This window comes from Mirounga angustirostris, unplaced genomic scaffold, assembly GCF_029215605.1.
Source record: "Mirounga angustirostris isolate CCGP_5_RB_7025 unplaced genomic scaffold, mMirAng1.0.hap1 SCAF_3, whole genome shotgun sequence".
NCBI lineage: Eukaryota > Metazoa > Chordata > Mammalia > Carnivora > Phocidae > Mirounga > Mirounga angustirostris.
The window spans coordinates 112,473,826-112,618,004 of record NW_026991711.1 but is presented as its reverse complement, the minus strand read 5'-3'; the positions used below and the strand labels follow the sequence as shown (position 1 = coordinate 112,618,004).

Below are 144,179 nucleotides of genomic sequence, written 5' to 3'. Positions count from 1 at the left end.
GTTTATTATGAGATGAAATCATGTAATAGCACAAACATGGCCTTTTTTCAAGATCATTTCCTAGTGAATTTGAATAGCAAAAATGGTTAATTGTAAATCTTTATGTTGTCTTCGATGTTTAGAAGTAATTACCACAATATTTCATGACTGAGGGTTTATATTATATCACTATTTGCACAATTTTAAAAATTGTAGTTGTGAGATATACTTATCATAAAGAAAGGTATTTCAGAGTCTTTTATTAAATGATAAGGGATTTTTTTTGTTTTGTTTTTTAAAAAATAAATACTGAAATTTGTCAGTGCTTACTCAGCAATGACTCAGAAAGAGGGTGCTTGCTTTTTTTTTCTTAGCTTCTTGGCAGGTATGAATCTGAAATGCAGAAGAATGCAACAGTCTACTGCTAACTGAACACAGTATTCCCCAATATCTTCCAATTCCCTTTGTTTCACCTCTTGACTCACCACAAAAATTATCTGATCTTATTGTGATTTCCCAAGAAGACTTTTTTACTGGGAAGGAGCGTGTACTTTCTAGCTGATGCAAGTATTCTGTTACACTGAGCGGTGCATTGTTCAGAGTAAGTGACTAAATTGGCATTCTGGTTTATAAAACTGTTTCCTGTGAGCTTATTTAGCATTAATGAGTCCTCTAGATCTGACCATCCCTGGGAAAACTGATAAAATAGCACTCCTGACTAGGCCAAGCCAAGGGCCACACCCTGGGTTTGAAGTAACTCCAGCAAATATTATTTACATGCCACGTGTTTCTGCCGGAAACCAATTCCACCAGCCTCTCTTTACTCCTGGTAATTACAAGGGAGAAGAAGTCTTAGGAGGAAGACTTCACTTTTGGAGATCTACAGTGTATTTTATGTAATGATGGATTATAGAAGGTGAGTCTGATGAACATTGTAAAAACCACTGTTTCTCAATACCTTAACTTTTTTCATGTGACCCATATTAAACTTTCTGGGAATATACAATGGAAAAACTCTATTTGGGGGATAATATAGTTCTAGTGACCCTGAAGCATACTTGGCAGTACAGCTTCTCATCAGGAATTTCTACCTCATTTGCATCAATAATAAAGCTAGTTTCAGGTGGAAGCCGCAAAGATATGCATTAGATCTGCACTAGTATGGGCAGTGTCTTTATCTGACATTTTGTTAGCTTCCTTTTTCGAAAGAGGGTTTATTCTTCTTTTTTTTTTTTTTTAAAGATTTTATTTATTTATTTGAGAGAGATAATGAGAGAGAGAGAGAGAGAGAGAGAGCACACGAGAGGGGGGAGGGTCAGAGGGAGAAGCAGACTCCCCGCTGAGCAGGGATCCTGATGTGGGACTCGATCCCAGGACTCCAGGATCATGACCTGAGCCAAAGGCAGTCGCCTAACCAACTGAGCCACCCAGGCACCCGAAAGAGTGTTCATTCTTAACAAAGAACCCAGAAAACAGGGGTGCCTGGGTGGCTCAGTCGGCTAAGCATCTGCCTTTGACTCAGGTCATGACTCCAGATCCTGGAATCGAGCCCCATGTCGGGCTCCCTGCTCAGTGATGAGTCTGCTTCTCCCTCTTTCTCTGCCCCTCCCCCTGTTTGTGCTTTCTCTCGCTCTTGCTCTCTCTCAAATAAATAAAATCTTAAAAAAAAAGAAAAATGGATCTAGAATACAGCATTTAGGGTAGCTGTAGAAGATCAGTCAGGATGGTTCTGTCACAAAATTTTATCAGAATTAAAAATATCCAGAATCAGTCACTGTGCTGGGATCAGAGGGGGTACCCAATAAATATCACACCTCTTCCTTATCAGAGTTCTGAAAAATAACTGAGAAATAAAATAAAAGAGTAACAGATGAAACCAAACGATCATCTTATTTACTGACCAGATGGGAGTCCTTTGATTAGAGTGACAGCCACTTGGACCTGCCAACTGAACCTTTGAATTTAGGTTGAATGACCCACCTGGGCCCAGCAGATTGGACTGGGCAGGTGGGGAAAAGGCAGCCACGGGAGCAGTAAAGGTCCTGAGAATGCCTGCTTTATTCCTCAAGTGAAGGACCTCTGTCTGGGACAAAGTCAGTGAAGAGGTGAGAGAAACTCTTCTTCCTCTGTGTGGAAGGGATAGTCAGGAACAGGGAATAATGATTCCCTTCTAACACACTATTACACAATTTCTAAAAGTAAGATAGCTAAAGTATAAGACCTAAAGCAAACATTAAAAAGAAAAAAAATATACCAGTAAAATTTAAGCACAGTATACTCTTCCTACAAGACAGAGCTGACAGAAATTTGTTAAGTGGACAAATGAATTATGTAAATGTAACTACAGCTTGACAAGAGGAGAAAAGACAAAGATGCAATGAGCTAAGAACTTCCACGCAGACAGAAGAGTAGTGGGACTATCCTTCCTTCCTACCAGAAATGCACTGATACTGCAACGATGGCGTAAGTGGTATGCGTTTCCCAGGATTGATGCGCCATGCTTTTTGTTTTGTTTCGTTCGTTTTCATCACATTTATTCTTTTCTCAAATACTTCAGAGGGGTCACTGGGATGCAAATTACTGGTTGTAAAAGTCTGAATATTAAATGTGTTTCAGCTTAGACTATTGGGTTGTCTAAAATTAATCAAAGTGTCACCTTAAATTGCAGTCAGATGGATGATTTTTAAAAATGCATTAAGACCACAGATTTAAAAATCACTGCATTGATAGTAACTAATTTTCATTTTCCATGTGCAGCGTATGTTCCTTTAAACTTACACATCTCTATATGCTTACTCAGTAACTGTTTATTAGGTCCCTAGTTATAACATGCTCTGTCTTTGCTATAACCTAGGATTCAAAATCAAATACGATGCTGTTTTTGGCCTTGAATAGTTTTGATTTCCAAGGGGGGGAAAGAAAAGGAAATCAGTGATTATCATACCGTGTGAAAGATGCTAGGGTGGTGGTGCGTATGGTGGTATGTCCTGTGGGAGACACAGCATCTACATCAGACTGGACCATCAAGAAAACTGGGCAAGTTGTGCTCACGATAAGGCTTTCACTTGTGCATGTTTTCTTTTTTTTAACTTCCATTTTTATATAATTTCAAGAAAGGTTATTGTGAATCATCTGGCAGTAAATTGAAGATGTCATGCATCTTTACATCATTATCTTTGTGTGTATTTCCTAAGAACAGGAACATCTCTTATATAACAACACTGTGATGATCAAAGTCAGGAAATTTAACACTGAGACAGTGATACAGTACTATTATCTAATCCATGATCCCTATTCAGAATTTTTCAATTGTCCTTATAATGAGCTGTATTTATTTTTTTCCCCCAGTCCAAGATCTATTTGGGAATCACTTGTTGCAATTAGTTGCCAAATCTCTTTAGCTTCTTTTACTCAGTCTTTGTTGACCTTGATATTTTTGAGAAGTATTGGACAGTTAATTTGTAATTCAATTTGCATTCATCTGACATTTCACATGATTAAATTCAGATCATGATTTTTTGCAGGATCACCAGAGGGGTGATACTGTGCCCTTCCCAGAAAGCCTGTGATGTCCACTTGTACTAACATTTGGCCACTTGGTTAAGGGGCTGTTCTCTAGGTCTCTACTCTGTGAAGCTACACTTTTTCCCTTTGTAATTAAAGAGGTTAATGATTTCAGCAGGGGGAACTTGGGTAGTTAAAAACATTTGATTTAAATATATACCTTTTAGTTTTGGGGTGTTATAAATAAAACTGCAATGGAAAGAGCCAGACAAGATTCCTGAGTCATCAGGGAAAGTCTCACTGATAATATGATAATAAATTAGGAGAGAATGAATGTTCCTAATGTGGAGACCAATTTGAGTCAGGAAATTCTACTTGGATAAGTTGGAATATGTTTGGCTACAAGAATCAGAATACTTAACCCCAAATGGCCGAAATAATGGGGTTTTATTATCTCCTATGAGAAGTCTGGAAATAAGTTATCCCAGGGTTTATCTAATGGCTCAAGTTTTTCATCAAAGAACAAAAATCTCAATTCTTTGGAACTATCATTTTCAGTATATTCACTTTGCCTCAGGTTTGTTCATTATGGTCATGAGATGCCCCCCACTGACTCTCAAAACCATTGTTTTATGAGTAAAGAAGGCCGAGTGACTACTAAGGAGGCAAAACAGTAGTGTTCGCCCCACCAAATGAGAGCAAAAATTACGGGAAAAGATCGTGCTTCCACATTCTTCAAGCAACACATTCATTACAAGAAAATTATTTGCTTTGAAGTGTCCACTTCACATTCTTTGTGTAATTAACCATTATACTATAAAATAGTGATGGTGGTTTGCTTCTGCTTAATATGCTACATCTGTTATCTGAATGAAAATGTTCTCATCTCTTCCAAAAATGGAAGATAAAAAGTTCCCTTATTTATCATATTCTTCACAGATTGATACTAATCTCTCTTCTTGTTCCATGACAGCCCTATCTGGTTATATGTTCTAAGAACTAAACTGCAATTATAACTTTCACTAACACTTCTTATAAAAAAAAATAGGGACAATTGTATAGAGAGATAAAGGAAGAGAACACGCATGATTATTTCAGTCAATATGCTAGAGCTAATATTTACAACTTCCTTCCTCTTCTTAGCAATTTCATGTTACCTTTGTCCTCAGCCTGAATTTGGGATAGTAGAGGCTTTTTTGCTTGACAGGATGAATCAAACCTTTCCTTCTCAATGTTCTATGTTTTAATGGCTCTGCTGTTATAAATTTATTACTGGTTTCTCAAATATTTTAAGTTATCCGTGGTGTATAATACTCTTTGCATTATCTTACAGGTGACACAAATGCAGTGAACCACAGTATAATTGTAAAGAAAATGGTTATTTGAACGGTGTCATATAGGGTCATTATATAGAAGGCAAACAAATGACAAAACAGAGAACTTCAAAATTAATAATTCTATTAGGAGTTAAAGTGAAGATGAAAACTGCCCCAAGCTGAGCCGATCAGGTTCTTTTTGCCAGAATTTCTAGACTAGGACTAAAAGATTCCAGTTTCAGTCTGGTTGGGTTTTTTGAACAGAAGTGATATAAAAAGTTGAGATGGTAGTGTAATGCACTTCAATAATAGTGGAAAGCAACAAAAACCAAATCTGTGGGGGGGGCGGGGAACAGAGGGAGAGAAAGAGACAGAAGACGGAATAGACAGAGAGGGTTCCCCTAGGTCTGATGGTGTCCTAGAGCAACCAGCACGTACACAGGTATATATATATACATATATTATATTAGCTAGGTAATATATATATATATATATATATATATATATATATATATATTACCTAGCTCTAGTCACTCTAGAGAAGCTTGAAATGTAAAATCCTTGGAATTTAAAATTATTATCCTTGGAATACAAAATTTGCATTATTCTTACAAATAATCCCTCACCTACATCTTCTTTAAACTGTTCGCTTAATTTAGCTTAGGTTATTATATTTTATTTGCGTTCAGTGAGTTTTGACTCTAGCATGTCTTTCTAAATTACTTTAGCCTGGACATCTGCCTTCTGCCTCTACAGAGTGTGAAACGTTCCTTCAGGAGTCAGGGAAGAATCTCATCTGTTTACTTTATTATATAAAATTATTTTGCCCATATGATCTTGACAAATTCACCTCAAATTTGCAGGATAAAACTTTAGCAAACCATTTCCTCACACTAAAATAAAAAGAATGTCTGTTTCAACAAGAGATGAGAGAAATATTTGCTCGGTAGTCTCTATATTAAGGGCCTACAATGTGTAAAACATTGTCATAAATATCTGTGGAAGGTAAACTTTTATGAAATTTAAAATGAACTCTACCTAATCCATAATGGGATTGTTCCACATGCAGTTGACTGAGGGGTAACTGAATTGTGGATATGTCAAATACTTTTACTTAAAAAATAAAACTTGGAACCTAGAAGCGTCACTTTGGAGACACCAGGTAGAATTTAACTATGTGCACAACACATTCAAAATCAAGTCAGATGAGATAGCTCAGAAGTTCGGTTATTTATTTTTTGTGTTTAAAGGCTCTAGCAAATATGTCTAAATTCAAACTCGAGGAGGATTAATTTATTTTCTTTTCCATTGAAGTTTTGGGTTTCCAAATTGGTCGTTTACTATGCTGTGTTCCAGGTGGCTTTTTTGAAACATCTCTTGCACATTCATATTGCATTAGAAAACACATGGCAGAAATGAGTCTTTTGACTAGGGAGCCAGCAATAATTTTTCAATGGCAGACAAAATTAACAAAATTACTTCTTGGAGGAAGCCTCTCTCTCATAGTACCGAACCATTTATGGTCACAGAATGGACTTTCTTCATTAAATTATTTGTGATACTCTCCAGGCTGTTGACCTACCAAGAGAGTTGTACTAGCTATTTTTTTTTTCAATGGATATTTCATTGATTTAACATATGTTGGACATTTATGCTTGCATTTATTTTACTTAATTATAATCCCTTTGAACTTTTGCCCTGAGGTAGTTTTAATGTGAAGGCCCAAATCTGAAACTTTTAATGAAATAAATAAATTTTCTTAGTAACATAATATTTTCCTGGAAGAATAAATATGTTTCTAAAAATAACTTACTTAATCATAGGTAGTAACTTTTGTTTTGAGATAATCAGCAGAAGTTTTAAATAATTTAATGTATGAAGCAAGCCCATGTATACCTATAAACACAGCTGACATATACATCGGCGTATACATACATAAACTCAACAAATATTGCTGAGTGTCTACTATGAACTTGTAACTGGAAATATAACAGCGAACAGCTAGTTGTGGCTTCACTCTCACCAACCTCATAGTGGGGATACATAGGGAAAAAGTTTCAATAAGCAATATACACGGCAAAAATAATAGGGAAAAAAATGGGGAAGGGGGCTATTTATCAATGCACATTTATTTAGCTACAAGTTCCTTCCTGATGTATTTCTTGCTTTGCCCTCTAGTCACATCTGTGCTCATTCATGATTTTTAGAAATAAAATTTTCCTTTTCTAACCATACTCAAATATTGCATCAAAGATACAATATTTCATTCTTCCATATCTACATACACACTATTTTTTATGCTTGGGATGCCCATCTTTCCAAATCCTGTTCTCCCATGTAAAGCTCAGGGTTTTGTTTTTATTTTTTCAACTTTTGATGGAAATTGGTACGAGACTTGCCCTCCAACCAAAAATATACAAGGCAGCTCTTTTTAAACGTGGGGCAATAGACAGAATGTGATCCTAAAGAGAAGAGAAATATACAGAGAGCCCCAAGATCACCCCAGATCTCTGCTTAAAGCCATTTTATTACCTTAGCAGAGGGAGAAGGTGCTGAGGTAAGGGAGAGAGAGGGGAGTTCAAGGCTGCTGAGCGAAGTGGCTGGCCATCTGGGGCCTGGGTTTCTGAAAAAAGAAGCTAAAGAAATATGGCTTCAGAAGGAAAGTTAGAACCACAAGAAGTAATAAGGAGCATCAGTCAAAAGTAAAAATATAGCATTGATCACCATCTGACCTATTCTATGTTTACTTCTTTTCTTATATTTTCTGCCCTTGAGATAAGCTGTAGAGGCAGGGCCTTTTGCCTCTTGTGTTCATACTATATCCTTAGTATAAGAATGACTCATGGGGCGCCCAGGTGGCTCAGTAGGTTAAGCATCTGCCTTCAGCTCAGGTCATGATCCCAGGGTCCTGGGATTGAGCTCCGCGTCAGGCTCCCTACTCAACAGGAAGTCTGTTTCTCCCTCTCCCTCTGCATCTCCCCCAGCTTGTACTCTCTCTCTCTCTCTCTCTCACTGTCAAATAAATGAGTTAAAAAAATAAAAATAAAAAGAATGACTCACACACAGTACATGCTCAATAAATATTTACTGAATTGGGGTGCCTGGGTGGCTCAGTCATTAAGCGTCTGCCTTAGGCTCAGGTCATGATCCCAGGGTCCTGGAATCGAGCCCTGCATCGAGCTCCCCGCTCTGAGGGAAGTTTGCTTCTCCCTCTCCCACTCCCCCTGCTTGTGTTCCTGCTCTCGCTATCTCTCTCTGTCAAATAAATAAATAAAATCTTTAAAAAAAAAATTTACTGAATGACCAAGTGAATCTCACATAACTGGAAGTCTCGGGATAGGGCAAGATCACACAAAATAAAAGCTGTGACTTCAACTTGGTCTTCTCTGATTCTCTCAGGTCAATTTTTGTATATGTGTCACTCAGTTCTCAAGCTGGCCTTTCTTGTGGCCAAAACATGATTATCAATAACCTCTAGGATAGCACGTCCCCTTGTCTTTGCAGTGGATTAGGGAGAAAGCCACTTTTCCATTTGTGGAATAAAACTCTTCTCTTCCAGTGTTTGGGCTGCATTATGTCAAGAGTCAATACATGGAATAAAAACAACCACTGTTGGAATGCCACGCATTGACTGGATTAAGTCTCAATTCCTGAACCTGTCACTGGTATGGGTGTTGAAATGGGATTAGATGATTAGATTGATCAGGATTAACATCTGGGGCTGGAAATGGAGGGAGGAAGACTGGAAACCTGAAAATGTAAGGAGATGATGGATGCTGTGTAGGTAATCAACATTGTCCATTATATATATTTTTTATTTCACACCAATAGATTCAATGAATTTATTCTCAGTAGTGTAACAAACATCAAAATAAAATCTCCTAAAAAGAGTAATTTCTTTATTGTGTCAGAAAGTAGCTGTTCAGAGGCGCCTGGGTGGCTCATTCATTAAGCATCTGCCTTCGGCTCAGGTCATGATCCCAGGGTCCTGGGATCGAGCCCCGCGTCGGGGTCCCTGATCAGCAGGAAGCCTGCTTCTCCCTCTCCCACTACCCCTGCTTGTGTTCCCTCTCTCCCTGTGTCTCTTTCTGTCAAATAAATAAACACAATCTTTAAAAAAAAAAAAGTAGCTGTTTAAAATGAGAAATGGGTGAAGGCACTTTAGGGAACTTTCAGTTGGCCTTTAGAACATATAAGCTAGTAAGTATTGGGAAAAGAGAACTGGATCTGTGCTTGTTTTCAGCATTGTATCTGTAGTCCTAAACACAGTCCTTGGCACAAAGAACACTTTTAATCAATGAACATTTGAGGAATGGATGGATAAATTCAGGTGTTTGTTTTTGTATAAAGAAAACCATAAGCTACAGGAATGCACCTTGCTTCCAGGTAGGATTGTCTCTAAATTCTAGTTATGCATATGAGTTAAGGTTTATCAGAGTAATTCTAGAAGAAACAAAAAGACAAAAGACTAGGGGCTTAAAACCTACTATCTTGCTATATGGTGTTTTATTCACTGTATATATTATTTGTCAGTTTCCCCCTTTTCCTGCCTTTCTTGGGTTATTAAACATTTTGTATTAATCCATTTTTATCTCCATAGTTAACATACTATTTATATTTTTTCATATTTTGGTGGTTGATCTATGTTTAGTATCTCTTTGGTTAATCAGTAGCTTATTTCCAACAGTATTATACACTGTTTCCCAAGTAGTGTAAGGACCTTATGAGTGTTTATTTCAATTCCTCCACCCAGCCCTTTGTGCTATTGCTGTCGTATACTTTATTTTATACCTACTATAAACACACAATACATTGCTGCTATTTTTCCTTTTGACATTCAGTTATCTTTTAGAGCAATTTAAAAAATGATTTTACTTTCATTTATTCCATTCCCAGTTCTCTTTGTTTCTTGGTAAAGATTCAGATTTCAGTTTGACATCTTATTCCTTCTGCCTGATGAACTTCCTTCACATTTTTTGTAGTATAGGTCTGCTTGCAATGGATTCTGTTTTTGTTTGTCTTAGAAAGCCCTTATTTGTACTTCTTTCTTGAAAACTATCTTCCTGGGTAGAGAATGATGGAAAGTCAGTACATATATATATGTATATTTAATTTGTAGTTTCTCATGAGAAATCAACTATAGTACATTTGTTTCTCTGATTGTCATGCAGCTGTTTTAAACATTTTCTCTGTCTTTTGTTTTTAGCATTTTTAATATAATATGCCTAGGTATTTTCAGCACCCCCCCCCCCCGCCTCAGCACCCCACCAATCCTGAATGGGATTATTTATCCTATTTGGTGTTTTTGAGCTTCCTGGATCTGTCATTTGGTGTCTATGATTAATTGCAGAAAATTCTTGGCCATTGGCCATTCTTATTTTTAAACATTTTATCTGTTTCATTTTGTCCTGATTCTCCTTCTAGGATTCCAGTTAGATAATTGTTGGATTTTTGATATTGTCTCACAGCTATCAGATGCTTTGCTCTGTGGTTTTGTTTGTTTTTTTTTGTTTTTCTCACTTTTTTTCTTGTTGCGGTTCAGAAATTTGGGTAATTTCTGTTCACCGATTCTCAGATTTCTTGATTTCTCCACTGTGTTGAGCTTACTACTTAGCCCGTCAAAGGTGACCTGTATCTGTATTACTATGCTATTCATTTCTACAGTTTCCACTTGATTCTTCTTTATGGTTTCTTTCTCTCTGATGAAACTAGCCACCTAATCTTGCACGTTGTCTACTTTTTTTCTGTTTCAGAGTAGGTAATACATTAATCATAGTTATTTTGAACTCTCTGTCAGATAGTTTCAACATCTGTGACATATCTGAATCTGAAGTTTCTATTAATTGTGTTGTCTCTTGGAGGGTGTGTGTGTGTGTGTGTGTGCGCGCGCTGCCTTTTCATATCCTTTGTAAGTTTTCATAGAAAGCCAAATATCTTGTGTAGGAAAGTAGAGGCTCAAGTAAAAAGTTTTTGTGCTTGTAAATAAGCATACCTCTCTGTCTGCTAGGTTTTTAGCGTGGAGGTTTGTGTTACTCTAGCCAAGAGTTAGGCAGTTTTGAAATTGTGTTGCCATGTTTGCCTTCAGTGGACCACAGTTTTCATATTTCTTTAGCAATAACGTGGGTTTAAAATGGAGGCTGGCTTCCCAAAGTTTTTCCTCAATTTCTACTCTACCTTCACATTCAAGCTTCCCTCTTGTGCTGTATCACAGAGAGGGCCTGTCTCTTGCAACTTATCCAGCAATATTTCATTATCACTTTTACTTGCTTTTTAGCCTGCAGGCAGGAAGTAAAGGAAGGAGTCCTTGGGTCTCCCAGATGTGGCTTTCAAAATGTTCCTGCTCCTCCCCCAGCTATAGTTTTTGTTAAGAAAATCCCCCTGTCCGATCTTTAGGACTAGAGGATTTCTGTTGTTGTTCCCTTTGCTGGGTACAATGGGTGTTCATCAGGGCCCTCAGACCAAGTGTTGTTGCTCCTCCCTCTGTAGATTAAGACTTGTGTTCCATAAAGGAGATGGGAAGAGGAGTGGGAGTAGGAAATTGTTTCTTGCCCATCTTCAGTGTCTACTTTCCTTCCCAGTCCTGTCGGAGGGAAGCTGTCTCCAGACCATTCCTCATTTTTCCCTGTTAGCACCTGGTGTGTTTCGTGGAGAAAAAGGCTGCTAGAGTGTGAATGCCCCCTCTGTATCTGTGCCCCCTCAAAAAAAACTTCACCTTCTTTCATCATTCTGCACTCTGCCTCTGATTTAACAGTTATTCTAGCTAATTCCCAGTGGTATCCACTGACATCTGCTGTACGTAAGCAAATGCTTGCATCTTATCTCCCCCTATAGGTAAATGTCTCTCTCCAGTTTTCTGGTGAGTTGTTTGTCTTGCAATCTCAGCTTTCTACTGGTTTCATAACAACCTGCAAATTGACAGTTTGTCCAGCTTTTTTATTTATATAAGTATAGGAACAGTACTCCTAGCTTTCCACATCCTGCAGCAGAAACAAGATTTCAACATGACTAGAGACAAAAATATTTTTAAAAGAACTGCACATTGTGCCCATTTTCTTTAGAAATCAACAGTTCTGTTTATTTATTGTGAAACTTGTGGCTTAATACAAATGAAAATGGAAACTCCATTATAAATATATTGAATGAATCAATAAGTCCCATGAAGGTGACACTCAAATTTTTAAATTTTCTCTTTAAGATGCCATATATTTAAATCACCTAGACTATAATTTCTGAGAAAACATTTTAGTTTAAATAAAAAATGTCGCTCATGGTTTATGTTATTGACTGATTGGGTAGAATCTCTTTTGAAAAATTTGAAAATCTCTAGAAATTATTATAGAAATCGTAACTGAAAGTGAGAGGAAATGCTGGTTAAGGTCTACCTGGGTCTTTGGCTCCCATGACTAATGTTGGTTTTCTGTGTGACCAAATCAAATGGAATCTAAGAGAAGGACAGACTATGAGTGTGAAGACTATAGTAGGCTGAGATGGCAAGAGATTAAAGTAACCAAATGGTTGGGTAGAAGCAGTAGTACACAGAGAAGGCAGAAACAAGTAAGACATGGCATAAGTTGGTGGTTATAATGACTTTTGGGGACTACTTCTCCTTTTCATGTGTAACTCAATTTTTCGTTTTGGTCCCAGACAGTGTTTGGAATTAGCCAATACTGGACACTTGATGTATCTGAGGAGGAAATGTAATCCTTGAGTACCTAGAAAAATATTTGGTGATACTGAGCCAAAATAAAACAAACAAACAAACAAACAAACAAACAAACAAACAAAAAAAAACGGGTACAACTTTTCTTAGGCTCAGGTCCCTGCAAACAATTATGGTTCAGATGCGTACTCCTTAAATGTGTTGTCCAATCAACCTAATGTTCAGACTACGTGTGTAGAAAATACTATATTATTTATATAAAAAAGTTACTGGAAAATGTTATGTTTTTTTAAAAAAGGAGAAGATTTCAACTGCAACTTGTGGTTTTTGCTTCCTGAGTCTAGTTTAAAAGAGAAACACATAAGAATAATACATCCAATACGGGTTTTAAAATACTATTCTGACACTCTGCTCTCCTTTGGCATGAAGTGCCATAACTGTGTTCATAGGCAGAGCTAAAGTTCCTGGTTTGTTAAAGGAAAGATTGTTTGTCACTCAAACTTGCATAAAAGGCCAAACTTGACTTTCAAAGCTTAGTGAAAGGTAATCAGATGTACTACAATGTGTTTAATTTAGCCAAGAAGTTTTTAGTACATTATGTAAAAACTTAGAAAGTGTGAGAGGAAGGTATATTTAGAGACAGTATTTAAATTCAAGTGATTAGAAAACACTAATTTTACCCTCAAACATTGAATTTTACCCTTAAAATTCAGAGGAACCATAAAGATCAAGTCTAATCATACCCAGATGTGGTCCATGGATCAACCCTGCCAGAAATACCTGAAAAACATTAAATTCAGAAAATTTTGGCCCATATCTGAGAGCGGATTCAGTATATATTTTGTGATTGCCTAGAAAGTAACTCTCAATTTGGTGTCTTAACCAGAATTTAGGATGACTACCTGTATTCTAATTCTCTAATTTCAATTATGGTCTTAAATTATTAAGCTTTAAGGGTGCCTGGGTGGCTCAGTTGGTTAAGCGACTGCCTTCGGCTCAGGTCATGATCCTGGAGTCCCTGGATCGAGTCCCGCATCGGGCTCCCTGCTCGGCAGGGAGTCTGCTTCTCCCTCTGACCCTCCCCCCTCTCATGTGCTTGCTCTCTCTCATTCTCTCAAATAAATAAATAAAATCTTTAAAAAAAAAAAAAAATTATTAAGCTTTAATGATGTAAAATAGTTATATTTTGGTACAAACAATCTTTGAAATGTTAGGGAAAATAGCAAACATTTCTGGCTTCTCACTATACAATTATAATTGTTTTTTTCTCACTATACAATTTAATTGAAGAGAAGTGAGCTTCCGTTTGGTTGCTAATTTGCAAGATCACCATCTAGTGGCAAATTTTTCCCATTGCAAGCACACAGTCCCTACAGCCCAAGAAGAGTGTCTCAAGACTTCATGGCTAGGCAAATCCCTCTGAGACAAAAGATGTGGCAGCGTGATTTTGACCATATCAGGCAACATTGTACAAATGGTAATATTCCTCCCAGATTTATGAATCATGAAGTAATAGCTGGGAAAAGAGTAGAGGACACATGCTACATGATTAAGTCATTAAAGGAGAGGAAACGGAATAGATTGTCTCATTGTCTTTTCATTCTGCCCCCTTCACATCGACAGTGTCATCTTGCTACTAGTATAAAGAGAAATTACGTGAAACGGCCGTAAGGAAAAAAGGAGTGAATGCTAGGAAAAAGGAATGAATGCTATGAATAAGGAGAAAGCACTGAAGAGTGTTTTATTTGATACTTTTTTTTTAATTTTTTTTTTAAAGATTTTTTTTATTTTTATTTATTTGAGAGAGAGAGAGAGAGAAACAGCATGAGAGGGGATAGGGTCAGAGGGAGAAGCAGGCTCCCCGCTGAGCCGGGAGCCCGATGTGGGACTCGATCCCGGGACTCCAGGATCATGACCTGAGCTGAAGGCAGTCGCCTAACCAACTGAGCCACCCAGGCGCCCTTATTTGATACTTTTGATAAATTCTGCTTACCTCTTGCAGAACTGGGTAGACAATCCCCCTGAAGCACACTCTATACCCACTTCTTCTCTTTACTTACATTCTTTTAAACCATCTTGGAATCTTCCTGAATAACAGAACTTTATCCTATGGAAATAATGTCAGCTTTTCCAATCCCTGCAATACAAGTTGCAAGCATCATCTAAATTTTGAGGTGCTCCTTAGGAACTTTGGGCAGGTCGGTTTATAGCTGGAGTTGGCAGTCATATACATTACAGGTGGAGCTTGGAGAAAGTACATATTACTTCCTGGCCAAAATTAACACTCACATTAAGATTCTATTGTGCCTAAAATTCCACTAATAGGGATTGACTCCCACAAATAAATGTGCTTCCTAGGAGTCCCTAATTTTGTCTTCATTTAAGATGTCATCAGTTTTGAGATACAACATTTTTTTACATACAACTAAAAAAAGGGAAAAAAAAAACCTGTCAATTTAACCATGATGGTCTTTAATTTAAGACTTATCCCAATTTCAAAGATGTTAAATTACATTTAAAAAAATATATTTGTATCCTTGAAATATAGTAAATGAACATTCTGGTAATGAGAGAGAATGGAAATGAAGACTATGATAACATTAACACACATTTAAGCATTGGTGCCAACCAGCAAAAGCAGAGCCCTAAGGAAATGGATCATAGGATAGCCATGTTTTGATAGAAGAGGAGGAAGAGAAAGATAGACTCCAACTGCTTCACAAGGTTGAAGCTTTATTTAGACCATACAATTTGCCTTTGAACCACTCCTTTTAGCAATGTTTATTTAAAGAGGTCATTATTTGAAGTTAGCATACTGAATTCCATAGCTGTTCACCCTTTGGAAAAATAACTGACTCTGAGAAAGGTTAGGAAAGTTGGGAAAAGTCTATGAATAAAACCTTTTCAAACTAGGAAGAGGTCAAAGTACAGCCTGATCAAAGACACAGATGAAATTCAGAAGTATGTAGATAAAGGTAAAATAATGATTACTGGAGACACCAATAAAAAGAGAAATGCTTTCTCTTTTTTTTAAGATTTTATTTATTTATTTGAGACAGAGAGAATGAGAGAGAGAGAGAGAGAGCACATGAGAGGGGGGGTGGTCAGAGGGAGAAGCAGGCTCCCTGCCGAGCAGGGAGCCAGATGCGGGACTCGGTCCCAGGACCCCAGGATCATGACCTGAGCTGAAGGCAGTCGCTTAACGGACTGAGCCACCCAGGAGCCCTCTAGTTCTATTTCCATGATTATTTTAAGGGTTAGAAACATTAAATACAATTAATGGTCATGAAGGGTGACAGAGATAGGCATAAAACAAGAACACAAAACTTTCAGGACCGATGAAATATTTTTATTTTCACTTTCTTTTTTTTTTTTAATGTTTTTATTTATTTGTTTGAGAGAGAGAGAGCATGAGAGGGGGGAGGGTCAGAGGGAGAAGCAGACCCCCTGCTGAGCAGGGAGCCCGATCCGGGACTCGATCCCGGGACTCCAGGATCATGACCTGAGCTGAAGGCAGTCGCTTAACCAACTGAGCCACCCAGGCGCCCGAGAAATGCTTTCTTAAGTGGCTACGTATGGCTGCACCACTAGGAAAGAGTTCTCAGAGGTACTGTGGGAAGGACTTGACTCATTCCCATCCATACACAGCAGCAGCAAAGAAAGCAAATAGAAAAATGCAGATTCTGAGTTTCAATTCTAAAACAGGCCAACTCACTGAATGTTAGAGCTCGGAGTAGAGGTATGGGGATAGTCTCATTTTCTCTTGGAGCTGGATGTTAGATTTTATGGTAACACAACTTCCTTTTTAACTCAGTGAGTAAAACAAAAGTAACCTAGAAATTCTCTTCTCTCTCAAGAAAAAAAAGAAAAAAATATATATGTAACTAAACTAATGCTGGGGCAAAACAGGATGTTACTGAAAATGTGTTTCAAGGGAATAACTGTGCCCAATACTAGAATTATTCAATATCTACATAATATCATTTGAAAGATTAAGAAAATATTTTCTTTCCTAGAGTATATTTTCTCAGGGTTCTAAAATTTATCATCAAGGAATAATTTCTTTGTGCTTTTGTGTGTGTGTGTGTGTGTGTGTGTGTGAATTTCAATATTCCAACAAAGTAAAAATGTCCAGGACATAGGGTGTTAACGTATTATGCCAGATTCCTTAGTAGAAATCTGATAAAGTTGCTAAAACTACTAAGGAGTTTTATTTGATAAAGTTGCTAAGGAGTTTTAAAACCATGTAGCATGACCACCCCCTGCATGATTGACCCTAGGAAGTAAGAGTTATGGGGAAAGGGAGGAGGACCTTGCTGAACTAAAGCTTTAGAATTTAAAATACGGTAGATGCTCTGCTAAGTATTTTACACACAATCCCTTAATTCTTGTCAGGACATTGTTAAGTAGATATTATTGTCATCTTCATTTTACATAAGGAGAAATTGAGTCTCAAAGATGTTAAATAACTTGCTCAAGTAAGTGGATAAACTGAGTCAATCCAGGTCAGTTTACCTCAAATTTCTATGAAACCACATTAAGATATGTGGGAAGAAAGAAACACTGTACCACTGGTTGGCAAGACACCAAGTCAAATTTATGTCTACAAGAATATTTTCCCAGAGTTGCCCATAAAGTTGTAACATTTGTTGGATTTTAGTAAAATTAGCTCAGATTTTCCAGATTAAGTTTACATCTCTTGAATATTTATGGTAAGATAGGTTATATCACATTCGTTTCATCTAATGCACAAAATAACCTTGTAATATGGATATTTTGGTAATCCCTTTCTCAGGTTCATACATTTGGTGCATAATAGAGCCAGGACTCTAACCCACCTCTTCTGATTTCACGTTCTGGACTTCTTTCAATAAACTATAACACCTTGGGTGCCTGGGTGGCTCAGTCAGTTAAGCGTCTGCCTTTGGCTCAGGTCATGATCCCAGGTTCCTGGGATCGAGGCCCACATCAGGCTCCCTGCTTGGTGGGAAGTCTGCTTCTTTCTCACCCTCTCCTTGCTGCTCCCCCTGCTTGTGTGTGCTCTCTTTCTCTCTCTCTCTCTGTCAAATAAATAAATAAATAAAATCTTTAAAAATAAATAAATAAATAAACTATAACACCTTGAGTGTATGTTTTACCTAGGAATTTTGAAAGACTTTATGAGCTTTTTCAAAATATTTGCTTCTAATAATGAATAGAGCAAGAACATTTCCTATCTGTTCTCTCCCAACTCTGCTTTTGAGCTTTGCACATAGCACATCTCTCTTTTTTTTTTTAAGATTTTATTTATGCATTTGAGACACAGAGTATACAGAGAGAGAGAGCATCAGCAGGGAGAGAGACAAAGGAAGAGGGAGAAGCAGTCTCCCCACCGAGCCAGGAGCCCGATATGGGGCTCGATCCCAGGACCCTGGGATCATGACCTGAGCCGAAGGCAGACGCTTAACCATCTGAGCCATGCAGGTGCCCACATAGCACATTTCTTACCAAATTAATTCATGACTATAATTTAAAAAATTCAAATTCCTGTAGAGAAAAATTACCTTCATCTAGACTTAATCCAAAGCTGATGGATGACCAATCACTACATCATCATGAGCATTACTGTTATTAACGAGATAAAGTTCTCTTTGGGAGAATAAGGTAAGTCAAGGAGTTAGTTATACAGAACATCGGCATCTCCAAGAAATGTGAGTTGAGAGTATAGAGTCAGACTATGTCATCCAGCACATTTCTTCACACGTTCACAAATAGTTATTGAACACACTATGTGCCAGTACTATTCCAGGTACTAGGAATACAAAATATTGAAAACTGCTGCCCTCATGGTGCTTACATCACATAAAAAGAGACAGACAAAAATGAGATAAACACATAAAATGTATTGCATGCTACATAGTGATAAACACTGAGAAAAAAAGAACAGGGGTGGGCAAAATTTTTCTGTAAAGGGCCAGATAATAAATATTTCAGGCTTTATGGGCCAGATGGTTCCTGTCACAACTACTCAGCTATGCCCCTGTAGCCCAACAGCAGCTCCGGACAGTATGTAAACGAGTGGGAGTGGCTGTGTTCTGACATAACCTTATAAACTAATGGAGCTAGTCATGTGGGTAGTGAGGGAAAAGCTTCCCAGAGAGAGAAAACAGGAAGTACAAAGGCACTGAGACAGGAGCTTGCCTTGTGTGTGTAAAGGTCACCAAATAGGCCAATGTTGTCTGTAGACTGGGCTGGAGCCAGCAGGCATGGAATAGAAGGTGTGGTCAGATATGTAAGGCCTTATAGAGAATGTAAGAATGTTAGATTTTATTATGTGTGAAATGGGAAGTCATGGAAAGGTTTTGAAAAGAGAAGACATATGTATGTCTTATGCTTTAAAATCATCTCTCTGGCACCTGCATGGATAGACTCAAGGGTAACAAGAGGCGACAAGAATGATGAGACCGTGATCACAGTAATTGGTATGGGACAAGATGGCGTCTTGGCTCAGAGAGGGTATGGTCTCTTTGATGGAGAAGCAGTTGAGTTCTGGATGGATTTGGAAAGTACTGATAACAGGATCTACTCATGCAATGGATTTGTAGTGTGAGAGAAAAAGAGAAGCTAAGGATGAGAGTTTTGTTGTCAGCAATGGGTAAGGAAAAGACTATGGGAGGTCCAGGATTTTTTTTTAAAGATTGATTTATTTATTTTGGAGAGAGAGAGAGTGGGAGAACAAGGGAGAGGGGCGGAGGGGGAGGGAGAGAGAGAGAATCCCAAGCAGACTCCCCACTGACCGTGGAGCCCTATGCGGGGCTCCAACCCACGACCTTGAGATCATGACTTGAGCTGAAACCAAGAGTCAAAAGCTCAACTGACTGAGCCACTCAGGCTCCCTGAGGATTTTTTTGAGGAGGCAAACACACATCAGTCATTCAGTTTTATATACATAAAATGTTAGATGTGTAAAGTTTGAGATATCTATTAATATACAAGAAATGCACTGGTTCCCTCTCGGTACCCAGCAGATATCAATAGACAGATGTGGCAACGGGGAGAGTAGAATCCAGAATTTCCTTCTGCTTGTTGAAATTCATGTAGTCATGATTAAGCACCACCTTGGGACTTTTGAAATAAGACATACATACATGAGACATAATCTTGGTTCTGCAATTTAATAGATAAGCAGGCATATATTATCATTTAATGTCTGTTTACCTTAATATTCTCAATTGTAAAATAGAAATAATAGTGCCAATCATGAGAGCTATGAGGATATAATGAACAAAAAGCACTGAACACAAAGCCTCACAAATAGTAAATGTTAAATAAATATTTGATGTGGCTATTATTATCAATTATCAAGAAAAGTGAGTACACTTCAAACATATTGCCTTTAATTTATGAAAAATAATACTCATTTTAAAAGACTTCCAGGAATATGTAGTCTACGATATATTAGCTTTGGCTCTACAAAAATTATGATCTAAGAGTTTATTCAGCCTCCAAGAAGACAAGGAATCCTGGATTATTCAAAGACCTTTGCTTGCTGTATTTTCACTCGTTAAAAACACAATCCCTCCAAATAGGTTTGGTATCACTTATGTTTGATTGTTTTGCATTTTTTATTTTAAGCATTAAAGGTGGACATATTACTGCTGACTGCTAGACCAAGGAATTTAGGAAAGAAAAAGGAAGGAAGGAGCGGAGGGAGGGATCAAGGCAAGAAGGTTGCAGTGAATGGGAAACAGGTTTCTGATTTTCTAAAGAATAGCTTGTATATACATTATCTGTTTGTTTGTTTGTTTGTTTGTTTAGAGAGTGGGGAGGGGCAGGGGTGGACGGAGAGACAGAATCTCAATCAGGCTCCACACTCAGCATAGAACCAGACACCAGACTCCATCTCACAACCTTGAGATTATGACTTGAGCAGAAATCACGAGTCCAGCCCTTAAATGACTGAGCCACTCAGGCACCCTGTATACACCTCTATTTTATAGAACTTCCTTCTCTCTGTCTCTCCTCTCTCACAAACTTGTAATGTATTACTTTGCAATTGTTATCCTGGGTGATAAGTCATGACAAGTAGGCTGCCTTATTTCTTGATGCAAGCAGTCTCCTCGGTGGTTTAATTACTTGATAAAACAGAAAAATACATTGAAACCTCTCATAGGATATCTAAATATTTGTGTCATAATATATTAGAAAGTAGTAGTGGTATTATTTTCATTTGTAAACTTCCTGTTTTGGTATAAAATATTACTTAGGCTCATAATGTGCATTACTTGTGTTGAGGTGCACTTCCTCAAAGGAATTTTAGGGACAAAAACATACAAATGTGAATGTAAATTACACAGGCATTTACTGAAATGTGCAGTCCAGTTTCTCAACTTCATATGGTCCAGGGTGTTCTCTGAAAGATAGAGTGCCCTCAATAAAAAGATTACTAAAGATATGTCAGAATATCGAACTCAACACTTGGTTTTGACCTAGTCATATTAGGATACTAGTTTATCTTTAATATATTAATAAAAACAAACAAACAAAAATTGTATTCAGCAAATAGCAGAGAGGCAGTGTAGAGGACTGAATTACAACAATGCTAGGATTCTGAATGATGTGGGTTTGAATTCCAGCTTCATGACTTGCTATGTGACATTTGAAAGTTATTTAATCTCTCTGAGATTTGGTTTTCATATTTTCCAAATAATTATAACATCTTAAATTTGGATGAAAAAACTAAATGGAAAAAAAAAAGAGAGAGTGAAATACCTTGTAGGAAGTATTATTAGTCTGTTGTATTGGATGTTGGACTATCATTCATTCTTATTTAAGAAAATGACTACCATTATTCCCACTTAAGAATATTGCAAACCAAAGTTGGAAAACTAAACCTAACAATTAAATTAATATTCATGCTAACTAATGTATTAGTTATAGCATTTTAAATAGTCAAGGTTTCATTTCTCGCCAAGAAAATGTTCCAATATTGTTGTTTCTCAAATTAAACTCTCCCTGTCTCTCCTCCCCTCAAATAAAACTGTATAAAATCGCCATTGACTGATGCAGAGCAAAAATCTAGTTTAATATTTCTCATCTCCTATGCATAGAAATTAGGTTCTATGAATGCAAAAGGGTCTCTGTAAAAGTGTTCAGGAAAGTGTGTGGACTAGAGTGGAGAATTAGGCCTCACGATCATGAACCTGTGCATATAGTTCTCAGAGATATATTTTTAATAGATACATTTCATAGCAAATTTTAAGTAAGCTTTTTAAAAAGTCAGTGGTAATTTACCTGCTCCCAAATGCTGGGGGTGGGGGAGGGAAGACACTTGTATTACTTAAAAGATTAACATTGGAATAGAAATGGGAGAACGTCATTGCAAAGTTGACAATTAACCACTCTTTACACGTATTCTTCTACACTGACTTCCATGTGTTATTATGCCAGTCCATTATTTGAATAGTTTCACTGGAGTCTTTTTTTTTTCTCCCTTTCATAGAAAAAAAAATGCTAGTGGAAATTTCATTTGTAACATAACTTAATTCTGGATTTTACTTTTGATTACAGCCTGGGTTTACTTTGATGTTTTCAAAATGAATTTCAAAGACCATTTATTCAGTAAATTTTGAAAGTAGAAACATACTGAAACTTTTATCCCACTTGGTAAGCGGCCATCCTTTAGTTTTATCCAAGTTTTCCCATGAAAATGCCAATCGGGAATAAAACTGACAAATATATTCAATCAAAGATGGAATTTTTTTGCTCTTAAGTTGCAAATGGCCTCATTAAAATAAAAGCACCACCTTAGGGATTGCATAAAGTAGAATATTGGTACCTAAATGGTATTTATGACCAGGCTAAATGTAAAGTGAATTAAAATTTAAAGGATTATAGTCAGGTAGGCCACAGACATCTGTAGAGAAATGTCCATTAAGAAGATGAAAGAACCAGCAGTCCCTGGTGACAGGCACATGTCAGGTTAGCGGTCAGCCATACCTATATACTTAATGCCATGGCAAATGAGAAACACATTGCCCAGGGAGGAAAGCACTTAAAGGATATTTATTTTCAACTAAGACAGAAAATAGTGAAACTAGCATTTTGGAATTCATATCCATCATTGTCATCAAACTAAAGTCAAATAGCGAAAAGAAGACGTGGCTGATAATAAATATTATCACATATGAGTTTACAGATACTATATACACTTCAACTCATGACTTGTATTTATAGAATCAATTGAAAGCATAACCTTTAAGAGTGTCATTATGTCTATGGTGCTGTAACCACAAAGAAGAGCTGCTGCACCCTACAAATAAAGGCCTGTTTAATAAAAAAAAAAAAAAAAAAGTGAAATAGGGTGTTAATACACCAAGGGATTTATTCCATTCACAACGTGAGTGAGTCACAAAACCAGTCACTATTTGTGTCATTTTCATGACACAATGCTGTCCTGTGCATGCAGCATACATAACTTTCTTGCATCTGCCTCATTAAAATCAAGAATTCTTTTAAAATGGTCATCAAATGCTCTTAAGTGATGACTCCTGGACACAAGAAATCTAGTCTCTTAATTAAAAGAGACTATTTCTCTCTTCCTTCCCTTCCTTCCCTCTTCCTCCCCCCTTCCCCTCCTCTCTTCCCTTCTCTCCTTTTCTCCCTCCCCCATCCTTTTCTCCTCTTTTCTTTCCTAGTCTTCTCTGCCCTGCCCTGCCCACCCCTCCCCTCCTCTCTTCTCTCCTCTTTCTGTCTCTCCTATTGGTGGGAAACACCCACCATTAGTGTCCAATAAAATACACTCAGCATACCGTCTTAGGAAATCAGCTTTGACATTTGATGTAGCAAAAGATGGTTGAAGTTGTTTATTGCAGAGAAGTCGTCTCCTTCTCTGACCTGCATTCATAATCCAAACATAACCGTTTCCCACTCTATACTTTTAAAGACAATTCAGACAGAACAGTTTCCCTACTGAGTGTGTAACTCCTATTCCCTAGGAATCGTGGTTTCCCAATCCAGTTTTAAACTAATGATCCCCAGATGCACATATTGCCAAGCAGAAGCCACTCTCACATATACATTTGTGTTCCCAAAAAAAAAAAAAAAAAAAAGGTGTTTTGTGATCTTATTTTGCCTTGGAACAGAGTCTTTCATCATGAATGTTCTATTGCTAGTTCACTGGACATCTCAAATACTGCTTGGGTGATCCTCCTTGTCTTTAAGAATAAACTGATTTAAAGTTGCTCTTCTAGTTGTATCTCTGTTCTCAGTCCACAGTGTTTCATTTCAATAGACTTACTTGGTGGATGAAATCTTTGACACTAGAAATAAGAGATGGAGGAGAATGGCTCCTAAATCACCATTTCCCAACCCCAAGATCTTCTAGTTGGCATCACACTTCCACAACCTCCTTAGCTTTATCTCTAGTCTTTATAAAACGATTGCTAACTACATTCTAGATTGTGTATTGGCCTGACCACACAGCCATACTGGAGGACGTGCCTGAAAGATGTGTGGTAAGTATCGTCTTTAGGACAAGAATTGAAGCAAAACCCTGGTAAACTTACTGAGGTGAGATGTGGTAAGTAAATGGATTGGACATGTGTTAGCAATCTTGGACAGGCAATTAGGGGTCTAATGAGAAACAAAGTGGAGATAATTGGACCAGGTGATAATTGGAAAAACAGAATGTACTCTAAGATAATCAGGGGGAAAAAAATGGGGATAGTTGTATCACAGCCCAAAGAAAAAGACTTGGTTGAATTTTTATATATGGTGTGTAAATTTCTAAAAATCTAGTATTTTTTTTTTTGAGTCTAGAAAAAATATTCTGCTGCTTACTTTCATTTCACATTTAAGTAGCTCTCTTCTTGGGCAGAGGGTCTCCTGAGATGACCTCCTACCTCTGCTCCCTATTAAAAACAATGCTCTGGGACTCTTACACCCTCTCTACTATCAATGTGAACTTGACATCTATGTCTTTATTGCAGTACCTTGCCCTCAACTCTGTCGGCTAATTTGTATTAATTAAAATTATTGAGATACTGGATAAGTAAAATGTGCATGTTTTCTTCATTCAGAGCTCCATATTGAAAACTATTTAAAGAATCTTTGGGGCGCCTGGGTGGCTCAGTCATTAAGCGTCTGCCTTCGGCTCAGGTCATGATCCCAGGGTCCTGGGATGGAGCTCCACATCGGACTCCCTGCTCCGTGGGAAGCCTGCTTCTCCCTCTCCCACTCCCCCTCCTTGTGTTCCCTCTCTCACTGTGTCTCTCTCTGTCAAATAAATAAATAAAATCTTTTAAAAAAATAAAGAAGCTTTAAGTTAAAATATAGCAAGAATTTCAGGTGGAAAAGTGAGGCAGTTATGGGAGTGATATGATTCTCAGAGAACCTCCAATCAGGCACCCACACAGCTGGCTACTCCATCTAGATGCAGGGCTTTTCCTTCCAACTGATACAGACCTACATACACCACATTATTTCCTCTTAAACAAGCTACCTGTCTCATTAATTTATGTTTGGTAGTTTTGTTCCAAAACTCGTTTTTATTAGATACAATGTTCTGTGAAATATCAAAAAAGAATGCTGAATATATTTAGAAGTAAAGGAGATGTCTTAATGTGTTTTGGCTATGTCAAAGCATGTGTGCTTGATAGGGAAAAATTTTCACACCACTTCAATCCCAGACTTGACTCTTCAGGGAGCAATCTCAGATGGCCTCAGTAGAGAGACGTTAAATTTGGGCTAGTCTCAAATGGTCTCGAGTTTGATTTCGGCTTGCCATCTCTAGAGATTGTAATCTGAATTAGATAAATCACTTGGAATATTTTTCTTTATCACTTCTCTGTTTAAGGTGTGTACTAAAATGGATGTGATGTTATAACCAAATAGAAAGAATAAACAAGAAGAGACCTGCACTACTAATAAAAATAGTACAACTCACAAGCAACTAAAAAGCTTCTCTAAAAACATTTCCTTATAATTTACCCAGAGGTTTAAACTTAGATTCTGCCAGGTTTGGAGAAAGGAGGAATTTCAAGAATGAGGGGGGCTCTCCACTGAAAATAAATGTCCCTCACTAGGTCTTTCAAGGGTTCAGACTGAAGCTCAAGCTGGTCTGTAAACCTTGAGGGTCAGAGGTTTGAGGGGAGGGGAGTGATCGTCACGTCCAAGCCATATATAGCTCGTCATTATTGGTTTGTTTAAGAAATGTCAGGCATTTCCTCTTCACAACCAAGAGAGTCCCAGCAACAAAACTTGTGTTCACACAATTTAAGAATTTCAGCAAAATACCGATTTGCCTTTGAGTTTAAAATAATAGCAAAGAAAGGTGTGGAGTAATTTAAGAGAGGAAAAATCTCTTGAGGCAACTATTATCTTGTGCCATGTTAATGTTCTTAAGCCCTGGACACTTCACGTAGTTGAATGTGTAATTATTGAGAAATATTGTTTTCTACATCATATCTCTGTGCATGAAACTATTGTCTGAAAATAGATATTTAAAATAGTGTCATTATTAAGATTGGGGTAGGGGAAGTCAGCATGTTCTTAATGAAAATATTAATGAAACCTACTCCTAAAATATCAAGAAAATGCCATATTATTTTTATCATGCCTTTCAGAAAGAAAATCTGAAAAAGTTAACATGAAAAAGCAATGTGTGGAACTCAGTATCCAAATGCTTCCTCCTGGGGCTGTGGATTTGGATTGACTGGGGCACACCTGGACTTAGCCCCAAGGTTTGGGGTCCATTTCCAGGCCAAAACCCCAGTTTCCAGTTCAGGGCTCCCAGATTCCATTAAGAGTTCCCGTGAATCAGGCAGGGCTAATTCAGTCTTGAGCAATCAATCACTCTCACTCCATTTTGTGAGTGGGAGTGATTGATGGTTCTCCTCTGGTCATGGCTGACCTAGACGTAGGAAGCAGACCTGAGCGCAATACCTCATGTGTGAGTGGCTTATTTGGAATCAGTCAACTGCAAGGCACTCTCTTGTGTCTTCCTTGGTCCTTCCCTAGATAGACACATAGCCTCGCAGCCTTTCTATGCAGCCTCCTGCTTATTGCAAAATACTGCTTCTCTCTACTTCCCCTCACTCTCGGAAAATAGCTGCATGTCCACACCCCACACTCATTTTCGTAGCCCTTTATTAGCTAGACCCCAATTTTTTTCCCCACACGTTCAATTGTTCTTCTATTTGATCTTCAACTGTTAGAATCTGATCTGCTAATTCATCTGCTCCTCTTCTCTCTTCCCAAACCTGAGCAGTAGTTGTCTTTTCTCTTGTTTTCTCATAGAATTGTTATAAAAGAAAAAGAAAAGAAATGTAATCTGAACTCTTTTCTCCTCTTTCTGACATTGTTCTTTTAAGCAATGCGGGGGTGAGTGGGGGCGGTGAGGGTGGTAGGGAGGAGGAGAAAAAAAACATCTCCATGGTTTTGTGAATTAGAATGTTTTGTCTGCTGTGTTTGCAGCTAGTTATCTTCCATTCTTGGGAATATTTGTGTTGCATTTCAGAGAACAGTGTACCATTTTGTAGATGTTATCATTACGGCCTTTTCACCCAGAATTACCACGGCTGTTACAGTCACTACAAGGAAATGCTCTCCCACTCATTTCTCTGATAAGAAGCTGCCTCCCGTCCCTGTACTTCCCATGGTCCACTAGCTGGACTGAGACATTTGCAGCAAAGGCTTCAAAGGGAGGCTAATAACGTGCATAGTTTTCAGGATGGTTATTTTCCCAAAACTCACTGAAGTTGTGAAAACCCTTATGAAAAATGATTAGAGAAGTTGCAAAAATTTACAGACAAACACAAGGCAAAACTCAAAGCAGTGCTTTTCATCATTTTGGCAAAGTCAAAAAGGGAGGGCCTGCTCTTCTTTCCTGTCTCATGGCAAATCGTGATTCCGAAGCACATACACCACGTATTTTTATGAAATTTTTTACAGGTTCCTTTAAAGGGGAAAGCACATTTTCAATCACTCAGATAAAAATAGCTAGTGATTCTCTCATAGGCTACAAACGAAAGGGCGATCATTATTTAGTATGTAGCATATATTCATTTATTTATTCAAAATAAGGATGTAGTGGCGCCTGGGTGGCTCAGTCGTTAAGCGTCTGCCTTCGGCTCAGGTCATGATCCCAGAGTCCTGGGATCAAGCCCCGCATCAGGCTCCCTGGTCTGCGGGAAGCCTGCTTCTCCCTCTCCCACTCTCCCTGCTTGTGTTCTCTCTCTCGCTGTGTATCTCTCTCTGTCAAATAAATAAAATCTTTAAAAAAAAAATAAGGATGTAAATGAATATATAGTCTTATATAATAATTTGAGAAAGAATATCATAAAAATATATAACATGTATACACATAATATATTACATATGTTAAATAATATATACACATATAAAGAATATATGAATACATACATATAAAGTATATATATATACTTCCATAGATATATAAATTGAAAGAATTCAAAAAAGCAAACTATTTTGTGAAGAAAATAACATGAGTACATATTCTTTTTGAAACATAGTTGAATCTCTTAGAGGAGGGAAATGTTTTTCTTGAGGAACTTATAGATTTTTATAATTTTGTTTAACAAGTGCAATAAAAACATTCTATGTTCTTTTGTAACATCTTTCTTTTTTCTTTTCTTATCTCTGCTAGGAAGTGCAAAAGACAGTAAATAACATAATAACATGTTAAACAAACAAACACACGCACAAAAAAACAAACGATTAAAGGGGTACATCTCCATTTGGCTCTGTCAGTATTTTCAGTAAGGGTTAGGCGGTTAGCCTGGTGGGTTCCCTGGACTGGGGGACACAAAGCAGGCAGCATGGCCTAAGGGACAGCAGGCTTTGGCCATGTGACAGCATCATAGGTTTGGCTTCCTTTGTTGGCTCAGAGCTGCAGGGACAAACTCTCCCCTGCTTTGTCCAAGTGCAGCCCATCTGAAGCTCACCCAAGAGGAGACTTTCCCTGAGGGAAGGGCAGCTAAGGGGTTCTAGGGCAGAGCTGGCCCATGCTGAGCAGTCATTCTATTCCCTTGAGGGTCTCAGTGCTGCCACAGAAGCAGCATTGTTTAAGTCATTGCTGAAGCACAAAAATATGCCTTTCCTGTCAGCCATGTCACCACCCTTAGATTGAGAGCCAGACCCACTTTCTGGCCATGAGAACAAGAAGACTTGGAAGTGGGTGGGAGGGAAGCAAGATTTCTTCCATCATATCCTGAAAACTATGTTTCTAGTTCCCCCTCAGATAGGAAAGGGCATTGCTGCTAATTTTTTTTTTTTTTAATTGAGGAAGAAAGCCATTTTTTTGAAAGTAGAGTCATCAAACGTACTTGCGGCTTACAGCGCAGGAAATGTCATGGTTCCTAACCAAATAAGAACTAAGGAACTATCCAGTTATTTTTTTATTAGTAGTATCTGCACATCAGAATGTGTGTATTAATGTTATTTGATGAGATTATTGTCAAGCAAAGGATATGCTGGAGAGATAGGATTGCTTTAATGCTAGGGACAGGCAGATGTGTATCAAATGTACATAAACATCTAAAAGCAGATAAGAAAATATTGGCCTTGCTTCAAATGAGATGGAGGCAAAGATAGGCAAGAATTATTTATCAGAAATGGAATGGAAAAAGATCAGGGGCAGGTATGTAGAAGCTCCAGGGTCTGCAGTTGCAAGCAAATGAACAGTATAATTTTAGATGCAAGTTATTGAAGTTCTGCTGTACTTTGTTAAGTAAAGAACTAATGAAAATATATGAGAGTTGAAAAGGTAAAGATGTTGTCCATCATTACCTACAAATGAAGAGTAATTGAGCATATTTTGAGGTTTATTCCCTTCATAACTGTGAAGCAAGATGAATTTTAAAACAAATTCTCATTTCTGCACTAGTGGCCTTAAATCCAGTTGGTGGTATTCTTTTTCAGCCCCGAGTATGAGAATAGCTTTTCTGCATAGAATTCAGAATATCTAAGGAGCAAGTGGTCCTTAAAGTTTGGCATGACCCTTCTGTATTGGGTAAAAGATACCATGTTTATAAAATGTGATCACAATATCTTCCAATGACATGTTCAGTAATTAGATGACCCTTACGTTTCTTAAACCACATTATATTAGATTTTATATGTATTTGTCTATCTCATATATATATATACATATATATATATAGTATTCATTTATATATATGATAGACAAAAAAATCATTTAAAAATATTGAAAACAAGGACGCCTAGGTGGCTGTGGGTTAAGCAGTCGACTCTTGGTTTCACTTCAGGTCATGATCTCAGGGTCGTGGGATTAAGCTCTGTGTCTTGTCTGGTTCTGTGCTTAGCAGGGAGTCTGTTTCAAGATTCTCTCTCTCTCTCTTTCTCCCTCCCTCTGCCTCTCCCCCTGCTCACGCTCTCTCTCTCTGTCTCTAAAATGAATAAATAAATCTTTAAAAATAAGTAAATAAAAATACTGAAAGCAGTTTCAGCTTCCTAAGAGGTGAAGATTTTAGTTCAGTTTGGGGGCATAATTATTTTGTTCTGAGAAAAGCACCTGAGTGGGTTCTTCAGTTACAGAACTATGAAGAAAGCATGGGCACATTGTTCTTGAGGAAAACCGAACTGAATGCAGTTGTTCAACTGGAGAAGCTAATTGTTTTATATGATAATTAAAATTGGGTATAGGTTTAAAAGACTACTGCAGGCTTTGTAACTTTAAGGAAAATGTATCTGTACTCTATGGATTTAGATTTTCCTGAGTCTATACGGTATTGCTTGATGTTGTTCCATTCTTGCTCAAAATCTGAGGGCTTGAAGTTTATCACAAACTGAAAGAAGGGTTTGGGAGAGAAAGACCTGGGGTCAGATTCGTTCAGCTTGGCACTGGCTGGGCTATGGATACTCTGCCTGTGGAGTTCAATATTGATAAACTTAGATATCTATTCTAAGTTTAAAAATATTTCTGGGGCTGGCTATTTAACCTTACCACTCTGCATCAAATAAGTGAATTGTCACACTTCCAATCATTTTTGAAAAAAGTCTACCTCAGTCAGAATAGGAAATAAGGACATGAGAGGCAGATGTCAAATTGGAGTTTGAGGCACTTTTCCACTTTCTGGAGCCTCATAGGGTTAGGACTTGATCAATGGAAGAGCAAGCCAATTTCCATTGGCCTTGCAATTAGGTGATGGACTAGAAAATAAGACTATCCTAAGATTCCCTGTGTTGCACTTCCTTCCATTAATTTTAGGCATTTAGAGAAGTCCACCTTATTAAAGAGAATGACTTCCAGACTTGGAACTGACTAAGGGGAGAACAGGAGGTCATCCCTTAATCCAGACAGGTAGGATAACTCAGCATCTCCCAGGAGAGAGTTATCTCTGGAAGATTTAGCAGAAGCATCAGGGAGAGGGTGAAGTACAGGAGATGTGTCACATCATTAACTTATTCCTGGTGTTCACTTGGCAGTCCCAAGATTGTTTATTCTGTCTTAACCCCAATTGCAGTATCCTGCAATTCAAGTCTGGAACTAACCATCAAGAGTTAGTGTCAACCCACCAGTTAAGTGCTCAGTCCCTCACGAGACTTACGCCAATGAAAATGTCAGCGCAAGTTTAGGGTGTCCCCATGCCAGCCATATTTCTGATCAACTGGTTATAAGTTTAGGGGTTCCCACTCAAGTTGGATAATTCACTGGAATAACTCATGGAACTCAGCAAGGTGCTATACTTATGATAATATTTTTTATTATAAAGGATGCAATTTAGGAAGAGCCAAATGAAGAGACACATAGGATGAGATCTGGGAGTGTCCTGATCTTAGAACTTCCACGCTTTCTCCCTGATAATCTAGGCATACCATCCTCCTGGCACATCAGTGTGTTCACCAATCAGAAAAACTCCACTGAACGTCAATATCCACAGTTTTTATTGGTGTTGGATTACATAGAGCAAGATTGATTAAATCAATGGTCAAATAATTGAATTCAATCTCCAGCCCCTCTCTTCTCTCCAAAGTTTGGACTGATTCAAATCCCAACACTGTCATTAGTGATTGGTCTTTCTGGTGAGCAAATCTCGATCTGAAGCTACCTCTGGGTCCACTATAACTCATCTTGCTAGCATAAACTCAGATGTGATCCTGAATAACAAAGCTCATGAGTAACAGACATTTCTATCACTCATGAAATTTCAAGATTTCTAGAAGTTCCATGGCAGGAACCCATAACAAAAATCAAATCCTTTATTATATAGCACACCTCTTTTAGATGTGGGTAGAGATATTTGGTGGGACTGTCTCTCAGTATTCAAAGAGAGTGGAAGCCAGAGCCATGGAATTTGGACAGATAGCTGATCACGTTTGTCATCACTTTCTGGGCAAACTGGATAACACTTAGGCAACGGATGTTTGTTTTTCAAGTCATTTCGTTCTTGGTTTGAACACTGACATTGTAAGATGAAGTTTCTTAAATATAGTCCCTGAATATAGGTATGAAGGCAAATGTGTCAGTCATGCAAATCTGGTAAGCAATCTGAGGACTTTACTATGAATTGCAAGCTAGTAAAGTTCTGTGCTGTGAAAAGATAGGTACCTGTGTAGGAAAGTCACAAAAGAGCTGCAGATAATATTTTTAAAAAGAGGATATAAAGTTCAAAGAATGGCAGGACCTCTGCTATTAAATTTACTTGAAAAAGCTACGATTTGACTCAAGTAAGACAGCCATCTTTTACCCCTAAAACGTGCTTCATAAAAATCAACAAATTTCTTGTACTGCAAAACCTTCCTGGGATTGCCCAGATAAGCATCGACTGCATAAGTGGATCATTCTGACTACAGCAGACAATGACTCTGCTCATTAGAAGTACAGGGAACGCAGACTGGTGTTCAAGGAAAACTGCAATGTCACACATCAGGCAACCATTGGATGCACTGTTTGCTTAGTCTTTTTTTGGCTGATGAACGATGTGCCACTTTGAAGAAACAAGGCATACGGTACAGATGCCATCACTATGCACAGGAAACTGGCAAAAGGTAGTTAAGTGATTTTCTAAGTTTACTCAGAAAGCCAGTAGCAGAATTGGGTCAGAAGTCCCAGGTTTTATTATTGTTACTGAAGCAAGAGCACCTAGAAGAAAAAGTTTGAGGCGTTAAGGACAAGGTCTTAAACTGATCATTTATATTGTTTTGTTTAGTTTTATGTCATTCTACCCTTTCTCCACCATCTTTGTAGATACCCATAGATTGATTAATGCCTAGGTGTTTTTACACTCTTTAGAAGTAGTTCATAATCTCCATTCTTTTATTTAACTTTAGTTTACAAAAAAAAAAAAAAAAAAAATCCTTCTGGATACTCCAGGATTGAGGGAGGAGGAGATTTATTGAGTCCCTGCCTCATGCCCATTGATTTTGTGGTGGATGTGGTTAGATAATCTAGCTGTGGTTCAGTTGGACCTTCTGATCACTGGGTCTACTTTATAGGGATCTTTTAATTGTTTTTCTTAATTTTCCTGAATAGTTACAAATAATTATTTCTTTCTAGGAGAAATTCAAAAGAATTTTGGAGAACAGAGGAAAAATATCTCTATCTCTATCTCTAACTAAAAAGGCAGTTTATTTTTCTCATTCCCTTATAACAACTAGAATTAAATTTCATTTTATAAAGGGTTTTGATAGGTTTGAATATTTTTTCATTTAAAACACATTTAGTTCTTTAGATACTTAAGAGTGCATAATTACAAATGTATATCATTAAAACAAAGCTATATTAATTAATACAAAGCTGCCCCAGGGTCTAGTAGCTTGCGGAAGCCCCAGCAAAACTACTTAGAGACTCCTTTCTCCTTTGTCTAAACACGTTGATTTCTTTCTTCAATTTTAATTTTGTAACTTAACACAAAGTACATTTTGGAAATGTGCACAATTAGTTTAGACAACGTAAGTCAGGTTGCTAAATAATAAATAACAATAGTAAAAAATAACCACAATAGCTGTGGTTCTATCATTAAGGCATATTTTCTAGTAGTATATATTATCCAGTATATAGTTAGTTTAAGCCCAATTAGTAGAATAGTCATTTTTGTGACTATTCCATTTATTTGTATTTGTATACAAAATGAATATTTGTAACTATTCAGGAAAGTTAAGAAAAAATTTTAAAAGATCCCTATAGAGTAGACCCAGTGATCAGAAGGTGCAACTGAACCACAGCTAGATTATCTAATCACGTCCACCACAAAATCAATGGTCATGAGGCAGGGGACTCAATAAATCTCCTTGTTCAATAAGTTTACAATGTTTTTAGGCTGCTATCACCCAGCTCTTATTATGATGTTGTTTTCTTAAATGAATCCACTATGTCAAATTCAAGACAAAATATTTGTATAAAGATATAAAAGCTGAATTGAATTTTCTCTTATATTCTCTGCAGTCCAAGGAGGGAAAGACAAGTCTACATTTGTGAGTTGTGTCACAATACAGATTTCTACAAAGGGATTCAGTTCAATCATTTCCAAGTATCTTTGGCTATCATATTAGAGTTGATGTGACAGTAACCACTACTATATACTACCATAATCTAACACCAGAGTCTCCCATTAGAGTCCTAATACACAAAATCTACTAATTAGATCTACTAATTAGTCCTAATACACATAATCTACTATATACTACCATAATCTAACACCAGAGTCTCCCATTAGAGTCCTAATACACAAAAAGAGAAACGGACACATTAAATGATTTTTATGTCATTAACTAACCTGGACTAACACAAGGTTTGCTAGTGGAAGTTTTAGGGGACCTACTTGAATGATTGGATAAGCATAGTTTGTGGTGAGCATACTGACATAAGATAAATGGAGGCTTTTAGAGGTTTCTGAACCTCACCACTATTGACATTTGGGCTGGATAATTCTTTGTTGTGGCAGACTGTCCTGCCCATTGTAAACACTGTAGGCTGTTCAGCAGCATCCCGAGCCTCTACTTACTAGAGACCAGTAGCAACCCCCGGACTCACTGTAAAAATCAAAAGTGCCTCCAGCATTGCCAAATGTTTTCTGGGGTGAAAAATCATCCTGATCAAGAACCACTGGCTTAGAAGATGCTTGGAAATAGGTTTCATTCCATGTTAAATATTTTACTGTTCCGGTACATGGGGTTTATTTTATTAATTGACTCAACAAACATACTTCTTCCTGATACATGTGAAGCCCACTTAGCCCAGACTCTGAGTGACTTATCTCAAATTCCAAATTGATATAGTCTAAGTTAATTAATTTTATTGTGTAAACCTAATGAACATTGCATTAACCAGGAGTTCAATAAGTTTACAATGTTTTTAGGCTGCTATCACCCAGCTCTTATTAGTAACTCTTAGTCTAAACAAAGCCTTGCAAACTATGTTATAATTTGTACAAAAAAGAAATATGAGGCAAAATGTTCATTCTGTTGTGGTTCGGCATGTTACCCACTGGCCGGTCATGTCTATTATCAGATATAGTAATTGGCTAGCTTGTGTAGCTGTAATTTTTCCAACAAAAACTAGAACAGTCCTTGTTGAGGGAATATCTTTAATAAGAGTGTTCTGGGAGTTCAATGAAATATGTGTCATTTCTTCTGAAATCAGCCAAGTGGTTGGAAGAAATCGTGAGAATGTGAATGAAAAGGGGAAAGGCTTGGGAAGAGCATGGGGACTGGTCATGTGAGCCACAGAAATTGTTGCTTTTCTCAGCTGCCCTTCTTTTCTGATGTCCAAAACAAGAGCCTGAGCTCATCTCTCTATTTCCCAGCTGTAATGATTTCATCCTGTTCTCTGAGTATCTTCACTGGACCTCTGTCTTTCAAGTAACTCTATACTTTTGTCTTTACTCTAAATGCCAATATAGGCTATTTGCCAAAAGATCCTTAAATGCCTGTACTATTCTTTATAACCTTTTTACTGAGCCCCCTTTTTAACTTCCCTCTTACTGACCTTAACATTTTCAACATTCAAATTTCAAAAGCAAGGAACTACTTGCTTATTTACCAGATGGTCTTTTTGACTTTATAATAATAACTAAAGAGACTGGAAAGCACTAGTTTCTCAGCTCGTCTTTCAGAAGTCATGGTGCAATAGGACTGGAATAGACCCTAGGGATCATCTGCTGCAACTTTCCACCAGATGGGAGCTTTAAGCAAGAGGCTCAAAGTCAAACAGACCTGAAATCAATTTCTACCTCCATTTTACATTATAGGAGTGACATTGAACAGGTTCTTAAGTTTGCTGGGTCTCAACATAACTATTTTAAATGAGAATAGGAGATCCTACCTTATATGAACATATGAGATAATGTATTAAATTTTCTGACACATAGAACATAATTAATCAAAATTTATTTCCTTCTCATTATTCCCATTGGAGTAAATCCTACAACAAATATCTGTAATTGGTATTCCTTACCCCAGTTTTATTTTTTTAAGTATTTTTGATCAGCTAATATATGCACTGGTTAAAAATTCAAATACTATAAAACGTATTCAGTGAAAAACAAAGTTTTCTGTGAACAACTGTCATTATCATGTTTTTGTGTGTGTAACCAATTAGAGATAGCCTATGTGCATGCAAATGGACTCACATGCACATATTCTTGTTTGACCCAAGTTGTAACATGCTGTGTATATTCTCCTGCATCTGGAATTTAACATGAAATCTATTTAAATATTTCAGGGTTCTTGTATTATTGCCATGCTTACTTTTCTAAGCAACAAATACCCTCAGTTTCGCTAATATGCATCTACCTATGTATGCATGTATATCTATGCTTCTCTCTCTCTATCATCTCTCTGTCCATCTCTTCATATTTCTCCTTAAATGCCTCTACTATTCTTTATAACCTTTTTAATGAGCCCCCTTTTTAACTTCCCTCTTACTGACCTTAACATTTTCAACATTCAAATTTCAAAAGCATTGAAATCACTATGATCACTGTCTTTAGGCATTTGTCTGTAGGCTGTTGAGCAGCATCCCGAGCCTCTACTTACTAGAGACCAGTAGCCTTGATCACTGTCTTTAGGCATTTGTTTCTTTGTCAGTGACTTTCTTAATCTTAGTACCCTAAACTGAGTATTATATTCAAAAATACAAATCAATATGGATCTCTTATTTATTTATTTATTTATTTATTTATTTATTTATGAATTATTTATTTGAGAGAGAGAGCATGAGCTGGGGGAGGGGAAGAGGGAGAGGAGAAGCAGACTCCCCACTTAGTGGGGAACCCATGCAGGCTCAATCTTATGACCCTGGGATCATGACCCTGAGATCTTGACCTGAGCTGAAACCAAGAATCGGATGCTTAACCGACTGAGCCACCCAAGCACCCCATGGATTTCTCACTTAAATTCCTTCTGTTTCTTATATAATACAATATTTTATTTAGATAGTGTCTATATAAATCTAACTTTTTAGATGTTTCATAAAACATCTTCTACTGAATGGTACTAAAATTATTAAAACAATATTTGGCATAAAATCACTCTTGAATCCAGGTGGAAGATTCTCTGAAAAATATAAAATTTAATCTTTAGTTCATTATAAACACAGTTGAATATGTTATCAAACACTCATCTTATCTGTACAGTAGTAATAACATTATTGAAAACAATTAACAATAATCCAGCTGACAGCAGTAGGTCTACAGTCTTAAGCTAGAGCATGGGAGTAAGTTGAAATATCTAGTGATTTCATAGTTCAGGTAGAGTTGAGTTCTAGATTTAAAAAGGGGCCCTTTCAAAAATTACGTGCTCTCTATGATACATTAAATAAGGTTCTCCTTTGTAGAGGTGACAATGATTATGAAAAATTTCCTTTGGCTTTGGGGGCAAAAACAGCTTTTTGGGAAGGTGTTTCTTTTAAATTAATTGACTTCTTGTCTTAAATTATCTGCAGTGATACAGACTAAGCTTTGCTTGTTGCTTCAACCAACTTTGTCTATTTTTTTTTTTAAAGATTTTATTTATTTATTTGACAGAGAAAGACACAGCGAGAGAGGGAACACAAACGGGGAGTGGGAGAGGGAGAAGCAGACTCCCTGCCGAGCAGGGAGCCCGATGCGGGACTCGATCCGGGGACTCCAGGATCATGACCTGAGCCGAAGGCAGACGCTTAACGACTGAGCCACCCAGGCGCCCAACTTTGTCTATTTTTAAATTAATTCTTATTTAACTCATGTGGTAAAAGCAGAAAGCTTCCCAAAATAAAGTGGAGAATGCCCCCTTTCTCATCTTTAATCTATAGCAAAGGTTTACAAACTGCAGCATAAGGTCCATTAAAGGAAACATCTGAGGGTTTTGTGAAATATGACAGCTGTACATGTGGACTTTACTTTTTCCGAAGGGGGGATGCCCAAAGCTTTCAACAATCCTCAAAGGAGGAGCCATGAAAAAAATGAAGTTAAAAAGTCACTGCTCTCTATCAAGAATCTTCTCTAGAGAAGAGAGCTAAACAGAGATATTGGTTCAAAGTTCTATTGATATTTCTGGGAGAGATTAGAAAGGAGATTTCTTAAGAATGAAAACAGATTTCATCAAAATGCTGTGGAGAAGAGCTGTTTTCTCCTTAGATGGGGACTGTGATGGTTAGGTTTATGTGTCAACTTGACTAGGCTATAGTACTATCTCCTTGTTTCTCTGGAAAATCCTGACTGATATTAATATGGGGGCCAACATTAGAATATAAGTAGAAAGAAGGGAGCAACACATTTGGTGAGAAATTTCTTTCTGAATTCTAGCAGTGCTAGGGTCTTAAAAATAAAATAAAATAGAGGAAATGTCCTCATGCAGAATTGAGAAGTATCTCCTGAATAGGTATCCAGAAATAGTTTGGAGTAACTTGCTTGACTAAAAACAAAACAAAACAAAAAACCCACTAGCTATTGAGAAGACATCTGAGGATCCCAACTGAGAAAATGATAGAAACTGGAGAGCACCATGTGGTAGGGATAACAGTGAAAGATGGCTTTAGGCTTCCAGAGTCTGGAGGATTCCTACATCGTCTCTCATAGCTATGCAAGATTCAGAGCTTTGCTCACCATTGTTCTTTGAGCATCATGGGAGATTGCAACGCTCCTTGCAGTGCAATGAACCTGTATGTCTAATAGAATTTAACATATTAATATCTCATTTTTTGCATAATTTAAAAATATTATATCTCAATTTTTTTGCATAATTCTAAAATATATTATATCAGGGAGTTTGACAAGTCTGGAAGGGCATTTTCCCTTTTTATTTGTGCAACAGAAAGTTGCTAATCAAGTTAAATTTGTACAAGATAAGGAGAGGAGTACAAAGGTGTGTTCCCAACTATGAAACAAAATAACTCACCATATCATATATACAGTTACTAAATGTTCTTGGTACCTGGCTCATAAAAGATGCTCCAGACAAGTGATAGAGCTGAGTGGCCACAAAGCCCATCTTAGAAAATTTCAATATATTTGCATTGCAGTTGTAATTCCTTTTCTCCAAATCTCCTTCATTTTGTAACTCGTTTCCTAATCAACAGCATCCTGGCAGTCCTGTCGGGAAGTCCAGTTGGGAAGATGCAAAAAAACCCAGCCATGACCATTTCTTAATATTAAACATAAGCCAAAAGTGAAACTCAACGTGTTATGTGAATCGGTTTTGCTAAATGTGCTAAATGTTTGTCATATGATTTGATTCTATCCTTTAATTTTTATAAACTTCAAGTTTGCTTCTTAAGTCAAAAAGAGGAAGAGTTACAAAGAGGTCACTACAGGGGAAAGTTTCTTTCTTTTTTTTTTTTTGTAAGCTGTCATTGGTGAGTTTTTATTTATTCACCATGGGAGGGTTTTAATAACTGCACTGCTTTGTTGATGGCATGGCCATGTTTGCATTGGTCTTTCTTCTGAATACCTAGGCAAGGCTCTTTCATCTTGCTCACACATCGCTTAACTTTGGATCATTGCCAAATTCCCCACCTTCATGAATGATTAACTGATGTAGCCTGTTGCTAATAATGTGTGCACTTGATGGCAGATGATATTTATTTTGGACAGGGTGAAAGCAGACCTTGGATGTTTGATCAGGGCATAGTGGTACAGAGCATGTGTGGGCACACTGTCTCGGGAGAAGGTTGTGGTCCATCTCCTCAGGTTGCCTCTCATCTTCCTTTTGCACAGTCCCAAGAAGGAAGTCTTCAATTCACTTTATCATGCACAGGTTACCTCCAACTCAGCCTTGTCATTGTGATTCATCACACTTATACTCTGTCTTTTTATGTGCTGTATCTCATTGAAGTCTCCACACACCAGGCTGGTGCCCCAGGGTATATGCCTACCACAAAGAGTGCAAACATAGTTTAAAAGGAAACACCGTAAAAGAGGAAAATAACTGTCGCAGTTGCTACTAGAGGCCAGTTCCCACAAACCTGGCAGGTTTTCCAACTTCAGCCGTAGCTGAGTTACAAGGGCAGCTATCAGCTCAGCAGCTCTGAGTATGATTATGTGTAGTCACACTATGGCGTTATCTTTCTTCTTCTTCTTCTTCTTTTTTTTTTTTTTACTATAGCACTGCCCTCCTACCTAACCCTCTTCAGCTAAGAGGTAGGAAGAACATAGCTTCTTTGTCTTCCCGCAGCTGACTTCTGAAATCTGTGAGGAGCAGATGGAGCACACCACCCTACTGCCAGAAGAAGCAATGATTCTGCCATTGGCCATGTTGTGGGGCCACATTACCCATCTGGCACATTACCCATCTGGCACAGCTCAGCTGTCGGTAACTCCGTTCTAATCATGTCTGACCATACCCAAGCTGCAGGATTCTTGCGTGTGTGCCCTGCAACTGCATGAACCTCACCTTGGGAACATGTCAGAAATTCGTATCCCCAGTAGCCCAGCTCTGGAGACCCATAGTCGGTGAGTCTGCTGTGGGCTGTGGGAGTCTGTAGTTGACGAGCATTGCGGATGATACTGATGCACTGCCAGGCTTGGCAATGCCCGGTTTACATTATGGCATTTTTTCAATGTGTGAAACTCTGGTTACAGGTACTGTAATACTAAATGACAGCCTCATTTGGACAGCAAGAGCAGGAGGAAGGGAGAGGATCATGTATCAAGTACTGAAAATGTGCTAAGGAATGTGCTATGTGCTTTATTTTTGTAACCACATTTACTTCTCACAAAATGTTTAAAAGTAGATTTATCACTCCATTTTAATGATGAGAAATTTTTTTCTGCCATTATTTTCTCTACTTAAATGAGAGGTGAGATGAGTTTGTAAGGGCTTTCCCCTAATCTATCTTCGCTCTAAAATTTAAACAGTAGATTGGCATGACATCCTCAGTCATCATTGTGTGTGTGTGTGTGTAGATGTGTTATTTTCAGGAGAAGATGGTTCATTCCATGTGTATTATCACTCTCCTATCAATGACATAAAAATTTACACAAATTTAGTTGCTTAAAACCACACAGATTTATTTTCTCACGGTTCTGTAGGTCGGAAGTCTGGATAGGCTTAACTGATTCCTCTGCTTTGGATCTCACAAGGCTGAAGATGAGGCATCAGCTGGCCTGGGCTTTTGTCTGGAGGCCCTTGAGATGGGGGCGTGGAGATGTGCTTATTAGCAGAGCTCAGTTCATCATGGGTAGAAGCTGGGGTCCTTGTCTCCTAGCTGGCTGTCAGCCAGGAGCTTCTCTCACTCCTGATGGCTACTTCCTTTCATTGTCATGTTGTCTTCTCCATTGCAAGCCACCAGGGCACATTCAGGCTTTGAGTCTCTGACTTTCTGTTCTGCTGCTTCTCTTCTGCCTCCAGCCAAAGAAAGTTCTCTGCATTTTAGGGCTCACATGATTAGATTGGGCCCACACAGGGTAATCATCCTATCTCAAGGTCAGCAGATCAGTAACCTCAATTACATATGCAAAATTCTTTTTGCCACATAATATAACTTAACCAGCGTTGTGATCCACAGAGTAAAGATCACGAGGATGAAACTTCTGCCTACAATAACATAGAATAAAGACTTTTTATATCAAGACTCCCTTCCACTGATAACTTCAGGAAATCCCATCAGTATTCTAAATTTGTAAAGAGTAAGTACATGGCTTTTTTTCTGGTATCTGGCTCATATTCGGTGTTTTAATAAATGTATTTTTTTCCTCATTGAACAAATAGTATATATTAGGAAGGGAGAGTAGATCCAAGAATAACTAGAGCTCTTACATGTCTAGTTGTCTCATCACTACACTTATGGAATAGTCTTATGCTCTTTAAATGTATTTTTGAGTAAAGCAGTTAGAAAGCTCTTTTCCTAAGACACTTTTTCCCCCTGGCTTCCTTGAACCTTCCTCCTTCTCTTTATTTAACACTTCAAATACAGTTGACTTGCTGCATTTTAGCTAGGGCTGGGCTGAGGTGGCTGGATATAGAATCTTGTTTTCTTCCACTGGAGGAGTGAAGATTCTTTGGAAGGCAATGCAAGGCTGGCCTCAGAGAAGGAATGGTGGACAGATCTAACCCTGTGATTAGCTCTGGGAGTTCATGAGGCTAAAGAAGGTTCAGGCTGAGAAAGAGGTGGTAGCAAAGTACCACTGAGAGCCTGGGGGGCAGTGGGGGGAAAGGAGAGAATAGAAGCATGGGTTACCTGGTCTTGGTGGTATGACAGGTATCCATGGGAAGAGGTGAGAGAGGGCAGCTGCTTACAAAGATCCCCGCTGGCTACCCTGTTCTGTCTAGGTTCAGCCTCACTTACGCTGACACACAGCTCATGATTTTGAGGTTACAAACCTAGGGGAAAACTTCAAAAGCATCCAAAACATCCAAAAAGCACATTTTAAATGATCTTTTCAAATTAATTAGTATCAGAAAATTGAAAAAGGGATGATGGGCAGCAGGAACACATTCCTTAATCTTCTTTTTGTTTTTGCTCCCCTGTCCCCAAATGCACACACTCTGCAGGGATAAACTTGTTTGTCTGCACTTGGTCCCTCAACCCACCCAGAAGTGCTCAAACTCAGTATGATAAAAATCTATATGTCTGTCTTCTGGATGACACAGTTCTCTTCTGTCTATGGCTGGGCATAGGAAAACTTTATGTTCAAATGAATCACAGTCATTTTCATATTTGAGTGGCTAGTGCAATCACATCCTGAATTAGCTATTTAGAACCGTATCTCCACATATTATCAAATGTTCAATGGTCTGGGGACAGAGGTTTGGATTTTATATCCAATTTAGTATTCATTTGTCAGAATAAATTGGGCTTAAAACTCAATGGTGAGATTTTAAGCAACTATTTAGGCAATGGTCTTTCATTTTACTGTTTTAGATAGTAAGCTCTTAAGTTCAAGGTCCATGAGGAGTTACATTGCCTTGTTCAGCAACCAACAAAGATGAGGGCAAAGGTAAGTGCTTATGAAAGTATATAACTATTATGATTATTGGGATACCTATAGGCAGAAGGGTTACATAAAAATTTCTCTCATCCATGATCTTTACAAACACACACAGGCAGATAATGATAATTTTGTGTCATCTAGTCATATGAGCATATATAGAACCATGTATTTTCCCTTATATTTTATTTTTGAAAAGATAAAAAAGTAAAATCCTTCTAAACCAGGGTAGTCATGACAGGGAAATGTTTTTAATATATTGTTTTACTTTGAACATTCCATTTTTTCCCAACCAGCAATACAAATCTACTCCATTTTCATTTCTTTAGTGGGGAAAGTCTTACTAGAAAAAAAAAAAAAAAGGATAATGGCAGAACTAAGGAAAGCAATTAGCTTTGTATAAAACACAATGTACCGTAGTAGTGTATGCAAACTCTAAATAAGGCTTTTTAGTTTAGAGCAACCAAAACACTTACTCCAACCTAAAAATAACTTTCTTCTCATTACTTTGAGCCCACAGTCAGCAACACCTAGAAGGACAAGAAAAAACAACCCATAAATGGTTTCATAGATGTCCTGCAGTGAGGTTGAATTGTATGTTTTTAATTATATGCATTAATGTCTCCTAGAAAAAACTGCCCAATAACAATGCTTTCTCAAAGGTAATAATACTGCAAAATAAGCTCCAAAATAATCATTTAACTGTGTATTATATGGGAGATCTTTGAAGCAGTGGAACATTTTCTAATTATCTGGCAAACACTTTTAGAGTACATACAAACTTTGCTCCTGAATTTTGTTCTTTAGCGGGGTGTACCTATAGCTTCCCTGTGTATAATGCATGCTCCAGTGAATGGGTGATATTCCTGTGTAACATGTGATACTTAAATAAACACATGGGTTAAGGATGATTCTCACACACTGGAGAATGAGCAGGGCTGACTTACAATTCAAGTGCCACCTTTAGAGTCTATGTAACACTATAAATATCTTTCAAACACTGCCCCACCCTCTGCCTTCTAGAACATACACCATCAAGATTTCATTTCTTTGGAATAATTTACTTTCCTTGCCCTAAATCTAGTACCAGTTTAGAACAATCCTTTAAACTTGGTTACTCATGATTCTTTTAATGGATTAATTTTCTACTTTATTTGCAAACTGAAAGTTAATTAATGTGCCCTGCTGTGGGTCATACTGTAGAGGGAAGTGAATGAGTGGGAAAATTAAGAGTATGAGTAACTGGCAGGCCTGGATGGTTAATACCACTGGTTAATTCGGGCAGACTGAAAGATTTATAGGCACTCAATACCTGAAGGACAGGAAAGGTATAGCCAGAGAAGAAAAGAGGATGTCAAAGAAGGAGAAGAAAAATACTTCAAGTGCTTTAAAATTTTACCTAATTGTGGCTCCTTTTAGATTGTTAAGAATCATGACCCCACTTCCTGATGAACAATAGAGAAAATTTAATTATGCTGCATTATGATATGAAGTACCATTACTTTGACTTGGTAAGAAGAGATCTGATTTAAAAAAAATAAAATAGTTTTCATTACTTTTTCAAGCATAGTGCTACTCATTCTACATACATACCCACAAAGGAACAAAGCCAACCTTTCCTGAATGTATATAATAAGATACTCTTGATTGAGGGCTTTATTTTGTAATTTTATTTATCAGGTCTAAAAATGTCTCCATCCAAATGTAGGAAATCTATAAATTTCATTACTTCTCTATAACTGGACGAAATTTTCTAAAGGTCCCCAATTTCAGTGATAGAAATGGAAACTTTACATTTACTCATTCAATGAATGCCATTTTCTTTCAATTTATAAGGGTGCCATCATGGGAAAATTGTTCTGTTCAGACTCAGATTCCTTACTCTCATGTTCATTGTTAAGATGAGGAACACACATAGGTGCTGAAAAAAACCTGACCAAATATGACAGTGGCCTGCTTGTGGGTGATCAGGCAAGACTGTGAAAGCAAAGACTTCGAAATGGGCAAAAATTATTGAGTATCTGTCCCATCTAGCACACCGTCTGGGTTACATGATTCTATAACACTCCTCTACCCACCCATTGCTTTTGAGTTGTTTGACAGCTATGAAAAATGCAGAAAAGTTATAGCAATGTGAATCGTTCTTCCCCATAGATCTGTAAATGAATTTTGTCTGGTGGAATGCAATTGATTATTGCCCTGATATTAAATAGTTTGGAATTTATTATAAATTTTTTCAGCATATCTGATTACATTGGTGTGTGCTCTTTGAATTCTTCTTTTAAACATTTGCAACATGTTCCTCACTCCCTTATTAATTAAAGAAAACATTTGACACGTGTGCATTTTATGTTTGTATAAGGACGATGTTTTTAAGTCATTCACTGATGGCTTCCGCAGACCTCTGCTTTAGATGTGACTGCACTTCCCTGGCCTCTTGTTGCATTCACTGCTTAAATATTCACTGATGCAGTAACTAGAGTTCTGTTTTCTTAGCACGAGTGGAAAGTTGGGATCCCCACCTTGCTGCTTTCACCCCCACTCTCACTGGTAATGAGTTTTTCAGCTAATCCCTGGCATTAGCCTGTTAATTTACCCCTTGCCATGAAGATCTCATAGAATACTGGTGAATCTCAATATTACTTCCCATGCCCCTACTAAAGACACCCAAGAATTGCTCAGTGTCTATATCCAAGAAGGAAGGAGACCCAGGATATAATTTCTCATAACTCATTTTATGGTCATTCTTCCTTTTTGCACCAGTACACATATAAGGATGCCCTCCCAGATTTCATGTCAGAGTTCTGAATGGATTAGGTGAGAGGACACTCTTTCTACCTTTTCCTAGAACTGTCCGTTTTCCTTTTTTGTTTGTTTAGTTGTTTTTTTTATTGGGGCCAATTTCTGAAGGGCCCTAGTAGCGTCATCACCTGACGCTTTACTACTCCAAACCTTTCTCCCCATAGGGCACAGTTCCCCACCCCACCCTGGGCTCTAACTGTATTGTAACTCCCTTCCCAGTAGGAAGAACTTTCCTTCCTGAGTTTCTCAATATCTACGTTCAAGAGCCCATGTTTTTAATAGGTAAAAGGTATTTTTGGAATTTAAATGCTTTCCCCTCTCCTGATAAATACTGGCTTTTACAATCATCATTTAACTATATACTCGAAAACAGCCAGATTTGAAACTCAAGGTTGAAAAAACAGTGCCTTTATCCAAGGCTGTATTGATCTCCAACCATGGATAAAATAAGTGCTTTGAAATAAACCAGGTTATTTTTTCTTTTTACAATTGAATTATAGCTGACATACAATGTTATATTAGTTTTAGGTGTACAACATAGTGATTCAGCAATTCTATAATTACTTAATAGTCACCATGAGAAGTGTAGTTACCATCTATCATCATACATTAATACAACGTTATTGACTATATTCCTTATGTTGTACGTTTCATTTCTATGACTTATTTATTTTACAAACTGGAAGTTTGTACCTCTTAATCCCCTTTATCTGTTTTACCCATCCCTCCCTCCCATCTCCCTTCTGGCAACCATCAATTTGTTCTCTGTATTTAAGAGTCTGTTTTTTTAATTTGTTTGTTCATTTGTGTTTTGTTTGCTTGTTTTTAGATGTCACATATTAGTGAAATCATATGGTATTTGTCTTTCTCCATCTATTTCACTTAGCATAATGCCCTCTAGATTCATCATTGTCACAAATGGCAAGATCTCATTCTTTTTCTTTATGGCTGAGTAATATTCCATTACACACACCATTTTCATTATCCATTCATCTAATGAGGAACACTAGGGTTGCTCCATATTGTAGATAATGCTGCAATAAACATAAGTATGCATATATCTTTTCAAATTAGTGTTTTCTTTTCCTTTGGATAAATACTCAGTACTAGAATTACTGGATCATATGGTATTGGTATTTCTACTTTTAATTTTTTGAGAAACCTCCATACTGCTTTCCATAGTGCCTGCTCCAATTTACATTCCCTCCAATAGTCCCCAAGGTTTCCCTTTTCTCCGCATCCTCACCAATACTTGTTCTTTCTTTTTTTTTTTTTTTTATACTAGCCATTCTGACTGCTATGAGGTAATATCTCATTGTGGTTTTGATTGGCATTTCCCTGATGATTAGTGATGTTGAACATCTTTTCATATGTCTGTTGGCCATCTGTATGTCTTCTTTGGAAAAATGTCTATTCAGGTCCTCTGCCCATCATTTGATCAGTATTTTTTGTTGTTGTTGTTGTTTTGTTTTTTGCTGTTGGGTTATATAAGTTCTTTATATATTCTGGATATTAACCGTTTATCAGATATATCATTTACAAATATCTTCTTCCATTCAGTAGGTTGCCTTTTTGTTTTATTTTATTTTTTTTTTGATGGTTTCCTTTGCTGTGCAAAAGCTTTTTATTTTGGGGTAGTCTCAATCGTTTATTTTTGTTTTTGTTAACCTTGCCTTAGGAGACATATCCATAAATACGTCGCTAAGGTTGATGTCCAAGAGATTTCTGCCTATGTTTTCTTTTCGGAGTGTTATGGTTTCAAATCTCATATTTAGGTCTTTAATCCATTTAGAGTTTATTTTTGTGTATGGTATAAGAAAGTGGTCCAGTTTCATTCATTTGCATGTAGCTGTCCAATTTTCCCAACACCATTTGTTGAAGAAACGTTTTTCAACCAGCTTATTTTTTTTTTAAAGATTTTATTTATTTATTTGAGACAGAGAGAATGAGAGACAGAGAGCATGAGAGGGAGGAGGGTCAGAGGGAGAAGCAGACCCCCTGCTGAGCAGGGAGCCCGATGCGGGACTCGATTCCGGGACTCCAGGATCATGACCTGAGCCGAAGGCAGTCGCTTAACCAACTGAGCCACCCAGGCGCCCTCAACCAGCTTATTTTTAATGAATGGTGTTTCAGAGAGTATCTTAAACATATTGCGTCTCTTTTAAGCTCAACAACAGGTCTATGGTAAATGTATTACTTATTTCCAGTTTTATACTTTAGAAAATAGACATACAGATGTTATGTAGCTAGCCTGAACTAATAAGCTCACACAGTTACTAAGTAGTGACAGTGCTGAAATTTGAATGCAGAGCTACTTAACTCCACTTTTACACAAGGCTGCGTTTCTTAATTTAATAGAAAAGATAATAAAACGGTACTATCCATTCATATTTGTCTATAAAACTATTTCGACTGTAGTAATTAGAATAAAGATTCCCCCCACTGTCCTTATCCCCAGAACCTGTGACCATGTTGTATGTTACATGGCAAGGGGAACTGAAGTTTTAGATAGAATTGAGGTTGCTAATCATTTAATATGAAAATAAGGACATTCTTCTGGATTATTCTATAGGCTCAATGTAATCACACAAGTCATGTAATGTGTAAAAGGAAGGCAGAAGAGTCAGAACCAGAGAGATGATATCATGAGAAAGACTTGACCAGCCGTTGCTGGATTTGAAAAGGGAAAGGGGCTATGAGCCAAAGAATGTGGGGGGCCTCTACAAGGGGAAAAGTAAGGGAACAGATTCTCTCCAGGGCCTCCAAAAAAACCTGAAGCTCTGCTGACTCCTTGATTTGAGCCCAGTGAGATCTATCTTTAACATCTAAACTCCAGAACTTTAAGGTAAGAGATTTGTGTTTTTCTAAGCCACCACATTTGTGGCAATTTGTTACAGCAGTAACAGGAAGCTAATATATGTGCTAACACAGTAACTCTTTAGTGTTTTATAAATTTACATTTTCTAGACAGTTGTATGACTTTATTTTTTATGGCAAAGGTATCTTACCAAATACTTATCAAAATCTGCGTCTGCCTCCCCTCCCCTTGGACACACATTTAAATGTATTTCTTAGTTTCCTTTGTGGATATATATGATCAAGTAATTGAGTATTGGCCAAATGAATATGTTTTGAAGGCATGCATGTCATTTCCTGGCCAAGGATTTTAAAAAGCAAGTTTCCTTCTTCTTCTTCCTACTTCCACAGACTGGATGCCACATACTAAAATATATGTAGAAAGGCAAAGGAAATAAAATAGCTTAAGATTATTTTGAAAAACAAGATAAAAGTGGGAGAAATCAGTCAGCCCAATTTGAAGATTTAATACATAGCTATAACAAGCAAGACTGTGTGGTATTGATGAAGGAATAGATGCACAGATTAATGGAAGATAATAGAGAACCCAGAAATAGACCCACATAAATATCCCCAGCTGTTTTTTTTTTTTTTTTTTTTTTGCGAAGTTGCAAGATATTACCATTGGAACAATCTGAATTAAAGGTACATGGGGTCTCTTTGTATTATTTCTTACAACTGCATGTGAATCTTGGGGCGCCTGGGTGGCTCAGTCATTAAGCGTCTGCCTTCGGCTTAGGTCATGATCCCAGGGTCCTGGGATTGAGCCCCGCATCGGTTTCCCTGCTCCACGGGGAAGCCTGCTTCTCCCTCTCCTACTTCCCCTGCTTGTGTTCCCTCTCTTGCTGTGTCTCTCTCTGTCAAATAAATAAATAAAATATTTAAAAAAAAACAACTGCATATGAATTTAGAATTTAAAACTTTATTAAAACAAAATTATGATCAATGGACCAGCAACATCAGCATCACCTGACAGCATGCTTGTAATGCAGAATCTCAGGCCATGTCCTAAATCTACTGAATCAGAAATTGCATATTTACAAAATCCTTTGGCAATTGATGTGCACAAACATTTTTGAGAAGCACTGCTCTAGACAATATCAAATATTTGGCATTTAAGTTACCCAGATATTTTGTTGGTTTTGTGCTTTTAGTCACTTTTCATTTTATAAATTAAAATTTCTTATGCATGACAGATATACATTCCATAGAATAAAATAAGCCAGACCTTCAAATTTAAGTATATTATATCTTGAGATTTTTTTAAGTTCTTTGATTCCTTGATATATTTTTTCCCTAACTTCACCACAAGAAATTCTAGTCATCCTTCTAATAATACTATTACAGTTGCTAAGAGATGCTTTTTAATTTTTTTTTAAATTACGAACCGAACAGAACTTAGCTTAGTATTTTTGTGCAAAATTCATGCATCTAATCAATTGGGTGAAGCTGTTTTTCATTCTAGCATATTCCAAAAAATAATTATGCTAATATATTTTATTTTAATAATAATTTTGTAATAATAATAAAACACATGCTTTTTCCTTGTCCTTAGATATTAACGCTATTTTAGAGACTTACACACACTTAAGTAAATTAATAATATTCTATACTTTACTCCATCACAGTTTTCAATTTCATCACTTGTTCTCTAAAGTCATGAGTCATGTGCCTCATTTTGTCCGTGTCTCCATTCAGTGCAAAAGATATAACCAGGTTCTTCTGTGTTCCCACTTCGATCTTCCAAACAGAAGGCTTTCTTTCCTCAGAATTTTCTATTCCCTCAGCCTGAAAAGTGAAACCCATGTTTCCCCAGGCCAAGAGTGCCAAGAAGGTTATAAAATCAAAATAACAACAGTTAAATGTACTTCCAAATACAAATCCCCACCTGACCTATGGGAGCTTTAGTCCATGTAAAATTTCTTCCAAAAAGTTCTCGGGGCTTAAGAGGATGAAATGCTGTATTTTATGCTCAAAGTTGATATTTTGCTTGATAGAAAGTTATTACTTAATAAATATACATTATCTGGCTGGCTTGCTGACCATCAAGGTGAGGCATGATTTTGCCAAAGTGTCTAATTCCATGAATTTAAGAAACTGAACCAATTGATTCAGAAAAAAGTTACTTATAAATCTTGAAAAGATGACTCAGGCCAATTACAACCTCTCTTAAGGCTATAAAATATGACAGAATAATTATGATATTCATTAGGGAAAAAGACATTGAAATATCATGATATAGAGAGGGTAAGAAAGAATCCAGTAAAGCACATGCTAACCATGGTTTTAGTTATAAATAGGATAAAAATGACTCTTTATTGATATTTATTGATCACTTACTATGTGCTCTGCCTTATTTGAACCTCACAAAATCTTATGAAGTAGGTAAAATTATTATTCCATATATAGAGATAGAAGTAGAAGCTCACGGAGATGAAGTGATTAGCCCAAGGTCAAAAGCTTGTGAGAGAACTAGAATTTAAACCCTACTTTGTTTGATGAGAAGACTGAGCTCTTGACCAACTACAACATTCTATATCAGAGGAAACTATTTGGTGGCAGGTTAGAAATAAGAAAGTCTTCAGAATGTAGACAATTATTCATATTGGGAGCCTTTTCAGTAAAGATGCTTGAAGTGGGGTCTTTCTAGTTTCCAACGGAATCCAGAATTCCTCTAACTCAGATCTCTGCAAATTCCTCCTAAATCTTTTGATTTTGGATATCCATGATATCTCATTCTTTTTCTCACAGCACATAATTCAACTTGCTGTGGGCTTTAGTGGATCTCAGACCCTTTACAACATAATCACCTTTCCAAAATAGGTCCCAGATTGTCTTACCCTACTAGAGAAGTAGTCCTCACAGTTACTGCATTCACTTACCATTCCCTTCTTCTCCTGTCCTAGGTCTTTCAGTGACATCAAAACCACTATAAACATCCCCCCCCCCCCAATCTCCAACTGCCTACTATGCTCTTGGTTTTATCCCAAATTATCAATGCTACAACAAAAACTCCAAGACTCATCACAGTGAAATACCATTTCCAATTCTGCTGCATTCCAGTTGTCAGCTGATCCACTGCTCAGATGCTGTGACATTTTCATGCTCAATAGAAACCTTGAATAGGGAAAAGCACCACACACTCTTCTACTCACCCCCACCCCCTTTGATCCCACTAGGACAGAGGTTGCAAAGTATTATTGCCTTGGGCTTCCAAAATCTTTCAGAGATTCTAATGAAAGAGTTCTTTCAGCTTTTTGTCAATCTTTGCAAACTTCCCCCCTTTCCCTGGGAGCCAGGCAGGAGGCCAACAGAGCCAGAGGACAATCCGAGTGACCAATACCCAAATCCATAGAGGATTCAAAATTTCCCCTCTCCTCTAACACTGACCCATTGTTTTCTGAACACACTTGGGTGCCTCTTGAAAGTTATTTTTTCTCTATATTATATATGCCAGTTGAAAGATCAAGGAAGGGCACTTAAGGTTTAAGTCTAAACTGCATTTTAGTTGATGGGAAGAATGTAGCTCGAGCGGGAGGTTAAGAGAATCTCTCTGTCATGACAGTTTATGTGAAAGTTGGAGTCTCAAAGATGAGGCAAAGTTGGATTAGAACCACAGGTTCTCAAACATAATTTTAGTAGTGGAACACTTTTTTAATTAATAAATTGTGATGAAAAAAATTCAGTATATAAAACCTTTACAATCAGAGTTCAAAAACATCTTTTATAGTTCATCAACCTCTTCTTGCTCACTATCAACTACCATATTGCAATAGGGACTACTCCCATATAAAGTCTTATTATAAAAACAAGAAAAAAAAATTCAATGGCACGTTATGATACATCAAGAGTTATACATTACCGTATCTAATTTTTATAGAGCCCTCCTTATATATAAGAAAAGTAAACATAGAGAACAAAAATAAAACTGAAAACATAACCGTGGTCTTGTCTTAACCATTATGTTCAATCTCCAGATTTAACTACTCATAGAACATAACACTTTTCAATAATTATTTAGTATAAAACTCACTTCATTTTAAAGTTATACTTCTATTTATATGGTATACAAGTAAACATTTTATCTTTGATAAAGCTAGGAATATAAGGGCACATCAAAATAGTGTTTTTAGCTCATATTTCTAGTCTCCAATTTCTCAAATTTTTACATTTCACTAAATATATAGATTTCAGTGCAACATGTGAACTAAAATCATGTGAACTAAAAACATGTGAACTAAAATACTAGAATTTAGGCACTTGGAATTGACTTGGTCCATGGTTCAATTCCATGCAGAGTTTACTGTTAAACTTTAACCCCTAAATGTAAAATACTAGAAAGTTTCATGCTATTTAGTCACGAAATGATCAACTCAGCTCATATTTTCTCCTGGTCTCAAATTCTTTCAGTTTAAGTAACAGAAGTTCAACTCTTACCAGAGCGGCTTAAGACAAATAGAGGTTTATTGTAGTAATATTAGGGCAGCTCATTAAATCAAATGAAAAGCTGGGAGAACCAGAGAATATACCAAGAACCTCAGAAACAAGGACCAGAGACTCATTACTGCTAAAACTATTTAAAATAAAAAAAGATATTTATTTATTTATTTATTTATTTATTTATTTATTTAGAGGGGAGGACAGATGGAGAGAGAGACAGTGAATCCTCAGGCAGATTCCACCCTGAGCTTGGAGCCTGATGCAGGGCTCCATCCCAGGATCATGACCTAAGCTGAAACCAAGAGTTGGACACTCTATATTATATATGCCAGTTGAAAGATCAAGGAAGGGCACTTAAGGTTGAGGTCTAAACTGCACTTTGGTTGATGGAAAGAATGTAGCTTGATATCATGACCTAAGCTGAAACCGATAGTTGGACACTTAACAGACAGAGCCACCCAGGCACCCCTAAAACTACTTTTCTCTCAATACTTTTCTTTCTCTCTCTCTTTTTTTTTTTTGTAAGTAAGCTACATGCCCAGTGTGAAGCCCAATGTGGGGCTTGAACTCATAACCCTGAGATCAAGACCTGAGCTGTGATAAAAAGTCGGCTGTTTAACCGACTGAACCACCCAGGTGTCCCGATATTTTTCCTTTTCTTAATCTATGTTTCCTTTTTCTTCATTTTTGTCACCTCATTTCTTCATCCATTTTTACCAACTTGTGTAGAAAAATGTACTAGTAGTTCTACCTATATCTTTATACTTTGGCAATAAAAGATGGAAGAGAGCTTTTTCCCACCAGTTTCATTAAAACTAAATATTCTAGTAAGGGAATTGATATGTCTAGCTTGGGTAATGCAACCACCTTTAATAGTTGCAAGGAAGTGGGGTAATATGATCGCTTCCACCCAACCTGAGGTCATGGTGTATCATTCCCTAGAGTAAAGGACTAGAAGTTGACATTTATAAATATCATAGCTTTATAATAAAGAATTTAAAAGTAACTTTATTCTGTTTTTCTCATCTTTGCTTCTATATTACTTCACAGTTTTATATTCTTCTCAGTTTAATTCCAAATACAACAAGATGGTTGTATCTGCCTACCATTTAATTCCTGAAAGTACAGTTCGGGGCACCATTTTAACTGCAGTTACCAATTTGTTCCAGGAATCATATATCATTTTCTCTGTGTGCTTTACTTAAATACAGCATATATAGTCTTAATATGAAAGCTTTCAACAAGTATTTTCATGCTGGGGACTTACACCGCAGAAAAACCTTGGTGGGCAATGTTTCTAAATTATTATTTAACATTTTCAACCTTATGTTTTTTGTTGGATCTTTGTCCATATGTCTAATTGTCATGGCAAATTATTCTTTTACTGGTTCACAGTATTTTTTTTCCCTTAAGATATTCTGCATCTATCCTGTATTTCCTCTTCATGGATGTTTTCTAGAAGGAAAAATCAGAAAAATACCCTCAACCATTAACAGATGTACTTTTTCATACTTTTCTGTCTCTGTTTCTGTACTTTTGTTATTTAATAAGTATCAGGATAGTGCAAGGTTCAATATATAACTTTCTACTATTTTAGAGTGCATATGGTTATATGTTATATATTAACTGAGTGTGGGATTAGTTGATAATAGATTTTATAGTATTAAAGAAGTACATCCTTGGAACTTGTTGCTTTGAATATTTTGTGATTCCTTGGTATCATCTTTTGATAAAAAGTGTTATTTCGTTAAAATTTTCTTAAATTATGAAAAAGAAAAAAAAGGCAATAGCTGAAAATGTACATTGAGAAATAGGAAAGGAATTTGTATGTGTAATCCACACACAATTAGGAAATATAATTAAAAAGGGTTTTGAGGACTACACTCGAACAATCATTCTGTTTTCTGAACTTGAACTCCTGAGAAATGTATTCTATCTTTAAAAAATAGTCTTAAAAAGAATCCTGCTCTCTTTCCCAAGATTCTGAAATAGGTACTATTGAATGAATTTAGGAGATGAGGAAAGGTACACATTTCATTAAAAGTAGATGTAATTTCTGGTGGATTTATACATCAGAGACAGAATGATGTCCTGGGAAATAATCTGAACCTCTGTTAACAATATAAAAAAAAAGATAATAATAATATTGTGCAGGCAACCAACAATGTCTATCACTGGGAGATAATAATAATGCTTACCTCATGAGTTGCTGTATGAATTCAATGAGTTAGTATATGTAAAACATTTAGATAAGTGTCTAGGACTTATTAAGTTCTTATGTTTTTCATCCTCAAACATCCTCATTCTGGCTAAGATGGAGTAACTGGGACTGGAATCACACTTCCATTTGAAACGTACAACAACAAAGTCAGACAAAATAAATGAAACAATATTAGATTTTTTCCAAGTAACTCCATTGCATCCCAGAACAAAGTATAAGGAGATTCATAGAAATGAAAAATATCCAACATCCAACAAGTCACAATGTTTGGCAGTCAATCAAAGACCAACAGTCAATAAAGAGGCAAGAAAATATGAACCATAATGAGGAAAATAATGAGTCAGTTGAAACTGACACACAATGAACATAGCAAATCATTAATAAAACAATATTATAATAGTTATCATAAAAAGCAGTCTTTATGACTCTACTTCATATGTTTAAAGAGTTATGTTGAGAAATGGAAAAAATGAAAAAATTCAGAATGAAATCTCAAGAATAAAAGCTATAATGTTGGAAATAAAAAAAATACACTGGGTGGGATTAACTACAGATTAGATATTGCAGAAGAAAATAATAGTGAATTTGAAGACTTAGTATAAGTCTTCATAATAAAACAAGGGGAAAAAAAGGACTTAAAGAAATGAAGAGGTTATTAGTGAGCAGTGGAACAACTTCAAGTGGCCTAATATAGAGGTAATTTTTGTCCCAGAAGGAGGAGAAAGAAAATATATTTAAAGAGATAATGGCCCCAAATTTTCCAAACTCAATGAAAACTATACTTTCACAAATCCAAGAAGCTCAAAGAACTCCAAACACAAAAAACATGGGAAAAAAAAAAAAAAACACAACTATGCTGAGGCATATCATAATACAATTCTTCAAAATCTGTATGAAGAGAAACTCTTAAAAATATTCAGGAAGAAAGGACATGTTACATACAGAGGAAAAAGATAAAAATGACATTAGATTTTTTGTCTGAGCAAAGCAAGTGAGAAGATAATGGAACCACATCTTTACAGCACTGAAAACCAAAGATCGTCAGTTTAGAATTTCATAGTTGGCATATATATTTTCCAAAAGTGAAGGCAAAAAAAAGATATTTTCAGACATATAGAACCTGAGGAAATTCATCACCAGCAGACTTGCCCTACAAGATATATATATATTTTTAAAGATTTTATTTATTTATTTGACAGAGAGAGACACAGAGAGAGAGAGGGAACACAAGCAGGGGGAGTGGGAGAGGGAGAAGCAGGCTTCCCACTGAGCAGGGAGCCCGATGCGGGGCTCGATCCCAGGACCCTGGGATCATGACCTGAGCCGAAGGCAGACGCTTAACGACTGAGCCACCCAGGCGCCCCTTGCCCTACAAGATATATTATAGTAAGTCTTTTAGACAGAAAGAAAATGATACTGGACGAAAATTGAGATTTATACGAAAGAATAAAGAGAATAGAGAATGACATTTACATGTGTAAATATACATATTTTTTCTTATTGTTTAAACATCTTTAAAGGATATTTGACTATTTGAACAAAAATAATAATTTATTGAGGAGCTTATAGCATAAAAAGTGAAACACATGGCAATAGTTACAGTCCTCCGGGTAGTCTGAAGAGTGTTTCCAGCACTGGCTATTTAACCGATAACCTTGTTGGCCATAAAATTACAGGATAATGACCCTGAATGCAGGACTTGTGTTCAAATTCTAAAATAAAAGAATGGAAATAGGTTCAGGTCTGGCACTTTGAAATCTTTGCCATACTGCCAGATGGATTGCTCTAGGACCTTGATAGTCATTTCGCTTCTGAGTCTCAATACGTAAATCTCTAGAATGGGGCCATTAATGCCACTAAATTTTGCTGATAAAATGTGTAATATTAATGAAAAAATCTATTTGATTTGTGTCTACTGAAGGCTGAAAGAGGACGATTACATTTTAAATGATGGCTCTCTAAATATTGCAAAGATGTGTTCCTTATGGCTTGAATCAAAATAGGTGGAGAAAGAGATCAAATAGAGAAAAAAGAGGGAAGATTTTTACTTTTGAACTTTTGCACGTGGAAGATTATAGGCATAACTGGAAATTGTACAAAGGCCTTGCAATTATAGATTGATCTACCTGTATATTTTCAGAACTAAGTAATGTCTACCACTCCAAGGGGGGATTAAAAAAAAGCATAATAGTAGTTTTTGTAGCTATATACAAATGATAAAAGCAAAGACATCAAAGTGGGTAGCCTTTCAACTCATGCTCAATTAGAATAAAAGTTTGGTTGCTGTTTTAAACATTTATGACTAACTAACTGTGACAGGCTCTCAGCTTTGCAAACAGGACGATTTTCAGTTGACTTTTGATCTGACTGACAGTTCCTTATACACTTCAGTGTTAGTTTATAACACACAAGCCCACATCTGAATACACATGTGACTAATTAGGGACTGTTTATGGATCATCCACATAAATTTAACACACAAGAGTGAAGGCATTTTAAACCAGAGGACATAATTTTAATGAAATAGAGTTAATTAACAAAGGTGCTTGACCTATTTTGTATTGTTAAATTTTCAAAAAATGAATAAAATCTAAAGTAAAGTGTGTTTTGTATGTATATCTGGTGAGACATATTAGATCATTTTAAAAGTTAATACTATTATGAAATGAAAAACTATTTAGGTTTTTAAAAAAATTGGTTGCAATGTAATCAACTTATAGTATAGACACGACTTTGGATCTTGATTTATAAGAACTTTGTGTTTTGTCTCAAAAGGCATAATATTCAGTGCTTTATAGGTTGTATTGTACCCTGACTCTCAGGCCTAAATTCCAGCTGTCACTTCTTAGCTGATGAATTTATACAAATTAGTTAAACTCATTGTGCTTTAATTTTCATATCTGAAGCATGGGGATAATAGCACCTACAGAGGATTATTGTGAGAATTAACTTTGTTAACAAATGTAAATCACTTAAAAGATTGGCAACACTTGAGAAATGCTTAATAATTACTACTATTTTTTCAGAAAAATAATAACTATTAGTTATAAACTGCTTATACTGTGCCATAGTGAGAAATGAAGAGGTAATTCTATAAGGAGACAAAAAAAGTTCTTGGAACTCAGATTATTTAGTAATTTATAATAATTACATTCGTAATACAATACTTTAAATATATAACAAATTTAGAAACATTATTGCCCAAATCAGTCCTTCATCTATTTTAGACAGAGAGTACCATTCTCAAGATTTGTCTGAAGAAAAAGACTACCTCTGAACTCAACATTGTAACTTGAATGTCATCTAAGGGAGATGCTCATGATGGCCCACCATGATGGGTAAGGTGAGAAGACCCAGGATTTCAATAAATTCTCCATAGATCTTCAGAGATAATGGTGACCTTAACATTTCCTCTAGACACAACAGGTTCTGAATTTTTGCTTTTGCTGAACTAATTCATTTCATGTCCTGATGTTTAGTCTTTTATTTCATCTTGTATCATACAGTAACTTTACTCATTTTAGCTTACCTCTGTAGCCCATGTCAGATTTCAACCACTGAAAGGTGGACTATACTACCTTCCTGGAAGCTGCCGTTGTCCTACCCCAGGCACTCACTTTTCTGTGGGTGTTTTTCTGCTTTCTGTGGCAAGATTGTCTTTGATGATTTGGGGGCTAACTAACCCAGACACAAGTGTAGTCCATGAATGGAATAGTTAACACCTCAACCAATGGGAAACAGGATCAGTGATCAGAGGACTCCAGACTCCTGTGTTTCAGAGATAACCTGCACATCTCTCCCAGACCATGAAGGAATAAAGGCCTATATTAAGGATCTTGATGATGTGCTATTACTCTGTGTTTTCCTCCTTCCTTTTCTCATTCTCCCTATTCACTTCTCCTCCTTTGAATCACATATTAAATAAGTAAACTACTTGGGCACAACTATTTGTCCATGTAGGCTTTGTTTTTGGGGGAACCCAGATAGTCATTTTCCCAAATTTCCCTGGCATAATAAGATGCTGGGTTAGGAGGCTTTTTCTTATTTCTTTTTTTTTTTTTTTTGAAGATTTACTTATTTATTTAAGGGAGAGAGAGAAACAGTGTGGCAGAAGGAGAGGAAGAGAGAGTCTTTAAAAAAAGATTTATTTATTTATTTATTTGAGAGAGAGAGAGAGAAAGGGAGGGCAAAGGGAGAGGGAGAGAATCTCAAGCAGACTCCTCGCTGAGCATGAAGCCTGACACAGGGCTCGGGGATCGATCTCAGAACACTGAGTTCATGACCTGAAACAAAACCAAGAGTCGGATGCTTAACTTCCTGAGCCACCCAGGCTCCCCTTAACATTCCATTTTGTGAAAGTACTCAGGACCTTCTATGACTAGAAACTTTCAACAAGCAATATTTCTCCACAGGCTCTAGTCTTCCAGCAAGTTTCATGACTTGTTCTCTTCTTTCAAAAGCTTTCTTTTACTCTCCTTCTTCATCCTCTAATTTATCTTAACTTCACAAACTGAGCATTTTATCTATTCTTTACCTGGTTCATAGTAGTGATTGTCTATAAAGTGTTTCCTTTTTTTTTTTTTAATGAAGGATTTCCTAATCAAAATTTGTAATCTCACTAGAGAAAATCTCTGGAATAAGAAGTTGAAATAGCAATGCTTTCCTCTATTTATACAAGCACCCCTCACTTAATGTATGAACTCTAATAGGATACCTAGTGAAGAGAGACTAATTTTTATTTTTAAGGGATCATGCCAAGAGATACTAAGCAAGTACATTCCAGCATAGTGAAACAGATATTCTTTGATTCTTCCCTCAACATTTGCATGGATCCCATTGCCTCAGGGGAGTATGTCTTGCCTCCACCAATCTTCTGTGTTATTTGGAAGTAAATTTGTTATATTTATATAGCGGTCTCTGAGTCTCTTGAGAGGCAATGACAAAGACCCTAACCCATTCTTTTTTGAGAACCAATGCTCATTAAGCTTCTCTATTCATTGACTATAACATTCCCAATTAAATTTTGCTGTCCTGGAAAGCATATTAAATCATTAGAGAAGAAATAATCACATGAGAAGTTGATATCCAGAGTGGTTACATGAGCTCAAAGGCTGTTCATATTGGGTGAGCAGAAGGCCCTGAGACCTTTGCTTAATGTTTATGTTTATGGAAGAATGACTAAACTTTTAAGTATAAACTAATGTTAATATTAATTTAAATTTTAACTCCAGTAGCACACATGGAAGTGCCATTGGACCTGAGTAGGCACCTGGGCTACTAATAATACCATTGCCATTGAAAGAATGATCTTATTTCTCTCTTTGAGAATGATCTACTATCTTTCTCCCTTCTGGTATTTGGAAGTAGAGTAAAACAAGATAAGCAGTAGCTATAGTTTCTACTAAATATATAAACCTAAGTGATTAATTTAAAAACAAAATAGGATATGATTTAATATACCAACCTAGTGGGGAAAAAAATCACACCAGTTACTCTGCAAAGAGTAATAGCAATGTTTTGATAATATTTTCATTCTGTTGTCCCAAATGTTGAGTTGATATTAAAGACATGCTAAATGATGAATACACAATGTGAGCATAGAGATAGGTTAATTATGCTACCTTGTGCAAGGCTCATTCATAAAAGCAATAAGAGGCAGATGAATCAGCAAAGGAGAATGTAATTTTTGAGAAAAGTGAAAAGGAAATCAATAGCGGGGAGCATCACAAGATCAAGCAAAACAGGCATTCAAAATTGAGAGCGTGATCGATGTTGTCACATGCTGAGGATAAATATAAAAGAGGATTCACTGTAAGTCTTGATATCGGATTTGTATATCAAAATAATGTAATGCAGTGGCAAAAGTTAAGGGTACTGAAACCAGTGTCATTCCCAGAGTGACCACAAGACCTTTGATGTTTTATTGTCTCATTGTTCTCATCTGTATTTAGTAGGCTTGGTATAAGGAGATGACAAAAATTAGATAATCTGTGTATTTAGCATAGAGCCTGGGATATAGCAAGTGCTGTCCACAAATCTATTAAAATATTTAATGAGCTTCAGTAAAAGAGTGTTTGTTTTTAAAAGATTAATCTGTATGGAAGTCATTGATAGGAGTTAAAATGCATCATGGAAAGTTATGGAAGAATATGTAGATGAGTTAGGGATGCAAGTTCCCTTAATAAGTAAATAAAATCCCTCTTCCTCGCACTTTTGATTAATTAATGGCTAAACATAAAATTGCAAGACCAAGCTAGAAAGGGAGAGTTGTTTTAGAGTGGAAAATTAATAGTTTTCATTGATGGAGAAGATGAAAGACAAAATATTTTACTGGTGTTATTTCCTACTATCACACAGCTGTTGACATCAGGCTTAATGATTTAGTAAAAGGCTTGCTTTGGAATACAGTGTCATTGGAGATGGCTGAAGATATTTTTACAGCAGTATCAGAACCTTTCAAAGGATAAAATGTTTACTTGGATTCAGCATGAGATAACATGTCTTTGAGAAGAATGAGAACAATGAGTACCATGGACAGTGTCTCTTCTAGTTTAGACATTTCTGTCCCACCTTCACTTTTTGCCATAGCTATGTGCTACCTAAACAAGTACTTATTTAATATATTTCTTTAAATCAACTCCTTTTCAAAATCTTGAACATTTATATTACCTAAATATTGTCTATATTCCCAAGGAATAGTATCTAAGGTATTTTTAATGTGTTGATTATCTTTTATATAATGTATGTTAAAGCAAATGTGCAACTATCTCAATTCTTAAATAATAAAATCTGTTCATTCATTGCCTCTACTCATCAACTGTCAGTGATAAGCTTGCTATACTTTGGGAAACAGTGTAATAAGGGGTAGAATAGGAAAAGAGAAAGGATACAAAATAATTAGAAGTTAGAGGTTATCATTTGTGCCCAAATCTGTAGAACTCTGGCCTATCTGGGTCAAGAATTCTTTGCTGCCTCAGAGAAAAACAAAAACAAAAACAAAAACAAACAAACAAACAACAGTAACAACAGCGAAAATCACAAAACTTTTCTTAATTTTAGGAGGGTATCAGAACCAGGAATGTGGTGCTTCTATCAAGCCTATATTATAAAATCCAAGGGTTGCTTACAATGTGACTCTTCTAGTTTGTAAGTCTTTAGCAAACATTTAAACATACTTTAGCATATACTTTTAAATCCCTCCTTCAAAGTTTGGGATTTTCAAACATGAGTGCTTTATTCAAAGCTTCCGACTTTACTATAATTTTGAGATAGAACCAAGTGAAATAGAGGAAACTTTGCTTATTCAGACCACTTCTTTAATTTTATATCTCAGGATATTTTCATAGGTAATATTTTAGCTCCATGCACTAAAGAGTATCTGTGGAACTTTCTGAGAATCTGCAGTGTAAAGTGCTCAAATGTCTGAGGAACTAATAACATTTTCTTGATAAAATAATGCTTTCATGTCACATAAAATGAAACTGTCAGCATTCCTTTGTAGGTTTCTCTCAAGCTTAAGAGCAGGTCCTTGACAGTTCTAGAATTGCCTTTAAAAACTTATTGAAATGTAGATTAATACTGTAACAGCTTATAATGGTTGGAAAACCTTTCCCTTTTAACACTTGTAGATAAGCAAGTATTAGTAAGTATTAACATTAGCTGCTATATTTTAACATTTTTTCCCTAAGTGTTATTCTTCCCCAGGACTTAATATTTAGATTCATTTTAAAACAGAGCAGATCACCTAAGACTGGAATGTAAATTTTGCAATAAAAAGTAATATAGATAGATACATCTTTAGAACATCAATTTTTACTACTCATTATCAAGATCAGGTTAAGGATAAAAGCATTTGCTCCATCAAATATCTGGAGGGTCAAAAGAATCTAAAATGGAGAAAAATAATATAATACCCCACAAAATTTTTTTAAAGATTTTATTTATTTATTTGACAGAGAGAGACACAGTGAGAGAGGGAACATAAGCAGGGGGCGTGGGGGAGGGAGAAGCAGGCTTCCCGCCGAGCAGGGAGCCTGATGTGGGACTCGATCCCAGGATCCTGGGATCATGACCTGAGCCCAAGGCAGATGCTTAACCACTGAGCCACCCAGGCGCCAATACCCCATAAAATTTTAACACAGTGTATTAATTTAGCAATACTAAAGAAATATTATTTATTAATTTAAAATTGTAATCAAGTCTATGATAACACAAGTAAAAATAAAACTCAGAGCCCTCACATTTTGGAGTTGCGATGTTTTGTCTAGGGGCTGCTGCCTTCTCACTCATCATTACCTGTGCCACACAGGATAGTAGGGCAAGATAGAGGGGCTAGCTTCTACTCCTCCTACCCCCATGACCCACAGCACTTGGCTTCAAGATTCTACTTCCTTTCATTTTTGAAGTCTTAAGGTTGATAGTGATAGTAATCTTATTACTGCCATTAGCAGTCAGGATATATTGATCACACTTAACACCAAGAAAAGACCTGGCAAAATAGATCCCTTAAGTAAATGACTCTGAAGATTTTCCTTAAGTAAATGCCAGAGGTTTGATTTTAGTTTATCACCCCCAGCATTGTTAAATAAACAGTATAATATATCTTAACAATCAGTTAGGATTGTATAAATATATGGAGTAAATAATATATAATTATTGAATATTTATTCATGTCTAGAACTATGCTAGAAATCATGAGAGATGCAAAGGACATAAGGCGTTTCCTTGTCTTTGTGGAAAATACAATCATATTGGAAAGATTAGATGGACATGCTTCATTTCAATTAAGGAACTGTGGAATAAATCAAATTATCTAACCCTTAAATTTATAGTAGAATAAACAGGAACAGAAACAACGGTATCAGTAATGACTGCATTTAGGAGGAGGTAGAAATTGAATAATTTGGAATCAAAATTTGGGGTCATAATTTTTCTGCAAATCTTAGTGGTATTATTTTAATAATAGAATTCACCTATTGGGGACTGTAATAAAGAAATACCCCAGGTTTTATAAATTCACTAATGAAAACATGCCACTACAGTTTTATATGTATCTTGTGCTTTGCAACCTCTAACTTTGCCAAGAATAATTACACAAATATTTGATTATAACCTAGGATGGATGTTAATACATACAGACACAGGGGAGGGCAGTTTGCTAATGGAAATGCTGGAGATTAGGTGTTAGAGCTAGTGCCCTTTTCAAAATTAAATGCAGAAGATAAGAGAATTTCTCTAATAAATTGCTGTTTACACAATTATTTTCAGTAAATTAGGGATTTTACTTACATTTCATTTTTAAGGAGAGGAATGAGGTAAAATATATAGCCATTATTCATCTCTATGCTGAAACATAAGTATTTTTACTTACTTACACAGGCACATATATATATGTGTACATATATATATTCCTTATTTATTACATAAGTGTATTGAAATAATTTTATTAAAATACCTAGAGATCACAAGAGGTATTGATGTCCCAAAATACTATAGTGGTTAACTAATATATTATTGTTTATCTATCAAAATACTAGATTTTGAAATATGAACATTTCTTGGCAAAGGGGGTGTTAGAGAATGTGTCACCAAAATGGAATTGTTTCAATACTACAACAGGCAGATGCATATCAAACGTATATAAACATCTGAACACAGATAAGAAAATATTGTCCTTATAACAAATGAAATGGAAACAATTTATTTAAAAAAATTATCAGAAATAAAATGGAAAAAGGTCAGTGCCAGGTATGTAGAACCCCCAGGGCCTGTGATCCAAAGGAAAAGAAAAAAACAATTTAACATTAAAATACTCAATGAAATGACCTCAGCCCTATGGTAGTTCTTAGATATACAAAAATGTTACATTTTTAAATTGTAGAAAAGAATTTTTTCTTCTATGCTATCTGATAATGAGAAGGCATTAAAGCACTTGGGAAGTATTTCCGGTCCTCAAATCCAAGATTAAGTGTGAACTGGTTCACCATCAGGTTGTTCATGTATGAGCTTTTAAAAGGGAGAAATACTTGATTTTCCTAAGGAAGGTTAAACCTGGTATCTGAAAGGGAAAAAAGAACTAGAAAAAAATAAATAAATAGACTTAGCCAAGCCCTAGTAAAGAATCACATTTTATGAACACATTGTGAGTTTCTATTTAACATATAATAAATGAATCAAGTGGGTAAGGATTAATTTTACTAATTATTCTCTTTACAGTCTAGAGCATTAGAAGATTAGTTGTCCAATAACCTTTTTTTAAAATCTAGAATCACCTGGGAAGCTTTTAAAGATTTATTTATTTATTTATTTATTTATTTATTTATTTATTTATTTAATTGAGGGGTGGGGGAGCACAAGCGGGGGAGGGAGTGGAGGGAGAAGGAGAGAGAGAAGCAGACTCCCTGCTGATCAGGCAACCTGATGTGGGGCTTTATCCCAGGACCCAGAGATCATGACCTGAGCCAAAGATAGACACTTTACCAACTAAGCCACCAAGGTGCCCCTCTTGGGCAGCTTTTAAAAATACAAAGCTGTTTTCTAAAATTTATTAATTCATAGAATATTTATTTAGCATTTAGTGTGTTCTAGTCACATTGATAGAGGACTCAAAGATGAAAATAGGTAATGCCTGCCTTCATAGAACTCAGTCTAGTGTGGAAAAAAAAATAAGAAAATTAACCTTTATAATAAAAGTTATACAATTTTAAAACAAGGAGTTTGAGAGTAAAAGATAAATACTGAGAAATATTTTAAGCAGAAAAACTTGATATGGGTTTCAATCCAAGAACAGAATTCTTACTGCTATAAGAGAATTGAGTACAGGTATTTGTGACAGAGAAAGTAGGTAAACCAGTTAGTGGATCATTGAAATAGTTCAGGTAAGAAACGACAAAGGCTAGGAGAAAAATGGTTTGCAGAATACTTTCAGTTTGTTCTGTCCATGCCTTATGACCCCCAAAATACTAATGATTATGCATGACATCAAGGGGTTTCTTTGTCTTTTAAATTCCACTTTGGTTTAGCTAATGGGAAATACCAGCCTGTGACTTGAGGTTGGCAACAGAATGAAGTTTGGTTTTTATTCCCCTGCTTCTTCTGTGCCTTGACCTCTCTTCTTCTATCAGAGGACATGGTTTATCTCAGACATCTCTCACCATGGAGCTAGCCTTTCTAGTTTCCAGTAACTTCCCTTTGTCCTTTCAGCCTACCTTGTCAACAGTTTCCTGTTGCTTGTTCCTAGCTGTGGGATCTTGAAGTCTTTCTGGTTGGTTTCCAGAAAACTTACTTACCCTATCTTTTAAATATGATTTCATTAAACATGTCCTTCATATTACCCACTCTAAGTGGGTTACTCTTTTATGGCAGGACCCTGAATGATACATGTGGCAACTGTGGAGAAGACATGCAAACCTATTTACATACATTTGATGCATACAGAGGATAGGACTTAGTGATGACTTAGAAATGGAGGATGTGGAAAAGGGAGGTATCAAGGATGACTTCCAGGTTTCTGGCTTGACCAGTAGCTGAATGGAAGTATTCTTTGTAAGAGATGAAGATTCTCATCTCTAGTGGAGAATTTAGGTGGGATGGGAGCAGGTCAGGACTTCTGTCTGGACCATATTAAGTGCAACTGTCAAACTCACCATTTCAAATTAGTCAAAAGTCAGAAGAGAAGAGTAGGATATCAGTACACATTTTGTTGAGGTGAGAGCATCGATGTCATTTCAATAGAGAACAGAAGTGAACATACAACAAGGTCCAATTCTTCATGAAATTTATGGTTTACTGGGGAAGAAGTCATGAAAAAAATAATGAACTACAATGTTAAATTAATCCTACACAATAAAAGTACCAGCAGGTATAAGATTATATAATGAGGGGTGCCTGGGTGGCTCAGTCGGTTAAGCATCTGTCTTTGGTTCAGGTCATGATCCCAGGGTCTTGGAATTGAGCCCCATGTTGGGCTCCCTGCTCAGTGGGGAGCCTGCTTCTCCTTCTCCCTCTGCCCCTCTCCCTGCTTGTGCGTGTGCTCTCTCTCTCAAATAAATAAATAAATAAAATCTTTTTAAAAAGATAATATAATGAGATGATGATGTATTTTAGAGGTTGAAAGAAGTGACAGCTAATATTACATCCCAATAGAGACATGCTGAATAGATGAAAAGATGGAGGGAAACTATTCTAGGCGGTTGAAACAGTATTCGTCTTAAATCTCTGTGGAATAAAGGACATTAGTTCACTTGAGAAACTAAAAATTGGCCATTATGGCTGAAGATTAGTGAGCAAAGGAAGAAGTAGCATGAAATTAGGTTGCTGAGGTTGACAGAAAACCAGATTATTGGGTCATGACTGTTAGGTTCTGACTATTAGGATGCTCTTTGCCGCTTAGTCCTAAATCATCTTAACTTTAATGTAAATCTTAAAATGACCACAAGTGTCATTAAAACTCCACTTTTAGATCTTATACCATGTGCATCAGATAAAATTGGGATACTCAATGTTGTTCAAGTTATTTTACAATTGGGCCAATTGACTAATCTATTTTTTAGAAAAACACTACTTGGTAAGGGCATCGATGGAAAAGAGAGAGTATATTTGACAAATCACATGGCAAACAAAACCGTACAGGTCTAATATTTATGTATGTCCTTATACCTTAAATTGAACTTCGCAAATTGGAAATTATTTTTGGTTTTCCCTTCAGGTACCCTTACTCTTTATGACTTATTACATATGAAAAAACAAACCTATCATATAGAAATACTGGGAAATAAAACCCTGAATATTACTTATAGTTTATACTGGACATTTTTGCTAGGACTTTAACACTAAATTTAGTTATCCTAGTCTTTTTGCAAAAGCTAGTGTTTTTACTAGTTTAGTAGAAGATGTTCATATCTAAACCTGAGATTGCTTGGGGTAACTTACTGTGGTACCCATAACAAACACACAATTAACAAATTATAGCTCTATTTAAGGATGATACATTTATTCTTCAAATGAAGAAAAAATAAAAAAGAAATATTTTCAAAAAGAGCTAATTCTTATACAGTGCTACTCTATGTTAGGCACTGTTTCAAAATCTTCATATATATTAAATCATTTACTCCTTGTAAAAATCCTGTGAGGTAGGAACTCTTACCATCAGCATTTAGAGATGAGGCAACTCAATCACAGGTAGTTACTTAACCTGTCTAAGGATGCCCAGGCAGTACACTGTAGCAGGAAATTCAATGTGACGGTCTTGCTTTAGTGTGTCATCCTTGTGCAGGCACCATGCTAATCTTCTCGGTATCATTTCAATTTTAGTATATGCATTGCCAAAGCGAGTATGACAGTCTTGTTTTAGAATTCTCCATCTCAGCTCTCACCAGTTGGTATTTTTCTTTAATGGAAGAAGATCTATTCAGGGAAAGTAAAGTATCATATTATTGAAAAGGTCTTAGATTAACTTATCAGTGATATTTTCTTGAACAGCAATGTCAAAGAATTGAAAACTTATGCATGTTATAGAAATGGATAAAACTGGTCAGTAGTTCTTATAACTAGGAATACATCACTGAACAGATAAAGTGGTATTTTTATCACTTTTTCTTTTCAATTTAAACACCTAAAGGACAGAACTTGAATGAATTTGAAGCAGTTGCTAGTTTGACCTAAATATTTGTTAACAAAATCAAATGTAAAACTGACTCTTACTAGAATGGGTTTAACTCTCTTCTAAATGATGGGAAATGTGGCAAAGGAAAATATCTATCATCTATTTGTCTATCTATCTATCATCTATCTATCTATCTATCTATCTATCTATCTATCTATCATCATCATCTATCTATCATCTATCTATCTATATCTATCATCTATCTATATCTCTTCCACACATTTCTTAAAATATTGAAGTTAAATAAAGTCTGAGGGTAATGAATATTTGCAGAAATTGTACCTTTTTATTTTTGAAGAATAAAATTTCAATAATTCTCTAGAGTTGTTTCTCAAGTTTAAAATGTCTATAAAGAGCAGAAGGCATATAAACTTCATTTTGTAAGATTTTCTTCCTGTCAAGATGATTTGTTTTGAGAAGCATCTGAGGGTCTATAAGGCCACCCACCATTTTAATAACTCCGATTGTTCTGTGTATCATCAAGTCACTGAGTCCAATCTAGACAGTTTCATTTTACATAACTATAAATTTTACTCTCTAACTGTCATTATTATAAATTGATCTCAATAAGAAAATGTTCATCATTGTTAAGGGATGGGGGGAAAAGGCTCAACACAGCATATATTTCAAGCTTCCAACAATATAATCACACACTTTTAAGTATACAATTCTATGTATGATTCAAAGTATAGAATTTTTAAATACTCTTTTGGCCTTTTATATTTCCCATTTTATTTCTTGCTGTCAATATAAGTGTAATATCTACTGAGAAAAGGGTCTCAACTGTTGTTAAGGATTTTTTTGAAGGTTATTGTCATTTGTAATTTCTTTTCTATGAGATTTTTCGGTGTTCAGAATTTAATTCTAGGATGAAGTGTCAAATATGAGGTTGCTGACTATATAAATACTAAACCCCTACCCCCAATTCAATTTCAAAGAGCAATTCAGGTGAGAGTAAATAAATAAATAAAAGGTTTGGTTAATGTTGGACATTTGCTTGGTACCATGTCATTCAAAACTCCTTCCATTTAAAAACAAAATTTGCATTGACATATGAATGATGTATAATGCAGCATAATTACTTACGGGGTCTTTGAAAAGAGAAGCTCCCTTTTTTCCAAGTGATTTAACTTTGAAAAGGAATTACTTCACATGCCCAACAAATAATATTAAAAAGCATTTTATGAGTTTTTTTTTCCCCTGTGTATTTCTACACATGGACAGACTATTGTGTGTTCTAAAACCTGTATTTACATGACACACGTTTATGGTCCAATGGGCAAACACTACTTAGTCCTAAAATAACATCACAGTAATGACTACAGTCAAGACAGCGAGAACACTCCACCATTATTATCCATCTCAGACTGCACCAGATGGGGTGTCTGCGGTGGAGGGCTGACAGTGGCGAACACTGAACAACTCTTTCTGGTATTTTTGTGTACTCTTAGGCACAGCAATTTTACATTCAAAATCAGCAGTGCATCAGTTCTTCCATTTCGAAAACATATATTGTATCGTATATTCTTCGTTTGAATCTAGTGGAAAAAGAAATGACGTGGAAAATTGAAGATGACTTACATTAAGTGGGATTTAGCCAAATTTCACTGGGCATAAGGCAAGTTTCCAACCTCAGTAGTATTGATCTTTTTGTGTTGGGTCATGCTTTGTGTGGAGACTGTCCTGTGCCTTGCAGGATGTTTAACAGGATCGTTGACCTCTATTGACTAGAAGCCAGTACCCAAACCCCAGAGAGTTGTGACAACCAACAATGTCTCTTTGCAATGAATGAACTCATGAACATACACATGCTCTTTGAGCAGATTAAATTATATGGGTTGGCTTTGTCAATATCAAAGTTTTATCAGTCTCTAGGTATAAGATGTACATTTTTTCTCGATGTCTACTTTATTTATGTTTATTCATTTGTTTGTTTTACCTTCAGTCATGGCTAGAGTATGTAAGCATTTTGCATCTGCAATATTATTTCACACATTTTATATTGGCAGCAAGAAAATAAAATGGGAAATATCGAGTCAAATAATACAAGGGGACATATTTAAGAGAAAGGCTTCAGTGTTTATTGAGGAGGGGAATTGGCTCCTACAAGTCCCCATTGAGTCCCAGCTCCTGGAGGCTGCAGCTCTAGGCTAGTTCTTGTCCAGTGTTAAGGAAAATATTTAAACTGAGGAATACTCCATGACAAAAGCTGCTTGCTCCGAAAATCAGTGGAATTTTCAGTTACGTTTCTCATTCCCTTATGCTTTTGGAATAAAGACGCTGCTTCCAAGAAATCAGGTAGTTGGAAGGGAGAATGAGACAAGATTATTTACCACACCACTGATTATAAACATGACTTGAATTGTAAAATTAAACAGAAAAGAAGTCAGAATCTTTGTTTCTGCTTCATTTTGAATGTCCACCAGTGGATCTAATTATCATGCAAGAACTGTCAGTTCTGTCATTGCATGTAGTCAGGTATTCATTGTTTTAGTTGATCAAAAATAGTGCTTTGCAGAGAGTAACCATATATACATGAATTAGCAATTTTCAAATTACTAGAATATAACAAAAGTGTACTTATTACTACATTTTTCTCATATTCGTTTTGTCTTTGAAAATTTAAAAAGGTTTTCAGGATATTTTGTTTGGTTTAGGGTTATCACTATAAAGCTAAGTTATTATTCTGTAGCTATGAAGAAGTGCCTTCAGATATGGATCTCTGGATGATATAATGCTGGAAAAAATAGCTTTTAACATTCAGTATTGGCATTGAAATATTGGCAAGCACTAAATAAATACAATGGCAAAAATAATAGGTTATATTATACATACATTGTATTATTTTTAATGCACAGTATCTAATGTTATAAATATCCAATAAATGGTGAAAAAGATAAAAGTTTAATTCATAATCATAAGTTTCTAATAAGTGTTCACTATGTATGGGTTTAGTTTGCTCAATATTATATAGCACATAGTATATAAAGAAAATTAATGTGATTATATTTCAGGAAATACATGTTTAACATTAAAGTTTTAATATTGCACTGATTTTCATAATATTGCAGTTTTTCCTTAAACAAAATTATTTAATATGCCAAATACTGACCTGTCATTTTATATTTCTCCAGACTTCAGTAATCTGAAATAATTTGACCTATTAATTAGAATTAGCAGGTCTTCTCAGAAACTATAGTGTAAAAAATATAATCCAAAGCCTTGATAGAGTAGGAGAGAGAATAAGATCTGTTTGGATGAACGAACACCTTAATTCCCTAAATAAATATACATTCTATATCAAATAGACTTGGTTAATTTCTATATTTACTTTAATTTTTAATGTCTTTTTCTTTGTAGTTCTCAAAAACATTTCTCTTATGCACATAGAACAAAAGAAGAAATATTCTGTAGTTAATTTTTACAATTTCATCAGCTGGTAGCAGAAGACCAGTTGCTTAGTGGATAAAGTGTTGGCTTTATATTCAAAAGGACAACTTCAAATCCTGTTAAGGTTATATTTTTATTAAAATTTCCATTAATTTTTCCATCAATGTGATTATAGATTAATATTAATTAATTCTAACCATTTTTTGAAGAAATAAATGGAGCCATATCTGATTCAAAGTTAAACAAGACACTATTCAAGCTTTCTTGGTAACCCTTTCCTGGGTTCAGAATTGGTTGGGGAGAAAGGGAATAAGATATCTTTAATGGTATTTTATTGAACTTAGCAATTTAAATGGTCTACCCTGATTTTCAAAGATATCAAATTGTCATACTGATGATGTCTTTCTCATCAAAACTGTCTCTTAATGTTTACCATGAAAATGACAAAGGTAATTTTTAATGTTGGATGTAGAACTTATATGTATAAATTGCTGATATTAATGAGAGTTCTGGGATGAGGTCTTTCTGTGCTAAAACTGATATATCAATAAATAGTTTCATATTGTAGAAACTGACAACAGAAACCACTGGCATTGCTTCTATGGGGTTTTTTTTTTTTTCTTTAAGATTTTATTTATTTATTTGACAGAGAGAGACACACAGTGAGAGAGGGAACACAAGTGGAGGGGGTTGGGGGGAGGGAGAAGCAGGCTTCCCGCGGAGCAGGGAGCCTGATGCGGGGCTCTATCCTAGGACCCTGGAAGCATGACCCGAGCCGAAGACAGACGCTTAATGACTGAGCCACCCAGGTGCCCCTCTATGGAGTTTTAATTTACTATTATAGCCAATGGAAAATATATCCTAGGAAGAGTATAATCTTAATGCTCCTAGGGGAAGTCTGGGATATAAAGGTGGGCCACTGGGTATCCTACTTGCATTAAGGCATTCTAAAACTCCTAAGAAATATACAAATGGGGACTTTGATGCTGGTAGTACAGCTCTGGGTCATTGGGAATAATCCCTTCCAGCCCCATGTGTGACAAAAGATAATTTACAAGCTTTGGGGAGAGGATGATATTCAACGCGAAATGCAAACTTACCTTTACAACTCTAAATTTTAGCGACTAATGTGAATGTCTCATTCTCTGAACCACTGCAGGACCTAATAAAGTTCATACTCAACTCATCTTAATCATTTAACAGTGATGGGAAGTTTGCAGTATTCTAGGATTCAGAGAGGAATACAGAGCTAAAGTTTTGGACAACAGCACTGTGATATTAAAATTTAAAGGAGAAGTCTAGGGACCATTATTTCTCTTTATCTTGCTTGTCTGTTTTTTGTTACTTGTAATGTGAAGAAAGGTTTTTAATTTCCTTAGAAAAAAGGATGCAGTAGAAATATATCAAAATGTAATCCTGGACATGAGAGATAAAAACAAAGAAGGCTGAAGCCCCCAAACACCAGAATGCACGTGTTAATATTTTATGTTATATATTGAGATGCTTTTACAATGAGAAAGCTATTAGACTATTATTTTTACCAACAATATTAAGAGCCAATATTTATCAGACATTTTCTTTGTGTCAGGGACTGGCAAGAGCTTTAATCTCATGGAACCCTCCCAGCCACCATATCAGGAAGGTATTATTATTTTTCCCATTATAAAGATAAGTAAACTAAGGTTTAGGGAGATTAATTAGCAAAGACTAAATATTTAGCAAATCATCAGAACCAGGCAGTGACAATCTTAAAATGTCAATGTAGAAATTCTTAAAAGGAAAACTTTGTTGCAAAGAACATGAAAGTAATGTTCTCAGAGTGGGACAAAAAATTGAGAATATATTAATTGTCCCTGTCATGAGTTGGGAGAGGAAGTACAGAGTTGTCTCTTAAGGTTGTCTGCAGAGAGAACTATTACATTAAGAATAAAATGTTTTAGCAACCCATAGATTGACATCACCATGCAAAAGAGTGGAAAAAAAAGATCTTCGTGCCTAAATCTCCTCAAAAAACACGTGCATTCCATATGGGGCTGGGTGATCCAGAGCAGGGGTTCAGCACTTTTTCTTAAGATTGGGTTTCATTCTGCTAACAGCATGCTGGCTGAGTGCCCACTAGCAAGCAATTAAGACTTTGTGCTTGCCTGCATTTTAGTAGCTCTCCTCATGAAACATGCAGCCACATGGGAGAAGAAGCTTTGCCAGCATGGGTCATGGTCTGGGAGTAGCATCGGGAGAGCTTCTACACTCTAAGGACTCATAGTCTTCTGGGAAGTTGAGGAGAGGATGAGGGATTGATTGGCTGTGCCTGTGAGAGAAGATCAAGAAGGGAATCGTTAAGAAACGGGAACTATGGAGAGATACCAAAAGTGGAGTTAGGAGAAGGAAGCAAAATGCTACCAAGGAACCTAAGGGAGAATGAAATAAATCAATGTCTAAAAATTGAGAAGCAACTGGGTTAAATAAAAAGAAGACAAAAACTTGATGGCTGATGAGAGTTTTTTACCATTGAACTTGGATCATGTATGTCCCTCTTAGTTTTTGAAAGCAACACAAATGCTGATCATCTAGGATGTGCCAGGTAGAGGGCTGGGTATGTGAAGGCGAGTGAGACATCTTCATGCAGAGATGAGTAAGGGAAGACTCCATGCCTCACGTGACACTCACATAGACTGTTATGGAAAAGGCAACAGTTTGACCATACTGATCTCTCCCCAGCCTAACTCTTTTTGTGCCTGCAAAAAAGCATTTGACTCAGGTTGGCATAAGGTGTGCCTGAAAGAATTAGAAAGCTTTTGCAAAGATGAAATAGACTCCTTGGGAGGGGGCCAGCTTTTCACGTTTGAAAATGTAATAGGCCAAATCAGTGATTTCAAATCTGATTGATTACTCAAGACCTCCTGAGCATGATTTTAGAGTACAGATGTCTGCTCCCCGCTCCTGGAAGTTCTGGTTCAACAGGTCTAACCAGATATATCCTCATGATGTAAACATTGCCCTGAACAATTTTGAAAAGGGAAACAGTATTTCCCTCTTCGCAATAGACTTTGTTAGGTTACAATTAAAGGAAGAACTACTGTCTTGCTGGCTATACCTGCATATAATCTGGAAAAAATCCAAATGTATGGAAAACTTTCCCTCAAATTATTAATGTGGCCCCTTAAACAGATAATCTCACTGGTGTACAGGAAAACAAATTTATACACATTATTTGCAGGATACATGTATTGTGTTAACTGAAGCATACATATATATATAATTAGTAATTTATATTTTCTTACTATTTGGAAAGTTGAACATAAACCAGGTTTATACGCAGCCCTAGTTTTACCACTAACTAGACTCTATGAGCCTCTAGATGACATTCAGAAATTACAATTTTTTGAAAGTCATGGTCTAGATCAAAAAGAATTACATGCTCAAAGATCTGATTCATAAGAATCCTCAGGTTTAAAATATCAATTTTTAGTAAAATAAACCTTTGCTTACACAAAATCTTATGCAAATGCTTAATATATCAAAAAATATTGGAAGGTTTTAGGGAAGGGCAGATGTAGGTGTCCAGAGTCACCTTCTCGTCAATCACATTATATACACTAGGAGCTCCTAATAGCCTGCTCAGAAACCTGGTGTTCCACAGAGCACAGTTGGAAAGAAAAAGGGACCCCATTTTAAAATTTATTTCCAAGGGAATCCCCACACACTGAACATCATAATGGATTCCGATAGATATGCGAGGTTTATCCCTAACTGGTTATCTAAGTTAAACCCCCCGGGTGGCTTAGACCAGTTACAGAGCTGTGCACAGGTGGCTGAATCTGTGGGCACTGAGGTGGGGCACACAAACTGAGGTAAACCTCTTTGTCGAACCCAACTAGGTCTGAATCTCTAATCTCCATTTGCTAGGTTTGAATCTAATCTCCATTTGCTAAATTACCTTGAGCAAGTTAGTAGAACTTCCTGCATCTTCTGACCTTTGCCTGTAAAGTGGGGATAATTTCTGCCTCTCACTCTGATAGAGATTATTCTTTAACAATGGGGCTAACACATGCTGTTCTTTTTCCTGCATTTTTGTGAACAGGTCAGGTTAGGAATTTGGGAAATTGCTCTAACTCCTTCAGGCCTGTATGGAGCTTATACTTTTCATTTCTCTACACAGAATGGATTCCTTTTGGTACAAAAGAATTAACAATGAGCTTCCATGAACAAGAAATTGCTACTACTTTTACCGTAGAACTGAGGAGAATATCTTCTTAAATTCCAAGTTCTCAAATATGTTGGTCACACCTTAGTGTATAAAAATTATTTACCGTGGTCTTGAACTATGTTTATGTACTAATGATCACAGTAGGTAGATTTTGTTACAAATCACTGCATTTTCAATATATTCAAGCAAACACACACCTCCAGCTAGGCAGGTGAGTCTGAAGGCTGGCAAAGGGCAAGGGTAAAACTCTCTAGGTAAAGTATAGATTATTGCGTGTGTAAGTGAATGTTTGTGTGTGTGTTTATGTGCGTGCATGCATATCCTCTGAGGTGTACAGGAAAAGCAACAGTAACGGAAATAATGACTGTGAATGCCCCAGAGGTGGGAATTCCATCTCATTTTTGAGATTTTTTTTTTTTTAACTGGTCCAGGCAAAAGAAAGGAGTGTTTAGCTTGCACAGCTTACTTTGTGTTATTTCCAAAGGAGGTAGTGTGGTGACACATGGTATATATAAAGCTTTTGTATAATGACCAGATTTTTCTGAAACCTATATGCAATGTGAGTATAAACTGATGCAATTGAAATAATTATTTATGTTTCTTTCAGGTAACGGCATCACCTGTTTTGAGAAAAAACTCCCCTGAATTCTGCCCTGTTAATGCACTTTACAAGGATTTTGCAAGCATTCAGTGCAGAGAACCCAAACATTTTATTTTGGCAAGGGACGCTTTACAGAAATATTTGCAATATTTTGTGTTAATCCCTCCACGAGTCACTTTGGTGTGGCAAATATTTGTTCAAGCAGACTTTACTACAGTTACAGAGTACATCAATCTGTTGTTTTAACCTTTAGAAAATAACCCTGTATCTTCTTGAAGGAAATAAAGAGTCATTGATGAAACCTTTTAAGTTTTCAACTTCTTTGCAATAAGGTGCCTGGAAGAGACATCAGCGCGTTATCTCCAGGGAATGGATTAAAGGAAATGAAGTGCATCTCTGCTTACTTTCTTGGCTCATCTCTTCATGGGTATGAGGGACCTAAAAAGTAAATGGTGGTCAAAAAGAACAAACACATTTATTAGAGCAGTTAGAAAAGACTGTTTTGATATTTGCCAAGTTCCTTCTCAATAACATGTTTGGCAGCTACCAAATGACATGGCCTGCCCAGAGTTGATTTTGATGAAGCCTCTGGGATGTGTTAAAAAGTAAACCAGAGCAAATCACGTACTGGAAAGCATAACTCAATCAAGGAAAAATGTATGATTAAGGGTGACATGGGCAAGGAAAGCTTTGCCAGAGCTCAGGGTAAATATTTGTATCAGTGTGAAGAGAAAGCTTTGTGACGCTGATGTCAACCAGCTGGAATTTTCATTGTTTATAAACTTTTGTTGTTAGAGTTGAATTCTGGCAGAAAAGGTACCAAAGAAGAGCAGTTTCCCAGCATGAAAGTTTGAATTGTGATAAGGCAGCTTGACCAGATATGAATACAACGATGCAAAGTTTCAGCTTCTTTTTCTTTCCAGAATTCTCTTGCCAAGAAACAACCTTTTTGCCTTAATCCCACTTTGACAAAATTCATCAAGATTACCAAAAAGACAAGATATTGTTTTGTTTTGTTTTGTTTCTGTGTTATAAGGATTTATGGCTTCTTCTTCCTTAGTGGGATGATCAGAAAATGGGTAAGAATCTAAATGTCCCCCCCCTATTTTTAACAGAAGGATATTGCCACATGAGTTAGATATTTTGATTGGAAATAAATGGCTTGGGATTGAAACCAATTTTGTGAATAGTGTTCATCAACTTTGTGATGCTAAGTTGTTTATTTTCACCTCGTTGTAGGTCATTTCAATACTTTTAAACTGAATAATTTAATAAGTTAAAGGACTTGGGCACTTTTTTTTTTAACTCACCAACTATTTCTATTAAAAGGAAATCAGTATTTTTTCACTAAATCATGTTTTGTTGTACTTTTTAGAACATTGGAGGTAGCCAAAGGTTGTAAATCAAACAATATCACAAGGACATGGGCTCATGTAAGAATTTACAGTAGTTCAAAACAAATAACTCAACTTTTAGGCAGAGAAACAGAGATTGGTGGAACCTGCCTCTTGCCACTTAGCCCTTCCTTTCTGAAAAATAATCACAGAGTTGGCGCTCATGTTGAGATTTCCCATTTTCCGAGGTGGACTTCTGCCAGAAACCTTCTCTGCACTCTGGATAGTCTGACAAGTGACTCTTGCTTCACCCCCAGAAGAGTCTGAATGCTCCAACCTGAACTACTTTCAACAAGGGATGTGTAGTAAGATTCAATGAATAGGCAATAAAGAGAATTTCAAATTCTTATCAAGTTATTCTTTCTTTTAATAATTGCATGTTTTAAATATACTTCAATCTGATTGGCCTACAACATAGCACAGTTAAGACTTACGTAGGTATGTTGTTTATGAAAAGGTTGCCTTAATTCATTTAGGAAGACTGAATTTGAGAGACCCTTCACATGCCCCCTCTATCTCACAGTAAACTGAAACCTGGCCCTGCTGATGAAGAAACAGGACACATCTCAAACATAACCACATTACCCAGCTGCACTAAGAATAGAAATCAAGCCCCTGCTGATGTAATTAGGAAATCTTCTCTTGCGGTCCTTGGGCTTTAGAGACCTGGATCACTCACTAATTCCAATTTAAAATGCTTTTTTGATAAGCGTCTTTGTAAGGTAAGAAGGGAGCTGAACATGAAAACTTTTCATTTTAACTTTCTGAGCGAGCATGTCCCTCTTGTGAAGTAGAAGCTCTGGGTTTCACTGGCCTAGAAATCAGCCTTCAGAATGCGGGTCTGTCCGGGATGATGGTGTGTTTTCAGGAGGTGAAGAAGTGTCAATTACTTCCACCTGAAGTCTGCACATTTCCATACCATTGCAGTGCACTCACAGCCCATGGAATTCAAAGGAACACATAAAAAATAAACACCATATGCAAAGCTAGAAAATCCTACCAGGTTGGAGCCCTGGGTTTGGATACATTTTGATTTTAATTATATTAAGGCACACAGATATAAAAGTAACCGATCTGTCCCTGAGCTATTTCTTCCTTATTTCCTCCCCACCTCTCAATGACAGGACATCCTCTAGGTCATTCTGCGTTGTGGTTTGGGACCCTCTGGCATTATATTTTAATTAAGTGGTCAGATTATTAATGCGTGAAAATCAGACACAGCAAATGTTGAGCTAACCATTTTTCATACATAATGTGTCCATATCAACATTATAACAGCCATATACTAAAGATTGACATGGTCACTTTTTAAAGAAGGAGACTTGATAAATATTTGAGTTAAAGATTCTTGGGATCATGTTAAGGAACTAAGAGGTCAGGTCTTATTGTTGATTTTTTTCCTCTGCTGTGTAATAATAGGGAACCACCCAACCCCTCTGTTTGTAGTTCCACTCCAGAGGTCAGCAGAGGAAATAATTGGTCATACCTTTATAGTAGGTATGCTAACACGCATTCAATATTTTGTTCAAAGGGAGAGAATTCAGAATAACTTTTTAAAAACTACCCTTGTAGCAGGGCGCCTGGGTGGTATAGTCAGTTAAGCATCTGACTCTTGGTTTTGGCTCTGGTCATGATCTTGGGGTCTTTAGATGGAGCACGACGTCAGGCTCCATGCTCAGCACAGAGTCTGTTTGAGATTCTTTCTCCCTCTCCCTTCTACCCCTCCCGCTCATGCTCTCTCTCTCTCAAATAAATAAATAAATAAATCTTTAAAAACAAAACAATCATCCCTGTAGCCTAATGTCTCTTGCTTTACTATCTCTTCATCAATGGCATCCTGCCCCCTTATCTTTTGAGAATTCTCCTTCCCCTCGTTTCAACCTTATGTTACTGTGCAAGGTACCAAGTTAATATAATTTTTTACCTTTTGCCTAGCCACATTTGATTGGTGCAACTTAAGGAAATCAGAATCTTTCCTAGGAGTCTGTGGTAATAGTAAGAAATCCCAGCTCAGTTAGGGATGCTCTCTTGAACAGAGGAAATGCAAATGTTGGGCCTGTGGATGGCCTTGTACCTCACTGTAGACTTGAGGATGAGAAAAAGCCTCAGGCACCTGGCTGGCTCAGTCAGAACAACATGCAACTCTTGATCTTGGGGTCGTGTGGTTGAGCCCCACGTTGGGCATAGCGATTACTAAAATAAATAAATAAACAAACAAACAAACTTAAAAAAAAAAAAAAAGGCCAGGCTGCAGCAAGAAGAGAGTGGCATAAGGAGTGGAGATCAGCAAAGTGTAGAGGTAGTTTGTAAGTCCCTGCAACCAGCTTACCCTGGTCCCGTTATATCCCTCTCTATGAGAGACTCCAATGCTACTAAAACTATAAAGAAACTGTACTGTTTATAAGTTAGTTAAGTTGGGTTTCTGTCAGTTTGTAACAGTAGTTAGGTTTTAACTCCAACGTCCAGCAGCCTCAAACAAATGATAAAGGAATTTATTAATCGCCTAGTGTGCATTAGGCTGTTTATATTCATTATCTCAGGTAATCCCTTTAGCAATCCTAACACTTTAAATAGTCTTATTTCTATTTCACAGCTGAAGAAACAAATCAGAGAGGTTAACTGCCTTATCCGTGGTCACACAGTCGGTTACATCAAAGTGAATCTGAAGTCCATCCTTTTTCATAGCTTGCAAATGTCCTTAGAAATTTAGTTGAGGAAGACAAACTCCCCTACATTCAATAATAGAGAATATAATAAATTTCTGAATATCATAAGTGATATATGATTGCAGATAAAGGAACGTCAATGCAGGATGGATACAACTGGATCTAGGACCCAAAGGAGCTCATCAGAACTCTTTGTTCCTTGACTCAGGTTTTCTTTATTGGTTTTATTGTCAAGAACACGTTCATCAGGTAGTGTCCCTAAGCATGTCCAACACTTGCAGGGCCTGCATATACACTGCCAGCTCATGTAAAATGGGGGCCTCTATACCAAAGTCCTCTTCCCTTTCCCTAAAGATTGACCTAGGGAAGAGGTTATCATAGGCCCTGGAAGTTGACAGAATGCTACTTGACAGAAAATTCCAGGGTTTTGGTACCAAAAGCATGGTATAGAAGGCAAGAAGTGGGCTTCAGGAGGCACACCTCCTTGGCTTTTCTAGGAAGGACACAACAGGAGAGCAGTGGGAGCCCCAGTTACCCACTTTTATGAATAAGATCTAGTGGCACCCACCAACCTCAGACATACAACTACTTAATATAAAGTCCAGGGAAAAGATAATGAAAACAAGCAAAAGTTTTAAAGCCCCCCAGAATTGAATCCTATTGATGAGACTTGGGTCTCATGCTCATACTTGATTCAATAATTGTTGCCAAAGACTAGACTATGCAGATTATCCAGCGCTGATTCTGAGTGCATATCTGGAGTTGGGTGTTGGGGTCAGCACCATAGAAACATACAGATGGAGAATGGTTGAGTGGTCATGCTACTATCTAAAGCCAGAGGATAGATGTGGGGGAGGCAATAGAACACAGCCTGACTATACAAGGCTTCACAGGAGAATTATAACTTCAGATGGTAAAAACTATTATAATAACATATGATCATATGATAATAATTATGATAATTATTATAATTCTGAGCAGTAACATAAAACTAATAGCTACCATTTATTGAGCAATTAGTATGTGGCAACTATTTTGTCAAGAGCCTAGAATGTATCATTTCATTTACTTAACAACCCTGATGTATGGGTACTATCATCAACTTCATTTTATAAATGAAGAGAGTAAGGCTTAAGGAATTTAAGCAACTTGCTTTGTAAGTGACGAAGTAGGAGTAGAACTAGGATGGTGTGACAACAGTGTCATGTTATTAGCCACTACAAAATACGTGGAAAATTTTATTTCTCACACACTGAGTCCTAAACATTTGACAATATGAATAAAACATCTCATGAAAGCTTTGCAGAATTACAATTCTACATCTTCAATCCCATAACAAGTCAAGAGAGAACATGGGTGGGAAGATTGCCATAAGGACCTTTTTCTCCTTGAACTTGTTCTTCCCTCAGGACTACATTCTAAGTCCAAGAAAGTTGGTCTGAGTATGCAGGAGCTTGGAATCCCACCTTGCAGATCAGAAGTTCTTTTTTTGTTTGTTCATTATTATTTCTTTTCTTCATGATTTTGACTTAAAACTGTATAATTGCATAATTCATTTTATTTGCCCAGGGAGCAGTTTGGGTTGAATACAATAAGCAAGGTTTAAAAGTTTGGCTAAAACCCTTTGGAGGAAGGCTCTTTTGAAATTCAAGACTGAGGGAAAAACATATTTTTACTTTGTTATTTCTTCTAAGTTTTTATCATTAATAAAATAGTGGTAATGTCTTAAAACCATTTTAAGGGTTATGTCATTTCTGAATAGTTAATACATTCAATGGTTCAGATCAAATGAGTATAAAATGTGCCCAGTGAGAAGTCCTTTTTTCCACTCATGGTCTCTCTGTCCCCTATATATATATTACCAAAATTATTATGTAAAACTATTCCACCATAGCCATTACAACTTTTAAATTCCCAAGTTTCTTACCAATTTTTTTCCATAAGGAAAATCAGGGATTTCACACCACTTTAGACATACAGAGGAAAAACAACCATGGGTGGAGGAAATCTGAGCCATAGCTGCTGGTATCCCATAGCATTTTTTCTTCATTGAAATCTTGCAAAGTTGAACTCATTTACTCTTCAAAATATAGGAGTGATAGTTTGGGTGCCAACACTCACTGCAACTTCAGGTACACAATGTTTTCTTCTAGGTCCAATGTCCTGCCACCGTGAATAAAACTGGCATTCCTTTTTTTCCCCCAAAATTTTATTTATTTATTTGGCAGAGAGAGACACAGTGAGAGGGGCAACACGCAGGGGGAGTGGGAGAGGGAGAAGCAGGCTTCCTGCTGAGCAGGGAGCCCAATGTGGGGCTCGATCCTAGGACCCTGCAATCATGACCTGAGCCAAAGGCAGACGCTCAATGACTGAGCCACCCAGGAACCCCAAAACTGGCATTCTTGATGAATCCATGCATTTGTGGAGCAGCCAACTCCTGTCAAGTTCTCAGGACTGTAAAAGTCAAAGAAATAGAATCCCCGGAGTGTGCAGTAAATCACTTAGTGTCTCCAAGAGCCATCATGTAAACAAAGAATAGTAGGTGAACTTTCAGCAGTCAGATGAGGAAATAAGCAGGTGTTAACGACATGTAGACTTTGGTTCAATCTAGGAAAGATGGTAGTGGTCAAAGCTGATCAACATTTGGCTCCTTTGCAATTATTCATTGATTCTTCTTCCATCATTGTGTTGGGGAAGAAAGAGAACTTTCCCTCTACCCTTTCCCTCTACAGTTCTTGGCTCAGACCCCTTTAATAAAAGAGAGATCAACAAGAGAAAAACACACAAGTTTATAAACATGTATACCTCATGTAGACATGGGAGACACTAGGGGAAAGTAGTTTAAAACTCAGGCTTAAATCCCACCTTATAGGGAAAAGGAAGGGGGGGGTAGAGGATTCTTTGGGGAGAACAAATGATTTTTAGGAAAAATGAATGGACCCAGGGGAACAGATGAAAGATATGATGGTTTGTGACGAAGCTCATTAGAGTGTAGTGTTGACTTCTCGTCTCCTCTCCTGTGACAAATGTCAGTCTTCCCTGGTGGAGGAAATTCCTGGGGAGGAATGTAGGACAATTGAGTTCCTTCCGGCAGAGCTATCTTGCAGATTGGGAAGTCCAGAGACAGCTTCTCCCTGGATTTGCTTTTCTAGTAGTGCCTGTGGCTCAAAATCATCAACGTGTCAGAGTTGGGGTTGCATCTTCTGCCACCCTTCACTTGATTCCAACCTCCATAAGGGTAATATTGTTCACTGCTGTCACCCCATTTCCTGACTTCCATGTGATGTTCAATAAATAAGGAAGTGGCTCCCTGGAAGAGGAGGAGCTCCACTTCAAGGGGTGTTCAAGCAGAACTCAGACCTCCATCTTTTTATTTTATTTTATTTTATTTTATTTTATTTTATTTTATTTTATTTATTTATCTGACAGAAAGAGACACAGCGAGAAAGGGAACACAAGCAGGGGGAGTGGGAGACGGAGAAGCAGGGTCCCTGCTGAGCAGGGATCCCGATGCGGGGCCTGATCCCAGGACCCTGGGATCATGACCTGAGCCGAAGGCAGACTCTTAACCGACTGAGCCACCCAGGAGTCCCTCAGACCTCCATCTTGAGAGAAATTGGTGAAGCAGTTGACCTTTATGGTTTCCATCCAACTCTATGATGCTAGGATTCTCAGAATAACAGAATCAGTTACCATTTGGATTCCTCAAAGAAAAGGCAGAAAATGGATGGCACACAATGAACCACTGGCTCATGTTCTGCAGGTGGTGTGGGAGGTGGGGACTGTGCAAGGATTGGAACCCTGTGGGAAATCACTGTTACTGTTAGACTCCCCCCCACCCCTACCACCGGCCAAAGTTGGGAGTGGAGCTTGGTGGCCTGAAGGTTCACAGTGGAGAAATACATAAATGAAATAAAACTCCTTATGTCGGCCACCGTGCTCTTCGGTCTTCCCAGCAAAAATGTAGAAGACAGTATTTCCTAAAGAAAACAAAAATGAAAGAGTAAAAGCAGGCAAGCAGTCTTGGAAGCAAAATGAAAAACAAACACATAAAAAATGAAAAGCAAGCAAAAAAAAAAAAACAAAAAACAAAAAACAAAAAAAAAAAAAACACCTATGCTATCCAGGAGAAATAAACGTAGAGAGGGCAGTAATAAATCAGAAACAAATGGGAACAGCATACTGTGTTTTCTGAACTCTTGAGGAAGAACTTCTCATCCAGTATCTTTGCAACGTGGTAAGCACCTGTAATTGGTTTATCACTAAAAATCAGTGCTATTAAAACCCACTTGTCTGAAAAGGAAACCTGAATAAAGGCCTTTTATAAATGGGTCGTTATTCGAAGGGAGTTTCTTCATCGGATATAGTACGTGATTCGTTCCTGGGGATGGGCCTCCCCTCCACCTAAGGCAGGGAGGCCCGAGCCCCGGAGACAGGGAAAGCCAGGTCCCTGTGGGCTACGCCCCTGGCCTGGGGAGGGCACAGGCTGGGAGAGGCAACTCTCTGCACAGCAGCCTCGTCCCCACAGGGAGTCCGGCTCCTCCCCTCTCTTTAACCACAATGAGCTGCTCTGGCCACTCTGAACATGGAGATGGGCTCTGCTAAACCGGCCCTGACTGCAAACTAGCATACTGTCCTTGAATTTCTAGTCTCCACTCCTCTCTTGATTCTCTTGCAGCAAGCATTTCTCCTCTTATAAAACAGAAAAGAAATAAAGCTGTAATTACTTTTTCACACCCTCTACTAATATAAGCCCAGCAAATACTCCCCTTTCCCCTAGACTTCATTAAGCACAGATTTGGGATCGGCGAGCTTTATTTTAAAAGAGCCATGATTATGTGGCACTAGAAATTGAAGAAAGAAGAAAAAAAAAAAGTAACTCCCAGTTCAGATCTTTTAAATCAGTCTTCTCAGAACACACACATTTGGAGTATTTAACAACTTGGCCCTCTGTGGCCTGTTAGTCCTTCTCTGTGGACTTGACCTTTGAGTGGTTGAGGACACAACACCTAGGAGATTTAGGGTACGGGGGGAGGGGGGAGGGAGGAACCAGGTCCTAGAATCACAGAAAGGCAAGACAGCTTTCTAACTCTCTCTCTCTCTCTGCATTATCCCCTGAAGAGGCAGCCCAGACAGAGCGTGGATGCTGTTTCTGCACACGGCAGAGGTGGTCTGCCTCGCATTTAGGCCTAAGTTCCAACAGCCAACTTGTCAATGAATGCCATTAGCACGGACGAGCCACGGGCACTCAGGGACGGAGCGGCGGGCAACCTCAGATCAGTGCGGGAAGAGCAGGCATCGGGTGGTAACAACTTTCAGTCATTACTGACCTGGGCTCTATTCAAACCAGTGACCTAGAAATGCAGGCTCCCAATCCCATTACTAATTCCCCGAGCCATCAAGTCTCCCCTATGGCCTGGATCTTGTCCTGAAACCCAGGTCTCCCGTTGAAACAACATTAGACATCAGCCCCCGCGTTGGCAGGCAAGGTTTTGAAATAAAGCGGGCACCAAAAGAGGGAAATGTGCACATACCGAGTTGGCTTTAATTATTACTTTAAAGTTGTTCAGCTCCTTTAAACCTAAAAACCTGAACCTTCTTTAAAGGGAAAAGCTTGCCAGGAAGCCCAAGAATGGTGTTCAAACAAACACGGCCTTCTATTTTGTCTGAATGGAGAAAATACACATGCCCCCTCCCAAACCGAGGAATAATGAGAGGAAACCAAATGAGAGGAAGTTGTTGAAAAGGAAAGAAAGAGATTAAATGAGTATTGCAAGGATGAGAAGAATATTTACTGCCAAAGCAAGAGAAAGGAGCTCAATGAAAGCACCCTTGAACAGCTTTCCCCTCTTACTTATTATCTCTGTGTCGCTCTCTCGATCCCTCTCATCAAAGAGGGACAATTATTTTTCAATAACAAGTAGGATTTGTGTGAGTTAGGTGAAGCCCGTGCAAAGCGAGCTGTATAAAAATGGCATGTGAGGTTCTGTCTCTCGCCCTGAAGCCCAGAGCACCAGCTCTGCGAGTAGTCCTGTAGGTGGAGCTGCACTCTGCAATTCTAAGGCCGTGGGCTCAACAATGAAGCGATTGTTTCCTGTCTCCGCTTGGCAATTCCTCCCTCTCTTTCGGTTCTTTCGGGTTGCATGTTCTATTTATTTTAACGTATACCTTTGTGTAAAGCCTGTCTCGGAGTGGTTAGATACCCTGTTGATATGTGGCCTTCGAGGGGGAAGAGGGAGTGCAGCCTATTCCCATGACATCCTAGGGCTTTGCAGAGCCAAAAAAACCCTTCTCAGGAACACCTAATCCTTGGGTTCTGGCCAAGTACCACAATCCTTCTGTACATGACATGGGCCACTTGGGACACTTGAGAGCTTTAGGTGTGTCTCTCTGAAGTCAGCCCCGGCCAAGCATGAGGCAAATGTGCCCGACCAAAGAAAATAAATTATGTGAACTCCAATTTTCAGCAGTTATGAAGTATTAAATTACACATGCAAAGAATTCACTTTGGGATTAACCCTTTGGAACCGAAACACAATCTTGTCACGGTGCTTGTAAAGGGAGCATGCTCCGTGGAAGGCCTGCCTGTCCAAAGACACAGGGGTGGCGGCCCCCCCGGGGGGGGGGGGTGGAGCAGAGATGCCAAAAGAGAAAGATTGTAATTAAATCCAAATATGCTCCGCTGCTACCTGGGCAGGGAGAGGGTGTGTGTTTCGGGGGGTTCTGGCCTGTCTCTCAGGATATGCGGCTCCCGGTAGACGGTTAAGTTTCAGCGACACTCTAAGATTTTTTGAACGCACTGCGAATGCCACTTTTCAGCACTTAATCAGAATGCGTTTTACCATAACTCACACAGCCCTCGTAGCTGCTTCTTCATTCGGATTTGCAGAAGTGGTGGAGAGCCGCGGGAACTTGACTGAAATCACAACTACTGAACTCCTGAAAAGGCATTCGTCTTCTGTGACTCAGTGAGCAATAGAAAAGGACATCCTGCCCTGCCCCTTTCAAGAATTCTGGGTTCCCCATCCCTATCTGAAGCACTAAGCTGTTAGTACATGATGTGGCTGAACTTGAACATCTAAACTCTGCGGTAGAAAAACAAAACGCTGCTGTTAATTTCCCTTTGAAAGCTATTTATTTACCAAATGACCACAGAAAGCAGATCTTCAACAATAACAGGAAGAAATCAATCTTAAAGAACTTAAAGGAAATGTTTTTAACCAAGTTAACTTTTCAGTAAAGTATGAGTCTTAAGTAGGCAAAGCAGGTTTTGGGGAAACATCCAAACTTGTCCCTCTGCCCCTCTTCCTCTTCATTATCCGAGAGCCTGTGATCTACAGGAAGAACGCTATGTCTGAGGGCTGGCGAGTTGAGTCTCCAAACAAATCCCTCACTTACTTCACACGCGTCTCTAGAAAAACATAACTATACAACCATATGCGTGGGAAACCCCGTGGAACTCATCCACTTGCCTCATTTTAACCAAGAGTGAACCGAGGCTGGCAGAGAAGCCACGAACGAGTTCCTCACAGCCACACAACTAGGACTGGAAGCATCCTGACTTTCGATGGAACTTGTTTGCTTAAGCAACAAATCTCTAATTGGGGAAATAGGTTTCTTTCTCTGTGCCTCAGCTGCTCCCATTGGCACAGAGAATAACTATCTTTTCAAATACTTGCTATTTTGAGTTATATGGAATATTTTGGGACACATGTAGAGACTCGCTAAATTAATCTGCGTGGTAATGAATGGGTGCATGTGTGTTTGTATGGGTTAAAACCAGAGAGCGAGAGAAAGAAAAAAGAACGAGAGGGACAGATCGGGACACAGGAAGAGATGAAGTTCCCGACAGCGCAGGGCTGCTGGGTGGAGTAAGGAATAAAAGTAATTGCTAAGCACCGTGAAATTAGACTGCTGTGTAAGGCTAAACCAGGGTGAACCAATATTTGCAAAAGTCATGAGACTTTTATTTTCAACAGGTGGCATTTAAGAATGCAAACTATCGGCACCCAAATGAAAGCTCAGTGTAAAGGGGAAGAGATGCGGGGATTTTCACATTTGTGAAATCAGGGTTGAAAAACATTGCTTCGTGTTTCTGATCTTCTACAGTATCCAGAGGAATGGCTGATTGGAGATATGCTTAGAAAATCCCTTATTTTTATTGGTCATGGGTTAGCATAAAAGAAGAAAAGAAAAGTAAGAGAAGCTGCTACAAAAGGAAAAAGCCAACCGACACTGTTTGTGAACAGATGACCGAGAGCCAAACTCCCAAAATGAGGAAGGCAATAAAGCAATACAAAAGCCCGCCCATTGCACCCATCATGATATTCGAACCAAATTGCTTTGCCTGTGTCGTATCCACCCTCGTATATTTACTCAGATAAGAAAGAACTTTTTGCTGGCAAGCACCCCAAGTTTGATTTATCACTCACAATATGAGAAGGCTGCCAAGCAAGCTTTATAATTCCCAGTTCTTAAAATTATTATCATCATCGGGCGTGGAAATAAGGCTCGAGGTGGTAGGTGTGTACTCAGTCCTCCTGGCAAGAAGTTGGTTTGTTGAGGCCGGTTCTCTCTGCCAAAAAAATGTATCATCAAAGGTGTGCCTCGTCCAGGTCAGACCTCAGGAAATACTTCCCACAAGCTGCTTGTGTATAGCAAGGATTTGTACAGTGTGGCAGATGCTTTCAAGGATAAACTATTTCTGCTTGAAGAGGGACATGGCCTAAATCATCCCAATGTAATGATGACCTGAACTACCTGGTCAAGAAATAAAAATGCTCATCCTCAAATTGTTCTAAAAAGATTACTCCAAGTTTATGCCATTCTGAATTCTTCCCCATGTGTTGGATCCCTGATTTGATCAGTCAGTACCTTTGAATATTCCCATATGGGTTCGGTGGTGTTCAGGAATTTGCCTAGAATGAGGAGTCAGATATGCTCCTTACCCCTCTCCTCCCATCTTCCCCTTTGCAAGAAATGGGAAACCTATAATTGGGAGGGTTTAAGGGATGCATGCCTGAGGCCGTATTGAAGTGGGTGATGCAAGAAACTTAGTGGAAATCAAAGATAGGTTTGTAAAAATCCTAACTTCCCAGCCCTACTTTACCGTAAGATAGAAGAGGCCAGATGTAGGATTGTCCCGACTTAAGTCTTGATAGCATTTGTTTGAAAAATCATTTGATTTCAAGTGGCAGAGAGGCTTCTCTCCGACATGTACACAATCCAGTATGCATGCATATTTCTGAGATGAGGTTTTGGCCTGTTATCATTAAAAATAATCTTTAGTTTCTCTTCTTGTCTCTTTTGTTTGTTTGAACATACAGTGAAAAATAGCTGTTAGAACTTTTTGGTAGAGTGCACATATGATTTTTTTTTTCGAAACAGACAAAAGCATTTTGACCAATGTCTATTATGACAGCAGATTTTATATAAATATATGTGTGTAAAATAAGCTCATTTGCACATGGCTCAGGGGAAGCTAAACTCACTATAAAAACTTCCCTGATGTTTATTTCAGCCTAGTTTCCAGATTTCAGTATGTGTAGAGAAAATAGAGGCAAGTGGATAATTGTATAGGAAAGAGGGCCTATTACTTGCATTTGTCGTGCTGTGATGCACAGAATAGACCTACTGGCCTGAGGTGAGTTTCTTCATCAGTCGGAGATCCAGACCTGTTGGCATTCAGTTGCAAGGCCATGCCCAACAGCACATGTGCTGCAAAATGTCACTGAAATATGTGGCTGTTTATGTGTTTAAATCTTTCTACCCGTCTATCACTATCTATCTGACTATCTAACCTGTACTATCTGTAAATCTATCATTGTTTTGATTTATTCCAGAAAGTAAGTAATGTAATTTATATAAATGTGTAAAATTGCAAAGTAATAAAGTAAAGTTAAAGATTATAGGGCTTAGGGAATAGAACAGAGGTAAAATAACAGAAGGAAAGATGGGATGGAGGCAGAAGTGAGATTGGTACGCAAAATGTGTTCTTTATGGTATTTAACATTTGCTAGGGCTGTCTACTAAATGAGACTGTTTTCGGAAGCAAATGTCAAAAGGGAGTTCCAAACTATTTTGTGACTCGGTGTCCATAATATGAGAAGAGAGTTTCTCAGGAGAAACACAACTATGCATGATTGTAGAACCAGAAAGTACTTTCTTTCATGGGGTCTTATAAAGCGTACAGGAAATTCAACCACTGGCCACTAATAACATAATACTAAAGCTCAACTCACAAAGAATGCCTCTATATAATATCAACGTGCTACAGATGTATCCATTCTTCATCTGACTGCTTTGCTGGATCTTCCTTAAAGGACTTGACCATTGAAACTCTCCTTTTCTCTGTCAATCGTCACTCTTTTGGAGATTTCATCCAACCTGATGACTTTAAATATCATCTTTATAAAGACTACCCTAAAATGTATCTATCACATGCTTCTCTCTTGAGCTCCTAATTCAACATCTCATGCTCAATAAGCATCTCGAATTTAACATGCCAAGAAAGAAAAAAAAAATGGTTTTACCCCCAATATCTGCTTCTTCCCCAAGGTCACCTACTCAGGAAAAAGGAATTTCTTATTTCAGTTGTTAAGGCCAATAATCTCAGAGTTATCCTTTATCCTCCCTTCCATTCGTATTGTGCACCAAAGATTTTTATTATATCTTTCTAGCAGATGTCTTGAATTGAACCACTTCTCATTAACTTTACTGCCATAGGCAAGGACTAAGCAACCATTACCACTTTTCAAGAACACTTTCACTTTGCATCTCTATTTATTCTCTATTTAGTAATCGAATCATTTTGATCTGACATAACTCAGATGATATCACTACTTTGTTTAAAACTTTCCATTGGCTTCCATCAAGTTTTATTTTTTTATATATTTTAAAAGATTTTATTTATTTATTTTTGTGTGTAAGAGAGAGAGAGAGAGAATGTACGTGTGAGTGGGGAGAAGGGCAGATGGAGAGGGAGAGAGAGAATCCCAAGCAGACTACCTGCTGAGCATGGAGATCTACACGGGGCTTAGTTTCACCACCTTGAGATCACGACCTGAGTTGAAATCGAGAGCCGGATGTTCAACCGACTCAGCCACCAACAGGTGTCCCAGTTTCCTTCAAGTTTTAAATAGAACCCAGGTTTCTTCCCATGGACTATATAGCCCTACATGACAGAGCTTCTGTTATTCTCCTTAACCTTGTCACCAAGCTCACTTCACCTCAGCTCTGCTGACCACCTTTATGTTTCTTGAGCTTGCCAAGCGCTGTCCTACCTCAGGACCTTTGCACTTACTGTTCTACTTGATATGTTCTTTGTTCTTCACCTCGTAAACTATACGAACTCCATTCAGGTCTCTGATCAAAAGTCACATTTGCAGATAGGCCTTGCTTGAGTAATCACTTTCCTTGCCACCACACTTTCTTCTCTTACCCTGTTTTATTGTTTTTCAGAAGACTTGACATTAACTGATATGGCTTTTTAGCATATTTGTATATTTTCTAGGTTGTATGCTCTATGAAGGCAGGGAATTTGTGTGTTTTATTCACTGACAGACCACAATGCCTAAAGCAGTGTTTGGTCTCATTGCATATTTTCAATAGAAAATAAACTTCAATTAATTAATGAATAAATCAAGAAATTGATTTTTGGATTATCTAGAAGAATGGATAGTTTGCTTATCCCTTGATTAGTTTTTGACAAATAGTGTTTCCCTCACTACATTTTTTTATGAGTATGGATCAGCAGGGAGTTTGAGATCATAATCCCTGAAGAGTTATTTGTAGTGTAGCTACATATCAAGGACAGATCCATCTGCTTCAACAACAATCCATACTAGAAGTTGATGTGGCATCAGTGTGGGAATGTAAGGAGCCTAATGATGACATATGCCTTAATGGAAGACCCAGTGACCTCCACTTGGAGATGTGCCAAGGAAGTTTGGGGCACAGAGATAAGATCCTCTTTCAAAGAAGTAAAAAGAGTAGAATTAGTATTTATATCACGAAATTTCAAGTTACAGAGCATGAGCATCATGATTTTGACTTGGGAAATTTTAAAACACACATAACCAAATGCCTGCCTTAGACATTTAACAATAACACACAACAATAACAAAATTTTAAAAGCAAAACTTCTGTAAATGCGCATAAACCATTTAACCTCCAAGTTAAAATGATTGGAAAAGATACACCAAGGCATTTATTAGTTCACTTGTGGTAAAGACTCATCGCTATAACTCACCAAAATACATATGTATGGTCATGTATGCATTTTAAATTACTACAAATATAACAGCTTAAAATAGAACCTATTTATTGTTGGAAGTTCATTGAACTCTATGAGACTCTGCTTCTAGTCTCACAAATCCAAAATCAAGAGGTCAGCAGTAGTGTATTCCTTTCTGGAGGTTCTTGGGTCTTTTTCAGGTTATCTTCAGAATTCAATTGTAAGCTGTTATATGTCTGAGGTAGGTCCCTGTTTCCTTGCTGGATATCCAGGGTTTCTTCCCAGCTTCTAGATCCTATCTACATTCCTTGCCTTGTGTCTTCAGTAATTTTAAAGTCAGCAGTGATCAGTTGAGTCTCTTAAGTGCTTCATATCTCTCCTATCTCTTCTTGAACAACATATTTTTTGCCTCTTTTTACCTCATTGGGAAAGATTTTCTGCTTTTATTTTAATTTTATTTTTAAGGAGATAAAATATTATTGAATATACTACTCTCTGCTTTTAAACGTTTATGGGATTCTCACATGGCTAATGTAGGAAAATCTCCTTACCTTAATTTCTATAAACTTAATTCCGTGTGTGTAGTCTATTTTGCCATATAATATAACATATCCACAGGTGAAACACCAGGGGATGATGATCACTGGGCCAAAATCCTGCTCATCACTGGCCGTTTTCAAAAATATAATTTTAATTTTAGAACAGTCAATTGTAGCTCTTGTATTTGAAGACAAATTGCAATCAGTGTTCTAATTTGACCAGAACACTTCCAGTTTGTTGGAAGACCACAGTATGACCATATTGTCTGCACATGAGAAAATGTCTATTTCTATATTCTCAGTGCCGAGGAGGAGTCTATGATTTGCCTTGTGACCTGTAGAAAAATCAAAAGGGGTGAGAATAATTTCCTGTCATCTCAGAGCAATAGCTATGACTCCTTTGTACGTATTATAATGTGGACATCACACATCTTTTCTAGGATTCCAGGAAAGAGACAGGGCTAGACAACCTTGGAAACCAGTATCAATCCAGTGGGCAAAAGTTTAAAACCAGCAAGGTGAATTTTAGCCATGCTTAAAAATGCTACTAAATTTGCTTATGTGAGCCTGGTCAATAAAATATCTCTGTTTAAGTAAGAAAACATCTTTACTGCAAGTCTATATCCTCTGACCTAAGAAAAGTATAAGAGGATACTTAACTGAAATTTTTGTTTAGGAACCCAGAGATTAAACTTAAATCACTGGAATCAGTGGATTCAGATCATGTAATGGCATGCACCTGACTTCTAATTCTATCCATTTCTCTTTTCTTTGAGAAGTGTACTTGACGTTTATGACACACTCCCTTTATTTTCTTAGAGTTGAGCATGCTCAAGGCTCTACTTCATCCACTTCAGCCCTATAAAAAAGGAAGAGGAAAACCAAGATTCAGGCATTTTTGTGTTCCAAAAATTTTGAATGAGTAACTGTGTAGCATTTCCTTCCTCCCTCCCCCTTTTTCTTCCTTCCTTCCTTCCTTCCTTCCTTCCTTCCTTCCTTCCTTCCTTCCTTCCTTCGTCCCTTCCTTCCTTCCCTCTTTCAATATTGATTAAGCACCTATTATATAAAGGTTGTGTTGGTTTAAAATATATATATATATATATGAAGAAGACCTGCTTCTGGTCTTCAAAGTGTTCACAATCTAAAGGTAATGTCAAGAGTATCTCTGGAGCATGATAGCAAGAACACCTGAGTGTATTAGGAGATGACAAGAGGGGAAGGAAACGTTTGAACAGTATCTTAAAAATGAATAGAGGTGATAGAATGGGCAGCCCAACAAAAGAATATCACAAGAGAGTACACTGTGTCCAGAAGAGTTCTCAAGGTATGAGTGGAGCATTGGTGACTGAGAAGAGTAATAGTGGTTGTTTCTGGAAGGTAGGCATAGGAGAATATTAAAACAAAAGTATTAGGCAATTGAGGTTAAGTATACAGTAAGGAATAAAAATGGATACAAAGGGAAGTCAGAGAGTGTGGGAAACCATCTCTACCAGATGCACATCAGGACTCACTAGAAGTTGAGCAACATTCAAGATTTGAGAGCCAAACTTTACAGTCCACTACTTTCTTAGGATTCACCTTTTCTTTGCCTTTGCAATTTGCCTCAGAGCAAGCAACTTTTGACTGTATTCTCCTTCTGCTTATAGCTTCCCTTTATTTGTGATATGCTCCTGTCTATCTTGGCTTCTTCTAAATGCCTTCTCTATAGGTCTTTGGGTTTCAATACCACTCACTTGTCAGCATGTCTCTCTGCACCTCCCATGTTAAAGCTCATCAGGAGAGAGAATGTACTGGGATTGATTGGGACTCTGCTTGCAACCTCAGGTTCTCCTAATGAACAGAGGTCTCAGGCCCTCTACTGTGCAGATCATGGGCCTGTTTATCACACAGCCAAAGCACAATTGTGAGAGGCTATGGTTCAAGGACCACCAACAAGGTTTCTCAGAAATTCTGGCCATTGATGGATTCAGAAAATCATTGAATGAATTAGATGCTGGAGATTTGACATTTATTCTGTGGGCGATAAGGATTCATAAAGGTATTTTAAGAAGCAGAATAAATTGATTGTGTTTAGGAAGATCATGCAATAGGGAGGATGTCTTGGGTCTATAAAGGAGTAGAGACAGTGAGAAAAGAGGAATAAGTTTGAGAGACTATTGCAATAATTAAGAAAAAAAAATAAAGTTCAGAGGTCTGAATGAAGTTGTGAGGTGGAGGGAGAAGGGGAGATAGTAGGTGCAGTATTTAGAAACTTGTGCTCTGGAATCACACAGGCCTGTGTTTGAAACTGGCTCTGATAGATACCAGCCCTGTGACCACAAAAATATCACTTACCTTCTCTCAGCCTCAGTGTCTTCATCAGTAAAATAGGGATAATGCTAATGTATACTTTGTTAAACTACAGTAAGGGTTCCTGTGATTAATGAGAATGTTCATATAACATTTTTAGCAACGAGCCTGGTATACAGTAAACATTCCATAATGTCAACTCATGGTAGTTTTAGAACATTACTTTCAGACTTCTGGCTGCCAAGACTTGCTTGATAGGGAGAGCAGTTATAGGGTAAGGGGGCATGACTTCCTAAAATTCTGATCCCTAGCTAGAAAGTCTGAATCAGACCATCTCATGCTATCATCATTTATTCATGTTCTTGGAAGAGATAGAAATCTACATCAAAGCTCAGATGTAGACACGTAATGCTTTGGAGTTTCATGATTCTCTTTTTGGAAGAAGGCACTAGTTAAAGACATGGCTAAATCTCCAAAAATGATATTTGGAATGCTCAGATAGATTTAAGGGTTATCAATTATGGTATCAATATTCTACTTTGTAAAGCATAATTCAAGAGCACTTCATCACAACTACAGCAATAGCTTAGAAGAAAAAGCAAATATTGTCTAACTCAGCAATGAAGAGACTTTCCAAATAAGTGACATGGAAGGTAAGCTTATAGGAACCTTTATCATATATCTTCCCTAACATGAATATCCTCACATAAACCTGCCAATAACTAACATGGTTCTAAACAGATTGCTAAAGCAGAAAACTTGAGATAACAGAGAGGAGAACTATGAGAGAAACTTGTGTTAGACTGATTGCTCTTGGTTGACACATTTTCTTTTCTTTCATGTCTCTAAAGAGGACTAGAATCACAAAAATTCTTGCTTCTCTTTTCCCTCCATGAGCTTCTTTAAAGCTAAATCTGTGTCTGTTTATTCAATAACAATCCTCTGTCTCTAACACTCGACCAGTCACAGTGGTATCTATATCTTGTGACTATCAAGAAATTGTTAGTCCTCTCCATAAGGCAAGAGGCCCAATGAAAACTGATTTTTGTGTTTGAATCAGATTAATAATGGAACATAAACACCAACTAGAAGACTTTTTTTTTTTATTTCCCAGTGTCTTCTATTGCATTAGGAGCATACTGTTTGAGGGTGTCACTGATGTTCTTCCATAGGGTTGAATTTTTCTAAAGAAAGAATGTTTAGTTTTCAACTTCATAACTCCTTCCTACCTAGGATTTCCCTTACTCTGTTCATTGCTAAGTACAAGACTGCTGCAGAAGTCTTTTTTAGGGGACTTTTTTTATGGTGCTCCTTGAGAAGGCAAAATAGTTGGAGTAAGTGATTTTTTGGCTGAGCAGTTTGAGTTTGTCAAATACATAAAAGGTAGCCTCTAAGGAAGTACAGAGGCAGGAGTGAGGAAGGAAATGAAGAGGAACTGAAAGAAAGTGACTCTCATGGGAATAACTTCTCCATTCAGTTGGATTCTTTGGGTCCTTGTCATTTATCCTCATTACATTTATGTCAAAGTTAGGCTACATTAGAGATTAATTACAATGGGTTAAAACAGTAAGAGCTACAATCATTAGGCTGAGTTCAAATTGGACTATAAAAAATAACTAAGCATTACACTATAGGAAGAAAAGGAATTATTTCACAAGGGGCTTTGAATATATATATATATACACACACATATACATATACATAATTTATTTTATATGCCTACTCTTTAGATCTAACTAAATTCAAAGTATCATTACTTTTTACAGAAGAAAATATCATTATTATACATTCACATAATAGTCACTTAGGTGGCCTCTTCTACGTCGTCCCAGACACATAGTGAATACTGGAAATGCAGAAGTGAAAAATGTATAGCCCTTGCCCTCAAAGATCTCACTGACTGATTCTGATCAATAAGGACTTAGTTATTTTTAGATATGTTTATTTCAAATTTTGAATCTAAATAATAATATAAAATTATTTACAGTTGAATAATTAATAACCTAAAGTCATTGTTGTGATAAATTAATAAATTGAAAACCTATACAATTATCTCTAGCAGTTTCTACTTCTAAAAGCAAGAAACACAAAACTTTTCCAATTGTGGGGCTATTCTCAAGTTACTCTCATTTGGAACAGATTTTTTTCATAGTGTATCACATTGCATTGATTTGTTGAATGAAGGTACAAAATATAATTGTGAGGGAAAATAACATGGACAAGATGAAGTAATAAAATTGTCTCGGTATAATTAAAATTAGCAACTTACGGTTAAAAACTAAGTCTGGGCTGACATTCTGACTTGACTCATACTTAGGCTGTTTTCTTTCTCCCTCAATTCTTGGAGGAGGTCAGTTAAGATTGCACTGTCAGCTCAGGTTTTTGTAGGTTTAAAGAATCTCAGCTTGTTGAAGCATTTATATTTTCCTGATTATGGCATCCTGAAGGTTGTAATGATTCATATATTAATATTGGACTTTCATGGATGTAATAACCCTGTTGACACCGAATCTCATTTCAGGCTGTGCCCTCAGATTAAAGTGGAAGAGAATTCTAAGCCAGATGTTTGTATTAAACCCTTTGCCACAATTATGTATATGTCTCTGGCAAAAAAAAAGTATTTTTTTGGCCTGCATTGTGGAGTTAACAGAGTTCATCCCGCCTAACGCTTGCTTATGTTTCAGCACTGCCACGAGCCAGAATGTGTAGCCGTTCAGATTTTTTTTCTATTTACCGTGACTAGCTGTTCTGAAGCTGCCTCTATTCAATAACTATTTATAAACAGCTTAATTCTCATTCCCTCCTCATATGTTTCCTTAACAGAGAAAGAAGGAAATTCAAAGCGTAGATTCTTACATCATGCATTTCAGTCAGCTTGGCATACATTTCACCAAACTAGTGAGGTCATTATTTTCTATCATGACTACTCTTTTCCTTCTTTCTTTTTAGTAGTCAAAGGTTGATTTGGATACTATAATAATATTTTAAATAGCAATGTAGTTCTGTTGAGAAAATATAGAGGGGAGGGAACATTTTAGTAGATAACATGAACAGGAACGTAACCTATAAAAACTAGGGATACACAAAGTTCAGAATATGTGAAGCATTAACCGGGGCCAATTTAAAGGATTGAAACTGTGCCCGATTTACACAAATCCAGAACAATAGGGTGCTTCAACAATCAATAAGAGGGATCCAGTGGTGGAAAAAATGAACATGAGAAAAGTATTGGAAAAACTGGGAGCATGAAGAAAGAAACTGGCATTTCTTAATCTGGAGAAGAAATGGCTTGAGGAAAACAATAGAAGTTTCATCATATGAAGAGTTATTTTATAGATGATGAGGTCCAGATGTTTCCCTGTCCCCTTACCTAATATGGAGTTATATGACAACAAAAATTTTTGGTTAATTATTGTGGCTATACAGGCTGAGAAACCTTGAAATTGTTTATCAAGAGATGTGTATAGTAAGATTTAGTCAGCCATACAAATTGACATGGGGCCAGGTACCCACAGGGCCTTACTAAAATGAACCTTCGAACGAGAAGCTGAGATTTTGATGGCCTCAAGGATCACAGTTAGTTATGTGCACATACGTAGAATAAACACTTTTAAAAATGGAAGAAATTTTGTATCTATTAAAGATTAGGCAGGATCACAACTCTATTGGTATCTCAGAATGGCCATTCTTCTCATGCATGTTTTTTGCTTTGCAGTGTTTCAATTGAATGTCTCCATAAACCTGGATATTTAAGAATGAATTGTCACTTGGTATATCTAAGGAGAGCCTATCCTTAAGTTAAATTAAGAAAGAAGGTCATATTTAGATTAGTAAGACTTCCTCAAGAATATGCAATCCTTGAAATGTATAGGATAAACTCACTGTTACTAACTCACAGTGAAAGCTGGATACTTCGAGGCCCTCATCATTTCCTTTTGCCTAGAATGGTCTCTTTGTTATTAAAAGAGGAAATTAAAATGAAACAAGATAACCATTCAGAAGAAACAATCTGGATAGGATAGATGATTTGAAGATGTTGATATGTTTAGCTAAATGAGATGATGAATATAATTCTTTTATTCTCTAATATCTACAAAGAGATACAAAATTCAACATAACAAAATACCATGTACAATCACAGACAAATGTTATATGTACTAATTATTTATATCAAAAGTAACATTGGAAAGACCCATTTTGGGCTTGATGGAGTAACTCCACATAGACTGTTCCATCAATAACAACAGAAATCTCTGATAAACTGTTTAAAAAACAAACAACTACCTGAGGATACCAATAACTAAACAAAAATACGAGGCTTTTGGATAGAAGACAAAATTTGGAGAAGCAATCAATGTGGGGTTGAGTTTCCTTCTATTTTACCTTTTACCCATGACTAAAACTCCAGAGAAATCATGTCTTTTTGGACAAAAGAAGAAGGAAAGGGGACTTGAACCCTGTGAACCAGAAGATGGAGAATAATCCCTGAGGTCTGAGATCCAGAGGAGGGGTTATGCTAATTCTGAATAAGCACACAACTTAACCTGTGAACTATGCATGTGTGGGGCAGTCCTAAGCCTGTGTCATGAAAGTTTGAGAAATAAACTGAGATCTGAAGGATTCAGAATGACCCTGAATTAAGAGTGCATGGATAGGTCGAAATTGGCGTAGTGAATGAGATTTGAATTGATATAGTTTAGAGGAAAAGGGACAGAAATTACAGTCTGAACATAATCAGATTGATTAGTGGCTAAAATAAAAATATCTACTATCTCTAGAGGATTATAACAAGACTCAAGAGTCTGCAAAACATAACATTTGCAATGTCCAGAATGCATTCCAATACTACCTGGCATGCAAAGAACAAGAAAAAAAAAAAGTGTCCAAATCCCAAAGGAGAAAAAAAAAAAACAAAGATGACTCAAAAGCTAGAATTATCAGATAGAGTTTTTACAGCAGCTAAAATAAGTATACTTCATGAGGTAAAGGAAAAGCACCCTTAAAGTGAGTGAAAAGATAGGCATATTTAGCACAAAAATAAAAACTATAAAAATAAATCAAATGGAAATTTTGGAACTGAAAAATAGAATATCAGAAATAAAAAACTCACAGGATGTACTCAATACAGAATGGCAGGGTGAGGAAGCTAAAGGTAGATTGATGAAATGATCCTATCTGAAAAGCAGAGAAAGAAAATTTTAAACTGAATCTAGACTCAAGTACCTGTGAGGCAATATCAAAACGCCTAGCAAATGTATTTGTGGGGTCCCTGCAGGAGCTCTGAGAAGAAGAAATTGTGGAAGAAAATATATTTCAGGAGACAATGGATAAAAGTGTCCCGAGGGGTGCCTGGGTGGCTCAGTCATTAAGCATCTGCCTTCGGCTTAGGTCATGATCCCGGGGTCCTGGGATGGAGTCCTGCGTCGGGCTCCTTGCTCAGTGGGGAACCTGCTTCTCTCTCTCCCACTCCCCCTGCTTGTGTTCCCTCTTTCGCTGTGTCTCTCTCTGTCAAATGAATAAATAAAATCTTTAAAAAAAAGTCCTAAATTTTGTTTAAGGTGTAAATTTACAAATTAAAAAAGCTCAAAGAATTCCCAACATGATAAACTCAAAGAAAACCATGACTACACGCATGTAACCAAGCTACTGAAAATCAAAGACAATGGAAAAATGTTAAAAAGAGCTAGAAAAAACTGGCATATTACATACAGCGGAACAATGATTCAAAAGATCTTGGATTTGCCATCAGAAACCATGGAGGTAAGACGACAGTGGGAAAAAATATCTTAAAATTGTAAATACAAGGACTGTCAATCCATAATTTGTTCCCACTAGGAATACTTCAGGAATGAAAGCAAAATGAAAACATTCTGAGATAGGGTGCCTGGGTGGCTCAGTTGGTTAAGCGACTGCCTTCGGCTCAGGTCATGATCCTGGAGTCCCGGGATCGAGTCCCGCATCGGGCTCCCTGCTCTGCAGGGAGTCTGCTCCTCCCTCTGACCCTCCTCCCTCTCATGTGCTCTCTGTCTCTCTCATTCTCTCTGTCTCAAATAAATAAATAAAATCTTAAAAAAAAAAAGAAAACATTCTGAGATAGTAGAAAATTAAAAACAAGTGGCCATTAGACCTGTTCAGTAAGAGATGCTAAAGGATGTCCTTCAATTGAAGGGACATGATACTAGAGGAAAACTTGAATCTCAGGAATCAAGAGGAACAATAGAAATGATAAAGAGTTTGGGTAAATATAAAATACTAATTTTTAACCTCCTAAGTTCTTTATTTTTTTAAGATTTTATTTATTTATTTGACAGAGAGAGACACAGCGAGAGAGGGAACACAAGCAGGGCTAGTGGGAGAGGGAGAAGCAAGTCCCCCACTGAGCAAGAAGCCCTATGTGGGGCTCGATCCCAGGACCCTGGTATCATGACCTGAGCCGAAGGCAGACGCTTAACGACTGAGCCACCCAGGTGCCCCCTAACCTCCTAAGTTCTTTAAAATATTCTATGACTATTTGAAGCAAAAATGATAACATTTCCTGGTGAGATTTTCAGTTTGGGCCTATGTGACATATTTGACAACAATAACATAAAGATCAATGGGAAGGGAGGTAGAGGTTCCCAGATTTCAGGGTTTCTACAATTTATGTGAGTTTTAACAATATTGACTTTACAAGACAATGAAAGTTGCTATGCATGCATATTTTAATCCTTGAAGCAATCTCTCTCTCTCTCTCTCTCTCTCTCTCTCTCTCTCTCACATACACACACACACATGCACATTCACACACATACCCTATAAGGAGCTACAGCAAAAAGTCAGTATCTAAATTAAAACAAATTTTTTTTTTTATTCAAATAATTCAAAAGAAAGAAAAATGAGAGGACGGAGGAACAAAAACAGATTGAAAAAAAGCCATGTAAGTATGCTGTAAACATGTTTCAAACATCTCCTTCATTATATTCAATTTTATGGTCTAAATACTTCGATTGTAAAACAAGGATGAGCAGGTTGTAGGAAAAAAGCAGGACTCTACTATATGCTGTCCACAAGAGACATATTGCAGATATAAAGACAATGATAGGTTAAGATTAAACAGAAAGAAAAAAGTATATCATGCAGACAAATTGTAAACATAAGAAAATTCAATATTTTGAGATCAGATAAAATAGACTTCACAGAGTACTAAGAGAGATTAAAAGGACATTTGATAATCAAAAAGACATAAAAATTATCAGTGGTTATGCACCTGAAAATAGAGGCTCAAAATATAACAAATTTGAGGGAAAAATGGAAATGGCCAATTGCACAGTCATGGAAAGAATATTAGCACTTATGTGATGAGGAGTCTGACATTTTTGTTTGCTGATAGCTTTTAAGCCTCACTCCTTTCTTTTCCCCTTGTGCCCCACATTTTGGGCAAGCTGATAAGAAAGCTTGCATTCTCCTTCCTTTGGCACCAGCTGGAGACTCAAATCAAAGGAGCCCTTGCTCACGTACAGAACTCTCACCTCGGTCCCAGGCCCTAAACACATTAAAAATCCAAGCCACTCTCCTTTTGTTGGTCTCTCAAGACATTCTGGATTTGTTTGAGATACCTATCCTGACAACCCCCCCACCCCAGAGACCTCAGTTATGTAATTAATAAACCGTTTATACCCTTTTAGTGTATGTACGGTACCATTAGTCTCCATATCCAAACCTATTTTAGTTGGGGTGGGGTGGTCCATCTACCTCTGTGGGTGACTATTACAACCTATCTTTCAGCAACTAATAACAAAAAGGCCAAAATTCAGGTAATTTATTCCAACTATATCTTTCCTATTTTTTGCCATTGATTTCACCAAAATTAATAATAATTTGCCCTACAAAGACCCTATTAAGAAAATAAAAGGACAAGTTATAGACTCGGAGAAAATATTTGCAACACATTTATCAAAGAAAGGGCTTGTGTCTGTATGTATAAAGAATACTTACAGCCTAATTTTAAGAAGACAAGCAATTAGAAAAGAAAACGGGCAACAACAATTAGATACTGAACAAAAATAGATTTAACCATAGGCAATAATCACATGAAAAGATGTTCTACATCAATAATCATCAAGGAAATGCAAATATTAATCACAATGAGATACTACTACACACCCACGAGAAAGCTAAAGTTAAATATTCTCACTATGCTAATTACTGGTGAGAATAGGAGGTAAACAGAATTTTTGTACACTGCTGGTTAGAATATAAAATGAAACAGTTCCTTTGGAAAACACTTTGGCAGTTTCATAAAAAGTTTGCCATGCATCTAGTCACATAGCCTTTCCGCTTCTTAGCATTTGTCCCAGAAAACCAAAGAACATATGTCCACACAAAATTTTGTACCTCGATGTTCATAGCCACTTTATTTGTAATGGCCCAAAGCTGGAAACAACCTTAATATCCTTTAGTTGGTTAATGGATAAGCAAATTATGGTATATCTGTCCAGTGGAATACTACTTTGCAATAAAAAGAAAAATCTATTGGTAGACATCACCCCTTCAAAATCACTATGTTTCATTTTAAGAAGCCAGATTTAGAAAAGGTATCTAATGTGTACTTCAATTTATGTAAAGTCTTAGATCCTGAAAATTGATCTATGGTGACAGAAAGCAGGTCAGAGTTGGAGAAAGAGCTGGATTGCAGAGGGGCTTGAGGAAACTTTTGGGAGTAATGGAAATATTCATTATCTTGATTTTTGTGATGGTTTCATGGTTGGATACACATGCCAAAATTCATTAAATGGTGCCCTCTATGTATATGCAACTTATTGTGCGTATGCCTCAACAACATAATATATTTTAAAAAGTAAAGTTTGATGAAATAATGGATTATTAGGCTTCAAGTTTGATTGAATATTAACAAATATCAGAATACCAACTGAGTAATATTTGGGTTAAAGTAAATTATTTAAATGATACACAGAATCAATAATGATTTATGTGAGTTTCAACCACCTACGGGTGCTAAATTTTAGAATAGCTAAACAAATGAAAAGTTATTCTCAAAAGTTGTTTGCTTTTTCTGAGACACCTATTAGATATAGACAAATGCTATATACCAAAGAGAAAGATGAAGTCACAGGGTAACACAATCCTGTGTTTAGATATGAAGCTTGGTCAGAGAATGAATTCTAGAATAGGTTAGAGGTAGTTGTAGTGTAGTGGAAAGATAAAATCAGAAAAGTAGAGTTTTAAACTCAGGCTCTACAAGGGACCATTTAGGGACAATTCTGTGACAATTTTGACCCCCTTAAAGTCTTACTTATCTGGAAAATTAGTATGATTCTACTACCTCACAGGTTTATTGGGAAGACAAAATTCTTGCAAAGTTTCTGGAATCTAGATAGCACTCCACTAGTGTTGCATTCTGCAGACTTTCAATGAGTGTTTGGCACTGAGTCACTTGCTTTAAGTATCTTCAAACCTCCTTACTAGTTATAATGTCATAGAACCCTAAGTAGAGTCTCTGAGAGTGTTTGTGATGACTCCTGCCTCAGCAGAGCAGAGCTAGGTGTCCTGATTCCAAAGTCTATGTGCTGATCCATTGTGCGAAAGGAACCTCACAGAGGAATGCTTGCTGAGAGAGGTGACTGCCCATGTATGCAAGACAGTAAAGAGAGCGTTACTGGGGGAGACAGAAGTTATTCCAGCCTATAAAATAGATGGAACAAGGTTTAAGGCAGGGAGTGTTAAAGTGATTTTGTTTAAACCAACTCAGAAATGGGTCAGTTTACAGTTCTCAAGAAAATGAGACCTTCCACTAGATTATCTAGAGTTAGAAAACATTGTTTTTGCATATAATTGTGTTTCAGCACACCTTCCTGACTATTATTTTTTTATCCAAACCAATATTTCAGGAACAGGCAAAGCTGAATATAAAAGTAGGAAAATTCATTCTCCATGATATCATCTGAAGGAGTGACACAGTGCCATTAGGAAAAAGAAGTGCATTAGAACAGAGGGTGCTGTAATGACAGGAACTATTTAAGGTGAGCTTCATCTCCCGTTTGACTTGGGACTTCACGTTCAGCTTCTTCTTTTAGCCACCTTGGTCTTTCCAATACTATGTTAAGCAAGATAGATTGAAATGGGAAAATGGCTAAACAATCAGATTTTTTATATTAGAGTTTCTAAGAATTTATAACTTTCCATTCATTTACCTAAAACTAAGTCATTTTTGTTATTGTTGTGATTACCTTTATTTTGAGAAGTTGACATCAGACTTTGAACTTTGAAGTAACTACCTGACACATACACATTATATACAATTATAAATATATAACATATAAGCTATATGTTATATATAATACACATTACATATAAATATACAATCTGAGATAGAGGGATAGATAGATTCATATATACGTATATACATATATACACATTGATGACAATGATTCCTCCTCCAATATTTACTGAGCACCATCTGTGTCCAAATATTTTAGTGTGTGTTGCCTTAAACATGATTAAAATTATAATGAATAATGTTAAGAGTTATGATGATTTGTTTTACACACCGAACTGTCATTCAGTATTGCCTATAAATAGACGTATGGAGCTTAGCTATTAATTTATTCAATATCATTTAAAAAAGATCTATCATATATTATTTGGTAAAAATCCAGTATTCTTTCTAGTAAGAAGAGAAAATGAATGAAGGCAGTTTATAAGATGGCGGCTAAAGTACTTTCCATCTAAAGAAGTGTGTGCTTCTACAAAATCAGTTTCTTTCCAATCTCTGGCACACGATTTTAATGTGTAGACTAATTTATAATAGCAAAGTCTATAATTAAGGTAGCCCTCAAATGAAGCAGAACAAATAGATCTAAAAAATGTATTATTGCTACATTTTTATCCAGTGTGACATATACCAGGACTATTTGATTCCTGCAGCGTCACCACTCTACATACCAAGTGGCCTGCACTGAGATACGTTGGGCATGTTCTCTTTCCAGCACCATCAAAGAATTGCAACCCCTGTGATAAATACTTAAACAATGCAACGCCTACAACCCCTGTGGCAATGGCAGATCTAGCAAAAAGCAGTAGAGCCTCAGATGACACTGAGAGTCTGACAACTGACATTTACAGCAATGTTAATGACTCACAGTTTTCAGATCTACCTATCACAAGAGCCTCCAGTGATGCTGCCACTTGAATGATTCATATGCTATCTTCCCTAGTAGTATGTGGGAAAATGGAGCTTCACATTGCTGGAGAAGTAAGGGCCCTTCAACACTGCCAATATCTTGTGCCTGGAATTTTTTTTAATTGAGTAGCAATAACTCATTTGCATTTTTCCCACTTATATCTTAAATTAGAATGCGATAGATGGGACTCTTTTTTTTTGGAAATAAGGTATAGAAAGTAGGAGAAATCAACATGATCATCTTTAGGGGGTCTGACATTTCAATAAAAATATACTCGTAGGAAACTAGTGTTGACGCCAATTCTTGGGTTTCACTTGACCCCAAATTCTTTTTGTTAGCCAGAGGCAACATTGATTTATTATCAGGACTTAATCTTCGGCTTTGTCTCTGAGGTTTTTGTTTTTTGTTTTTTGTTTTTAAGAGCAACTTGCAGTGATCTCAACAGGCTCTAGTTGTATAATCATATTAAAATTCTAAGATTTTGTACATTGTGGGTATGTTCCATTTATAACCTAAAATTCCTGTGTGATAATTTTACTAAATGTATTATTCATGTGCTTTATGTTTATTTCAAGCTAACATAAATAATAAAAAATTAAAGTAAAACCATGAACAACATACGCTTCACCATATTTTCATGATGCCAATAGAATAGGGAAATATGCATTGTTTGTAATAAAAGTAACCATAGACAACATTTAGAGAATGACTATTATATCGGCAGTGTGCATGTATTTTCTTTAATTTTTACAATGACTTTTCAAGTTAGGTGCTATTATTCTTATTTTACAGATGATGAAATAAAAGCTAAAAAAAAGCTAAGTAATTGCTTCAGTCCCTATAATTAGATATCAGTGTAAATAGGATTCATACCTATTTTTATCTCATTCCAGGCCTGTGTGGATTATGTTACATCCTGTACTTTTCTTTATAACATATAAAGTATGTAAGGTATAATATGAATATCACACTACATGTGTACATGTTGAAAATCATGTATTTTCACAGGTAAAATATGTTCTATCCCAGCATTGTAACATGGCTAGATTGGAAACAGAAATGTGGCAAGGGTGCCTCTTAAAATAAAAACCGAAACATTGCCATTTTAATATATACATTATAGGATATACAATCCTTGCAAATCTACTACATTAGCACATTCTGGCTTTGCATAGATATTTATCAATATCCATGTTAAAAATAAGCTACATGTTGTGTTTATTGCTTTTATTAACTACTTATTTGATCTTTATGCCTTTGAGACATCTAAAGTCAGAATTATTTACTTATAATTTTATTTGACTTACTTTTCTTTTGATATAAATAAGAATGATGGAGTTCCTATAAGAATTTTATTTTAATTATAATAAAATATTTCAGAACTCCCAAATATTCAGTAAGATTAGACCAGATATTTCACAGATGTCACTTTTTTGGTCAACCAGACATCTTTTGTGATTCTAGCATTTACGTTCAGATACACAGAACACAACCAGGTCATTTGCGCTTTGCATGAAGTTTGATCAAAAAGTTGAAACCACCACACAGTAACTTAGATTATTTTTACACGGTCTATGCTGTTCCTTGTTGGGTGAAATATTAAGAAACATATTTTCGTTTCTGTAAATCAATTTCCCCTCCAAGGAGAATGTACACGGTATAAGAATTACTAAGTCAAATGAATTCCTTTTTCTTATGCATTATTGATGGCTCAAAATCATACCATATATTATTTTGCTTTATATTTGAACCATGATTTTATTTATTTTTAAATAGATTTTTCCCATTTATAATTTATATTTTCCATTTTTAATTTCCATTTTCCCAGTGGGATAGCAATAGTAACTTTTATTGTAACATTTGTTTTTAAATTTTATCTTATTTTTATGAGTTTCTAACTTCTCAATTATTCTATATTTTGTGTACTTGCTATTATTAATTTGGAATATTCTCTTAGTAAGTTTTCAACTTGCTTCAATCTGGACTATTTTTTTTTTCTCTAGGCCTACACACTTGACATGGTAGGAATCCACTGCATCTTAGATCACATATCTTCCTGTGTCTTCATATATTCCCCCTTTTTGACGAAATACTGCTTCAACAAACTTTTAAAATTACTTAGAATGAAAGCCTTTACATGTCCTGATAGCTATCATGCAAAAATATGGTAGTCTTGCTGGGTATCAAATACTATGTTCAAATTCATTTTCTTTTAAAATTTTGTAGAATTTGCTTCACAATGTCTTAGAATCCAAAGATGTGATAAAAAAAAAAAAAAGTTGGTATTGTTTCTGATTTTTTTTAAAGTTACAGGTTTCTCTTTTCAATAAGAAAAGAAGTCTAAGCATGGATCTTTTCTTTTATACTTTGGTGGGCCTGTTGTAAACTTTTCCAAACTGGACATGTGTCCTTTAGCTCTTAGAATGAGCTCCTTCTGTTCAATGATTATTCATTTTACGGTCCTCTTTTTGACTATGAATATTAGGCAAAGCTCTTAAAACCTCTTAATATAGTCATGGAAGTTTTCTTTTTTAAAAAAACTTCTTGTCTTTTTTTCTGTTTCCAGAATTAACTATTATTCTTCAAAGTTCAGTTTTTCTGCTTATTTATCTTTGTATTCTTCTTCATTTTGCTGGATATTTCCATATACCTAAAATTCTTGACTGGGCGTTTGTATTTAAGATTAAAGGACTGGGTACCTCATGTGAGTTTCCTGTGCTATTTTCTGAGCTATTTTGAAAGTAGATAAATTCCATACTAATCATCTTTCATGCATTGGGAGTATACCTGGAATGGAGTATCATTCTCAGGCTTTGCTTTGCTTGGAATTCAGTGAGCAATGAGCTAACTTTTAGACTTGAAACTTACAGTCCAATTTGAAGAAGGCTTTGCACTGGGGTAAACAGCCCCTGTGCTAAAACTTTTGACACTATCCATATGAATCTGGCAACACTTCTCCCTGGGGTATCTAGTGTTGCATTTATGACTGTTGGGGAATGCCATCAGAGAGATGTGGCTGCCAGTTGACAGTGAGCTTAACCCAGATGATTGGAGGCTTCTCACTCCCTCCACTGCTTTTGAATGTGTGTTCCACTTGCCTTTCCTGTTCCTGAAGGCTCCTCCAAGGACATAGTTTGGGATAGTGATGTGGTGTTGAAGACGCCTACGTAGCCTATGTGACTGAAGCTAGTTAAGCCCTGTATATAAACTTCTCAGATTTGGCTGGCAAGTGTGGTGACCCATTCATCTTGCTGCCTCATATGTAGGTCCCCTTCACCTATTAAAACTGCCACCCACCAACCTGGAGAGGCCTGCCTCTTGCTTCAGTCTTTTCCTGCCTTATGTGTTCTATTGTGGGAGGGAAGGGGCTGGCTTTGGATTACATCAGGGAAGCTCCCAAGAAGTTTGTGAACCAACAATCACATCACTTTTACCATGTCTTTCAGGACAGAAACATATCGTTCCTGCTCTTTCCTCATTAGAGTTGCCTAGTCTGCCCTAGTGTTTCTTTGATCCATCTCTTCTTGTCCATTTCTGTTATGAATATCCAAATTTGGCTATATTACTGCAATAACCTCCAAACTGGTTTTTCTAGCTCCTGTTACTGTTTCTCCCCATGCATTCCTCACCCTACCATAAGAATTACCTTTCGAAGACTGGAGGATATTACTCTTGCTCCAAAATATTCAAGGGTCTTCAAGCCCTCAAAATGATGTTTATCATTCTTACCTTGGCATATAAGAATTCCCATGACCCTAAATATTTCATCTCTACTTCTGCATCTCTCTCATGCAGACAATTCCTAGTGGTTGGCTTTCCTGTTTGAAGTATCTTTTTTCGCATTGTATGCCTTCCAAATGCCCAGCTCAGCTTCCTCTTGTTCCTGATACACCTTGACTGAAGTTTATGTTGCCCTTTCTAATTTCATGCTTAACTTTGCAACTGTAATGCACTAATTCGCAACCAGGGATGATTTTGCTCTCCACAGGAAATTCGTTAATGTCTGGAGACATTTTCAATTGTCATGATTCAGAGGGAAGTGGAGAGAAGATGTCTGGCAACTAGTAAGTAGAGGCCAAGGATGCTGCTAAACATGGGTCAGCTTCTCACAATCAAATATCAATAGTAGTGAGATTTAGAAACATTCCTTTACTATAACACTTGTTATAGTCTTCTTTAATTACGTGTGGCACACTTAAGTCTTTTATTAAAATATAAGCACATTTAAGACAGGGACTGAGTCATAGCCTCTTTAACTTCCCTTTTTGCTTAGCACAATAATTTGGAGAAAAAAAAGGAACTGAACAAATGCTTGTTGAATTGAAATGTGGACCTCTACAAACTGCTTGATATGTCCCATATTTTCTGGGCTCAATTTTCTTTATTTTATATAAGCTTTCTCATCTCCATACAGTTCCTTTTTTTAAGATTTTATTTATTTATTTGTCAGAGAGAGAGCACAAGCAGGAGGAGTGGCAGGCAGAGGGAGAAGCAGGCTCCCCACTGAGCATGGAGCCAGATGTGGTACTCGATCCCTGGGCCCTGGGATCATTACCTGAGCTGAAGGCAGATGCTGAAGCAACTGAGCCACCCAGGCATCCCTCCATACATATCCTTGATTACATGTGTCTCTATTTCTTTTCACACGATCCTTTGCTTACATTGTTACAGTCCTTATAATACTATATTTAAATTTTCCTATTTATTCATTAATTCCCTCACTATACTATAAGCTCCTTATGGACAGGGACAATATGCCTTCATCATGGTAACTAATGAGACCAGGGCAGTGTCTGGAGGAGGGGTTTGGTAAATGATGCAAAATAATTGAATAGCACCACTGTAGAAAATAGTTTTAAGAAAAGTTATAAAGCAATTTCTACTGCACACAGATTCTCTATGGAGAAAATTACAACCTCAGACATCACCTTAGGCTGCCGCTTATATTTACTAGCATCAGAAAAAGTGTGTATGCTACCAGCTAGACCCAGGTATTCCCAGTCTAGGCATTCGTGATTGTAGTTATTTAGATTTGTTAGCAATCTGACAGGGTATGTCTTACTTCAGCGTTTCTCAAACTCTACTTGGTGGACCATCTGTATCAGAATTGCCAGACAGTGTTATATAAAAAATAACAACTTAAAGTCTCTGGAGTTGAGGGCCAGAAATCAGTATTCTTGACAATCTCCTTGGGTGATCTTTATGCATACTAATACTTGAGAACCACTTACTTTTTTTTTTTTTCCACTTGACATAAACAAGACTCTCCTTTTTCTTCCCACTTATGTCATTTCCATAGTAATGTCAATAGTAACTAATCTTTAGTGAACCTTTCATATATACCAAATATTGTATTAAACACATTATGTGTTTAATATCATTCAATCCTCACAACCCACCTATGAGATAGATTCAATTATTACATCTATTTTAAAGATGTGGGAATCCAGGTACAGAGAGGTTAAGTTCTTTGCCAAATGTCACATCTAGAGTGAATTCCAGATCTTGCTTCAAAACTTGTATTTTTAAATACGATGCTTTCCTGCTTCTTCATCTTTTGAAGATTGCTTTCTTTTCTTAGTTGATCATAAATTGTTCTACAGTCTGAGATTTCTATTTTGTTTCAGAGAGCTCAAATCTCTTCAGAGTTGCTTCATTATTTGTGAATAAAAAGATTAGTGGATTTTCCAAAAGATAATATTCCATCTAGAGGGCTGGCTTAAGCTCTCATGTTTCAATATCATTAATTGATGAAGAGTTCCCTTTCAACACATGATAGAATCATTAGTAAATATAGATTTAGGACTGCTGAGAAAAGTTAGCTTATCACAGTTTAGCAGTTTCAAGAAAACCTGAAAAATGAAAGCCTTTTAGACATTACTACTGGGTTGACATGAACTGACAGGGCTGTTGTCAGCTGATAATGCATTTCTAGGTGTGCTAAGTTTTCCAAAGGCCATCGTGTCCTGTGGTGATGATGACTTGGCGTTAAACAGCCCACCGTGCAGCCTTAAGAAAAATTGTCCTAGATCACGTATAGAGCAATACAATTAGCATGTTTATTCTGGAGAAAAGCAGGGAGAATGCAACCTTTGATGGTCTCATTTAAGAAATAGTTTTCCCCTTGGCTACACACTCCCCAAAAAGCATCTTTCCCCAGTTATAAAATCCAACAGCTACTTCTCTGACAAATGCCTGACCCCGTAGCAAACCAGGAGGCTGCTGGTCGAGGGAAGGGAAAAAGAGCAGACACAGATGATGTCACCCTCTATTCCTACCACCTGTTTATTGACTTGGAAACACAAGCTTGTTTGTCTTTATCACTGCCCAAACTGTTCTCCATCTAGTATTTTTCTTGGCTGCCTCATTCTGCTATCTCCTCGCTGTATGATTGTAACTGGAATTCCGATGGCTCTCATTTTACGTCCAAACAGTTCTAGTTTCCCCTTACCATATGGTCATCCTGATGTTACCATTTGCCTCAATCATCCTTTTTGTAGCTGCTTGAACATCTTAATTGATCTCATGAGCTATGTTAGGAATTTATAACAGACATCAGTATAATTCATCTTACACACATGGCCTGGGTCTTTTTCCGGATTGGATGTGTGTTATATATACATAGATATTTACAATTCTCTAAAACCTCGGTTTCACCTTAGTGATAACCTAAACGAGCTTTCAAGGGCTACAGCTCACCAGGGGGAACAATTACCTGTGTCCCCCTGTCTGATATGGTATTTTCCATTTCCCTGAAGTGTTTAGTGTTTTAAAACATACTCAAGAATTTTCCTCCTGTTTAAACCAAGTGGGGAATATGCTCGATTTTAAAAGTTTTCTGGAATAAAAACTATGAATTCTCATTTTACTAGACACCCGCATTGTTCTTCTTGCTTTCTCATCATTGTTATTATCAGCAAGACACTCAAAATCATTTTAAAATGCATTCATGATTTCTTTTAATCATCAGGACATGAAAACTTGCATTGGATCTTTCCACTTTTATCAATGATTTTACATCTCTTCTGAAGCCTGCTCTTCATTCAATTACTTCTCTATTGTCAAAGTAAATTCTCCAAAGCAGATTCTTATAGCTATGTAAACTCACCCCCATCACACACACACACACACACACATGCGCACACATACACACACTCTTATAAGCCTGGTAGAGTGAAAGCTAATAGTAAAGACTGAAAAGATAATTTACACATTTTTCTGTATAGTGTCTGTTAGGCCTTAACAAGTGGGTGCCAATCTAATCAATTTCATAGAGGAAAGGTGATTAACTATGGTTATTTTCAGTATTTGGGAATTGGGCCTATTTTCAGAAAAACTGTCAAGTGAACAAATGCAATCTTTGTTACCATTAGCTCTTCTGAGCCTCCTCATTCTCTATCCTATTTAAAGCAGGCATTATTCCTGTGTGTTTTCAACTTTCTTAAATTGCATGCCACGGATGTAATCTAGATTTTGTACCTTATTCAGGTAAATTTACTTTTGAAAATTGGCTTGTAATTGTGAAACAAAGGTATTTATCCTGAGGCAGAATTTTGAAGAAATTATGATGATTATGATGTTTTCTTTGGTGGGCATGTTAAATGATGATCTGGTCACTTAAAATCATGTACCCGGTGCACAGTGCCTTACAGAGTATCATATGAATTTCCCAACTCTGCCTAGGGGGAGGACCGCTGGATCTGTTATAATCTGAAGCCAGATCTCTCTAAAGAGAAAAGAAAACACTGAATATCTTAAATAAATAATATTAAAGTGAATCTGACGCAGCATGAATCCTGGAGTTTTTGCTCACATAGTGTTAGCCCATTGGGAAATTTCAATGTATAAATCACTCTCAATAGGCAATCGTCCATAGAAGCCTATTTGGTATACCCGTGAGATTATATTCGGGAAGTCCAAGGAACCAAAAATTACACCCTTGCGTGCCACATTTTACTCATTTATGAAATTGAACATGTTTCATTTAGGTGGCTTAACTTGAATAAATGAGTATAAAGCACACACTGAAGCTTATACTTGCCTGCATGAGTTGGTCAGGTTACTAAACCTCTCTGTGACCCAGTGTCCTAACATGTAAACGAGGTATACTTACACTTCCCTAAAAACGTGTCCTGAGAGAGATGGAAGGGGCCCATTACAACTGGGCGAGCTTACATCTAGGTTGTGTTTCCACAGAGGGGCACCAGATCACCATTTCATCTTTTGGGGAAGAATTGCTTAGGCACCATGGCTCAAATTCGAATTTTACTACTTACTAATTCTGGATTCATGGGAAAAACACTTAACTTCTCAGTTTCCATTTCTTTAAAATGGGAGTAATATCGATCTAGGAAGGTTTTTACGAGGACTAAATGGCATAATAAATGTGCACAGTGCAGTGCTGGGTAGAGTGGGCTTTTACCAGGTGTCACATCCCTTTCTGATACAGCTGTGTGTGGCGATGATGAATCTCTCTACAATTCCCGTAATATAGAAACAACTACAAGGAAGGTCATAGAATTGGTAAATGTCCTACAAGTAAGACTGAAGTGAAATAGAAGCAGAGGTTTGAATGAGAAGCATATAGTAGAACATTTGACAAATCAGTTTGAAAGATACAGGGGGCAAGAGATAAAAAAGAGGGGGAGTCATCAAGGGTGGTGCATAAGAAGGTAAAAATAAAGAAAGAATGTGCTGTTTAAGGGTGAAGGAGGTGTCTCATTTTAAACTTAGGTCTGGTCAATCTTTTGAAGGCTACAAAGAAGGTTTAGACATAGATACTGCTTCCAATAATCTTAAAGGTGGTAATTTGAGAGTAGGATTTGGAATTATTTCAAATGGTGGGCTTGTTTTAAAGATTGGATTAGCTGAGAGGTGAAAGTTATTAAAGGGTGTGACCCTGGGCAATGAAGACACATAAGATGATCATATAGAGAGGGAGTCATATGGAGTCAGGCTAGGGATAGAAACTGGGACCTGACTAATAATGTCCTCAGAGAGAACCAGAAGGCCTGTAGATGACGAGGACAAAAAGATGGAGACAGTGGCATGACTGGAGGGGGTCATCTTCAAAACAACTCAAGATTTTGAGTAAATACAAAGGAACAATGATTGGGTAGCAGCAGGAGTCATTCCCACAGAGGTGATAATTGAAGCAGGGACTGGGTGAGATTGCCAAGGGCTAGAATAAAGAAGAGGACTTCAAGGATGAAACTCACATACAGGCCAATGCTGACTAGGCAACAGAACCCCTTCTGGTTGCAGTGGATAGAGATGCACACTGAGCCTGGGTTTTACATGTGGCTGCTGCTCTGGCACAGGTGTTCCTTGACAGTCAGTTAGATGCCGAGCTGCCTAACGTCCCCACACCATCTCAGTTAGACGCCTAACTGCCTGATGTCCCTACACCATCCCACCATAGGAGAGGAGAAAATCTATGCTTCTTTAAATGATACAGGATATCAGACAGTTAGTATTAGCTCCTTTTTATAGTTTCCTGATTCATAAGGGCTTACCTCTCATTGAAAGGGCCTTTGTTCTACAGCCATTGTCATCCATCCGTAAAGAACAAGGCCCACTGCTAGGAAGAAGATCTAGAGGCAGAAGCTTGTCTAGATGGCATAGAGATGTTTTCCCCTTACTCCTTACTATGTAACCGAGATGTATCTTTAACATGGCACCTCAAATCCATTCAAATATATTTTGAGCTTAAAGTATCTATTAATTATGGCATGTCATCCTATTGATGGGTGAAGAGTAGATTTATTGCTTCTATCATGACTCAGCTATAGAAAAATGTTCTCAATTAACTAAAGTTGGGATTTTTTACAGTCTTGTATTAGTTATTCGACATTTTCTTATATTAGTGCAGAAATGGACTACTATTAGTTTGTTCAGAACCATTTCCAGAGGGAAACAATGTTGCTCAAATTTCACCTAAGGATTCAAGATTTTGCCATAGTTGAGGAAAGTCTATACATTTTAAAAACCTTTTTATTTAGCTTGAGATGCCCCTTAAAACAACAATAATAATGTATTGAGTGCTTAGGAGTCATCAGATATTGTGCTAACAGCTTACCTGCATTGTCATAGGTAAAGACAATTCCATGAGTTGCTTTATTATTGTTAGAAGATGCCCATAAATGGGTCACTTTGGCGAGTGGAAGGGCAAAGTTATAAACGATCCTGCAGGCATCTATGGCCACCTAATTATATCTTCATCTAATTGCCAGAGTTTGCAGACATTGTCACAACCAATGCAATGGGCACGATTATTTCATATTTGTAGCAGTTTACATAATTCAGATGTAAATCACCTGCATTTATTTATTTATTTTTCTATATGGCAGTTAGCTTAATTCTTTGGAACTAGTAATTACATCTTGGAAATGAGTCATTTCCAGTTTAAAACTGAATAATGCCCACTCAGTTGAGGTTTCCCCTTATTTCCCATCTGTTGTTTCTTCCTTTCTACCCTGAGTGATCTAAGTTCCAGGAAGACTGAGGTAGCACTCTGGCATTGTGAAAAGGTACCTTGTTAGGTCCCACTGATGCTCTGGATGTCCTGCAGTCTTTGAGAATAAGCTTCTGTTCCCACTGCAGTTGGTGAGTAAACAGAGGTTCCTCTGTACCCCTCAGTGGTTAGCACTACCCCCCACAGGTCCCTCAGAATCCTCTGTGGCTGAACTGTGAACACTACTCGAGGAATCCTATGGTGCTCTGTGTCTCCTCTCTGACTCTCCAGGGACTCAGAGACTGTGCTTTCGTCACATCGCATTGCTGACCTTAGGGGTCTCCCCCATCGTTGCACCTCTGTGGGGCATCAAGCTTCCTAGGATTTAACCTGGGAAGCCAGTTCAAACTCCTCTACTTCTCTAGTATCCTCCAAACTACCTGGGCTTCCTGGGATGTATCTCTGGGATTTGGCCCAGAGTGTGAGAGTCACACATCTTCTCAGATGCTCAGTCTCTGTTTATTCCTATTCATACCCTCTCCAGCAGCATACCCTCTGCTGTCTGGTCAGATTTTTAATCTCCTTCTATAGCCACCAAAAATATTCTCTTACATCTTCCTGTATTCTCTTTGTCTGCCATAGTTTGTAGTTTAAACTCGATTTTTAAGTATAGTGCTAAGCCATGTGATACAGCAATTAAAAAAAAATATGAAGTCCCTATCCAGAAAGAGCTTACAGAATGGTGGATAAAAATAGATTTAGAGAGGATCAGTTATGATATTTTAGGAAATAAAGTTGTCTTGGGATGATTTTGGTGTCTTACATTTATAAGGTTTACCTATTAAGCCTATGAGAGACAAGCTGACTTGAATTTATTTGGAAGATTCAAGTGAACTAAATTTTCACAAACATTTTAAAAGTTGTATTGATCACTTAGAAATATTTTATTGTGTAACAAATTATAAAAATTGAATGATTGCAATCTTAGGTTCAAGGATGGTGCACACAATATATATACTAATATTAATACAAAAGTGAAGGTGAGTAAATTACTACAGGAAAAATTTGTAAAGAAAAAAAAGAAAAACAGAATCAGAGTCCAAAATTATCGGACCCTTCTTTTGGAGCAGAACATACAAGAGCATGTAAATGAGAAACCGTTTCCTCAGAGAGCCTTTGCCACTCCAAGAGTTTCTATACTCCTTCCTAAAGGGGTAGTTGAGTCTTACCTAATCCCAAACCTAAGGAGCGGAGCTTTGTAGGACCCCCCAGAAACCACGGAATGTTCCCTTTGGTCTGGGATGACACAGAGTACTGGCTTATACCTAAAATAGCAAAAGCAACCTTGTGCAACAGAAGAGACATAAGGACTTTGGGATTTGCTTGGATCCCAGAGTTTACTGGGGCAAGAGATGTATTTGTATTTCTGGTGTGCCATGAAGAGAGATTGCTTGGCTCGAATTATTTTAAACTCTGCCAAAGAATGTCATGGGACTCCAAGAGCAAAAGTCTGTGAGAAATAAGCATCATGGGAGTGATGAACAGAGATGCCGCCTGGGAAGTAGGACAATCTCTGAAGAAGCCGTGAATATGCCCATTAAGAAAAGGGATCCACTCTCGGATCCTCCATGAAACTAGTTTACAACAGTATCCATCATCAACCATATAAGATTTTTTCCTGGTTTATCCCTCTATCTCTGCTCCTGGTACCTGCTCAGACCCCAAGTGTCTAAAATAACTGCTAGAAGTCAGAAAGGAAGTAAACAGGAAGGGAGAGAAAAAGCCAATTATCCCCCACCTCCACGCTCCACTAGGTTAAGTTTAATGATAGTTTCATTTCAGGAGAACTTAAGAATGTTATTAATGACAGTCATGGAGAAAAAAAACAAACCAAACCAAAACAAGAAAATGGACCTGTTTTAGATCAAGTGAGATTTATTACTGAACTGCAAGGGCGGGTTCAATATTCACAAATCAATCAATGTGATACACCACATTAATAAGAAGAAGGATCAGAACTATATGAGCATTTCAATAGGTGCAGAAAAAGCTTTGACAAAGTACAACATCCATTCATGATATAAAACCTCAGCAAAGTAGGTTTAGCGGGAACATACCTCAACATCAAAAGGCTATATATGAAAACCCACAGCTAATATCATCCTCAATGGGGAACAACTAAGAGCTTTTCCTCTCAGCATTATTATTCCACATAGTACTGGAAGTCGTCAGCAATCAGACAACACAAAGAAATAAAAGGAATCCAAACTGGCAAGAAAGAAGTCAAACTTTCACTATTAGCAGATGACATATGGGAGATCAAAATAAATGAACAAAAGTTGTGTTTTGATCATATCAGAAATCATGCTTTTCACACTTATTGATTACATTTGGTGATGGCAGTGGTGATTAGTTTCAAGGAAGTTTCAAGAATTGATATGCAGAGAAACCCTGGACTCTGCTCTCAACTGGAACTGTGTACCTCAATTGGAACTGATATAAGATGACTTCTATTTTAGTACCATATGACAATTACTTCCAGAAATTTATAATTTCATTAAATTTATTTTGACCAAGAACAAACACAGATATATCTCTGTAAATGGGTTTGTAATATAAATTTGGTCTTCTGAATTATTTTATTGATATCCATGTTCAAACTGTAGGAAACTCTAATAACTTTGAGCAATTAGCAGGGAGTTTATTACCCTCACTTAGGGTCCAATTTCATATCCACAAAGTCTCCCAAAAGCTTGGCCTTGAAGTACAGCATATACTCCCACACTTCTGTGAAACTATGATGCCATGGAAGAAAAGCACAGGATACTTCTGGTACTTAATATATACAAAAATAATGGGAAATACACGCACACACACACACACACACACACACAAACATACACCAAATACACACAGAGACACATTTCCTATTTGCATGTATATATGCAGTTAGGGCATTCTAAGAGCAGTTGTTAATTTAATTTACAATGTTTGACTCCCTTTTGAAATGTTTAGTAGAAAAATCAATGCCAGATAAAATTTCAAGTCTCAGAATTGAATTAATATTATGAGCTCTGTTGGACCTTGGTAAGATTCCTTAATTTTTCTGAACTTTAAATTTTCTTCAATAAAATTGGTACAATTAAATAATAATGCCCAACTCACAGAGTTGTTGTAGTAATTAAATTAACTGAGAAAGAAAAGTCCCTGGAATATAGTAGGCTTTCGATGGACAGTAGTATTCTTTCTTATTTTTCTTACCATTTTTTTAAATTTTATTTTATTATGTTATGTTAATCACCACACATTATATCATTAGTTTTTGAAGGAAAAAATGAAACAAAAATGAATGAACTTGTCTGTTAGACAAAGACAAATACCATATGATTTCACTCACATGTGGAATTTAAGAAATAAAACAAATAAAGATAAAGAGAGAGAAGGAGAGAGAAGCCAAGAAACACACTCTTAACTAAAGAGAACACACCAATGGTTACCAGAGGGGTCGTGGGGGAGGGATGAGGGAAATAGATGATGGGGATTAAGAAGGGCAGTTATGATGAGCACTGGGTGATGTATGGAACTGTTGAATCACTGTATCATACCCTTGAAACTAATATAACACTGTATGTTAACTATACTATAAATTAAATAAATATATAAATAAATTAATTAATTAAGATAAGATAATAAAATAAAATAATAAAATAAAATAAAATAAAAACATGAACTAGAAAAAGGGAACCTTCAACTCCATGCTACGTCTTGCTACAGCACTTCTTTTTGTTGAATCTTTCTTTCCATGGGTTATATTTTTGAAGGCTCGACTCTGGTTATATAAAGCAAGTTGTAGAGTTTCCTTCTGGAATCCAATGCAATAGTAGGCACACTGGCTAGCGGTGTCACATTATGATTACAATGGGCATCATTGAAGGTATCAGAATTGAGTTTCTCATGGGCAAGTTTTTTCTCTTTCTTTCCTTTCTTCTTATTTTTTTCTTGTGGGAAATATCTTTCCCATTTGACTCACCTTAATAGTAACCAAACCTATACTTTAAAAAAAAATGTGCAAATGGATTAATCAATATCCTTTCAATTCATTTCTTTCATATTTTTATGTAACATGTATCAGTCTGGCAAGCTATCCCAAAAGAGCAATGTGAATGAGGAAAAGTGAAGTTTAGATAAAATGAATCCTAGCACGAAGTTTAGGTACAGAAATTTGAAATAGCACTTTTGGATGTGGATGGACTCTTTTTAAAAACTCTCTATTGATTTTATTGGGTTTTTATTGATTGACAGCATCCGATGAGCCTGTTATGAATTGTTAAGAAAGCATTACAGGAATGTGTAGCTTTCCAAGGTTTAATACTCACAGTATTTGCTCATTCCATGGTTTCTTTTCTTTCTTTCTTTCTTTTTTTTTTTTTTTTTTAGCTCGGTGCACTTAAAGCACTTTTATCTAGAATTTCAATGCCTCATTTGAAATATGTACTTCAAATGTGTGTAGAAAGTAGAAGGTAGTGGGGCGCCTGGGTGGCTCAGTCGGTTAAGCAACTGCCTTCCGCTCGGGTCATGATCCTGGAGTCCCGGGATCGAGTCCCGCGTCGGGCTCCCTGCTCAGCAGGGGGTCTGCTTCTCCCTCTGACCCTCCCCCCTCTCATGCTCTCTATCTCATTCTCTCTCTCAAATAAATAAATAAAATTTAAAAAAAAAAAAAAGAAAGAAAGTAGAAGGTAGCGTTTCTCGCAATCAAGAACACGGGTTTGGAAGGCGGACAGTCCTAAATTTAATCTCTAGTTCTGTCATGAAATTGCTGCCACCTCTTAAGGCAATTTTTTAAACCAATCTGAATCTCAGTCTCCTCATGTGTAAAATGAGAGTATTTCCCTGGCTGAATTGTTGTGTGAAATAAATGCAATCGTGTTTGAAAAGTATTCAACATGAGGCCAGATGAATAGATATTAAAGCCTTTCTTAATAAAAATAGCTACCAGTATTGCATAAGGATATTTTTGTATCTTTATATCCTGTTACACTAGATCTTCCAGAACTTTTTAAGATCAAGGGCAAAATCAGATCATCATGATGCCTGGCGCACACTATGTACCATACTGGAAAGAGAACAGGCACATTTGCTTCTTCCTAACTTAGATGCCTAATCTTGGGAAATGACTTTCTCCTCTGATCCCCAGTTTCCTCATCTGTAAAATGAAAATAATATCCCTCTCAAAGAATTGCTGTTGGAATTAAATAAATGCCTCACAATGAGAAAGTACTTTATACCCGGTAACAGTTATTATTAGAAGGAATGATACGCTCTCTTAAAACAAATAGATCTCTGATCATCGCACTAACAAAATCAGACTTTAGTTTTCAAATATTCTTTCACACATACCATCTCACTTTATCCATACAGCAACTTCAAGAGTTGGCATGAAAGGAATCACCCTTTATCTTGTAGGTAAGAAATCTGCGGTTCTGAGAGATTTATGTTTCCTCTTATCACACAACACAGTAGCTACACAACTAGACTCAAGAATCAGGTGTCTAACTCTCCAGCCTTGGATGCTTTTTAGGATAACGTTTTGCAGCCCAATTTCAGAATGGCTAACACCTTCTACGTTTTGTTTCATTTAAGGACCTCCCCTACCCCTACCCCATACACTGAAAAAGAAAGGAAAAATCACAAGACTTGTTTAGCTACTTAATGTGGTATCAGATTTTGATTAAAAGTGGTTTGTGAATTTTATTAACTTCAAAAAAATGTGTCTAGAAAATTATTAAACCTGACTTTGTTTGTGTTTATTCGATGAATAAAATGACTTTGAAGATAGCTGTAGTATGATTTTCAAACTGTATTTTGTGTTTTTACAATACAAACTTGAACATTCCTGTATTTTTCCACTGCAGGTGAATTTGATATTCAAAAGAATAAGACTAATGGTTCTGATTAGAGTGAAGCAGAAAGTGAGGAGGATGTGTGAATTTCCCCACACAGACATTTAGCCAGATAATTTCAGCTTGGGTGGCTGTTACTTTATTTTATTTAAAAGAAATTTGGCTGTTTTTCTGGAAATCCATGACTTAACTATGTACTTCAATCTTTACCTGGGCTAATATAATTTTCATACACCTAAGAACAAGTTAGTAAGATGGGACACACACAAAGCACGCATTTTCAATGAACAAATTACTGTACTCCTTAACCGCAACATTATTTGATCCTTAGAGGTGTCTCCATATTAATGTCTTTGTATCTATGTAAAAGAGACATATTTATGGCATGGTCTGCATGTATTTAGTGCATCATTTTTCAATCGTGATCCATTTAACAAATTTTTTAAAGATTTTTTTTTAATTTATTTGAGAGAGAGAGAGAGCACATGAGAGGGGGGAGGGTCAGAGGGAGAAGCAGACTCCCTGCTGAGCAGGGAGCCCGATGCGGGACTCGATCCAGGGACTCCAGGATCATGACCTGAGCCGAAGACAGTCGCTTAACCAACTGAGCCACCCAGGCGCCCCCATTTAACAAATTTTATGTGAAAAAGAAATATTTGGTGATCAAAGATATTTGTGTGATGCGAGGATAAATTTCTAAGTTTCTACTTAAGCAGGGGACAATGTTACTAAAGATAGTCAATATTATTTGACCAGGAATCACTCTTACATAAAGCTTTTATTCTTCGTAGTTTTCCACGAGACGTACTTTGGTAGATCTTACATGGACTTTGCATAGTGAAGATTTTATTTAATAGTTCTGTACCTCACTTTCCTATTTTCTGTGTTCTAAAGTAATTGTGGAGGATGAACTCTTATACTGAGGTCCAGGCACCCTGAGCTGGTTGGTCACCCTTGCCAAGTTCGATGCCTATTATGTAATTTGATATCGAAAATGTGATTATCTTTAAAATGCCTATAAGTGCTTTGATATTTCTCCTCTCAAAATGCAGTCTAATCTCCTTTCTTTTGAATATGGGCTGGCATTGTGCCTTGCTACATGAAATCAGAGGTTAGAAAATAAGAGGCAATACATTTCCCTTCTACCTGACTTGCCATCTTATACTTGCCTTTGGAATCCCGGGACACCAGGTAAAAACTCTGGCTCTCCTGAAGCTTCCATGCTGGAGAGGTTGCATAGAAATAGAGATGCCTTCAGAGTCCCATCTATTCCATTTCAAAATCTTTGAGTCCAGGTGCCAGTCAATTGAGCATACAAAACTCTGAGATGACTTTGGCCCAGCCACCACTGACTGAAAACATGCAAACCCTCAGCAAGAACTGCATAGCTGAGCATGGCTAACCTCTAATAATGCAAGAAATATGAATAATAAATGAGAATTGTTCCTTTCTTCACTAAGCTTATTACATAGCATAGATAACTGGAACAATACCAGAAATATCATCCATTCTGTCACCTTAAGAAGATATTTTCCAAGTTATCCAGGGCTTATTAGGATCACTAAACAAATGTTTTACAATAATTGTTGAGGGAATATCACTTTATAAACTGCAAAGTACAAACTCATACACAGAAAACTTAATAGTGCAATTATAGTCAAATAATATTTATATGTATTAGTTTTATGCATTTGTCATTTATATGCTTTATAAATGTGTATGTGTGTATATATACATTATATGTATACACATATAATGTATGTATTTAAATACCTTAAGCTTAAATGTGTTGCTTTAGGTTCTTTTGTTTATATCACACAATAAAAATAATTTATTTTAAAGAGTTATAAGAAATAAAGAGAAGAACAAAAGAAAAAAAAATTGGGGCACCTGTGTGGCTCAGTCATTAAGCGTCTGCCTTTGGCTCAGGTCAAGATCCCAGGGTCCTGGGATTGAGCCCGTGTCAGGCTCCCTGCTCATTGGGAAGCCTGCTTCTCCCTCTCCCACTCCCCCTGCTTGTGTTCCCTCTCTCACTGTCTCTCTCTCTGTCAAATAAATAAATAAAATCTTAAAAAAAAAAAAGAAAAAGAAAAAAAGGAATTGAAGGAAGGAAGGAAGGCAAAGTGGGAGGGAGGGAGGGAAAGACACAGCAATCTCACTCATATAGCCAGTTCTCAAGACAACCTGAAAAAATGTGCAGAAGAGGTCCGATGGAAGAAAAAAAAAATACAGAGCAGTTTCTACAGTTTTCTAGAAATTGGTTTGGATGTGAATTGAGTTAGTTCATTTCCCTTGAGCATTTGGATTCTCTGACGTTAATTTAAATCACCAATGTATCTCCACTTCTGCTTCTACCATCACCAATTATCTGTTATTTATTTATTTTTCTTATTACCCTAGCTTCTGCTTACTCATTATGTCTGTTTACTCATAGCTTTGGTTTCCTAAATGTTCATGATCTCGTGTGGCCTCTGACTGTATCCTTTCATGTTCTTTTCATATGTAACTTAGATTAAAATTTCCCTGAGAGAAAACCTGATTAGTCCAATTAATGACCATCACCCGCATTTGTACAGATCCTTCATGTCAAGCCACATCACACCTCACACCTGACATATAATCACTGCCACACTGAGAGAGAGTCTGCTTGCATCTGATGCCTACTTGACCCAATCAGCCCTAGTTGGGAGGGAGTGAGTTTACTTCTATATCACAAGGATCCTTAGGGCTGCCCCCTTAACAGTGAGCTGTTTGGATGGTTTTGAAGGAGCTGTAGAAATGGCAAAGTCCAAGATCAGCATTCCCAGAGCACATGAAAACATAAACATAGCATCTTTGGCTTACATATCTTTCCTGCTATCACCACCTGGGTTATCATTATACTGTATTACATTAAAAAAAAAAAAAAAGTCTCCTGAAAGCTCTCCTTGATTCTAGCCTCACCTGTTTCTAATCTATTTTGCATAGTGCTCTAAGGAATAAAAAATCCAATGCACTGTGTTGATATTGTTTTCCTGCTTCAATCTTTCATCATTGAAGAATTCATGTTCCTTACCACAGTTTAAAGTATCTTTCAAAATATAGCTCTTTACTATCTCTCAAACTTTATCCTTTTTATGAATCTTTGTTCCATCCATACTTTTTTTTCTTTTTTAAAAAAAGATTTTATTTATTTGTTAGACAGAGAGGGCACAAGCAGGGGAAGCAGCAGGCAGAGGGAGAAGCATCCTCCCCGCTGAGCATGGAGCCTGATGCAGGACTCGATCCCAGGACCCTGGATTCATGACCTGAGCCAAAGGCAGACGCTTAATAGACTGAGCCACCCAAGCATCCTGCCCAATCCATATTTAAGTGCTTACCATCCACTAATAACATCCTGACTCTTGATGCCTTTGTTCATAGTGTTTCCTTTTGAAATACCCCAGTCTTCTTTCCCCTAACCCTGAACCAAAGAATTCTTTAAGGTCTATATCAAATGCTACTTTTTTATGAAAATATCCTAGATTATCACATTTGGAAATGACCTTCACTTCTCTAATATCACATACTTGTTTTAAGAAGTGGCTATATTTTCACAATTATATAACATATTATATAATATGTCATTCTACTGGATTACAAGCTTCTTAAGGACAGTAGTGTTGTTGTTGTTGTTGTTTTACAACATTATTTGTCCCCTCTTCTCTCTTATCAAGGCTTTCAAAAGAGTGCTATGAACTTAATAAATGTTGTTAAATAAATGTGTAATTTAGCAAGTCCAAGAGAAAAGGCTAGTCAAAGAGAATAAAATTAGGGGATCATAAGCAAAAATTACTAAAATGTTAAAAAAATGAAGGACAAAATGGTAGATGACAGTAGTTTTAGTTAATATTTTGAGGATGTGTGTTGTTTTATGTTATTTAGAAAATACATTGTTAAGATTATTTAAATTTGACTACTTTTGAGAAATCTTTAATAAACTAAATTATCATTTCATGCAACAACAACAAAAAACCAAGCAAAGAGCACTATATTTTTCTAGTCGCTTCACATTGTTTGTTCAGATTTAACATTCATTTTTCCAGACAAAATGGATGTGGATTTTTACCAGGAAAATGAATTGGTGTTACCACAGTCTGCTAAATTTTGTCCTTTCATGGTTCTAGAAGAATTTTCCCAAACCATGTCCATTACCCCATAAATCAATGGGATCGTTTTCTCCTTTTTTCAAACATGCTCATAATACAAAAGGGATTGATAATAAATTATTTTTATTACTCCTCTTTTCATAAATATGAATCCTAGTCAACAGAACACATTTAAATATGGAAGATAGCAATATTTCTTGTAAGGACATATAACTTTCTGTCATACATAGATTTGCAATATTGTTATTTTTTCAGACAGTTTTCACCCCTTTTTTCTCTTGCTGAGAATTTCTCAACTTTCTTTTATAATGTATTTTTGTATTGATTAGCTGACCTTTTTATCTTTTAATATTTTTTCCACACTTTTCTTATTCATAATTTTATTTTACTTTTCAGAGCTGTCTGTAAGTTTCTTCTCGCCAGTTTTAATGGTCCACAATTTCCAATGGAAAATCTGCTTCCAGAACCTTCCTTCCTCTAGTGTTAATGGCTGCTCTTGAGAACCTGCCCTGCCCTCCATCATCTAATTTGAGTCGATGAGGGGGCAGACAAAACAGATGGTTGGCACAGGATGGGATGATTCACTGTTTGAAATCATAGTGAAACATTTTTGAAATTGGTGAGGGAGAGGGAAGCCTGACATTTGACAGAGCCATGTAAGAATTGCAGTATCCAGACGAAGTTCAGTTTAATTTTGACTGTTATTTTCCAGATGCACTGATCATATGATTACAATTTTAAGATTATATCAAGAATATACCTTTTCCCAAATGCACTGTATTCATTTCAGCAAAATGAATTTATAGCGAGTGCCAATGACAGAACTATTCTTGAAGTTACCTTGCTGCCCTTGTTCTTTGTAGTTTTCAGAACTTACTGAATACTTCCTCTACCTCCCTTCATGTGAAGCTTACTTTTTTTGCATAATCTGTCTCCATGTCAATTAACTGATTTCTTCACAAATTATGGATGCAATGAACCGCAAACTACTTTGTAAGGGAAGAAGTTAACTATATATATTTTATTTGTATTCTCTTTATAGTCTAGGGCCACAAATTTATGACATAAGACTGTATAACTAAAAAAAATACTTGTTGTAGTGAATCATTGTGAAATATAAAGAGAATGATATAACAACAAAATTTAGCATACAGAAATTTAGAATTTAAAACACTTTTTAATTTGTATACAAAGGTTTCTTAATGGAAATGAAATAGAACAAAAGATAAAGTCACTACATGAGATGATATTGTAGACCATGCATTCTAGACAGAGGCAATATCACCCCTAAGTGGGCAAAAATTGGATTTGGGGGTATAAAAACTGTAGATATTGCAATGCTTCTAGCATTCCAAAAGGCCATGTTACCTAAGCAGATCCACAGGATTTTGTGATGTTAAAATTATATGGGATGTGAGATTAGGAAAAAAATATATATTTTGAAAGATTCTTCAGGGGAAATATAATACAAAAAACAAACAAGCAGACAAAACAAAAAAAACTTTGAGAAACACTGTGATACACAAATCAAGTCTTTCTTTCTCCCAGTTTAATGACAAATGATGGTTCTATGATCCACCTCTCAAGTTACTTTCATGTATCTACAACTATAAATGCCTATCATAGAGTTTGTCAGCATGATACATTGAACATCAAATAATATTCAACAAAGTCATGAACTTACTTACACAAACTTCTTTACAAAGGAAATATTTAAAGATTAAAATGTACTAAAAATTCAGAGATGAAAGGATCTAATACATAGTCCTAAGTAAGCATCTAATGAGCAGTGTTTAAACATATACACATTTACAATGTTTCGCATATAAGAAGTTTTTTTTTTTCATGGTTGTATTTTTTATTTTTATTTAATTTAAAAAAATTAAAGTTTTTATTTAAATTTCAGTTAGTTAATATAAAGTGTAATATTATTTTCAGGTGTACAATATATGATTCAACACTTCTGTGCAACACCCAGTTCTCATCACAAGTGCATTCCTTAATCCCCATCACCTATTTCACCCATCCTCTCACCTACCTCCCCTCTGGGAACCATCAGTTTGTTCACTATAGTTAAGAGTCTGTTCTTGGTTAGCCTTTCTCTCTCTTTTTCCCCTTTGCTCATTTGTTTTGTTTCTTAAATTCCACATATGAGTGAAGTCATATGGCATTTGTCTTTCTCTGACTGACTTATTTCACTAAGCACAGAACTCTCTAGCTCTATCCATGGCAAATGGCAAGATTTCATTATTTTAATGGCTTAGTAATATTCCATTATATATCTATATATATGTATATATACGTATGTATATGTATATATACACACTTATATATACCTCACATTTTCTTTAATCATTCACCATTTGATGGTCACTTGGGCTGTTTCCATGATTTGGTTATTGTAGATAATGCTGCTATATAAACATCAGGGTGCATGTATACCTTTGAATTAGTGTTTTTGTATTTTGGGGGTAAATACCTAGTAGTGCAATTGCTCGATCATAGTGCAGTTCTATGTTTAACTCTTTGAGGAAACTCCATACTGTTTTCCAGAGTGGCTGTCCCAGTTTTCATTTCCACCAACAGTGCAAGGGAGTTCTTTCTCCACATCCTTGCCAACACCTGTTGTTTCTTGTGTTGTTGATTTTCACAGGTGTGAGGTGATATCTCATTGTAGTTTTGATTTGCATTTCTCAGTAATGAGTGATGTTGAACATTTTTTTATGTGCCTGCTAGCCATCTTTGTATCTTCTTTAGAAAAATGTCTTTTCATATCTTCTGACGATTTTTTGATTGGATTGTTCATTTTTGGGGGGTGTTGAGTTTTCTAAGTTCTTTATATATTTTGGAAGTTAACCCTTCATCAGATAAGTAATTTGCAAATAACTTCTCCCATTCTGTGTATTTCCTTTTAGTTTTGCTGTCTGTTTCCCTTGCTGTGCAGAAGCTTTTTATTTTAATCAAGTCTCAATACTTTATTTTTTCTTTTGTCTTCCTTGCCTCAGGAGACATATCTAGAAAGAAGCTGTTAAGGCCAATGTCAAAGAGGTTACTGCCTATGTTCTCCTCTAGGATTTTTATGGTTTCAAGTTTCACATTTAGTCTTTAAACCATTTTGAATTTATTTTTGTGCTTGGTGTAATAAAGTGGTCCAGTTTCATTCTTTTGCATGCAGCTGTCCAGTTTTCCCAACATCATTTGTTGAAGAGACTGTCTTTTTCCCATTGGATATTAGTTCCAGCTTTGTCGCAGATTACTTGACCATATAGTTGTGCTTTAAGAATGCTAATTGAACATAATATTAAAAAAAAAAAGCCATTCCACACAGTATGTCCCTGAAGGCATTTCTTAGCACTAACGCAGTTGTGAAAGAGAGTTATACCTTCTAAACTTCCTTCTTTGACAATATTAATGATAGCAAAATTAATTAATGTAATGGCAGAAAGAAACAAAATGAGAAAAAAAGAACAATAAAAGTAGAGTGATTGAGTTCTACAACTCCGTGTGCACAACATGCAAATAAACACTTTATAATATTGTTTGAATATTTTTATTATATACACTACAGGTATTTTAGTCATAAGCCTATAAATTTGGGAGGTTACAGAAGCAGTTCAAATACAAGGAAAAAATGATGAAAATCATGGAACATTTGAGTGCAATAGTGAATTCAGGGTGATAAAAAGCTAAACATGTTGGGTTTCTAGAAAGAAATTCTTGATGACCTACTAAAAAACAGTTTTGCCCACTGGGTTTGGCCAAAGCTCAATAATGAGGGAAGAGGCTTACATACTTAGCTACAGCTGTTGTGGCCCTTATCCATAGAACCCTAAATTTTGTTGATTCGTTTTAGTCCATTTCCAGATGATAAATAACATGATGACACAACTTGATTCTGTTTTGTTATAAATATAGTGTTTTGTGTCATCAATATGCTGTTTTGTTATCAATATAGTGTCTACAATCATGCATAGAAAATGTGTGTGTGTGTGTATGTGTATTTTATGTGCTAAACAGATATTTTTGAAAGTTAAGAAAGTTTAATAAGAATGAAGGACAAAATGTAGCCTACTCTTTCAATAAATTAATGATATGGAGAGAAACAGAACGTAAATTTGGGGAAATAGTAGGAGATAAGGAAATTAGGAGTGCCAGTGCCTGGAACTGCTCCACAAAGTATTAGACAGGTCAAATATAAAGTATGCTGTGTCCAATTTGCCTCACATAGCTTTGAAATGCATTGTACATCTCAAAGCAATAGAAAGCCATAAGGAATTAGTGACATAGTCAGGGTTAAACTCTAATTAAATTTACTGTTTAGCCAGCTAAATTAGAGTACAAGTAAATGTTCATCTTTTCTTTTTTGAACACCATTCTATTATATAACTTATTATAATCTTTTCATTTCTTCTCTCTTCCTATTGGTTGTAATATTTGGGGGCATATTATTGATTCTTAAATTAGGTTAAAAACCAATGGACACTACTTTACTTAGGCAGCTTTATAAATTTAATCTTTAAAATTTACATACTATGTTTGTGAATAGTCATCCACTTGCCTTCCCAAATTATATCAATCATAAGGTTATTACTAAGTTTATTTAAAATAAACTATGACTAATATTTTTAAGAATCTGAGAGAAAGTTGGACATATGCAAAATCAGATGGGATAAAAACTATAAGAGAAAATTCGATGGAAATGTTATAAATGAAGAACACAGTAACAGAGATGTGGAATGTCTTTGTAAAGCAATAAATATAATCAAAACATCCCAAAACAGCCAAGTTAAGAATCAGTGATTTTGAAGATGGGTCAATATAAATTATTCAAACTGAAAAATAAAGATAAAATATAGTTTGAAAAAAAGAAGAGAAAGGGAAAAGAAAGAACATCATGATAGACCATTCATGACCTGTGAAATAATATCAAGTATTCTAGTATATGAGCAACTGATCCCAGAAGGAGAAGAAAGAGGGAACAGGAATAATAAATACTTGAAGAAATAATGGCCTAGAATTTTACAAATTAAGTGACAGACACAAAAGTGCAGATCAACAAAGCCCAGAGAATACCTACCTGGATAAGTTCCAAAACATAGCCAATTTTCAACATGACATATTCAAATTGCTGAGTACAAATGACAAACAGTAAATATTGAAGGCTGCCAGTAAAGAAAGGAGGAGTAGCATTACATACAGAAAATAAAAGAAAACAAAACAAAACAACAAACAACAACAAAACAATAATCTTCTCCTTAGAAACCCTGGAAACCAGAAGACAATAGACTGACAACTTTAAAGTGTTAAAGAAATGGTGCATACACCCAGAAAAATTACCTTTCAAAAATGAAGAAACAAGAAAGACTTTCACAGACAAACAAAAATAAAGCAGTTCATTGCCAGCAAAATCCTTCTATAAGAACTTTTAAAGACTATTTGTCAGACAGAAAAATTATGAGGCTGAACACATGGATCTACGCAAGAAAATGAAAAGCACTGCAAATAAACACAGGTAAAATTAAATTTGCTTTTCCTCATTTTAGTTGCTCTAAAGCATATCTGATTGTGTAAAGGAAAAATAGTAGCAATTTGTTGGTGTTTATAGTATAATTAAAATACAAAGTCTAAGAAAAATAGACAAAAGATGGGAGGGGAGAAGAGGAATATATGATTTTGAGAACTTTACACTACACCTAAAATGGAACACTTTATTTGAAGGTAGACTTTGATTAGTTAAAGATGTGTATTAGGGAAACCACTAGAAAAATGCAAAAAAAAAAAGTGAATAAATAATAAGTTAATAAAAGAGATTAAATGAAATCACAAATCTTAACACAAAAGAAGGCAGAAAATGAGGTAAAGACACAATGAACAGGTGGATAAATTGAGAGCAGTTAGCAAGATGGTATATTTAAATTCAATCATATCAATAATCTCATTAAATATAAATGATCTAAACACAAGTTAACAGAAAGAGAGTGTTACTTTAGAGAAAAAGCAAGATCCAACTATATGCTGTCTATAAGAAACCTGCTTTGAATAGAAAGATATTGTAGATAGATTAAAAATAAAGGGGTAGGGGCGCCTGGATGGTTCAGTCATTAAGTATCTGCCTTCGGCTCAGGTCATGATCCCAGGGTCATGGGATCGAGCCCCACATCGTGCTCCCTGCTCCGCAGGAAGCCTGCTTCTCCCTCTCCCACTCCTCCTGCTTGTGTTTCCTCTCTCGCTGTCTCTCTATCTGTCAGATAAATGGATAAAATCTTTAAAAAAATAATAAAATAAAGGGGTATATGCATTTCATTATGCAAATATTAACCAAAAGCCCTTGGGTAACTATTTTAATTTCAGGCAAAGGTAACTTCAGAACAAGAAATATTGTGAAGCATAGGGAGGAACATTATATAATGAGAAAGTGTAAAATTCTCTAAGACATACTGTCCTAAATATTGATGCTCCTAACAACAGAGCTTCAAAATATGTAGCACAAAAACTGATGGAACTGAAGAGAAAATAGACAAATTTATATATCATTATAGTTGGACACTCAACACTTCTTATCAGCAATTGATATAACAAGTAGTAAATTATGGTACAAAAATTCAGTAAAGGTATAATAGAGCAGAATAATACCATGAAGCATCTAGTGTAAGTTGATATTTATTAAAAATTTTACCCAACAACAGAAGAATACACTTTCTTTTCAAATGCAGAAGAAACATTTACTAAGGTAGACCATATTCAGGACCATAAAACAAAACTGAACAGATTTTAAAAACTAGAAGTTATATGAAGTACACTCGCAGACCATGATGGAACTAACTCGGAATTCAATAACAAAAATCTATCTGGGAATTTTCCCAAATTTGGAAACAAAACAATATATTTATGAATAAACAACATATCAAAGAAGGAGACTCAAAGGAAATTTTAAATATTTTTAACTAAATGAAAGTGAAAATGCAGCATATGAAAATTTGAGAGTACAATAAGGGAATACTATGAAGAATTTCATCACCATAAATTCAACAACTTAGGTGAAATAGACCGATTCCCTGAAAGATACAAACTACTGAAACTCATTCAAGGAATATATAATATGAATAGTCCTGTAATGATTTAAAAATTTGAATTATAGGTGTGCCTGGGTGGCTCAGGTGGTTGACTCGGACTCTTGGTTTCTGCTCAGGTCATGATCTCAGGGTCCTGGGATTGAGCCCAGCATTGTGCTAAGCACTCAGTATAGAGTCTGCTTGTTGCTATTCCTCACCCCCCAAAATAAATAAAAAAATACAATCTTAAAAAAAATTAAAAAATAATAATTATATATTTAAAAGTCTTCCAAAGACAACAAAAAACTCCAGGCACAAATGATTTTTTTTAAAGATTTTATTTATTTACTTGAGAGAGAGAGAATGAGAGAGAGAGCACATGAGAGGGGGAAGGTCAGAGGGAGAAGCAGACTCCCTGCCGAGCAGGGAGCCCGATGCGGGACTCGATCCCGGGACTCCAGGATCATGACCTGAGGTGAAGGCAGTCGCTTAACCAACTGAGCCACCCAGGCGCCCAGGCACAAATGATTTTATTGGTAAATTCTACCACGCATTTAACGAAGAAATAACACCAATTTTACATAACTTCTTGCAGAAAATAGATGAAGACTCTAACACTTTTCAGCTCATTTTATGAATCCTGCATTACCCTGATACCAAAACCATTAGACTGTGAAAGTGAAAAATATTAATTTTACAATGGAGAGATTTAACAGACATAACCTTAACCAAATGATCAAGTACAATGTTACTGTTAATAAGCCATTTGATATTATTTACCACCTGATGCAATTCTTTCCCAAAAGCTTAACTTCAGTCTAATTATGAGAAAATACCAGACAAGCCCAAGTTGAAGGACATTCTACAAAATACCTGACCACCACTCTTTAAAATGGCAAAGTTGTGAAAGACAAAGAAAAACCAACAACCTTTCACAGAATGGAGAGGACTAAAGACATGACAACTAAATGCAATGTCGTATCTTAGGTTGAATATTAGAAGAGAAAAGTACACTGTGGGAAAACCTAGAAATCTGAATAGAGCCTTTAGCTTAGTTAATGGTATTGAACCAGTATTAATGTCAACATTTTCATAAATGTACCCTGCTTATGTAAGATGTTAATACCAGAGGAAGCTGAATGAAAGATATGACAACTTTCTGTACTATTTTTGCAACTCTTCTTTACATTTAAAATTATTTTAATAACAATTTCTAAAAACATATTTAAAATAGTATCATGTCCTTCTACAAGGTCCCTTTGGTCAAATATGTTCTTGCTCTGTTTATATGGTAGCTTGGCATGCAAATTTGTCCTGAATATTATTAAGGTATTAACTATAGTTTATACAGTTTAATAAAAACAGAATTTCATAGAAGAGTATGAAAGATTGCATTTTAAAGAGTAAATTTTACCAAAAACCGTTTCTTTATTTAAGAATTTTAAAATATAAAATGTCATTTGTGTTGCTATCCTTATGTTAAAATTCAAAGACAACAAAAAACTCCAGGCACAAATGATTTTATTGGTAAATTCTACACTGCTCTAAATGCAATAGTGTCTTAATGCACACTAATAAAAGATCGTTATTAGTTGGCTAGGCTACTTTTTCAGTTTTGTTTAAAATCATTACTTAAAGGAACATTTTAATAAATAAATAACAAAGATAAATTCCTGTAAATACGTTATCGGAAATAATTTAGTGATAATAATTTTAACGATTATCATAAATTTAACTGATAATTCAATTGCAGTGATCAACACCTATTTTTATTATATCCAAAATGTCAGTTGGATACAAATGTTTCTCTTGAATAAGCAACTCGAAAATCGATTATAATATATACACTGGTTGAACTATTTCTATATAGCAATGCAATTTCAAAGTCAGAAAAATTAGAAATGACCTTCTAATCCAATAACATGTTTTCTTAAAAACAGGTGAAAAGATCGAGGTTCGGAAAGGTTAAGTGACTGTCTAAATGTCACATTATCAAGAAACTCAGAAGAAAAACCCAATTTTTCTGACTCCAGAACAGTTGTTTTATTCATGCCACATGATGGAATGTCAAAGAAAAATGAATCAACAGGAATCAAACAAAAGAAAGCAAAAGAAGCAAGCACACAAATCCAGAAGGTAGAACATTCTGTGGGAAAGCTTGCTTGGGCTCCTCATGAGAAGGGAGCTTTATTAGATTACATGCTACTTAAGGGAATGACAATTAGTAGGAGCACCTGGTCTGGGACTGTATACAGACTTCAGGAAATGTTAATATTGTCTATATATTAGATGAAATGATAACTTACTGAAATGAAAAGATTGAGATCAATGATTGAAAAATCAAGAATACAAAATGGACATAGTGTCTTTGCAACTTTTCTCTAATCAAAAACTATTATAAAACTAAAGTTTATTAAAAAACGATTGGAGTCATATATGTTTGCTGTGCATCTGTGTGGTTTGCATGTAAATATATACAAAAATATACACTAAAATATCAGCAGACATAATTTGTGGGTAGTGAGAATATAGTATTTTCTCATACTTTACTTTTGCTTCTCTAAATGCAATGAATTTGTACAATACATATTTATGACTTCTGTAATAATAAAAGGTTATTTTTTAAAATAAAAGAAAATTTCTTACATTACTTTAAAACAGAAAAGTGAAAACTATCAAAAAATGACTTGAGTGCTTCATTTATGGCTGATACAGCCAATCAAGACAGTGAAAATACTTCAGATTCTCTATGTATATAGAGTCCAAATTCACCAATTATTTACATTTTAAAAACAATTTTAGAAGACATTTTTAATCTTTCATACTCAACTCCTACTGATTTAAACAAAATGATAGGAAACCATTTCAGCAGAAATCAAGTTATAGATATCAGCAATAAAAATTCAGTTCAAAAGTTCTCAGAATGCAGCTAAATTATTCAATTCAAGTAAATTGATTACACTGCCCTATATCTATATAGTTCAATGAACATGTTCAATAATACCAATAAATTATTTTTAGCTTTGAAATTATCAGAATATGTATTAAAAGCACTAAGAAAAATAGTGTATTTCTTATTCTTCCAAATGCTAATGTTAGCAATTCAACCTAAAGATAAAAAATATACCCTTTTATATGTTATTAATAATTGTGATATATGTATTTTTATGCTTTTTCTGAACTTTGTACATTGCGTAGAAGAATCTCAACCAGTAATAAATTAGTACAGAAATACTTTGTAATTATACCATAACTGACGTGAAAAATAAGTACAGAAAAGGATGATCCAAACTTTAAGAATTTATATTTTGTTTTCTGACACTAACTCACAATCATCAAAGCAGCTTTTACTGTTTTAAAATGTGTATTCTGGATTTTGCAATATATTTATCTTAATGTATAGCTTTAAAGCAAATCACAGAACAATTCCAATTTGCAAGAAAAATACAGTAAATATTTTGCTCCTCAACAGTTAAAAACTTCAAAGCCTAGATAGTACTAAATATAAAAAACAAGTTAATAATTTTATAACAAAATCAATTGATCGATTCATAGAGTCTTTCTTATCTGATCTTACTGACAATGAAAAGCGAAAGAACCGTCTGTATCCTGTAGCACTGCCACTTAAAGTATGCCCTGGAAAAAGCTGTCCCACTTTCCCACACTTAATAGAATTTATTTTTAAGTATTTACAATGGAAAGGAAGAGGAAAACTGTTAGCCTAGAAGCCAAAGAATATGATTCCAAATGCTATTACACTTAACAGTATTTCATTCAAAGTTATAAAATATTCTTGTATTTGTAAATTTGATGCATATTTGGGTATCTCTATATAGTTTCTAACAATTCAGTAAAAATAGAGAATACTAGCAAATAGAAAAAGGAGCAGGGCGCCTGGGTGGCTCAATTGGTTGAGCGACTGCCTTCGTTCGGCTCAGGTCATGATCCTGGAGTCCCGAGATCAAGTCCCACGTCGGGCTCCCTGCTCAGCAGGGAGTCTGCCTCTCTCTCTGACCCTACCCCCTCTCATGCTCTCTATCTCATTCTCTCTCTCAAATAAATAAATAAAATCTTTAAAAAAAAAAAAAGAAAAAGGAGCAAATGATATAATGACTCAGTTGGAGACTAGTTTTAGAAAATAAAACAAAAATAATTATTTTATGTTATATTAGATCTTAAGTAGAATATGAACATGATTGTTTTACGTTTGACTTAATTAAATATTTCAATAGTGGTATATTTTCTGAATTTTTCAGTTTTGTCCATATGAAGATTTCTTGTATCAAAGTTCTGCCATTTTGATGGAAAACAATAGATCTAATTCATTCCTAGACCATTGTATTTTGTATACCACATTTTGATATCTTGTTGAAAAATAATTTATATTTTATCATTATTTAGATTACAGATATCTTTTAGTCCCTGTCAGAGTAAAAATATGGATTTGTTTCTTCATATTTAACTGAAATCAACATCAAACACATGCTTTTGAGTCCTGAACTTATATTTTTTAATATGGCAGATAAAATGTGTATGGAAACCCCTTCCATATAGTTTCACTACAAACAGCAGATTGAAAGAAATTGTGTGTGTTGGGGCACCTGGATGGCTCAGTTGGCTGAGCATCTGCCTTCAGCTCCAGTCATGATCTCAGTGTCCTGGGTTCGAGCCCCATGTTGGGCTCCCTGCTTGGCGGGGAGCTTGGCTTCTCCCTCTCCCTTTGCCCCTCTCCTCTATGTGTTCTCTCTCTCTCTCTCAAATAGATAAGTGATTTTTGCATGTCATGAGCAAAAATAAATACTGATGCCACAGTTTGCCATGGAAACATAATAAACCCTACTGGCTCAGGGCAAGAGTGGCTTGGGTCACAGGTTTAAATAATAATGGAAAAGATACAGAGTTTTTAAGACACATCTAACCATGAATTAAAAAAAAAAAAAAGACAAATCTAACCAGAGTTCCAGAAGAATGGAGACAACTGGAGAGAGGCATTATTCAAAACAATATCTGGTGAGAATTTCTTGAATTAATACAATAATCATTCTTGGGTTCAGGAAGCCAATTCAACCATGAGTTGTAAAAACATGGCGGAATCTGTATCTGTATAAATCACTGGAAAACTGAAGAACAGCAATGAAGAAAATAATATTAAAAGCAGCTAGAGGAGAAAAATGCAGACAAACTAAAAATAAGTGACAAGAACAAGAGTTGATTTTTTTTAAGAGTAAAAATGGAAGCAAGAAAACAATTGATTTTATTTTCAAAGTGATAAAGTGGTAAAAAAAAAAAAAAAAAAAAAGTCCGAATTTCATGCTTAGTGTTATGGGTTGAATTGTGTCCCCTAAAATGATACTGAAGTCCTAAAACCTAGTCCTTCAGACTGTGACCTTATTTGAAAATAGGGTCATTGCAGATTTAATTATTTAAGTTCAAATGAGGTCATACTGGAGTTAGGTGGGCCCTTAATCCAATAGGACTGGTGTCTTTGTAAGAGGAAAAGAGAGACAAAGACATACAGGAGAGCATGTCATGAGGCAGTGGAGGTAGATTTAAATCCTGCAGCTGCAAACCAGAGAGTTCTAAGAATTGCAGGTAAACCACAAGAAGCTAGGAAGAAGCAAGCACACGTTGTCTTTTACCGGTTTTGGAAGGAGCATGGTCTTACTGTCACTTTAATTTCAGACTTGTAGACACCAAACTGTGAACCAATCAACGTCTGTTGTCTTAAGTCACCTAGTTTGTGGTAGTTTGTTATAGCAGCCTTGGGGAACTAATTCACCCAGGTAAATTACATTTTAGGGATTTGTAGATAAACAACTAAAAAATAAAGAAAGAAAATTACTTTTGAAAGGATGTGAAAGAAGTAGCAGGGCATTAGCCAAAATTTTGGTAAATTTTATGTCTCTGAAAAACATTGACTATATAAAACAACACCAATGTTATTTACTTTCTACAAATAAAAAGAAAGATAAAATATTGATCACAATAATACAGAAGCCACTAAGGTATTTTTTAATTAAAGAATAATTCTAAAGTACCTATAATATTTGGGAGGAGGTTAAAAATATTAGCTTTAGATTTTGTTTAGTTGAATTCACACGTTGAGACTTTCTAGAAAAAGAAAAGTATAATTTCCAAAATAATATGAAAAATATATAATGAGATAGAGCTGGGAGGAATATCAATCAATCCAAAAGAGGATTAAAAAGGAAATCAATAAACACAGTAAAATTTAAAATTGTAGACAGTTCTAAATAAAATATAAATCCAAGCATTTTGTAACTGTGTCAATTTTAAAAGACAAAGTTTATCAGGTGGATTTTTTTTTAAAGCCTTAAACAGTTTATGTTAAAGTAAAAGCACAAAAAGACTAAAGGTAAAAATATAGCAAATTAAAAAGTACACACCCAAAATGAAACTTCAAAAATGGACAAAACTACAAGAAAAAATGAAAATGAACAATTTTGCTATCATATTAGAAAATTTAAATATATCACTCTCATGCACATCACTCTGATATATCCAAAAGACAATAAAGAGCAGTAAGAATTTTAACATCATTTCACTCTTGATGGATTGGTCACATGTCAAACATTGCACCAAAGACAGTCTCATCAATCCACAGGAAAATTTTTGAAAATGGAAAATGCAGTAAAGATAATCAAATATTTAAAGCAAAAATATACAATACATCTGGGGTTTATAAAATATATAGAAGTAAGATGTATAAAAACAAGAAAACAACAAAGAAAGGCTAGATATTTACCCTTTAAATATTGGTCTATTCTACATGGAGTATTATAATGTCGTACATAGATAGACTGTGGTAAGTTTAAGATGTGTATTATACCTCTAGAGCAATTAATAGCAAACTAAAACAAAGAAGTAAAGCTTATAAGCCAACAGGGTATATAAAATGAAATTGTAAAAAAATACCCAATTAATTCAAAATAAGGGAAAAAGAAAAAAAATAGAAACAAAGTAAAGATAAGTCAAATAGAAAACAAATAGTAGCAGCAAGCTTTGAATGAATGTAAACATATTATTATTTGCATTAAATGTAATAATCTAAGTATTGTATTAGAGATTATAATGCTAGAACAAATGAAGAGCCAATAATATGCTATTTATAATACATACATTTTAATCATAAAACACAGATACATTAAATGAAAAAGAATAAAAAGAGATGTACTCTTCAACCTCTGGCTATATGCAAGGTGAAGTGACTATATTAATGTCATGTAGATAAGACTTCAAGATGAGGACTAGTACCAGAGACAAGAAGATTGATCATAATGATAAATGTATGTATGCATCTGGTAACAGAGCTTCAAAATAATTGATGCAACAACTGATATAAATGAAAGAAGAAATGGAAACAATTCTATATGGAGATGTTGACACTTTTGTTTCAGAAATTACAAGTTTATGGATGCCTGGCTGGCTTAGTTGGTAGAGTGTGAAATTCTTGATCTCAGGATTGTGAGTTTGAGCCCCATATTGGGTGTAGAGGTTACTTAAAAATAAAATACTAAAAAAAATTAATAAGTTTAAGTAGTTAAAAAAACAGTAAAAATAAACATGTGAATAATATTAAAAACCAACTTGACTTACTTGATGTTTATAGAACACTGCCAATTCCACCATTAAAACCAAAATGCATAGGGGCACCTGGTGGCTCAGTTGGTTGAGTGTTGGACTCTTGATCAGGTCGTGATTTCAGGGTCCTGAGATCAAGCCCCTGAGATGGAGACCCACATCCAGCCTTGCACTCAGCATGGAGTCTGCTTGAGATCCTCTTCCTCTGTCCCTCCCCCTGCACTGTGCTTTCTCTCTCTCTCAAATAAATAAACAAAATAAATCCTAAAAAAAAAAAAAAAAGCATATTCTTTCCAGGTGCATGTGGAACATTCACCAAGATAATGTATATGGTAGGCCAATAAATTTAATAAGATTTATGTTATATAGAGTAATATAGAGACTATATGCTTTCCTCTAAGACTGAAACAGGCAAAAATGACTCATCTTACTACTTGTATTAATTATCGTACTGGAAGCCTTACCTTGTGTATTAAAAGAAGAAAAAGAAATAAAATACTTATATATTGGACCAGAAGAAATAATACTGCATTTACTTGGAGAGTGCATATTCTTATACATACAAAATCCTAGGAATCTAGGGGTGCTTGGGTGGCTCAATCATTAAGTGTCTGCCTTCGGCTCAGGTCATGATTCCAGGGTCCTGGGATCCGGCCCCGCATCGGGCTCCCTGCTCTGTGGGAAGCCTGCTTCTCCCTCTCCCACTTCCTCTGCTTGTGTTCCCTCTCTAGCTGTGTCTCTCTGTCAAAGGACTAAATAAAATCTTAAAAAAAAAAAAAAATCCTAGGAATCTACAAAATACCACTAGAACTAATAATTTATAAAGATGATGGGATGTAAGGTCAATGTACAAAAAAAAAAACAATGCATTTCTATAATTTAGCAATGAATAATCAGAAAAATAAAATTTAAAAATAATTAAAATATCAAAAATAAGAAAAAAAATATGGATAAATTTAACAAAATATGTGGAAAAAAAAAAAAACTGTATCCCAAAGCTATTAAGCAAACAAATGTTCCATGCATTGGAAGAATGATTGTTAAGATGCCACTTCCCCAGATTGTTCTATCAACTCAATGCAACCAGAAAGAAAATCTCAATGGGTATCTTGTGTGTGTATGTTTGTGTGTGTGCGTGTGTGTGCGCGTGCACACGTGTGTGTGTGTGTGTGTGTGTGTGTATAAATTGAAAAGCTGGTTCTAAAAGTAAAGGATATGGAATAGCTAAACCAACTTTGAAAAGATGAACAATTTGGGGGGGGCAGATACAACCTGATTTAACAACTCTCTAAAAAGCTAAGGTAATCATGATAATGTGATTTGATAATGAGTATTTATCAATCTAAAAGAATATCTGTAGGGTTGATTGATTTCTGACAATGCTGCCAAGGTAATTCAATGGAAAAACACTCTTTTCAAAAAATGGTGCTGGAAAACCTGGATATCCAAGTGGAAAAAAAAGGTAAATCTTAACTTTTCTGTTTAACCATACACAGAAATTAACCCAAAATGGATCACAGAACTAAATGTAAAAAAATTAAATTATAAAACTCTGCTAGAAAACATGAGAGGAAAAAAAAATTCTTCATAACCTTAGGGCAAGCAAATATGTATTTGGTAGGAAAAATTCATTAATCATTAAATAAAAATGATAAATTGGACTTAGTGAAAATAAAATACTCTGTTCTCAAAAAAAAACATTGCTGGGCGCCTGGGTGGCTCAGTTGGTTAAGCG

General features: G+C 36.4%; 1 pseudogene; it reads right to left on the bottom strand.

Moving 5' to 3' along the window:
- Nucleotides 1-68,374: 68,374 nt before the first annotated feature.
- LOC123840008 (U6 spliceosomal RNA) lies at nt 68,375-68,475 on the bottom strand (annotated as a pseudogene).
- Between the last annotated feature and the right edge of the window lie 75,704 nt (nt 68,476-144,179).